Source organism: Aquarana catesbeiana, linkage group LG06 (genome assembly GCF_042186555.1).
Source record: "Aquarana catesbeiana isolate 2022-GZ linkage group LG06, ASM4218655v1, whole genome shotgun sequence".
Taxonomy (NCBI): Eukaryota; Metazoa; Chordata; class Amphibia; order Anura; family Ranidae; genus Aquarana; species Aquarana catesbeiana.
This window is the reverse complement of record NC_133329.1, coordinates 152,350,389-152,472,284: the sequence shown is the minus strand read 5'-3', so window position 1 is coordinate 152,472,284 and position 121,896 is coordinate 152,350,389. Positions and strand designations below refer to the sequence as shown.

Here is a 121,896-nt window from a genome sequence, read left to right as displayed (position 1 = left end):
TGTACACCTTTGGCTGCTACCTCTGCAGCTAAAGGGAGTAGGGATTGGGGAAGGTAAAAGTGTGACTCAACCACAGGGTTTTACCAACCCCAGTCTCACATACCACTGTCAAATGCAGCTAAGGGCTGTTTTACAGCTGGAACAGGCACCACTGTTCCTCTAAAAAGTGATCTAAGCATGTTTAACAGGTTGTAAAAAGGCTGATTCAGTTGCCTAACCGCTAGTGCAAATGAGCCCCAACATTGCTGGTGTGGTGTCACAGTATATCTCATTCTAAGAAAAGTTAACTTTCCCTCTGAACACTCTCCCTCATGTTACCATTAAAAAAAAAAAAAATCTAACCTGATAAATATATATGCCACCAATCAATGTAACTTACATTTGAGGAAGAGGTGGTAGGTTTTCTTCAACTGCAGTGGAGATCAGTAAGGTCACAACCCGATTTTGCTCTCTGGCAGGGGTGCCTGGATCATAGGGCTGGCTGAACAGTATTAGAAATTGTTTGGCAGCTCTTGTATTTGTATGTGTACAATTGCTGGCCTGGCTGCTGTGAGTTATTGTGGGAACAATCCCTGATGCAGGTAATGCTGGAGGAAGATTAACTATCTGAGGTCTGGTTGGTGGTACGCTGATTGCCCATGGGACATGACCATGCATTGTTGGGCCTGCTATCTAAGGCCTTAACCTCTAGTAAGCAGGCTGAACTCTCACCCAGTGGGTCATGGTGGTAGCTGCTAATAGGTTGCAAAGGATTTACTCTGCTTGCAGACAATTCTACTGAACTTTGTTGATGTGAAATTCTAATAGGGGTCACCTGGGTTGCACGTTGCACTTTAGATGTATGCACAGATTACATTTTTATTGTTTTTATCACATATTTAATTTATATATTATTTATTGATATTTTTTATGCTTTTACTGCTTTCTTTGAATGATCGTGGCATACATTGTGGTGATAATTAGCTTTAGCACATTTTGGTTTTTTTGGAGTATGGGACAATGTGCCTGACTGCATGGCCTGTTTTCAATGTGTGACTGAGTTTTTAGATGGTTCTCTGGCTTCTTTGTGGCTGTAGACTTTTTATACTTAACTACCCCACTGGCTTGAGTTTATTGCTGGCCCTGACATATGCTGGGGGCTATAATTGTTGGCCTCAATGGAACTTATTTTACTTCACAATCTCTTCAGTGTACCTCCAGGCTCTTTTTAGCCTATACAAAGAGGGAAAGGTGGCACACTACAAGCTATAGATCGGGAAAAATCACACACATTTGGCCACACACATTTTAGCCACACCCACCCTTTGGCCACGCCCACACATGCAAATTTTGCGGCGCGTGCCACATTAGCACCCTCGCTTTTTCTTCCAGCACCTGCACAGCACCCCCAAAAAATTTGGGCTGGAGCCGCCCCTGTACGGGAGGAAGAAGCTATCCTAGAAAGGAAGAAGGAAAAAAATCAAGAACCAAAACACACTGTCGGAGTTAGGACAGTTATTGTGATGAAAGAGGATCCTCAGATTGTGCTCCTTAAGACTCAGGTGGCCCAGTTAATGGAGATGATGGCTCTGCTGACCACAAGATCCTCTGATCCGCCCAATGGAGGAACTAAAGAAAATAAAAAAATATCAGACGTCACATTCAGAAGGGAACCTGGACTTTGTTTCAACTGTGGAGGAGCTGGTCATGTTGGGAGAGTGTGCCCAAGCCCAAGGGCAGCAGCACATTGTCAAAAGCCGGCAGAAAAGTTCAAAGGGCCCCAGTGAAGGAGTCAACTGGGTGCCCTGTAACAGTCGTCAACTCCAACGAAACCCAGGTTCACAAAGTTTTGAGAGTAAGAGGAAGAATGAAGCTGAGTGAGCGTCCATGGAAAAGAGGAGTCAAGATGCGCACTAACAGGCAGAAGAAGCCGAACACTCAGGGTGAATTTCCCCGCAACTTAGTGGGACCCTCTCCAATCATCCCCATCCAGGTAGAAGGAATCTACACCAAGGCACTGCTGGATACTGGAGCTCAAATGACCTTATTATATAAAGATTTCTACATGAAGCATCTCAAGCATCTGCCCCTGCAAAAGTTGGAAGAATTGGAGATATGGGGTCTAGGTACCCAGAACATTCCTTATGAGGGATATATCCCTCTAAAACTCACCTTTGACCCGAGTGTGGCTGGAAAGGCGGAGACTTTCGACACCCTGGCGGTTGTATGCCCTCGGCCCCCTGGGGCTCATAGAAGTTCCCTTATCATCGGAACAAATACTGATCTGGTCAGAAGACTCCTGACACTGCTTGTACAGAAGGAAAGTGCCCCGGCCATGAAGGTACATCCCATGCTAACCCAGGTGTACAAGGATATAGTACATGAACAGAAGGCCCCACCAGAAGGGGTGGGGAAAGTTTGGCGTTTAGACCGAGGGGAAGAACTGCTACAACCGGGTGAAGTGATATGCATGAGGGCCTCTGTCAAGTTTAGTTGGAGACAACCTGGTCCTTTCATTGTCTTGGAGACGGACACTCAGGAAGAAGATGTGGGTCTGGAGATACTCCCAAAAGTGTTATCTACTAAGGCCTTAAGAGAAGCAGGGGGAGAGTCTCAGTCAGTGTTCGGAACACGACAGCCTTGCCTGTGAAGATACCAGTGAGAATGCTGCTTGGGCAGGCGAATCAAGTGATGTCAAAAGGGGATCAGAAGGGGAGATTCCCATAGAGAATTTCTACCCGAAGAACACCTCCCTTACTCCAGCTTGGATGGAGAGGGCCAAAGCACAGCTCATGAGATGGAAAGAAGTTTTCTTAAAGAGTGAGTTTGATGTGGGGTATGCCAAGAGTGCAGAGCACAAGATCCGGCTGGAAGAAGACAAACCTTTCCGGGCAAGGGTTAGGAGGATCCCATTGGGAGAGCTTGAAGACCTCAGAGAACAGCTGGCTGAGCTAAAAAGGACTGGGATTATCAAGGAGTCCAGGAGTCCATACGCCTCTCCGATAGTGGTAGTGAGGAAGAAAAATGGGTCACTACAGCTATGTATCGACTATAGGACCCTGAACCGACGAACCATTCCTGATCAATACACTACCCCTCGTATAGAAGTTGCCCTACAGAGCCTGTCAGGGGCGAAGTGGTTCAGTGTATTAGATTTGAAGAGTGGTTATTATCAGATCCCCATGAGTCCTGAGGCTAAAGAGAAGACTGCTTTCATTACCCCTGTGGGGTTCTATGAATTTAACCGGATGCCACAAGGTCTGTCTGGGGCCCCAGCAACTTTCCAGCGGGTTCTGGAGAAGACAGTAGGCGACATGAACTTGATTGAGGTCTTAGTATACTTAGACGATATCATAGTGTTTGACCGAACTGTCGAAGAGCATGAAGAGCGACTGGAAAAGGTTCTGAAGAGATTACATGAAGAGGGTTTGAAACTTTCGATGGAGAAATGTCAGTTTTACCAATCTTCAGTGAACTATCTGGGGCACATTGTGTCTGAAGAAAGGATAGCAACTGACCCTGAGAAATTGGAAGCTGTTACCTCTTGGCCAAAGCCCGCGAATGTGACTGAGCTCAGGTCATTTCTAGGATTCTGCTCCTACTATCGGAGGTTCGTGTAAGGGTTTGCAAAGATAGCCCACCCACTCACAGAACTACTGAAGAATCAGGAAGAGGCTGATGAGGATTCGGAGAAGCCTGGCAGGCGAAAAGAAGGGCCCCGGAAGAAAAAGGAATCTATCCTGGATCAGTGGACTCTGCAATGTGAGGAGACATTCAGTCAATTGAAGAAGAGCCTTACGAGTGCTCCAGTGTTAGCTTATGCGGATCCTACCAAGCCCTATGAACTGCATGTGGATGCCAGCCGAGATGGGTTGGGCGGAGTACTCCAATCAGGATCATAATGGACATTTAAGGCCTCTTGCTTATGTGAGCCGGAGTCTGTCTCCTGCTGAGAAGAACTACCCAACTCATAAATTTGAGTTTTTGGCCTTGAAGTGGGTCGTGGTAGACAAGTTGAGAGATTATCTGTATGGTGCCGAATTTGTAGTCAAAACAGATAACAACCCCCTCACTTACTTGCTCACCACTGCAAAATTGGATGCCACAGGCCATAGGTGGTTGGCTGCTCTCTCAACATTCTCCTTCAGCCTGAAATACAGACCGGGAGTGGGCAACAGAGATGCAGATGCGCTGTCAAGAAGACCCCACAGTTCCCTGAGCTCCCAAGAGGATTGGACTCAACTTGCCCCCGAAGGGGTGAGAGCCCTTTGTGAAGGAGTGGAAAAGCAGGAGAAAGGTGGAGCCAGAGCTGAAGAGATTGGAGTGACTACAGCAGGAGTACCCAGGTATTACTGTAATGTCTGTCAGATTGCTGCAGAGGGTTTACCTAAATTATCAAGAAAAGACCTTAAGAAAGATCAACAGGAGGATCCACTCTGCAGCTTGACATTGGAAGCTTTGGAGAGTCAGCGCCCTGACTTACTTTTGAAAAGTGCTCAGAAAGAAGCTCTGTTGTTACATAAAGAGTGGAGTCGGTTGCAGTTGCAACAAGGGGTGGTCTACCGAAGGGGCCCCTCTGAAGATATGGAGAAGTGGCAACTGTTTCTGCCAGAGAAACACAGAGAGACAGTGTTAATCGCTCTGCATGATTGTCATGGACATATGGGGGCAGAAAGAACTGTTCAATTGATAAGGGATAGATTCTATTGGCTTTACATGAGGAAAGAAGTCGAGAATTACTGTCATTCCTGTCATAGGTGTATCCAGAGAAAGACTTTGCCGCAACGGGCAGCCCCGATGGGTCATTTATCAAGCCAAGGAGCCATGGATTTAGTTTGCATAGACTTCCTGTGTCTAGAATCTGACTTGAGTGGGCAGGGAAATATTCTGGTAGTCACAGACCATTTTACCAGATATGCTCAAGCTTTCTCCATGAAAGATCAGAAGGCAGTCACAGTGGCAAAGACATTAGTGGAGAAGTTCTTTGTCCATTATGGATTACCACAGAGGATTCACTCAGAGAAGAGACTTCGAGAGTACGCTCATCAGGAGATTATTGGATCTGTTGGGAATTCAGAAGTCTAGAACTACACCTTATCATCTGCAAGGAGACCCTCAGCCGGAGAGGTTTAATAGAACTCTTCTTAATATGTTGGGGACACTAACCTCTGAGCAAAAGCCCAACTGGAGTAAGCATATTGCTGCTTTAGTACATGCATATAACAGCACCAAGAGTGACGTCACAGGATATTCACCTTATCGGCTGATGTTTGGGCGAGAAGCTAGATTACCAGTGGACTTGGCTTTTGGAACTTCTCTGGACCACACCTCAGAGGCTTCTCATCGAGGATATACAAATAGGCTGAGGAAGAGTCTGAAGATTGCTTATGAGAAGGCTCGGACTATGTCAGACAGCAGAGGGAGTAGAAATAAAAGAAACTTTGACCTCAAGGTAATGATTCAAGATCTTCAACCCAGTAACCGAGTCCTATTAAGGAATTTGGGTATTCCTAGCAATCACAAGTTGGCGAATCGCTGGAGATCACAGCCATACATTGTTTGTAAACAGCTCCCAGGACTTCCAGTATTTGAAATTAGGCCAGAAGGAAGTACAGGACCAATTAAGACTTGGCATCAGAATCACCTTTTGCCCCTTACTGATGCAGTCAGGATAATCCCTGAGGAGGAGTTATCATCTACATCAGAAGTTGCACAACGGCCTGTAACTAGGTCCCAGTCTGGGCCTTTGAAAACTGCAGACAGTGAGGAGAGAGAGATGGACATTAGCTTGTTGTGGTCATCTAATATACCCAAAGCTGAAGCGAGTGTTTCATCACCAACAACCAAAGAGGGTAGTAAGGCCCTTAGGCCAGAAGCTTCAGAGTTTGTACCATTGTCCGAAAGAGCTGAGAAGTGTTTATCTCCCACTGAAGTAGAAGAGAATAGTGTCCATCCAGAAATAGAGGACACACCAAAAGAACAAAGGGGAAAGAGGAACATTCGCCCACCTAAGAGACTAACCTATGATACTTTGGGCGAGTGTTCTGAGACAACAAAGGTTACCAGCAAAAGGAATGTTGATGAGCCTAGTTCCTCCTCAGTCAATCCGGACAATGAGAACCCTGTTTCACCCCTTGGCACATCTGTATCCGATACTAAGGTGACAGTTGTGGGTAGCTTTCCAACACCTGAGAATTGGTGGGAGGCTCCTCTGTCGGTCCTGTGCACTCGTTTAAAGGCTAAGATGTGTAACAGGAACAAGGTATTACATATCTTTGGGGACCAAAGATGTAAAGCAGGGGGAGTATGTAGCGCTGACAACTTTTGTTTTTAGCCATATGTGTGTTATACAGGACATAAGTTGTTATAGTGCCATCTTGTGGACAATTGAAAAGGTACAATACTTTTATGTTTCATGATTAAGAGAAGTGACATGGAAGTGATTGATCGTTTACTTCTGAACTTTAACTATGACCTACCCACAATGCTCCTGGACAAGAGGAGAACTGAACTGCATTGTGGGAGGATATAAAAGGGCTGGGAGCGGCCATCTTAAGTCTCTTGTTCCTGGGACGCGTGGGCTGCCTGCAGAGCTCTGTGGGTGTGTGTGTCCCACAGGGTTGCGGCCTACCTTGTGAGGGAGCGGAGCAGCAGCAGGGATCCTGTCATTGTATCACAGTGTGCTGGAGCAGCAGAAGTGATCGTTCCGAAGACCCGTGGAGGAGGTAACCGAGGACTCCTGGTCGTTACTGAACGGAGCAGTGTGACGGCATGGCGGTGGTTCCGTACGGACTGAGAACTATTGAAACAGAGGCATCCATCCGCCTGGATTCCGTGTGGTGAGAGGGTTAACACCCAGAAGTTTGTTTAAATACTACACACACTTAGAACTGTTACAGAGTGTTGCTGGGACTGATAGTCCCACGGAACAAGTTAAGAAGATTGGAGAAGATTACATCTGCATAGACTTCAGTATTCTAGAATTGATATTAGATGTTTGTCTCCTTCGTATAAGAACACTTAATCAGTCTGCTGGATTATAACTGCTTTAGTGTATTACCTTACACTGCGCAACACCCAAGAGGAACCCTTTTGTGGATTACAATTACAAATTCATAAGTTAGCGAAGACTGAAGACGTCAAGACTATCTCTTTTACTGCAGGGCCCTGCACTTAGTTACAAAGGATAGTGGCTTTACGGTTTAGAGCAGAGGGAGCTCCCTGGTATAAATATAGATATACACATACTTAAGTATATTTGTGTATGTTACTAAGACTGTTATAACTATTTACTATACTGTGGCACTACGTTGGTGTGATAGTGTAGTCATTGTAATAACCCTTTATATAAATATACTACTTACTCAAAGAAAGAAGTTATTTCTGGTTATTACTGAAGTTTGTGTGCAGTGTTGTTATTTCTCCTGCAGGTGGAGCTACAGACACCCAGGTAGAGGTAAATATAAACGTAAGTGTATATTGTGGGTTAAAGTCAATACTCATATCATTACAACACTGCACTACAGCTGTGCCAAGGGGATTGAACAATTTAAAGGGGGTAAAGAGATAAGAGGACAGGCCCGCTTTAAACCAGCAGCTCCACCAAGAGTTATTGCTACACGAACAAGATGTGCTTTAACTGAAGTCTTTCAGCTTTAATTTGAGAGTATTTACATCCAAATCAGGTGAACGGTGTAGGAATTACAACAGTTTGTATATGTGCCTCCCACTTTTTAAGGGACCAAAAGTAATGGGACAGATTAACAATCATCCATCAAACTTTCACTTTTTAATACTTGGTTGCAAATCCTTTGCAGTCAATTACAGCCTGAATTCTAGAACGCATAGACATCACCAGACGCTGGGTTTCATCCCTGGTGATGCTCTGCCAGGCCTCTACTGCAACTGTCTTCAGTTCCTGCTTGTTCTTGGGGCATTTTCCCTTCAGTTTTGTCTTCAGCAAGTGAAATGCATGCTCAGTCGGAATCAGGTCAGGTGATTGACTTGGCCATTGCATAACATTCCACTTCTTTCACTTTAAAAAGCTCTGGTTGCTTTCGCAGTATGCTTCGGGTCATTGTTCATCTGCAAAGTAAAGCGCCGTCCAATGAGTTCTGAAGCATTTTGCTTAAATATGAGCAGATAATATTGCCCGAAACACTTCAGAATTCATCCTGCTGCTTTTGTCAGCAGTCACATCATCAATAAATACAAGAGAACCAGTTCAATTGGCAGCCATACATGCCAACGCCATGACACTACCACCACCATGCTTCACTGATGAGGTGGTATGCTTTGGATCATGAGCAGTTCCTTTCCTTCTCCATACTCTTCTCTTCCCATCACTCTGGTACAAGTTGATCTTGGTCTCATCTGTCCATAGGATGTTGTTCCAGAACAGTGAAGGCTTTTTTAGATGTTGTTTGGCAAACTCTAATTTGGCCTTCCTGTTTTTGAGGCTCAGCAATGGTTTACATCTTGTGGTGAACCCTCTGTATTCACTCTGGTGAAGTCTTCTCTTGATTGTTAACTTTGACACACATACACCTACCTACTGGAGAGTGTTCTTGATCTGCCCAACTGAAGGGTGTTTTCTTCACCAGGGAAAGAATTCTTTGGTCATCCACCACAGTTGTTGTTAGGTACCTGGTAGCGAGCCTGACTTGTAGGAGAAGACCTCTCATACAACGCTGGTTCAAGAGCCACTGGAGTGGGGACAGTGGTCTCGTGAGCACAGTGGGGTAGGAGTGCCTGTTGAGATGAAAGGCTCTGATGCTGGAGCAGAGTAGAGATCCCTCCAGGGATGGCTGGACTGCAGGTGAGGTGGTAACAGGAAGCAGCAGGCTGCAGCGCTAAGGATGCAGATGCAGAAGTCCCTGGAGCAGGAGCTGAGGGTGCAACAGCACAGCAGCAAACGCCAGGCACAGGCAGGGTCAGACAGTCCGGATCAGCAGGTAGCAAGGCGGTTAATACAGCAGGCAGAGGCAGAGTCGGTAGGCAGGCAGAGGTCGGTAACGGTATTGGAAGATGCAGAAGCAGGGTCAGGCAGGCCGAGTCGGATTGGAGAAGGAGGGATGGTCAGACAAGCCGGGTCAAAGGGGTAATCAATCAATCAGGTACAGGTTAAGCACATACACAGAGCTGAGACGAAACAGCAGCGCATCCTTGCAGCAGGAGAACTTTTATGCACCTTTTAGCGCCAAACAGCGCTAATGCGAACGCGCCCGCGCGTGCACACACGCGCCGCGCACGCCCGAGCGCCGCGCTGACGCACAGTAACAGCTGGAGATTGCTGTATTGCCTGAACAGGGGCGCGCCGGCGCATAGGTGTACGCACATGCGCCGGTCTGGTGCTGACAGATCCCTGACAGATGTTTTCTGTGGTCTTCCGGTTCTTTTGGTGTTGCTGAGCTCACGTGCGTTCTTTCTTTTTAAGGATGTTCCAAACAGTTGATTTGGCCACACCTAATGTTTTTGCTATCTCTCTGATGGGTTTGTTTTGTTTTTTTCAGCCAAATGATGGCTTGCTTCACTGATAGTGACAGCTCTTTGGATCTCATATTGAGAGTTGACAGCAACAGATTTCAAATGCAAATAGCACACTTGAAATGAAGTCTGGACCTTTTATCTGCTCCTTGTAGGATAATGTGGGATAATGAGGGAATAACACACACCTGGCCATGGAACAGCTGAGCAGCCAATTGTCCCATTACTTTTGGTCCCTTAAAAAGTGGGAGGCACATATACAAACTGTTGTCATTCCTACACCGTTCACCTGATTTGGATGTAAATACCCTAAATTTAAAGCTGAGAGTCTGCAGTTAAAGCACATCTTGTTTGTTTCATTTCAAATCCATTGTGGTGGTGTATAGAGCCAAAAAGATTAGAATTGTGTCAATGTCCCAATATTTATGGACCTGACTGTATATGGGGGTCTGGCAGCAGGGTGATATGGTGGATGTTTGTTACTAGTGGCAACTACACCGCTACACTGGAAAAACAAGTCCAATCCATAGAGGTCCCGCCTCGCAACTTACAGGACCTAAAGGATCTGCTATTGATGGCTTGATGCCAGATACCATGGCATACCTCAGAGGTCTAGTGGAGTCCATGCTTCAAACGCTTATGGTGGGTGGTCATAATGTAATGGCTGATCAGTGTATGTTAGTAGGGGCATGTATAATGCTCTGGGGATGGGGCTAATAGGCCCACCAGTGAAAAGCAAAACTCTTTATATACCATAGCATTTCTTCTTCATAGGGCTAGATAGGTTAGGCATATATGGTGGATGTCTGGAGATGTAGTGATACCCCCCAATGGGTATGCAATATCCCTACTCATTCACAAAAAAAAAAAAAATATCCTCTAGAAATAAAGACACCCAAATGTTTGACAAGTCCTTTATTAGGGGTTTGGCACTGTGTGGTGGGTCGTCGGCTTTGACAGTGGATTTACAACAAGGGACCCTTTTTGGGAATTTTTATATTTTTAATAATATAAAAATTCCCAAAAAGGGTCCCTTGTTGTAAATCCACTGTCAAAGCCGACGACCCACCACGCAGTGCCAAACCCCTATGGTAAGACTAGCTGAATGACAGTTCCCTGAGATGTCATCAACTATATAAAATAAGGGGCAGGGATAGTGGTCACATCAATGGCTAAATTTGGCCATGTGCCCATTTGCATACATGGCTGGGGTTCCAAACAATGTTAGTAAATTTGATGGGTGACATCAGTGGTTGGTAAGGATGTAGCAGACGCTGCTTCCTGAACAACTATTGACAGCCAGAAGCTGTCAAGCCATAAACGTTCAGGCATTTGAATGAGCATCCAAATAGCCAGTGTTCGGTCCAAACTTACATTCGGACTGAACACTGAGTTAATCCCTAGTCCAAACCTGACAAATTAAAGACAAAAATATACATTAAGGCCTCATTCACACTGCGGTAAAAAATTGCATTTACAAGTGTTTTTTATTTAAGGATCTAAATGCAGCTGCATTGTTTTCAGTGGAAACATTCACACAGCTGCAAAAACATTTACTGTATTAAGATCCATTACACAAAATCCAAAAATCTGCATCTGAGGACATACATATGCATTTTGGTATTGAAAAAAACAACAGAACAATTTTATGCATTTAAAAAATGGATTTAAAAGCAGGTATCATTTTGCCCTGGTGGAAGTTGCCAAAGTAGTGATTCAGAGTAGGTTCAACTAAAAATGGTTCCATGTGTTTTTTATATGGTTTATAATCTAACGATTGGTAAATTCAGGCAATGAAGGGGAATTCTCTTATGTACCAAGGAAAGCTACCCCTGACATACAGTATGTATCACTAGATGAGAAGTTTTGGTCTACATCAGGAGTCTCCAAATTTTTAGTACCACAGGTCCACAACGTATATTTTGCATATATTTGTAGGCCAAAAAAATCCCCCCCCCCCCCTTAGCTTGTGTATATAGGGTTTTTAGTCAGTCATTTAATTTTACACATGAGCTACATAGTTAATAATACTGCCTCCTAACTTGTGCAAGCTCTCCTCTGACCTCTCCCACAATGACAATTAACAAGCATACTTTGTACTGAGCCAGGAAATAGAAGGATCACATATCTATGATCTTGGCAGGCGGTCTGTGAGTATTCAGATTTAAATTACCTGTTTTCTCTAAACTCTGAATATCAGACATTGCTTGTGTTTTATTGTAATTGCTCTAGGAAATCTGTAATGAAATGCAAGAAATCTGTAATTAGCTTCAGGTAAAATATCACTTTATTTGTGGGACATGAACACCACACAAAATAAGGTCTATTTTTATCAATGCAATGAGCAATGTGCTGGAACCCACAACGATCTTTTGTTATTCTGACTACTCGAAACTGGTGAAAGGTGAAATATATGCTTTCAATTAACTTTTTACGTCTAGCTGGGGCCACGTTCACCAGACAGAAACTCAGTTGTGTAGTAAATAAAGGGAGAGGACTATCAAGCATGATCCAACTGCCCTCAGGGAAGAGTGCTACGGAGCTCCCTTTATCGTTACATTTACTGCTCACATGTGTGTACAGGGTCAAATCAGGGCAACAAAATTCCACATGCTTTGCGTAACATTTGGTCTATGGTTACCTGTGGGTTCCATTGCTACCCTCCACCTGTAGGCCCTTCGTTAGGGGTGCAATTTGACAGACGATGAAACACTGTTCTGACAACATGGTTGGTGAATGATTTTCTGCATGCTGAGCCCATATAATTCCATCCTAAGACTGGTTATAGACAGTTCTAACCGTGTATGGGCAGGCTGAATGTAAAAAAGTTGATTGATCGATCAACTTTGGTACAAACAGCCTGACAGATTTTACTTGTGATTATTCGTGCCCCCCGCTGGGAGAATACAATGTCTCGGCAGGAGGGATTCCCCTGTCAGCACTGTCTTCCCAGATCTTTACCTGACAAGCTGCAGGACCCTTGTGTTTTGGAATGAACCTTTGTCCTCACCCTGCTGATACCACAGACTGCTGTCTGTTGAGCTGGACCCTGTAGTGCACTTTACTGGTTTGTGTTTCTTTTTATATACCGTACTGTGTTGATGGAGGATTCGTGCAAATTTTTTTTCTTGCAACCCTGCGCATACACAGTTCGAATCTCGGCCGGCTCCTCAAACTGGAAAATAGATCAGAGGAATGTGGTCACATTTTATCATTGTATCTTTAACCACTTTAATAATGGGCACTTTCACTCCCTTCCTGCCCAGGCCAATTTTCTGCTTTCAGCACTATTGCACTTATTTTTTTATTTATTTCAGTTACTTATATAGCGCCGTCAATTTACGCAGCGCTTTACATATACATTGTACATTCACATCAGTCCCTACCCTCAAGGAGCTTACAACCTAAGGTCCCTAACTCACATTCATACATATACAAGGGACAATTTAGACAGGATCTGATTAACCTACCAGCATGTCTTTAGAGTGTGGGAGGAAACTGGAGTACCCGGAGGAAACCCACACAGGCACAGGGAGAACATGCAAACTCCAGGCAGATGGTGTCATGGTCGTGATTTGAACCAGCGACCCTTTTTGCTGCTAGGTGAAAGTGCTAACCACTACACCACTGTGCTGCACTTTGAATGACAATTGCGCGGTCATGCAACACTGTACCCATATGTCATTTTTAGCATTTTGTTTTAACACAAATAGAGCTTTCTTTTGTTGGTATTTAATAACCACTGGGTTTTTTAATTTTTTTGCTAAATAAACAGAAAAAAAAACATTTTTTTTTAAGTTTCTGTTATAAAACTTTGCAAATAAATAATCTTTATTCATAAATTTAGGCTAAACTGTAGTCTGCTACATTTCTTGCAAATAACCCAAATCAGTGTTTATTACTTAGTCTGCAGGAAAGTTTTATACCCCATACACACGGTTGGATTTTCCGACGGAAAATGTTCGATCGAGGCGTTCTTGACGTTCAGAATTTCCGACAAGCTTTGTGTGACCGTGTGTATGTAAGACAAGTTTGAGCCAACATCTGTTGGAAAAAATCCATGGATTTTGTTGTTGGAATGTCCAATCAATATGTGATCGTGTGTACGCGGCATTAGAGTCCATAAACTATATATATATATATATATATATATATATATATATATATATATATATATATATATATATATATACAGTATCTCACAAAAGTGAGTACACCCCTCACATTTTTGTAAGTATTTTATTCTATCTTTTTATGTGACAACACTGAAGAAATGATACTTTGGTACAATGTAAAGTAGTGAGTGTACAGCTTGTATTATGCCCCATACACACGATTGGACTTTGTACAAACTTTCCCTTGGATTTTTGTACAAAGGGCGTTGCCCAAAAGTTTGTCTTGCATACAGAGGACAGGACTTTTCCAGCCAACTTTCACCAAATCACGTGGTTTTTCAGCTCTTTACCACCACCCTTTGGTCAACTTCTTTATTGTTGTCTGATATTGTGTCAATCTCGCCACTTTTATTGGTGAGATTGAACCCGGCTCGCAAGGTGTAACACTGGTGCGGGGATCTGAGTTGGATCCCCGCCAATACCAGGCACTGTGTTTGGTATGAATCTTGAGGGGGAACTCCACACCAAATTTTAAATAAAAAACCGGCATGGGTTCCCCTCCAGGGGCATACCAGGCCCTTAGATCTGGTATGGATTTTAAGGGTAACCCCCTACGCCAAAAAAACGGCGTGGGGGTCCCCCAAATCCATACCAGACCCTTATCCGAGGACGCAGCCTGGCCGGTCAGGAAAGGGGGTGGGGACGAGCGAGCGCCCCCCCCCTCCTGAGCCGTACCAGGCCGCATGCCCTCAACATGGGGGGTGGGTGCTATGGGGGAGGGGGGCGCCCTGCGGGCCCCCCCACCCTAGAGCACCTTGTCCCCATGTTGATGAGGACAAGGGCCTCTTCCCGACAACCCTGGCCGTTGGTTGTCGGGGTCTGCAGGCGGGGGGCTTATCGGAATTCCCCAAATCCCGGCCCCCCACCCCATGTGAATGAGTAGGGGGTACATCGTACCCCCTACCCATTCACCTAGGGAAAAAAGTGTCAATAAAAAATACAGTACACAGGTTTTTAAAGTAATTTATTAGGCAGCTCCGGGGTCTTCTTCTGACTTCGGGGGTCCTCTTCCGACTTCGGGGGTCCTCTTCCGACTTCGGGGGCCTTCTTCCGACTTCGGGGTCCTCTTCCGACTTCGGGGGTCTCTCCGGCGTCTTCTCCCAGTGTCCGCATCTTCTGCCGGCTCCACCGCTATCTTCTGCCGCTCTGTCATCCTATGACCACGCCCCCTTATGACCTCACAGTCCCAGCATGCCCCGGGACTGTGATGTCATAGGGGGCGGGGTCACCGCCTATATAAGTCCGTTGCAGAGTGCTCAGAGAGCATTCCAGCCGGAGAGAGCGTCGTGTCAACATCTCTGGAAGAGAAGAGGAAAGAAGACGATCCAGAAGTCCGGGCCACCGCTGGCAAAAGAGCGGCAGAAGATATCGGTGGAGCCGGCATAAGATGCGGACACCGGGAGAAGACGCCGGAGACACCCCTGAAGTCGGAAGAGGACCCCGAAGTCGGAAGAGGACCCCGAAGTCGGAAGAAAACCCCCGAAGTCGGAAGAAGACCCCGGAGCTGCCTAATAAATTACTTGAAAAACCTGTGTACTGTGTTTTTTATTGACACTTTTTTCCTAGGTGAATGGGTAGGGGTACGATGTACCCCATACTCATTCACATAGGGTGGGGGCCCCCTTATTAAAGGGGGCTCCCGGATTCCGATAAGCCCCCCGCCCGCAGACCCCGACAACCAACGGCCAGGGTTGTCGGGAAGAGGCCCTTGTCCTCATCAACATGGGGACAAGGTGCTTTGGGGTGGGGGCCCGCAGGGCGCCCCCCTCACCCAAAGCACCCCCCCATGTTGAGGGCATGCGGCCTGGTACGGCTCAGGAGGGGGGGCGCTCTCTCGTCCCCACCCCCTTTCCTGACCGGTCAGGCTGCGTGCTCGGATAAGGGTCTGGTATGGATTTTGGGGGGACCCCCACGCCGTTTTTTCAGCGTAGGGGGTTACCCTTAAAATCCATACCAGACCGAAGGGCCTGGTATTGTCCAGAGGGGAATTCCCTCTCGCGCCCGCCGCAGTAGGAAAATGTGTTTTTCCTATTGCAGCTAGCGCGAGATGTACAGTACCCTGCCGCCGAGAACCAGCGCGATCCGATCGCGCTGGAAGCATTCTTGTGGCTGCGTACTGTAGTTTGTACAAAAGTTTGATGGCTTTGTGTACACACGATCGGACTTTGCTCCATCGGACTTTTGTTGCCGGAAAGTTTGTCCGTTCGCACAGCCAACAAAAGTCCGATGGAAACTGAAAAAGTTTGTCCGATGGAGCGTACACACGCTCAGATGTTGCTCCAAAACAGCTAATTTGCATGTTTGTTGTCAAAAAGTCCGATCGTGTGTACGGCCCTTTACAGTGTAAATTTGTCTAAACCGCTGGCAACAAAAGTGAGTACACACCTAAGGGAAAATGTCCAAATTGGGCCCAATTACCCATTTTCCCTCCCGGGTGTCATGTGACTTGTTAGTGTTACAAGGTCTCAGTACATTACTGATCATAGTGTGTTTATTTTTTGTTTTTTTACATACTGTCACAAGTCAGTGTCCCTGATCACCGTCACACCAGTTATATGATGATGCTGTACTGCACTGGTGAAAGTATGTAAAAAAAAAACCAAAACACATCTTTTTAAATTTCATAATTTTCCAAAAAATTGTGACAAAAAATTACAACTTCAAAAAACTTGCCATGCCTCTTACTAAATAACTTGGATTTTCCAAAAAGGGGTAATTTGGGGGATATTTCTACTGTCCTGGTATTTTCAGGACAGTAGAAATAGAAAGAAGTGAGATAGGTCATCAGTACATCAGGTTTGATCAATTTGTGTGTGTATATATATATACTTATACTTATATAGCGCCGTCAATTTACGCAGCGCTTTTACATATACATTATACATTCACATCAGTCCCTACACCCTCAAGGAGCTTACAATCTAAGGTCCCTAACTCACGTTCATACATACTAGGGCCAATTTAGACAGGATCCAATTAACCTCCCAGCATGTCTTTGGAGTGTGGGAGGAAACCGGAGTACCCGGAGGAAACCCACGCAGACACAGGGAGAACATGCAAACTCCATGCAGGTAGTGTCGTGGTCGGGATTCGAACCAGCGACCCTTCTTACTGCTAGGCGAGAGTGCTACCCACTACACCACTGTGCCGCTATATATACAGTATCTCACAAAAGTGAGTACACCCCTCACATTTTTGTAAATATTTTATTATATCCAACACTGAAGAAATGACACTTTTCTACAATGTACAGTAATGAGTGTACAGCTTGTATAACAATGTAAATTTGCTGTCCCCTCAAAATAATTCAACACACAGCCATTAATGTCTAAACCTCTGGCAACAAAAGTGAGTACACCCCTAAGTGAAAATGTCCAAATTGGGCCCAAAGTGTCAATATTTTGTGTGGCCACCATTATTTTCTAGCACTGCCTTAACCATCTTGAGCATGGAGTTCACCAGAGCTTCACAGGTTGCCACTGGAGTCCTCTTCCACTCCTCCATGATGACATCACGGTGCTGAGGGATGTTAGAGACCTTGCACTCCTCCACCTTCCATTTGATGACGCCCCACAGATGCTCAATAGGGTTTAGGTCTGGAGACATGCTTGGCCAGTCCATCACCTTTACCCTCAGCTTCTTTAGCAAGGCAGTGGTCGCCTTGGAACTGTGTTTGGAGGGTTATTATGTTGGAATACTGCCCTGCGGCCCAGTCTCTGAAGGGAGGGGATCATGCTTTGCTTTAGTATGTCACAGTACATGTTGGCATTCATGGTTCCTCAATGAACTGTAGCTCCCCAGTGTCGGCAGCACTTATGCAGCCCTAGACCATGACACTCCCAACACCATGCTTGACTGTTGGCAAGACACACTTGTCTTTGTACTCCTCACCTGGTTGCCGCCACACATGCTTAACACCATCTGAAACAAATGAATTTATATTGGACTCAGAGTACAGGACATGGTTCCATTAATCCATGTCCTTAGTCTGCTTGTCTTCAGCAAACTGGCTTTCTTGTGCATCATCTTTAGAAGAGGTTTCCTTCTGGGACGACAGCCATCCAGACCAATTTGATGCAGTGTGCGGCATATGGTCTGAGCACTGGCAGGCTGACCGCCCACCCCTTCAACCTCTGCAGCAATGCTGGCAGCACTCATACATCTATTTTTCAAAGACAACCTCTGAATATGATGCTGAGCACGTGCAGTCAACTCCTTTGGTCAACCATAGCGAGGCCCGATCTGAGTGGAACCTGTCCTGTTAAACCGCTGTATGATCTTGGCTATCGTGGTGCAGCTCAGTTTCAGGGTCTTGGCAATCTTCTTATAGCCTAGGCCATCTTTATGTAGAGCAACAATTCTTTTTTTCAGATCCTCAGAGAGTTCTTTGCCATGAGGTGCCATGTTAAACTTCCAGTGACCAGTATGAGAGAGTGAGAGCGATAGCACCAAATTTAACACACCTGCTCCCCATTCACACCTGAGACCTTGTAACAGTAATGACTCGCATGACACCGGGGAGGGAAAATGGCTAATTGGGCCCAATTTGGACATTTTCACTTAGGGGTGTACTCACTTTTGTTGCCAGTGGTTTGGACATTAATGGATGTGTGTTGAGTTATTTTGAGGGGACAGAAAATTTACACTAATAAGGACAAAATTAAAATTGAATCTTGTGAGCCACACTGGTCCTATGCCCGACATGTACTACATCCAGCTGCGTGCACTGATCACGTTTCATATATCATGCAAAGGTACAACTAGAAAATATGCACTGCGCTTGAGTAACCCAAAAAGTTATAAAATAAAAATAAAATTAAAAAATAAAAATATAAAAATCAAATCCAACTATGTGCGTGTAAATCAAATGGTACAGTAATAATACGTAGAGTGCAATATGCAAAATAAGTGTATGAAATTAAATATTGAACTAAACGATAAAGTGCATAGATAAGACAAGTGCTTATTATTCCATAACAAACATCTTGAGTGCCCATAAAGGTATAAAGAGTGCTTAGTGCTCCATACAAGGCATCCTGCCTGCCATGATAAATTGTTAAAAAAGAACAAGTGAAAAAAAGTTCTATTAGCACTCCAAATCAGTCCGTGCAGGTGATGTCCAACTAAGATGTCAAATCAGTGCGTGCAGGTGATGTCCAACTGTGATATCAATCATCATGCCGAAATATCCTGAGTGTTGCAAACCATGCTCCGGTGCACTTCTGTGGCCCCCTTAAGCTAATATGCTCACGTCAGAGCGTGTGACCCAGCTGCTACCCTGAGTCAAAACACGCTTTGGAGCCACCCCCGGGCTCAGTATTGGTATCAGATATATTCCTCCAGCTGGAAACAATGTGGCTCCATATGTATAAATGAAGGAAAAACTCTATAGTGTAATATAGCCAAGAAAGTTATTATATAAAAACGCTCCCCACATTGGGGTACTCACATGGTGCTTGTGCGTAAGTGCACCATTCTATAACAGCCTCCAAATAATAAAATACAAAATCGCTGGACGTATGGTGCGGTATGCTGTGGTGGACTATTGCTGTGTGTGCTCCGTGTTGCTCTCTCCGTCCTGGCCCCTCCCCTACGCGTCTTCGACACAGGGATCACGTGTCTTCATCAGGGGGATATGATTAGACGGATGCTCTACAGGTTTATATAAGGCGACCGCGGCCATTTTGCCGTGGATCGCGGACACTCTAGTGTCAGGCTACAGCTTGTGTTATGATGTGTCAGCCTGTCTCGTAATGCTGATCGTAGCTAGTGGAAAAAATGCAGAACAACCAGTAGGGATATCTGCCTAATATTACTAAGCGTTGGCCGAAGTGAACTGTATATGATAATGTGCAACCCAGGACGGAGCTCCGGTGCCCCACATACCACAGCATACCTCCATAGACATAATGAAAATACAAGAATACATAGACTAATAAAACGTAATCATTGACCCAAATATCCATATTGGACAATAATTTTGAAACATAAAAACGACCGATACAAAAAAATCTAAAATACCTGTCACAAATCACCATGTATACTGATAAATGCACCAACATGGTGTATTGTACTAAATTAATTCAAATATATATTGGGAAAAATAAAAAAATAAAATATACAAAATAAATATTAATACAAAAATAGAAAAAAATTAATATAAAGAAGAAAAAAAAAAAGGAATAAAGAAATCTGTCCACAGTATGATAATTTAATAAATATTTAAAAATGGGAAGTATTAAATACAAGTAAATGGTGTATGAATCCAGAGATCTCAAGAAAGGAATAGAAATGTTGGAAAGTAGGACAGACATAGTGATTAGGCCGGCAGACAAAGGGGGGGGGGGGGGGGTATTGTTGTCCTATCCCTGGAACAGTACAAAGCTAAGATGGAGAGGATATTAAGTGATGGGGGCACTTACCAGCCTCTTAACGCCAACCCTTCCAACGTTTTTAAGGAGGAATTAGAACTAATTGTACAGCAAGGTACGGAGAACAAGCTTCTTAACAAACGGGAGGCAAAATATTTAGTTACGGTGGTCAGCAAAATCCCGGTAATATACTACCTGCCTAAAATTCACAAAAACAGCACGGAGCCCCCCGGAAGACCTATAGTGAGCGGGATCGAATCCTTGACTTCCAGATTAGGAGAGTATATCGATCTCCACCTGCAACCTCTAGTAAGAAAAACAGATACTTACCTCAGGGACACCAAGCACACCCTGCAATTATTAAGGGTATTCAATACCAATTAGAATCTGATCATGGCCACGGGTGATGTAGCCTCATTGTATACAAATACCGATCATGAAGGGGCCATTGATGCAGTCAAATGGGCTCTAGAGAAAGAAGATGATGTGACACGAGAGGGCCTACATGAGTTCATTTTGAAGTGTTTGGACTTTTGTCTACAACACAACTTCTTCTGGTATGATAATAAATTCTATCTGCAAATACGAGGAGTTGCTATGGGCGCTAAGTTCGCCCCTAGTGTAGCGAACCACTATATGGCTAAGTGGGAGGCAGAAAGGGGTCTTGGGGATGGTTTTGGAGATATCCGATTATACAAAAGGTTTATTGATGACCTCCTTATAATTTGGAGTGAAAGTATGGAATCACTGATGAGGTTATTGGAATCGATGAACAATAATGTTTGTAACATCAAGTTAACCTGGGATGTCAGTAGGGATCGGATACATTTTCTTGATTTAGAGATATTTAAGACTGCTAGGGGTATTGAAACCAAGTCTTTCTTCAAGGCTACGGATCGGAATTCTTACATTCCCACATCAAGCTTTCACTATAAACCATGGCAGGATAACATCCCCAGAGGCCAGTACATGAGGATGTGGAGAAATTGCATACAGGACGCGGATTTTGAAATCCAATCTGACATGTTGAGTGTGATGTTCTCTGATAAAGGTTATCGGAATGAGTTTCTTAAAAATGAAAGAGATAAGGTTAGGGATTTGAATAGAGGAAATCTTTTGATGGATAGGATTGAAACAAGGGATGCCAATAATGATGGGGGCACTTGTGTTGTTTTGGATTACAATTACAGAGCAAGGAGGTGGAAAAGATTATACGTAAATATTGGAACGTATTAAAACAAGACACGCATCTTAGGGGTGCACTCTCTAATGAACCCAAAACTGTGTACAAAAGAGAGCACCAAGCCTACGTGATAAACTGGTACACAATGTTGTGGAACCGCCACTTTCAAGACCCAAGATGTTTTGGGACTTGAAAGGTTTTTATGGCTGTGGAAGATGCTATAGTTGCATCAGGGTTCCAACTAATACTAAAAGGGTGAAGGAATTTCAGCATCCCCACACCAAGCACGTATATACGATCAGGGATTTTATATCCTGCAATACAGTAGGAGTGGTGTATGTGGTGAAATGTCCATGCAATTTGTTATATGTTGGACGCACCACAAGAGCTTTGAAGGACCGAATGGAAGAACACGTGAGGAACATACGGAAGGGTTTTGACAAGCACTATCTCTCTATACATTTTAAAGAGGTACATAATCAAAGTATGGTGGGGATGCGATTTTGGGGAATAGAGCCACCCAAACGACACTGGAGAGGTTCTAATTATACTAGGGAGATCAGCAAATGAGAGTCGTGGTGGATACACCAGTTGGGCTCCCTCTCTCCGGGGGGGTTGAATAAAGAATTCGACCTTAGGTGCTTCCTCAGTAATTTCTAACCTAATGATGAGTAATTGGCTTTACTGGCTAACCTGACTGGGGTGTTTGGACATACGTAACATCCTTGGTGGCCTTTTAGGCATAGTATTTGACAGGAGCGTACATTTAGCACATGTCATTATTTGGCATGATTGTTTTTTTCTGGTAGAACGATTGAGGATTACATATAGTGTATAGGGTTAGAACGGTGGTTTTTCTAATGGTTTTATAGAATTATGCATTCGATTATCGATTTGGAGTATGCATGCCATCAGGCTATAATTTAAAGATTTTTTTTTTAAATTTATTTCTTGTATTTAAATTTATTTGTATTTAATTCTTCCCATTTTTAAATATTTGTTAAATTATCATACTGTGGACAGATTTCTTTATTACTTTTTCTTTTTTTTTTCTTCTTTATATTAATTTTTTTATATTTATATATTAATATTTATTTTGTATATTTTTTTTTTATTTTCTCCAATATATATTTGAATTAATTTAGTACAATACACCATGTTGGTGCATTTATCGGTATACATGGTGATTTGTGACAGGTATTTTAGATTTTTTTGTATTGGTCGTTTTTATGTTTCAAAATTATTGTCCAATATGGATATTTGGGTCAATGATTACGTTTTATTAGTCTATGTATTCTTGTATTTTCATTATGTCTATGGAGGTATGCTGTGGTATGTGGGGCACCGGAGCTCCGTCCTGGGTTGCACATTATCATATACAGTTCACGTCGGCCAACGCTTAGTAATATTAGGCAGATATCCCTACTGGTTGTTCTGCATTTTTTCCACTAGCGACGATCAGCATTACGAGACAGGCTGACACATCGTAACACAAGCTGTAGCCTGACACTAGAGTGTCCGCGATCCACGGCAAAATGGCCGCGGTCGCCTTATATAAACCTGTAGAGCATCCGTCCAATTATATCTCCCTGATGAAGACACGTGATCCCTGTGTTGAAGACGCGTAGGGGAGGGGCCAGGACAGACAGAGCAACATGGAGCACACACAGCAATAGTCCACCACAGCATACCGCACCATACGTCCAGCGATTTTGTATTTTATTACTTGGAGGCTGTTATAGAATGGTGCACTTACGCACCAGCACCATGTGAGTACCCCAATGTGGGGAGTGTTTTTATATAATACATTTCTTGGCTATATTACACTATAGAGTTTTTCCTTCATTTATACATATGGAGCCACATTGTTTCCAGCTGGAGGAATATATCTGATACCAATACTGAGCCCGGGGGTGGCTCCAAAGCGTGTTTTGACTCAGGGTAGCAGCTGGGTCACACGCTCTGAGGTGAGCATATTAGCTTAAGGGGGCCACAGAAGTGCACCGGAGCATGGTTTGCAACACTCAGGATATTTCGGCATGATGATTGATATCACAGTTGGACATCACCTGCATGCACTGATTTGACATCTTAGTTGGATATCACCTGCACGGACTGATTTGGAGTGCTAATAAAAAATTTTTTCACTTGTTCTTTTTTAACAATTTATCATGGCAGGCAGGATGCCTTGTATGGAGCACTAAGCACTCTTTATACCTTTATGGGCACTCAAGATGTTTGTTATGGAATAATAAGCACTTGTCTTTATCTATGCACTTTATCGTTTAGTTCAATATTTAATTTCATACACTTATTTTGCATATTGCACTTTATGTATTATTACTGTACCATTTGATTTACACGCACATAGTTGGATTTGATTTTTATATTTTTATTTTTTCATTTTATTTTTATTTTATAACTTTTTGGGTTACTCAAGCGCAGCGCATATTTTTTAGTAGCAAATTTACACTGTTATACAAGCTGTACACTCACTAATTTACATTGTAGCAAAGTGTCATTTCTTTAGTGTTATCACATGAAAAGATATTATAAAACATTTACAAAAATGTGAGGGGTGTACTCACTTTTGTGACATACTGTACAATAATATACGTGTGTGTGTGTGTATATATCAGAGAGCCCCCCACTTGCATCAGGGTCCCCAGAGAGCCCCCCTTACATCAGGGTCCCCAGAGAGCCTCCTCCTTACATCAGAGTCCCTAGAGAGCCCCCCACTTACATCAGGGTTCCCAGAGAGCCCCCCTTACATTAGGGTTCTCAGGGAGTCTCCCCCTTAAATCAGGGTCCCCAGAGAGTCTCCCCCTTAAAATCAGGGTCCCCAGAGAGCCTCCCCTCCCCTTGGGGACCCCTGCAGAGACTCAGGGCTATGGGGCCCAGATTCAGGACTATAGCCCCAAAAGCCACCCCCTAGCAATGCCACTGTCTCAGGATAATTTTGTTGTCTTATTGATTGTTTAACCGCTTGCCGACTGCCGCATGTACATATACGTCGACAGAATGGCACAGCTGTGCAAATGGGCGTACCTGTACGTCCCTTTAAATTTGCCACCGTGCCATCGCGTGTGCGCTGGCGGCGGACTACGCGCGCTCCCGCCGCGAGCTCCGTGAGTAGGATCGCGGGTCCCGCGGACTTGATGTCCACGGGGATACCCGCGATTGTCTCACGGAGAGGAAGAACGGGGATATGCTAATGTAAACAAGCATCTCCCCGTTCTGCCTAGTGACACTGTCACTGATCATAGCTCCCTGTGATCGGGAGCTATGATCAGTGATGTGTCACACACAGCCCCTCCCCCCCACAGTTAGAATCACTCCCTAGGACACACTTAACCCCTCCCTAGCCCCCTAGTGGTTAACCCCTTCACTGCCAATGTCATTTTTACAGTAATCAGTGCAATTTTATAGCATTGATCGCTGTAAAAATGACAATGGTCCCAAAAATGTGTCAAAATCGTCCGATCTGTCCGCCATAATTTCGCAGTCACAATAAAAATCGCAGATCGCCGCCATTACTAAAAAAAAAAATTTTTTAATACAAATGCCATAAAACTAACCCCTATTTTGTAGACGCTATAACTTTTGCGCAAACCAATCAATAAATGCTTATTGCTTTTTTTTTACCAAAAATATGTAGAACAGGGATAAGCAATTAGTGGACCTCCAGCTTTTGCAAAACTACAAGTCCCATCATGCCTCTGACTCTGGGTGTCATGCTTGTGGCTGTCAGTCTTGCTATGCCTCATGGGACTTGTAGTTCTGCAACAGCTGGAGGTCCGCTAATTGCAAACCCCTGATGTAGAAGAATACGTATCGGCCTAAACTGAGAAAAAAAAAGTTTTTTTATATATTTTTTGGGGGATATTTATTATAGCAAAAAGTAAAAAAAAATGCGTTTTTTTCAAAATTGTCGCTCTATTTTTATTTATAGCGCAAAAAATAAAAAGCGCAGAGGTGATCAAATACCACCAAAAGAAAGCTCTATTTGTGGGGACGTCAATTTTGTTTGGCAAAATTGCGACCGCGCAATTGTCAGTTAAAGCAACGCAGTGCCGAGTCGCAAAAAGTGCTCTGGTCTTTGGCCAGCGAAATGGTCCGGGGTTTAAGTGGTTAAGTACACTTGCCAATCCTCTCTTCTTTTAAGCTATGCTTGGCCTAATACATTTTTTGAAATACCTTAAGGTGTGTTGGTAAGTGCAGGGTGAGCGAGGTGTGTTCAACTTGACCTCAAACTAGTAGTTGGAAAGTTGAAAACCAATCTTAAAGCGGTTGTATACCTGTAGAAAATAAAAATAATGTAAAAAAAAAGAAAAAAAACCTGTAAAGCAAAGGCATAATGAGCTAGTATGCACTGCATACTAGCTCATTATGAAATACCTTAGAATGAGGCGTCAGTATCTAATCCCAGTTAACGCCGAGGGAGCTGACATTTTGCCCTTGGCGTGTCTTCCGTGTTCTGACCTGTGTGTTATGATGGGGGCCGTCCCTGTGTCGAACACAATAGCTTAGCAGGGAGATTGTTGCACTAACATTGCATAGTTAGCACAGTGAGCTCCACGCAAGCTCTTCATTTTTTATTTGTTCCACCTGCTGGGTTGAATAGAAAAAAACTTACCATGTGTACCAGGCTTTAGAAATCATTATTTTACTAAAAGAGTAGTCGATACTTGGAATAGACTTCCAGCAGAGGTAGTTAGTCAGTCAGTGGATTTAAACTTAATTGGGACAAACCTTGAGCTATACTCAATTAAAAAAAAAATCGGGCAGACTCAATGGTCCACTTGGTCTTTTTTCTGCCATCAATTATCTATGTTTCTATGCAGAGACATCGCAAAGCAATTCAGTGGCTCCTATAGGGGTAGTGGTTTAAGGGTATTTAGAATTTTTATATAGCCTCTGAGTCTATTGTGGTGAGAGGGCACCTGCTCATTCCAGTAAAGTGCACAGTATTACTGAATGAGTTCCTTTACAGACTGCTGGTGCGACTTGTAGTTCCACGGAGGTGAATCTACTTCTTCACAAGCATCATACAGCTGAACTCTGGGGTTAGTTTGTTCCCTGTGCTGTAAAGTCAGTACTGTATTACACTCACACATAAGGAGGAATCTACCAGTGCTATATTTCTTCAGTTGAGTAGTTATCAACATACCATTTATTCTATAGTTGTTTCTTCTCTTTTGCCTTGTGGATTACAAATACTGCAGCATAAACTACAGGCTAGCTGAAGATATCTGGAGTCAAAGAACTTTCATCATCTTCCTTTTTCTACCAAGCTCTGCTGTTCTGCTTGTAGTTTGAACTTTGAATTACAACCTAGGGGGAGCCCCTTGAGTATATGTTAGATATTATACTGTGTTATTGAATGTAATAAGTATTATTGCAATTTGGTGTGTGTATTGAGGCCTCGGTGGGAAGGTGTTTAATACAGGTATTGAAGGATATTGGACACTTTTCCCATTGTACACCTGTCTACATATACTCCCAGTGGTGATTATACAGTCAACGGTTTGCATAAGTAAATTGAGTGATACTAAATGTCATATATTGTTTGTGTCTATTCACATTGTTCATTGTGTTCTATTATTCACTCTAGTAAACTTTCTACACCTGGCTTGCAGATGCCACTCTAATTCTTCCCAAAGGTGTTTTGGACAATTTCACTGGTGATTTGTGCACAAAGCAAGGTCTATAAAGACACGGATGAGCGAGTTTGGGGTGGAGGAACTTGACTGGCCTGCACAGTAGACACACCATAGACACACTCCTAAACATTGTGGACAGCCTTCTCAGAAGAGTTGAAGCTGTTATAGCTACAAAGGGTGGGCCATCTCAATACTGAACCCTATGAACTAATGCTGCGTACACACAATCAGATTTTCCAACAGGAAATGTTCTATGGGAGCTAGTTGTCGGAAATTCCGACCGTGTGTAGGCTCCATTGGACATTTTCCGTTGCAATTTTCGCCAAGCAAAATTTGGGATCTGGATCTCAAATTTTCCGACAACAAAATCCGTTCTTGTAAATTCTGATTGTGTGTACACAATTCCAACGCACAAAGTTCCACGCATGCTCTCAATCAATTACGAGACGGAAGCGCTAGGTCTGGTAAAACTAGCGTTCATAATGGAGATAGCACATTTGTCACGCTGCAAATTTTTAAATCTTTTAATGCAGCGCATTCTCTTCTTCTTTATAATGCTAGAATAATGAAGTTGTTTTGCTGCTGATATTCACACAGAGTTCTTAAAAAATGATTTATTTATTATTTCTCGTGATCTCCTGAATAGGTTTTTTTTTTTTCGTCAGATCTCCATAATAATGTTTATAATTTTTATTTATATATATATATATATATATATATATATATATATATATATATATATATATATATATATTATTTTTTTTTTTTTTATCCAGATCTCCTATTTTTTACATTTTTTTTATAGTGATCTCTATAATTTTTTTCTTTCGTTTTGTGTCAAGTTACCACAACACCATTACTATCTTGTATTTTTTAACTTCAAGGAGGTTGGTGTTGGTGTCCATTGTTAATTTGACATTGTATTTTTGAAATGTACCTGCCAAATAAACTGTCCTTTTTGAAGTAAAACACATAGGCAAGTATTTGTGAAAAATAAATAGCCATTTATTATGGGTCATAACAAAATAAAGCGGAAGGCAACGCTGGAGTAACTGGTGAAATTTGTGAAGCCTTTGTACCCCAGAGCAGACATCAATTATTTTACTGTCAAAATTGGTGACCTGAGGAGTCCTTATAATAGTGAGCACAATCTGGTCCAGGACTACAAGAGATCAGGAACAGCAGCAGATGACATCTCTGTCCCCAGGCTGTGGTCTTACCACAGCCTGCGTCTTTTGTCAGACCAGACTGAATCTAGGCCATCGCTTTCTTGTCTTCCTTCCATGCTTGCTTCCAGGCTGTGGCTCTGGTGTTGTAGTTGTGGCAGGAGGAGGAGGAGGACCATGGTTGAACTCACAAATGTGGCTTTGGCTTGTGAGTTCGCCCCTCAACCCCTTATTTAGGGCTTGTAAGATAACTTCCTCACATAAGAGGCGTTGGTCCTCCTCCATTTCCTGCATTTTGCAGGCTGCCATGTAGGCATAGTCGTCTTGATTATTGGGGAGGGGTTCTGAGGGCCACAGTAGCCTTCCGAAATAGGCCAAGTGCTGCCTCCTCCAAGTTACTCCTCTTCCTGGGACTTTTTTTTGGAAGGTGGAGGGGAGGGACCTGGGATTCGGGCAGGCTACTAGGCCCTGCCACCTCCTGGCTGCCACTTACCCCCGCTACCTCCGATCTGCCACTTTCCACAGCCTCCTCCTGGCTGAGGCTTGTGTATGAAAAAGGGACATAGTTATAGTTTTTGGTTCAACAATCACACACTATTTTCAGGTCATGACTGTTGCAAATTGAATGTTAATAAATAGAAAAGACCATCATTCTGACCCCAGCATTTGTCATTCTTGTCCCAATCATTTGTGGCCACTACTGTCTATTGATATGTAAAACACTTTGTAAAATCAGAAATTACTGATCAATAATAACATCTAGTTAACATCATTAATTATTTGACTAGAAATATGTTGAACAATGCTATACCTGGCTCAATTTGGGCTCCTCCACTTCTTCCTGGCTGGAAGGCCCAGGTTGGACGTCAGAATCCTCAGCTGAGGTGGAAGGAAGCCTTGAAGGAAGACTAGAGAGTGCTGGCCTGGGTTCAGTCTGGCCTGCCAGAAAATGCAGTCTGTCATAGTGCCACAGCCTGGGTACATAAATATCATCTGCTGCAGCTCCTGATCTCTGGGAATCCTGGACCTTATTGCACTCCCTATTATAAGTGCTCCTCTTGCCACCAATTAGGGCCTTCAAATAGGGGATGTCTGCTGTGGGGATCACCGGCTTCACAAATTCCAGCAATTGATCCAGCGCTGCCTTCCTCTTTGTTTTATTGTTATAAAAGGGGTGGTTTACCTGCCACAGACAGGGCAGCTCCCTGTACATATCATTAAATATGGGGATAAAGTCCTCATCAATGAATAGATCAATTTTCTCTGCAAGAAACAACACAAGACAAACCCTTATGTCAGGCTAAACTCTCCTAATCTTGTCCCAATATAGGCCTCAATCTATAAGCAGTATAGGCCACTGATGCACCAAGTTAAAATTGTACCTTTGTTCTAATGATCAGCGCTTCTGATACTCCTTCCTCCTCTCATAGATCGTACGTACGACGTACGCGTGTTACACTTTATATACACTGCGCATGCGTGAAACTCCGCCCGCCCCTGATGTTCTTTCTAGTCTATTCCCAGCCCCTTGTCTTTCGGCGCAGTGGGAGAGCACATGTCGGAGAAGGAGCAAGTGCATGCAGAGGAGAGCAGCAACGACGAAAGCCCGGAGCCACGAACGTCCCGATCCTGGAGGAGATTGAAGGCCTCAAATATGTCCTTTATAGAGCTGGTGGAGATGGTGGACATCTTGAAGAGGGCTGACTATGATGGGAAGCATGGACCTTACCCAAACCCATGTCAGAAAGGCTAAGATCATGGCTAAAGTACTGCACAGGAATTTTGGGGTACGGTGATCCAAGGATCAATTGAGGAAACGCTGGTTAGACCTGAAATTGAGGGAGCAGGATCAGTACAGAAAGAGAGTTCTTAAAAAAAGTAAGTAGTTGTGTGTTCCTATTGTTATTATTATTACGTGCATGCTGCTCCATGTGCTTTTCTTTACTGTTGTACAGTTTAAAATGGCTCAGGTTTGTGGACACAGTAATCGTTCGTAGTAACCATTGTTTGTTCGCCCACTAATACGATGTTTTTGGCAGATACAGGTTAACTACATTTGTTCAGGCCTATTTGTATTAAAATAAGTTTATAACATTGTTGTCTAGATGGGTTTGTACTAGAATGAAATGCAAACTTGATTCAGTGTATGGAGAGGACACTCAGCAGCTGTTTACACATCTGGATGCAGGAGCACTAGTGTGGGACACCAGAACAAACTTTTTAGGGTGTCCCACACAGGTGCTCCAGTGGATACTAGAGGTGTCTCCATGTGTGAAAATTGTACAAAAAAGGTTAGTATTCCAGCTTTAGAAAGGGAAAAAAATAATGTCTCCAGCTTGGAACTCTACCAAAAAAGACAATTCTACGACACTTCCAAGCAATGTTTCCTATTACTATTTCTGGCCTCAAATATCTGTGTGCTAAGTATACATTTTTTTTATTCACATAGGGGAAAAAAGACATCTGAGGACACCAGGGACACCCCACCTCCTAAAGAAAAGCAAATCTCCACACCACAACCAGAAGATGTGGAGGAAGGAGAGGTTTATGAAGTGGGCAAAATAGTGACACCAACAGGTGAGTATCTGAGACCACAGCTTCAGGTTATAGATGGATGCCTGCATATTTATAATACATGGTGTGTTTTTTTTATTTTAGGTGATGTGGATGTTATGGAAGAAGATTCACAAGTGCAAGTGCACACATCCTCATCAGGGAGATCATGGTGTGCAATCGTGATTTACAGAAGATCAAGGAAGACATCAATGATGTGGAAAAAAGACTCAAAAACATCATTGATTTTTTAGGCAGAATCTAAAACACCCCAAAATTCTTCTAGTTTGTTTGTATTTTTATTATTTTCACACATTTTAAATATTTTTTAGAAAGCCAAATTTTGAAGATGCACACAGTGTGTCAACATGTGCTATCTGCCATCACGGGATATCAAGGTACACGTTTTGTGGGTGCAACCCCTTCCTCGCAGCTAAAGTAGATGAGAAGTAGGGGTTGCACCCCCGAAACACGTCCATTGATCCCTCATGATGGGAGCTAACACATGTTGACATTAGGCATGGGGTTAGGAGAGAAATCCCCATTTTGACTCGCCATTTATGTGCATCTTCAAAATTTGGCTTTCACAGGGGTGACATCACCCCATCTGATGAAGGCAAGATCAACACAGTTTGGACATACTAATGTCTGATATTGCCTTCACTTTGTCAAAGTTGAACTTTGTAAGTTCCTGAGTTGTGTATTGTTTTATGGTTTTAAACATGCCTGTTTTAACACAAAAAAAGGCTATTTGTACTGTCAAAAAAAAAAAATTATTACTAAAATATGTTGGTTTGTTCAAAAACCATTTTCTAACGCACATGTGAATGTGCACAGATTAAAAAGTGTTCTAATCAACAATGTGTGGCTTCTTCTTTCAATGCTCAATATCATTTTTTGAAATAAGTTGGTGTTTACACTGAAATGGGGGTTATTTACTAAAGGCAACTCCACTTTGCACTACAAGTGCACTTTCTGTGCAGTTTCAAGTGCATTTTTGCAGTGCACTTGGAGTGCAAAGTGGATTTTCCTTTAGTAAATAACTCCCACAGTGCTTTATAATTTGCCACAATCATACTATTTTTGTGACTCAGCAAAATTCATTCATGGTGCTGAAAATGATGTATATTTTTGACAGTAATGCATTACATACATTAACAACCAAAACGAGGTGTGTGTGTAGCAGACCCACAACATAATAGTTCGCTGAAGAAGAGATTCTCAGCTCATATATCAAATAAATTACGTTTGCACTATTGAGGAAAATTCCCCCCAAAAAAGCCCATTGGATAACCTAGGAGACAGCTAAAAGAAACACAAGCGGTAAATCAAAGGAAATCTTATTTCAGTTTAACTAAAAAAAAAATATTTTTAAAATGTTTATGAAAGATTTTATGGCATATCAATGGCCCCCCTACCCGCAAAGTACTCCACATATTTGATACGGACCTCGCAGGCGCTTTGGGGGGGCAATCCAGGACGGCCAGCTTCAAGCACCGTCAGGGTTTGTTTGTTAAGTCTGGCCTCAGGCCCAACTGAGGCAACATAGTTAATTGAATTTCTCCTTAAGTAGTTGTGGAGAATGCAGCATGCAAGGATTATATGGTTAAGTTTATATTCCGCCATGTTGATTGCCATAAGGAATAGGCTGGACCGGCTGGCCATTATCCCAAAAGCATTCTCAACCACTCTTCTGGCTCGGGCCAGCCGGTAGTTAAAAACCCTCTGGTCCGGGGTGAGGGTCCTCATCGGGAACGGCCGTATCAGGTGATCACCCAGCCCAAACGCTTCATCAGCGACAAAGACAAACGGGAGTCTTTCCAAGTTCTCTTCAGCAGGTGGCAATCCCAAGCCACCATTCTGGAGCCGTGTGTATAACTCTGTCTGGGCGATGACTCCGACATCCGGCCATTCTTCTCCACATCCACATAGAGAAACTCATATGTCGCCGACACCACCGCCAACATCACAATACTATTAAACTCCTTGTAATTATAATAGTATGACCCCAAGTTGGGAGGTGGCACAATGTGGATGTGTTTCCCCTCCGCAGTTAGAAAAGTCCCACCACTGGGCAAATTGGGAAGCCACAGTCTGCCATTCCTGTGGCATTAAAGGAAACTGTGGAGTCAAAAAAGAAAAAAGAACTTAGTAATTTTGCACATAAAGATTGCAAGCAGATTAGACACAAACATTCTTGGCCGACATCAGTATAACATTTATTTTAGGGAGTATTTAAAGACAAAAATATAAGGTCCACTTATCAGATTCCTCACCCTCTCTGATGGGCCATTGTAAAAAATTGAGGGGGGGTGTGTTTTGGACAGGTAACCCTCCCCACTTCATTGAGAGCTGAATGCATAAATAATGTGTGTTACTTTGGCCAGCCCCTCCTTACTTACACTATTGGCAGCCCACTGGACAGGTACGAAGTGTCATAATACAAAAATATAAATACACACTGTACAAATTGAAGCTTTTTTTACCTTCTGCAATTACCTATCAAGATAATAGGACAACAAAACTTTAAACAGTACCATTTGAAAGTATTCTGGCAGGCCCTTTCACTACATGCTTTGGGGAATTCATACAGAAATCTGACCACAAAAGAGGTAGTTATAGTGTTTATGGGTTTGGCAAAGTCAGCAGAAAGAGGATTGGTACCGGTTGACTTAGCGGTTGGGGGGGTGGTGGGGGGTTCAAATGATTTTGGGACCCAAAAAAAAAAGCCTCTGGCACTCTGCATGAATTTAAGCACACAAATAACATTTGTACACATTTTGGGGGGTGTTTTGGGTAAAGCACTACTATGGAGCTGACAACATACATTGTTAAGTGACTAGGCTAGGGCCCAGGATAGCATGCTGGGAGGTTAGTGAAGGCAAATATGCATGAAGGACAAAAAAGGAAGTTTAAAAAATTCAAGCATGCATGATAACAAAGGGGACATTCACAGCATAATACAATCATGGTAATTAGGGAATGATGAAAGAAATACAATACATTAGCAAACATTAAATACATATAATGTGATGTTAAAGGAGAAAACTTACCCTATTATAGTCCTTCTGCAGGACCAGAATGATGGCAGAACAGATCTCTGGAATAATGATCCCCAGAGCCTGGGGGGAGATGCCTGTCGAGAACTTGATGTCCTGCAGATTTCTCCCTGTCGCCAAGTACCGCAATGTGGCGACTAGCCTCTGTTCGGGAGTAATGACTTGCCACGTGCAGGTGTCCTGCCTGCTAATATAAGGGGACAGCAAAGCCAACAAACGGTGAAAAACGGGATTATTCTCACGGATCTCCCGCAACAAAGACATATGGGATAATTGGTCACACTGGAGTAACCAATATTTTGTCCATGAACTCCTCCCCGTCCTGTTCATGGACTGGGCTTGGATGAAAGTATAAAACCCCAACACCAAGCCCCTGCACAGCACGAACTCTACGACGAGTACGTACCCGCAACATGGCTTCAAAACGGTCGGCTAGTCAGAACGAACTAACAGAACGCACTGAACATCAGAAAGGCCTGAGAAGAGCAATCTGAAAATCAGAAACGAGCGGACAAGAACGCACTGCAAATCAAATACGTACTATAAAATACGCACTGAAAAACAAATGCGAACTGACTACACGCACTGAAAACCAGATACAAACCCACAAGCACAAACTGAAGAGCAGTAACGATTGGAAAAGCACTAGGCTGAAAAGCGCGAATCGTCTCTCACCAAACTTCTACTGACACAAGATTAGCAGAAGGAGCCCAAAGGGTGGTACTGGCTATTGAACCACCCTTTTCTAGTGCCGTCGTACGTGTTGTACGCCACCGCGTTCTTGACGTTTGGAATTTCCGACAAGATTTGTGTGACCGTGTGTATGCAAGACAAGTTTGAGCCAACATCCGTCGAAAAAAAAACATGGATTTTGTTTTCGGAATGTGCGTTCGTGTGTACGCGGCATAAGACTGGAATGCCATTAAATTTCATGTATATATATATATATACTGTATATACACACACACACACACACAATCATTTTGACTTGCATTTCTGTTTTAAACTGAATGGGTTGTTTTACAAGGTAAAGGTTCACATATAGTTTAGGTTCCCTCAGCTGCTAATTTTAAAGGCTTATATGCAAAACATTGCCATAAAAAGTGTATGGGGACCTGTGTACTGCCCCAGGGTACATGTATCAATGCAAAATCTATTAAAACAACAGTTTTTTCAGGAGCAAAAATCAAAATCAATTAGAACAACAGTTTTTTCAGGAGCATTGATTTTAATAATTCATACCAGACCCTTATCCGAGCAAGCAGCCTGGCAGGCCAGGAAAGGGGGGGGGCGAGCGAGCGCCCCCCCTCCTGAACCATACCAGGCCGCTTGCCCTCAACATAGGGAGGGTGCTTTGGGGTACCACCCAAAGCACCTTGTCCCCATGTTGATGGGGACAAGTGCCTCTTCCCGACAACCCTGGCCATTGGTTGTCAGGGTTCCGCGGGTGGGGGGGCTTATTGGAATCTGGAAGCCCACTTTTACAAGGGGGCCCCTAGATCCCCCCCCCATGTGAATGGGTAGGGGTTTACTGTACCCCTACCCATTCACCAAAAAATGTGTCAAAAATAAAAACCACAATACACAGTTTTTGACAATTCCTTTATTAAAAAATGTTAAAAAGTATCCTGCGATATACATCCATCGTCAATCACGCCGCCCGACGGACCCGAAAAATAGAAAAAAAACTCTGCCTCTATGGGAGGCCTCCCGGCCACTACTGTCTTTTGGCTTTGACAGCTGTTATATAGGCAAGGGTGGGGCCACCCGCTGACGTAAACAGATGACCCCGTCTGACATCACATGATGTCAGAAGGGGGTGGGGTCACTCGGTTACATCACCGGGTGGCCCCGCCTTTGCCTATATAACAGCTGTCACAGCCAAGAGACAGCAGTCGCCAGGAGGCCTCCCATATAGGCAGAGTTTTTCTTTCTCTATTTTTTGGGTCCGTCGGCAGGCGTGATTGACGCATTGTCAAAAACTGTCTGTTGTGGTTTTTAATTTTTGACACTTTTTTTGGTGAATGGGTAGGGATACAATGTAACCGATACCCATTCACATAGGGGGAGGGGGCGGGATGTGGGGGCCCCCTTGTTAAAGTGGGCTTCCAGTTTCTGATAAGCCCCCCGCCAATGGCCCACTGGCCATTGGTTGTTGGGAAGAAGCCCTTGTCCCCATAAACATGGGGACAAGGTGCTTTGGGGGGGGCGTGGTATAGTTCAGGAGGGGGGGCGCTCGCCCCATAACCCCCCCTTTCCTGGCCTGCCAGGCTGCTTACTCGGATAAGGGCCTGGTATGAATTTTGTGGGGACCCCATGACTTTTTTTTTCTTTTTTTTTTTTTTTTGCCACTTCAGTTTGAAAATTTCTCCCGGGAAATGATTTTTTAAATCTTTAAAATACAAATTTCTTTCCCATCTTATCATCACATCATCGTGGCTTAGTATATGCTTAGTGATCCAAATCAGTATATTACAAAACAAAACAGATGTATATTCACCCCCAAGTTTACTAATGCTTCCCACCTACCAATGCCCCCCCTCCCCCGAGACCGTACCCCTCCATCCCTCAGCGTTCCTCTTCTCTGATTTCCCTATGTAGACCACATCTCAACCGCTTTTGGGGAATCTTTAAATTTTTCCCAGTCTTTCCATTTTGTTTCACAGGCCCCCATTTTTGTCCCTTCACTAAACCTTAGGTACTCCAGGCTCTGTATCTCCTTAATTCTATTAAACCATTCCCTCATCTTTGGCCTCTCTTTCTTTTGCCAATACTTAGGGATTAAGCTCTTAGCTGCGTCAATAAGATGTGGCAACAATGTTCTGAGATATGTTTTAGTAGGCATATCACACATGTGGAATAAGCATGTCCAAGGATCATTTGGGACGTCAAAATTAGTGATTTCTTTAATATATTTTCTTACTTCGCCCCAGAACATTCTCATTTCCGGGCACAGCCACCAAATGTGGGCCATTGTCCCTAATTCTGAACAGCCCCTCCAGCAAAGTTGCGACTTATCCCTTTGTATTTTATGGACCCGATCAGGGGTCAGGTACATTCTGGTCAAGCATTTAAAGTTTAATTCTAAAAGTTTACTATTGACCGAAGTAGCTGAAACTCTTTTCAGAATCAGGGAAACTTCTGTATCTGTAAGAATTCTCTCTAACTCCTTCTCCCATTTCCCTATACAGTCCGGGGTATCTATCCTTCCTAGTTCGACTAGAACTTTATATATCCGGGAGAAACCCCCCCTCTCCTCTTTATCTGCGCAGATTTTTTCAAGTGGTAGTAAGTTATCCATCGATCTAATTGGTTGAGGCAATGAATCTATGTAATGTTTTAATTGGTTATAGCGCCAGGGATTTATAACTATCATGTTTCTTTTATCCTGCAGCTCTTGAAATGAGCGTATTCTACCCCTGTGCATTACGTCTTTTAGTTGTATATTTTCTTCTAGTAACCATTTGCCAAACCATTCCTCTTTCCCTGGTGCAAACTGTTCTAAATCTTTGACATTAAAGGTGAATTGTATTCCCAGTGTTCCTTTCTGTGTAGGGTGTCCCATATCTTAAGTGCATGCTTAGTAATTGCATGTGTTTCAGTGCTGTATTTTCTCTGTTGGGGTGAGATCCATATAACCTTATCCAATTTAGTGTCGCTAATTTTATTTTCTATTACTACCCAGTGTTTTTCTTTATTTTTAACCCAGTCGATAACTCTAGCTAGAGCGATAGCTTCATAATATTTCCTTATATCTGGTGCTCCCCACCCCCCTTTACCTTTAGTGTTAATCAATTGTGTGAATTTTAATCTTGGTGTCTTTCCCCTCCATATAAATTTTGTAAACATTGAATGTAGCCTTCTAAGATATGTATGTGGCAGTGTTATTGGCAACATTTGCATTTTATAGGTTATTTTTGGTAATAGAACCATTTTATATATATTAATCCTTCCCGCCCAGGATAGTTGACCCAGATGAATTCTATTCAATTCGGCTTATACCTCATTTAACAGCGCAATAAAGTTCCCTTGGTATAGCGTTTCCATTGATGTAGTGATTTTTACCCCCAGATAATTCAGTTCTTTTTTCCCCCACACAAAGGGGAAGTATTTTTGATAAGAGTGGTCGCTTTCCTTGGTATGGTTTATCTCTAATGCTTCAGATTTAGTTGGGTTTACTTTTGAAGTTTGATAGCTTTCCGTATTCTACAAGGTTAGCCATAATATTTGGGAGGGAAATCCTTGGATGAGTTATATACAGCAGTATGTCGTCTGCGAAGGCGGCAAGTTTATATTCCGTATTCCCTATTACGACCCCACTGATATCCCTATTCTGTCTTATCCTTGAAAGGAAGGGTTCTAATGTCAGCAGAAAAAGCATGGGAGAGATTGGGCACCCCTGTCTTGTACCGTTGTACATGTCGATTGGCTCGGAGAGGGTCCCGTTTATTTTCACTCTTACCGACGGTCTTGAATACAAGGCCCTAATCCGTTTACACATCCTCTCACCACAGCCTACTTCCTCGAGTGTGCTCATCATGAAGTCCCAGTCTACTCTATCAAACGCTTTTTCAGCGTCTATAGATAGCAGTAGCCCTGGGACTCCACTCTTTTTGATTTCCTGGGTTAATAGGAGGGTTTTGATACTGTTATCCCGTCCCTGCCTACCCGAGATAAACCCCACCTGGTCCGGGTGGATGATCCTCTTTATTACCTGCTTCATTCTGTCCGCAATAACTTTTGCGAATAGTTTAGTATCCACATTTAGCAGGGAGATGGGCCTATAGCTTGAACAAACTGTGGCATCCTTGTCCTCTTTTTGAATAACCGTAATATTGGCCGCCAGTGCTTCTCTGCTCATTTCCCCCTTATCTCCTATATCATTCATATAGGAGCACAATTTAGGGGTTAAATAGTCTTGGTATTTTTTATAATAAAGCACTGTCAGCCCATCCGGGCCTGGGCTCTTGCCTACTTGTATCTCCCTGACTGCCTTTCTCACTTCAGCCTCTGTAATAGGGGTCTCCAGTGTGGTTCGCTCATTTTCCGTTATTTTGGCCATTCCTACTTCGCTAAGGTAGTTTCTAATTTTCGCTTGTTTTTGTTCCCTCTCCTTATTTGTTACATTTCTATTTATGGAGTATAACTCCCCATAGAATTCTTTAAATGTCCTTGCAATATCTGAATCCTTGTAGTAGATCTCATTTGTTCTGGACCTTATCTTGTCGATATATTTGTTATTTTTCTTTTTACTTAATATCTTTGCCAGGAGTCTACCTGGTCTATTACTGCCTATGTATCTTTCTTTTTTTACAAGGTTATACTTCTTCCGGTTTTCTTGTTCGATTAACTGCCGTATAGCCTCCCTACTCCTATATAGTTTTACCAGTGTTTCGCCATCCCTCGCTATCTTGTGATGTTGCTCTAATTTAATGATTTCCTCCTGTAGCACGCGATAGGTCTCTCCCTGGCTTCTCTTTTTCTCTACTCCCGCCTTTATTATGATCCCTCTGATGTAGGCTTTGTGGGCCTCCCAAACCATTGTTTCTGATGTTTCCTCAGCGGTATTAATTTTGAAGTAAAATTCTAGTTCTTCTTTAATAAGTTTGTCTATCTTTTCATCATGTAGGAGATCTTCATTTAGTATCCAGTTATTGCTCCGCGTTTTATGCTTACTTAATTTTATTTGCAGGCTAACCGGGGCATGGTCCGAGAACGTCATTGGCCCTATATTTGTACCCTCTACCTCTTCCGCATACCGATGCTCCACAAAAAATAGATCGAGCCTGGAGTATGTCGCATGGACGGGGGAATAGAAGGTGTAATCTCTTACATTCTGATGTTGCATCCTCCATATATCTACCAGCTGTTGTTGACGCAATTTTTTCTTGAGTTTATTCATCCACTTGCCCTCGGACCCCCGAGCATGCGACGTACTGTCTTTACCTGGCTCTAAACATATATTAAAATCTCCTGCAATAATGGCCCTTCCTTTCTTAAAGACTTCAAACTTTGCCAGGATTCCCAATAGGAACCTTCCTTGGTTGGTATTTGGGCAGTAAATGTTCGCCAACGAGCATTCCGTCCCATTCAGGTTACCTCTTATGAACAAGAAGCGACCCTCCGGGTCGATTGCGCTCTCCTCTATTGTGAACCCAACTCCTTTTGCAAAACCGATCGCAACTCCTTTTGCTCCTCTTATCGGGGAGTCTCCATAGATCCAGTACGGAAAATCGCTTGTAGCTATTCTCTTGCTTTTGCCAAGGTATAGGTGGGTCTCCTGTAGGAAGACTACCTCTGCTTTCAGGGATCTCAATTCTCTCATTATGTTCGCACATTTTATGGGAGAATTGATGCCTCTCACATTGTAAGTGACTATGGTTATCCCAGCCATCCTGTTGTTTTCACCCTATTTACACCTTTACGTAGCCCCTCAATATTATATGGTCGGGTCCACTGAGGGAAGGGCCGGTCTCCTCCTACCCTTAACCCCCCCACCCCCCTCCCTCCCCTCCCCTGCACCCTCCCCTCCCCTGACCCCCCTCCCCCCTCCTCTCGCCCACCCACCTCCACCCCCCCAGGTCCTCCCCACCCACCACCTCGCCCTTTCCCCTTTCCCATCGGGTTGGGGGGAGTATTGGGGTGCCACATGAGCCCCCTAAACAAAAAACCTTGGCCTACCAACTCCACCTGGCCACACGGTTTACTCCCCAGAGGTTGAGCTCGAAGGAGGGTCTAGTCTGGCCGAAAGCTTCCCTCTGGGTGTAATCCCAGCTATCCCTCCCATACACCCTCCGCCCACCCCACCCCCAACCCCCACCAATTTTATTTCATGAAGAAAAAGAGACATAGAGAGAGAGGAGAGAGAACAGGGAGATAAATCCATTTTCAATCATTTTAGGTTTGGGGCCTCTTTCAGTCCCTGTGCTCTTTTGCCATTAGTATTGGTTTCCATGTGATTGAGTCCCCTATATGTTCCTGATTTCCGCTTTTCTCCCACCACCCCGGGATCTCCATTACTGGGATTCCAAGTCGGTCACAGAAATTCTGGGTCTCCTCCGGAAATCTCAACACCGCCTTGCGGCCGTCCTTGCGTCCAGTTAGGTTGGCGGGGAAGCCCCAGGAGTATTGGACCTCGTTCGCCTTTAAGGCAGCTAGTAGTGGTTTCAAAATTCTTCTGCTTAGGGTTTCAGCGGCTAGATCCTGAAAGATGTATAAACTTGTTTCACCGTACTTCACTTGTGGGTTTCTCCTTAAATTTATGCTAATCTGCTCATTGTCCCGGAAGTTATGAAACCGCACTATGACATCACGCGGAACGTCTCCCCTGATTTCGGCTGGCTTCCTAATTCGATGGACTCTATCTAGGTTTAAATTACTGCTGATGTTGCTAGGGTTCTTCAGATCTTTGAAGATTTCCTCCATTTTTTCCTGCAAATTTTCTTTTTCGCCTTGCGCTTCCGGGAGGCCTCTAATCCGGAGGTTTTTTCTTCTGCTGCGATTCTCTTGGTCTTCCATTTTGTACCTTATATTCCTCTGTTCCTTCTGCAACACTTCTATCTGATGTTTCAAATTTTTTATTTCTTCTCCTTGCTTGTCCACTGTTGTTTCCACTTCCTCCACTCTAGTTAGTAGGTTGCTCATGTTCTCGTGTATAGTACTGATCTCACCTTTGATTGAGGCCTCCAGTTTCGCGAACATTTCAGCGATTTCTCCCTTGGTAGGAAGCTGGTTCGCCTGTTGGATCTCTACTGGCGTTTCTACTTCTACCTTGTTACTGGAGAGTCTTGTGTCCATATCAGCCATTTGTTTTCTTGTTCCAATTTTAGCCGATCGATCTGGAGTTTTATTTTTTGCGCCTGTTGAATTGCTTTCTTTGCTGCTTTCATTCACCATATATTTTCTGATGGTTCCCGGGCTTGCGCTTGTTCTGGGTGGGTTCGCGGGCCCTTTTGTTGATTTTCCTCTCATTTTCCACCTACACCGAATTAAAGGTTCCCAAACTACTTTGTGTGCTGCTGATTTCTGACTTTTTCCCCTGCTGTTGAGGGATGTCTTAATCCCCCCTGATAATTATTTTGTTGTGCCGTGAATATTACTCTGGTGTAGTGTTATATTGTAGCGATTCGTTGTCACAATACATACACATATATATGTGGGAACAGTATAACAGTCACCTATGATGCGACGTTCTCAAAAATAAGTCAGCTTGTTTTTATAAAATGCTATTGTATCGTGGTAGTCCCTTATTGTGGTAAAGTCACATATGTAGGTGGAACGGTGTAACAATCTCATAAGGTGAGCAGTTTCCTTACAGCTTAGCTGTATTGGGAGTACTCCTTTGCATCACTTACCCACCTCCCGGCACAAAGGTAAGCTAGCTTATTATTATAATATGATTTTATATAGTAGTGGTACCTTGTTGTGGTAAAATCATATGTACAGGTGAGGCAGTATATGAGTCACATATGGTACAACGTTTCTATGCAGCTTAGCAGACAGAAAATAGGAGAAATCCGATGCCTCACTCACCCATCTTCAGTGCCAAAACAAACTAGTTATTATTACAGAGTGATGTTATACTTAATGCTACCTTGTTATAGTGTCGTCACATATATTGATGGGGTAGCATAGCAGTCACATGTGAACAAGGTTTCCCTGCAGCTTAGCCGTATTACAGATGATCCAGTATGTCACTTACCCATCTTCAGGCAAAAGAATGAACCAGCGTCTTACCCACTTTCTTCACTCCTGGGGCTTGCACCTGTTCCATAAGTTTTCTTTGGGTTTACCAGCTTCTATCAGGGCTGTCACTCTCTGCCGCTCTCTATCCCTCCTCCGCCTTTTGATCTTAGCGAGCCGTCTTCTCAGGCTCTGCTGTGAAGTGGATTGTGCTTGTCTCCTCTCCTCTCCTTTCTCCTCCCCACAGGCACCGGCACACGTTTTGCTGAGGCTCGGTGAGCCCGTCCAAGCTCCCGTCCGCGCAGACCGCTGCAGCTGTGGATTCGGGGCACCGTTCACACCGCCTCCACCTTCCTCAGCCAGGGCCCAGGGACGAAGTACAAGGAGCAATGATCGCTGGGTCCGACAGCGTCGTTCTGGGTTGGGGGGAGGGGGGGGGCCGGAGACTAGTGCATGGTCCGCGAGCCTGTTTTGGCAGGCATCACGGCGTGAGGGATACCCGTCCACCCAGGCTCAGCCCCGACCCGACCCCACCCACATCCGGCTCCTCCTCCTCGCCTGTGTGGTCGACTTTTTGTTTCTTAATTCTGTCATAGGGTTCCCCGTGACCACTTCAATGCACTGTATTATATACTCTGCACTGACTGCATATATATATATAATTACACGGTGTATGTGTATATTAATACATTGCCTGCACTGTATATATATATATATATATATATATATATATATATATATATATATATATATATATATATATATATATATATTCTACATATATATATATATATATATATATATATATATATATATATATATATATATATATATATATATATTCTACATATATATATTTACACAGTGGGGCAAAAAAGTATTTAGTCAGCCACCAATTGTGCAGTTCTCCCACTTAAAAAGATGAGAGAGGCCTGTAATTGTCATCATAGGTATACCTCAACTATGAAAGACAAAATGTGGAAACAAATCCAGACAACCAATTTTTGAAAGAATTTATTTGCAAATTATGGTAGAAAATAAGTATTTTGTCAATATCAAAAGTTCATCTCAATACTTTGTTAAAGGGGTTGTAAAGGTAAAAATTTTTTCACCTTAATGCATTCTATGCATTAAGGTGAAAAAACTTCTGACAGAACCGCCGCCCCCAGCCCCCCCGTTTTACTTACCTGACGCCTCGAAAGTCAGCTTCGCGTTCCCGACATCTGTTCCTCCGCTCACCCTGGCCGCTGATTGGCTGCAGTGGATGGATTGAAAGCAGCGCAGCCATTGGCTCGCGCTGCTGTCAATCACATCCGATGACGCGGCGCGCCGGGGGGCGGGGCCGAGTGATACAGCGAGCGGCTATAGCCGCCTGCTGTATCACGGGAGCGCGCCCGCAAGCACTCACCACCGTGCGAGGGAGCTCGCATTAAGGTGGTGAATGCTTGCGGGGAGGAGCTGAAACAGCCGCCGAGGGACCCCAGAAGACCAGGTTCGGGGCCACTCTGTGCAGAACGAGCTGCACAGTGAAGGTAAGTATAACATGTTTGTTATTTTAAAAAAAAAAAAAAAACACCTTTACAAACGCTTTAATTATCCTTTGTTGGCAATGACAGGGGTCAAACGTTTTCTGTAAGTCTTCACAAGGTTATCACACACTGTTGCTGGTATGTTGGCCCATTCCTCCATGCAGATCTCCTCTAGAGCAGTGATGTTTTGGGGCTGTTGCTGGGCAACACGGACTCTCCACTCTCTCCAAAGGTTTTCTATGGGGTTGAAATCTGGAGACTGGCTAGGCCACTCCAGGACCTTGAAATGCTTCTCACGAAGCCACTCCTTCGTTGCCCGGGCAGTGTGTTTGGGATCATTGTCATGCTGAAAGACCCAGCCACGTTTCATCTTCAATGCCCTTGCTGATGGAAGGAGGTTTGCACTCAAAATTTTATGATACATGGCCCCATTCATTCCGTTATGTACACGGATCAGTCGTCCTGTTCCCTTTGCAGAGAAACGGCCCCAAAGCATGATGTTGCCACCCCCATGCTTCACAGTAGGTATGGTGTTCTTTGGTTGAAACCCAGCATTCTCTCTCCTCTAAACACGACGAGTTGTGTTTCTACCAAACAGTTCTACTTTGGTTTCATCTGACCATATGACATTCTCCCAATCCTCTTCTGGATCATTCAAATGCTCTTTAGCAAACCTCAGACAGGCCCGAAAAAAGGTACTGGCTTAAAGTGGATGTAAACCCCCAATTTTTTTTTTTTTTTATATATCATACTGTAGAGTATAAGATTTCCTATCATTTGAGCCCAGTCTTGCCACACAGAGTTAATCCATCTCTGAGCAATCCTCTTTTATTGTTCAGTGAGATAATTCTTGACAAACTGAGAAAAACTTTGTCAAATCCTCCCCCTTGCTGTGAGTGACAGCCTAAGACACATGCAGTATTGTTTAATTCCCTCCCCCACTCCTTTCTTCAGCAGCTCTGCAAGGATTGGCTGTTCCACACCTCAGCATGATTTGGGTTGCTGAAGTCATGTGGTTACTTTCCTGTCTTTTCACTGCATGTTAGAGATCATAGCAGAAATTCAGTGTTAGAAATACACAGGGGAGTGTAGAGGTGGGCGGGGAGTCTACTGACATCATGACTCCACCCACCGAGCTCCAGACAACAGACCCACCCACAGAGTATGCAGTTTTTCGGGTCTAATAACAGACAGAGGGGAGACATTTGACAGGTAAAGATACATGCAGGAGGCATGTATATCCTTATAGATAACCCCTATGGCAGTAGTTTAGAAAGGATGACATTGGGTTTACATCCACTTTAAGCAGGGGGGCACGTATGGCACTGCAGGATCTGAGTCCCTGGCGGCGTAGTGTGTTACTGATGGTAGCCTTTGTTACGTTGGTCCCAGCTCTCTGCAGGTCATTCACTAGGTCCCCCCGTGTGGTTGTGGGATTTTTGCTCACCGTTCTTGTGATCATTTTGACCCCACGGGGTGAGATCTTGCATGGAGCCCCAGATCGAGGGAGATTATCAGTGGTCTTGTATGTCTTCTTGTATGTTTTCTAATTATTGCTCCCACAGTTGATTTCTTCACACCAAGCTGCTTGCCTATTGCAGGTTTAGTCTTCCCAACCTGGTTCAGGTCTACAATTTTGTTTCTGGTGTCCTTTGACAGCTCTTTGTTCTTCACCATAGTGGAGTTTGGAGTGTGACTGTTTGAGGTTGTGGACAGGTGTCTTTTATACTGATAACAAGTTCAAACAGATGCCATTAATACAGGTAATGAGTGGAGGACAGAGGAGCCTCTTAAAAAAGAAGATACAGGTCTGTGAGAGCCAGAAATCTTGCTTGTTTGTAGGTGACCAAATAGTTATTTTCCACCATAATTTGCAAATAAATTCTTTCAAAAATCAGACATGTGATTGTCTGGATTTGTTTCCACATTTTGTCTCTCATAGTTGAGGTATACCTATGATGACAATTACAGGCCTCTCTCATCTTTTTAAGTGGGAGAACTTGAACAATTGGTGGCTGACTAAATACTTTTTTGCCCCACTGTGTGTATATATATATATATATATATATATATATATATATATATATATATATATTTATATATATATATATATATATATATATTTATATATATTAATTAAACTGCCTGCGCGCCACTAACTAACCTGCCTTTCTTGCTCAAGTACTCCCACTCTCTCCACGTTATTGCACTACGGCCACCATGTAAGCAGCCTTATATAGTGTGGGGCGTGGACTTGGCCCCTGAGCCGGAAGCCTTTGGCCAATCATGGTTCTCCCAGCAGATCGCACTGTGATTGGCCAAAGCATGCCTGTCAGGTACATGCATTGGCCAATCAGCAGCCATCAATGCACTGCGATCTCGCAGTGCATTATGGGGCGCTTCGTGGCACTCAAATTTGCTGCAAACGCCCCATATGTTCGGTTTGTTTGCGGACTAACAATACCCGATGTTCGATTCGAACCTCAGGACCATTCCTACATGTCACTAAGCAAAAGCAAAGGTCAAGAGAAAGATTTGATATGTACAGTATCTCACAAAGGTGAGTACACCCCTCACATTTTTGTAAATATTTTATTATATTTTTTCATGTGACAACACTGAAGAAATGACACTTTGCTACAATATAATGTAGTGAGTGTACAGCTTGTATAACAGTGAAAATTTGCTGTCCCCTCAAAATAACTCAACACACAGCCATTAATGTCTAAACCACTGGCAACAAAAGTGAGTACACCCCTAAGTGAAAATGTCCAAATGCTTGGCAAGTCAATCACCTTTACCCTCAGCTTCTTTAGCAAGGCAGTGGTCGTCTTGGAGGTGTGTTTGGGGTTGTTAACTTGTTGGAATACTGCCCTGCAGCCCAGTCTTGGAAGGGAGGAGATCATGCTCTGCTTCAGTATGTCACAGTACATGTTGGCATTCATGGTTCCCTCAATGAACTGTAGCTCCTCAGTGCCAGCAGCACTCATGGAGCCCCAGACCATGACACTCCCACCACCATGCTTGACTGTAGACAAGACACACTTGTCTTTATACTCCTCACCTGGAATTGACACCATCTGAACCAAATAAGTTTTACTTGGTCTCATTAGACCACCAGTAATCCATGTCCTTAGTCTGCTTGTCTTCAGCAAACTGTGGGCTTTCTTGTGCATCTTTTTAGAAGAGGCTTCCTTTTGGGACGATAGCCATGCAGACCAATTTGATGCAGTGTGAGGCATATGGTCTGAGCACTGACAGGCTGACCCCCCACCCCTTCAACCTCTGCAGCAATGCTGGCAGCACTCATATGTCTATTTCCCAAAGACAACCCCTGGATATGACGCTGAGCACGTGCACTCAACTTCTTTGGTCGACCATGGCAAGGCCTGTTCTGAGTGCAATCTGTCCTGTAAACCCCTGTATGGTCTTGGCCACCGTGCTGCAGCTCAGTTTCAGTGTCTTGGGAATCTTCTTATAGCCTAGGCCACCTTTATGTAGAGCAACAATTCTTTTTCAGATCCTCAGGGAGTGCGTTGCCATGAGCTGCCATGTTGAACTACCAGTGACCAGTATGAGAGAATGAGAGCGATAACACCAAATTTAACACCCATTCACACCTGAGACCTTGTAACACTAATGAGTTTACATGACACCAGGGAGGGAAAATGGCTAATTGGGCCCAATTTGGACATTTTCACCTAGGGGTGTACTCACTGTTGCCAGCAGTTTAGATATTAATGGCTGTGTCTTGTGCTATTTTGAGGGGACAGCAAATTTACACAAGTTATACAAGCTGTACACTCACTACTTTACATTTAGGCAAAGTGTCATTTCTTCAGTGTTTGTCGCATGAAAAGTTATAGTAACATATTTACAATAATGTGAGGGGTGTATTCACTTTTGTGAGATACTGTACATACTTTTATCGCTTTTAAAAACAGTGCTTAAAGTTAAAAAGAAACTAAGCTCTGATTCATTTATTGAACTAGAAAAACGAAAAGTTTTCAAAGTGAATCTCCAGCCAAAATGTTCTGTGTTTTTTTTTTTTTTTTTTTTTTTTTTTTTTTTTTTTTTAGATTTGCCCTCATTTCCTGTGATATTGACCACAGGTCTGAAGGGGAACGAGGACTCAGGCAGTAATAAAATACTGACAGTAACCTTTGCTTATGCATTTGTTTATCCTATTCTGTGACTAAATTGCCCAGATGGGTGACAGATTTACTGCAAAATAACTCTAGGGTCAAATTTGTACTGTACTAAACATTGTAATGTTTTATATTAAGACTAGTAATTGTTTGCTAATTCATAAATGGGTTGATTTAAATGAATGCTTTTGGCCTTTACTTATACGGTAGGACACTGGTATGCATTACTGCCCAGTCAGACAATTTTGTAGTTGGAAGAAGTGGAGTTAATTGTAGACTTCTGGGAAAAGAGGCAGAGCAGGAGCTAAGTATGGACCATGGTAGATAAATGTCATAAACCAGTGCAACCAGAAATGTGTGGACTGCAATAGGAAAGACCAAAACGCATGTAAAGTAATAATAGTAAGATTTATTAAAAGGATAAGTCATAAACAATAAAGCAAACCAGCAAACAACCACATTGACACACAATAATAACTCTCTAAACCAAACGTGAATACAGGAGTAAGATATAATCATCAACGTAATCAAGCTAGGGTCATATACGAGGGATCAATTAGATAGAACAGGGAGCAGGACGGGACAGGGAGAGGACAACAGGAGGAAGGAATAAGTCTGCAAGACAGTGGTTCAGGGATGGATGCAGGGTTCAGGAACACAGGACACAAGGCACAGGTACAGGATTCAGGAATACAGGTCACAAGGTACAGGATTCAGGAATACAGGTTAGGGCTCAAGGATAATACCAAGGGAAATCTGTGAGCATCTGCCGAGTGTATATATACACACCTTCTGCAATCAGTCTCAGGTGACGCCTGATTGCAAGAGATGATGTTGGCTCCAGACTGCTGGTGGACACCAGTACTGCTGCCCAAAGATCTGACAGCGCCACCAGCAGGTGAAACCTTTCCTGACAATGAAAGAGGCAAAATGCAGGCTAACCACAGATTTAGAGTAGAGACAGAAGAGGTAGTATGGCAACTGATTGTGGACAAGTGGGCATAAAGGAGGTCAAATATAAGCTGATCATGGCAGGGGGGTTGAGGGAAGAAAGGAGAGACAGATGACCATAAAACATTGGGAGAGGCAGGGAAGAAAGCCAATTGGATAGAAAAGAGCAAGAAGACAAAATGTGACGAGAAGCTAGAAGGAACATGAAGAAGCAGAGTAAGGAGGGGAGGCAGACTGTGGACTGATAAAGGACAGTGGTAAGTGAAAGAGTGGACGCAAAGAGGAGACAAACATGAATACCTGGTGGTTGAGTGCTTCAGTAGTGAAAGCTAGCGTTATAATCTTTTAACCTTTGAAATACAGAAGTGACCTCGCAGCTAGACAGAGCTAAGTTCCTTAAAAACGTCCTAGGGGTATGAATCTATAATATAGGGTACACCGTTCATCAATCCTGGAAATGTAATAGTTTAGCACAGCATACATATAGTATTACAGCTTTGTTCATTGTAGTAATAGCAGCAAATGGAATAATAATGTGGGTGTATTGGTAGGCAGTAGGGTAGCTCTCATTGGTGCATTTGTGGCCACTAGAGCAATGTTGACTTACCCATTGGTCCAGTGGTATTGGGTCTACTTGAAATGGCATCATGCTTGCTCAGTCTTTATCCAGGCAATGTCATGCAGGCTAATCCATTTGCACACTGCCTGTGTACATGTGCTTTTGATGTTGTTCTTTCAACAACCCACTTCTCCATATTGCTGAGGGCGATGTGTCTGGACAGGGTAACTAATGGAAGAACTCAAATGCGCAAATCACTGCATACTTGTTGTTCTCGGCTGCTATAGGTGGCTAATGCCACGTACACACGATTGGAAATTCGGCCAGCAAAAGACAGATGAGAGCTTTTGGTCGGAAAATGCGACCGTGTGTATACTCCATTGGACTTTTGCTGGCCGAATTTCCACCAGCAAAAGATTGAGAGCATGTTCTCAATTTTTCCGACAGAAAAAGTTTCTATCGGAAATTCCGTTCGTGTGTATGCAATTCCATAAATCAAGTACGAGACGGAGCCGCTCAGTCTGGTAAAATGACCGTTCATAATGGAGATGGCACATTCGTCACACTGCAAATTTTTTAATCTTTCAATGCAGCGCATTCTCTTCTTCTTTATAATGCTAGAAGAATGAAGTTGTTTTGCTGCTCATATTCACACAGAGTTCTCATAAACTGATTTCTTTATTTTTTCTCGTGATCTCATGAATAATCCTTTTTGTTTTTAAAGCCAGATCTCCATAATGTTTTTAATTTTTTTATAGTCATTTTTTATTTATTTTTTTAATCAAGATCTCCTGTTGTATTTTTTTTTATTATTATTTTATAGTCATCTCCATATTTTTTTTTTTTTGTATGTCACGTTTCCACAAAACCATTATTATCTTGTATTTGTAAACCTCAAGGAGGTTGCTTGGTGTTGGTGTCCCTTGTTAACTTGACATTGTATTTTTGAAATGTACCTGCCTACTCAAAAAAAAAAAAACTGTCCTATTTGAAGAAAAACACATCGGCAAGTATTTTCATATAAAAAAATCTCCATTTATTCTGGCTTATAATAACAAAATAAATAGGGAAGGCAACGTTGGAGAAATAGCTGGAATTTGCGAAGCCTTTGGCCCCCAGGGCAGACATCAACTCCGTGGCTAAAAAAATTGGTAGCTTGAGAAGTCCATATAGAAGGGAGCACAATCTGGTCCAGGACTCCAAGAGATCAGGAACAGCAGCAGATGACATGTATGTCCCCAGGCTGTGGTACTACAACAGGCTGCGTCTTCTGTCAGACCAGACTGAACCCAGGCAATCACTTTCTTGTCCTCCATGCAACCTTCCCTCCACGCTGCCCTGCAGCCTTCCTTGGAGGTGGCTCTGGAGGTGGACTTATGGCAGGAGGAGGATGGGCGAGCGTACATAGGTGGACGTCATCCATCATTTGGCCACTCAACACTTTATGGATGGCCTCAAAAATGATTTTCTTGCATTTGTGGCGTGGGCCCTCCTCCATTTGCTGCAAATTTGAGGCTATATAGATGCCATAGGCCTTTACAGCGTTGAGAGGGGCTTTCAGGGTGTCATTAGCCTCCTTAATGACAAGTGCTGCCTCCTCTACGTTCCTCCCCTTCCTGGGCCTTTTGGGTGGAAGGCGGAGGGGAGGGACCTGGGATTGGGTGAGACTGGGCCCGCCACCTCCTGGCTGACACTAACTCCCACCTCCTGGCTGACACTTCCCCCCGCCTCCTTCTGTGTGCCACATTCCAGAGCCTCGTCCTGGCTGAGGTCTTCCTGTGTATGAAAAAGGGACATAGTTTTAGTTTTTGTTCATCAATTACACACATTTTTCAGCTCATGACTGTTGCAAATGAAATGTTAATAAATAGAAAAGACTATCATTCTGAGCCCAGCATTTTGCATTCTTGTCTCAATCATTTTTGGCCCCTACTGTCTATTGATATGTAAAACACTTTTTGTTAAATCATTCATTTGTTAGCAATAATAACATCTAGTTTTCCCACAAAAAATATGTTTAAAAATACTATACCTGGCTCCATCTGGGCTTCTCAATTTCTAAGGGATGGAAGGCCCAGGTTGGTCCTCAGAAGCCTCAGCTACGAGCGGACAAGAACGCACTGAAAAACAGATACGAACTGACTACACGCACTGAAAACCAGATACAAACCCACAAGCACAAACTGAACAGCAGTAAAACGATCTGAAAAAGCACAAGTCTGAAAAGCAGGAATCGTCTCTCACCAAACTTCTACTGACACGAGATTAGCAGAAGGAGCCCAAAGGGTGGCGCACTGGGTATTGAACTTCCTTTTTCTAGTCCCGTCGTACGTGTTGTACGTCACCGCGTTCTTGACGGTCGGAATTTGGTGTGGCCGTGTGTATGCAAGACAGCTTGAGCGAAATCCTGTCGGAATTCCGTGGGAAAAATCATCAGAGCTTTTTCCAACCAAAATTCCGATCGTGTGTATGCGGCATAAGAGTCACAAATCCCACTGCCACTTTGCTGATAGCCCAGGAATGAAGGGCAGAACTAACTCTCTCTCGCTTCCTGGGTTCTCCTTTAAATTCATATAGAATATATAAGGATAGGACTTAACATATGAAGGACAGGGCTAACCTTATTATTGATTATTTTTATTTGTTATTTTTCTCTATAGATTCATTGTTTGACAAAGCAATTGTTACTATGAATATTCTTCTTAAAGTCAAGCCATTCACCCACCATTTCACTCCAAGAGTTTGTTGCAGATTTTTCAGCAAGGACAAGACTTATTTTGCCCCTCAAAATTTCACAGACTATGAGAATATTAAACAGATCTATAAACCTGAGGTGCCAGAATTTTTTAACTTTGCAAGTGATGTCTTAGACAAATGGACAGCTGCTGAGAAGGTAATCTGTTCATTATCCATTATTTTTACATTTTTTTATCTCACTTTCAGACACCTTTTCTAAATGTTATCACTACTCCTTTCCTAGGATGGCACTAAGGAGCCCAACCCTGCTCTGTGGTGGATAGATGGTACTGGACAAGAGATCAAGTGGAGCTTTGAGGAGCTGGGCTTCCACTCTAGAAAAGTCGCTAACATTCTTTCTGATGCCTGTGACCTGAAACCAGGAGACAGAATTATTGTCATTTTGCCCCGGTTACCAGAATGGTGGCTGCTTAATGTTGCATGTTTAAGAGCCGGTATGTACATTGCAGCCTTGGAATTTTTAAATTGCACTGATTGCCATTTAGCAGGTTTGGATGAGCAATATTGCTGTGCCATTTGCTTTACCTAAACTTTTCAAGATAGAAGTATAGAACTGCTGACCTTTGTAAAGGAAAAAAAGTTTCAATGACATTATCCTTTTTTTTTTTTTTCCAACCCGAGGGATAACTGACTTGGAATAATTAAGTAGTAAGTAAAGCAAAAAAAAAAAATCTATTTGCATGTGCCTTAAAGCTGGCCAATCACCTGTAGAAATGTGTTTTGAATGTTCGTTTGAAATTCAGAAAAATCATTCGGCAGAGCTTACGATAGTACCATTACTGTCTCAACAATTTCATCCAAAAAACCCAGAAAAATTTTGGTTTGACTGCCATATTAATATTTCAAGTCTAATCTTTGATTTCAGGATGCACATATGCATTACAATAAGTGCAATTTTTGCCCAACCAAAACTACATTCACAGAATTTAGTTTGAGAAAAATGTTCCACCCCTACCCTTTGATTTTAAGAAAACCAAAAGAAAGTTCCAAAAACACATTTTTCAGAACAAAATTTCACTAGTGTATAGCCTGCTTAAGTCAGTGAATTACAAAGGGATTGTTTACACATTCTGTAGCCCTCTAAAGAGCTATCTGCAATGGATTGCTTGTGAGATGGCATTTGACAAGCGATGAGGAGGCGTTGTGTTGCCCCTTCCAGCCTGTTTAACCCCTAAAAGCCCACACCACTCTGCCGCAATTGTGTATATTGCACATGGTTGCTGTGTGACCCTATTCACTTGAATGGGTTATGCTTGATGGTTGGTACTGCAGCCTTTGCAGCTTGGGGGAGGGGGTAGGGGTCGGGTGTTAAAAACTGTGCTAATAGTAGGATAAATATATCAACCTCAAAGCCCACATTTTTAATTATAGCTTAGCAATGGTTACTTTCATATTTCTATATGGACAAATTCTCTATAGAATCTCTTGTTGTCTTTTATATACTATTCAAAGCACTTAGAACCATTCTAAGTTGGGGAATTACTATAGGGATTAGAGAGGGTTCAGCTACTAATAGGCCAATAAGGTCAGTGGGGCCAAAGCGCAAGTGCTATTTCCTGTTGTGTTCCTGAGTGATCCCTTTACATCCTGTACAGAATAAACCAACGTTTCTTTTTTCTTATCACTTCCATAGTTATCTGATTTTTTGTGCATGTAAGTGTCTAGCATATATACAGGTGCATCTCAAAAAATTTGAATATCATCAAAAAGTTAACTTATTTCAATAATTCAATTAAAAAAGTGAAACTCATATATTTTATAGATTCATTACACACAGAGTGATATATTTCAAGCATTTCTTTCTTTTAATTTTGATGATTATGGCTTACAGCTAAGAAAAACCCGAAATTCAGTATTACAGAAAATTAGAATATTGTGAAAAAGTTCAATATCATAGACTCATGGTGTCACACTCTAATCAGCTAATTAATTCAAAACACCTGTAAAGGTTTCCTGAGCCTTTAAATGACCTCTCAGTCTAGTTCAGTAGGTTACATAATCATGGGGAAGAATGCTGACTTGACAGTTGTCCAGTAGACAGTCATTGACACGCTCCACAAGAAGGGTAAGTTACAAAGGTCATTGCTAAAGAAGCTGGCTGTTCACAGAGTGCTGTATCCAAGTTGAGTGGAAGGAAAAAGTGTGGTAGAAAAAGGTGCACAAGCAACAGGGATAACTGCAGCTTTGAGAGGATTGTGAAGCAAAGGCCACTCAAGAAATTGGGGAGTGGACTACAGCTGGTGTCAGTGCTTCAAGAGCCATCACACACAGACGCATCCAGGACATGGGCTACAACTGTCGTATTCCTTGTGTCAAGCCACTCCTGAACCAAAATCAATGTCAGAAGTGTCTTACCTGGGCTAAGGAGAAAAAGGACTGGACTGTTGCTCAGTGGTCCAAAGTCCTCTTTTCGGATGAAAGGTAATTTTGCATTTCATTTGAAAATCAAGGTCCCAAAGTCTGCAGGAAGAGTGGAGAGGCACAGAATCCAAGTCACATGAGGTCCACTGTGAAGTTTCCATCACAGTCAGTGATGATTTGGGCAGCCATGTCATCTGCTGGGGTTGGTGCACTGTGTTTTATTAAGTCCAAAGTCAAAGCAGCCCTCTACCAGGAAATTCTAGAGCACTTAATGCTGCCCTCTGCTGACAAGCTTTATGGAGATGTTGATTTAATTATCCAGCAGGACTTGGCACCTGCCCACACTGCCAAAAGTACCAATACCTGGTTTAATGATCATAGTATAACTGTGCTTGATTAGCCAGCAAACTAGCCTGACCTAAACCCATAGAGAATCTGTGCGGTATTGTCAAGAGGAAGATGAGAGACAGCAGACCCAACAATGCTGGTGAGCTGAAGGCCGCTGTCAAAGCAACCTGGGCTTCCATAACACCTCAGCAGTGCCATAGGCTGATCCCCTCTATGCCATGCCGCATTGATGCAGTAATTCATGCAATAGAAACCCAGCCAAGTATTGCGTGCATACTATACTGTACATGGACATATTTTTCAGTAAGCTAACATTTCTGTATTCAAAATCCTTTTTTTTGTTGGTCTTATGTAATATTCAAATTTTCTGAGATACTGAATTTTGGGTTTTCACTAGCTGTAAGCCATAATCACCAAAATTAAAAAGAAAGAAATGATTGAAATATATCACCCTGTGTGTAATGAATCTATACAATAAATGAGTTTCACTTTTTGAATTAAATTACTGAAATAAATTAACTTTTTGATGATATTCAAATTTTTGGAGATGCACCTGTAAACTGTACATTTTTTCCCAGGATAACATTAATCAATATTTTTTTTCTAGTTTTCCAGAACAAGTAAATATTTTTCAAGCTCGAATATCTTTTGAGGCCAGGTATTAATCTTGTACTTTATTTAGTTATGGGCAACATGGTGGCTAGTCGTGGAGCTTTGCGGTTATTGGGAGCGGAGTTTGATTCCCCTCACAAGGATTGGCTTCATGATATTTGTATATTGTTGATAATTAAAAGATTTTTGTTTTTCTGTTTCCTCTCACAGGTCAAAAATTTATTGCTAGGTTAAAGCGGACCTTCAGTCATTTTTTCATCTTTCCATTTATTAAATCTTCTGCCCTTGTTTTTTAACTTTGGGTAGTAAAACAATTTTTTTCTGCTAGTAAATACCTTATACAGCCCACTTCCGGTTTCTGTCTGGTGTCTGGTAAAATGCCAAGGCTTCACTCTCGTGAGAGTTTGCCAGGAAGGAAGCTGCAGATTTGGAGGTGTGCCTCTGTGTGTCTGTGTAAATCCAGGGAGTGAACAGGCAGCAGCTTCAGCTGCCCACATTTAAAATGGCTGCAGCCAGACTTAGTGGAGGGAGATTTCTGCAGCATATTTGGCAAGTACAAAATCACAGGATATATTAAAAAAATGCAGAGTGGTTGGAGGGAGGCTTCAAAATGGCAACGATATTTTTATTACAAATTATGTGAGCAGACTGCAGTTCCTCTTTAACTAGTTACCTTAAAAAAGTGACATCAGCGTGACTGTGTGTTTCAAAGTTCTCTGTAAAGTGCTGTTGGAAAAGTGTTTGTTACATATGTAATAGGAGGGCTAAATTAGCTAATTTCAAAGCCTAAAAAGTTAAAGCTGTCTATACACTAGTAGATTTTTGTTTGAAAGTTTTTGTTTTAAAAAAGTTTCTCGGATTTTCTAATCGTTAATGACATTAATTTTCAACTATAGTGAGGAGAAAATTCAAAAGAGCAGGATGGAAAATGTTTCTTGAATTTCTGTGAATGTGGTTTTCATTTAAGAAACTCTATTCATTTCAAAATTGAATGTTAAAAGCATACAAAATTTGAAAGTAGTTTTGAACATTTGCCATACTAAGAATTTTCTTCGTACACCCATTCTTTTGGAAGTCTAATGCCCTGTACACACGGTCGGATTTTCCGATGGAAAAAGTGCGATTGGATTGTGTTATCGGAAATTCCGATTGTGTGTGGACTCCATCGGACTTTTTCCGTCGGAAATTCCGACACACAAAGTTTGAGAGCAGGATATCAAATTTTCCGACAACAAAATCAGATCGTTTAAATTCCGATCATGTGTACACAAATCCGACGCACAAAGTGCCACGCATTCTCAGAATAAATTAAGAGACGAAAGTTATTGGCTACTGCCCCCTTTATAGTCCCGACGTACGTGTTTTACGTCACCGCGCTCAGAACGGTCGGATTTTCCGACAACTTTGTGTGTATGCAAGACAAGTTCGGCCCAAAATCCGTCGATGGATTTTGTTGTCAGAATGTCCGATCAATGTCCGATCGTGTGTACAGGGCATTACAGTGTATAAATTGTTTACTTCAGTGGAACAGACTACATAACATGTGAAAAAAAAGTGCAGCGCTATATTAAATAACTGTGAAAAATGACAATAAATAAAATAAATTACATAAATATAAAATGAGTGAATTAAATCCAAAAAGCAGTTGTGATAGTGTACAAATAAATGTAATAAAAAAAGGCCTATATGAGATTCTATGCCAAGTGAGTAAAGAATCCAGGGATAGCGGATGTGACACCCAGGAGATATCCACACATATGGCCCTGATGACGTCCCTCTGATAAAACGTGTAGGGCAGAGACATGCACACACGCTACAGAGCATGCGAAATTGTCATTCGGCCATCTTTGATGTTGGAAACTGACCTGTTTGTTACACACGCTGATTATTACCATTTGAAATGTAAGTGCAATACTTTTAAATAAATGGAGATGCTTTAACAATACTGTACTATGCGTAGCCTTTGTTTTGCATACGTAGGACTGTGTGGTGCGGGTGAGGACCCGGGTGGATTGGCTTTCTGGAGTCACTCAATTGGCTATATCTGTGAATTGGCTGCCTAGAGTCACCGGAGCTGATGCTTAAGTTCCTGCCATTGAATCTGTAAGACAAAGCGCTCACTGACCTCACTGAATAAGGGGGGTCACTGTCTGTCTGGTAAGATCCTTGTGTGGATATCTCCTGGGTGTCACATCCACATCCACTGTCCCTGGATCCTTTTCTCACTTGGCGTAGAATCTCATATGGGACTTTTTTATTGCATTTATTTGTGCACTGCTTTTTAGAACACTTTTTGGATTTAATTCACTAATTTAATATCTATGTCATGTATTTTATTTCTTGTAATTTTTCACATTTATTTATTATAGCGCTGTACTTTTTTTCACTTGTTCACATATGCCTAGTATCAAAGGTATAGTGTTCAGCAGCTGATTGCTTTGGTCCAAGCGCAGATATCTTCTCTCCTCCTTGGACTACATAACATGCATGTGTGGGATTTGGGGCAGAAGCTCTGTGGTTCAAAGTGGGACAGTGGCACAATAACGTACAATTTGTGGTGATTGGCATTGCTTTGCCATTTATTTTGAACGCACCTATCCAGTGCATCTTGGCGCACATGTGTTTTAGCACAACACAATGCACATAAGTAAACCATCTGTGTTTTGCTGTACAGTGTTCTAAAAAAAAGGTGTATGTTTGGTTTCATGCTTGGTGTGTTGACAGTTAATTCAATGTAAAGACGCTGCCTTAACGCAATGCACAGTAACATATCAGCACTGCATGTTAAAGCATGTGTGGTAATGCACTGGACAGGTGTCAAGGGGCTCCAAGCTACATTTGTAGTGGAAGGGAGTGCTTTTCCTTAAAAAGGTATTGTACCCAAAAACAAAGATGTAATATATAATAGCTTATCAATGTAAAAAGTGGTGGCTGCAATATATATATTATTTTCCTTTGTTTACGCTTGGTGATCCAGCCAGTAACACTTTCCTGTCTTAGGGTGTCTCCACTCTGGATGGCAGAGCAATGGAGACACCTTTGGACAGCAGCATTATTAACCTGAGGAGAGGATTGTGTTAGATGCACTAGCAGATTTACATGGACTTGACTAATGAATTCAAACAAAGTCAAACTCCAGCTAATACTTTTTAGGCAGTTACAGCGACAGTTTTTTCTCCTTTTGTGATAAAGGTTTTATATAAATTAACCACTTGCTGACCGGCTCACGCCGATATACGTCAGCAGAGTGGCACCGCTGGGTGAACCTTTAAGAGCCCTAGCAGACGCCTGCTACACGTGGCCGACTGGTGCGATCGCTGCCAGGCCACCCGCGATAGCGGGCACAAGAGCCAGGACCGGGATTTGTGTGTGTAAACACACAAATCTCAGTTCTGACAGGGGAGGAGAGACAGATTGTCTGTTCCTACTAAGTAGGAACAACGATCTGGCTCCTCCTCTAGTCAGTCCTAGCCCCTCATAGTTTGAAACACACCTAGGGAATACAGTTAACCCCTTGATCGCCTCCTAGTGTTAACCTTTCCCTGCCAGTGACATTTACACAGTAATCAGTGCATTTTTATGAACTATACAAAATCTTGCGTTAAGGTGATCCAATAGTGATAAATGAAAAACTGCAGCAGCTGTGCAAAGGTGCTACAACCTTAAACAGTGAGAAAAGAATATATATAAACATCGCTGGCAGAAAATATATTCATCTAAACACAACCATGCATGCTCGGATGATTTCTAACTGATGCCTGTTTTTGCCAGCTATTCTGTAAGTGGCGCCCAGGTCGCGCTTTGCTCTTTATTTTAACAGTATTTCACTATGAGTTACCTCTCTGTTTCCCTATGTATGGAGTGTGGCAAATCCTCTCTGATATAGAGAAATCCTTCTGGAAGAGTCTCTGAGCAACCATCCCTTACACTCCAGATCATTAGATCACAGCCTATTTTGACCCCATACTGCAAAGCTGAGGGTCCAATATTTTTGGTGAGTGGGGTCACCGAAGGGAGAGTGTGGCACCTCACACCTTGGAAGTTTGGAGCACTGTTGCACTTTATTTAATGTATCATATGAGCACCAAGCACTTTATTTTGTATGTTCTATGTTTTTGAATTTATATGGCATTATTAGCCATTATGTTATTGAACTGTTTAGATTAATATATTTTCTGCCAGCGCTGTTTATATATATTTTTTCTCACAGTGCATTTTTATAGCACTAATCGCTGTATAAATGTCAGTGGTCCCAAAAAAGTGTTAAAAGTGTCCTATTTGTTTGCCACAATGTCGCAGTCCTGATAAAAATCGCTGATCGCCGCCATTACTAGTAAAAAAAAAAATTTAAAAAATAATAAAAATGCCATAAATATTCCCTGTTTTGTAGACGCTATAACTTTTGCGCAAACCAATCAATATACGCTTATTGCGATATTTTTTTAACCAAAAATATGTAGAAGAATACATATTGACCTAAACTGATGAAGATTAAAAAAATAGTTTTAACAAATTCTGATTTGTTTAAAAAATTTTAAAAAATTGATATTTATTATAGCAAAAAGTAAAAAGGATTGTTTTTTTTTCAAAATTGTCGGCCTTTTTTTGTTTATAGCGCAAAAAAAAAAAAATGCAGAGGTGATCAAATACCACCAAAAGAAAGCTCTATTTATGGGAAAAAAAGAACGTCAATTTTATTTGGGTACAGCGTCGCACGACTGCGCAATTGTCAGTTAAAGCGACGTAGTGCCGTATCGCAAAAAATGGCCCGGTCAGGAGGGGGGTAAATCCTTCCGGGGCTGAAGTGGTTAATAAAATCTGACCATTGTGAGCACCCCTCCAAAAGCACCTTCATTTAAAGCTGGCTATAGCTGGATTGAAATTTGGCCCGTTAAGCACAGACCAACCAAATTTCGGTCCATGTGTGGCTGCTTCTGCTTGTCAAAAGTAATTCTAATGATTGACTTCTGTTGAACGGAGCGGAACATTTCTCCTCTTTATCAACAGCTGCAGCCAATGAGCTGCAGCTACCGATCAGCGTATTCTGACAGCAGAGAGTCCTTGCTGTCAAAATACAATGGGGGAGATTTACTAAAACTGGTGCACGCAGAATCTGGTGCAGCTGTGCATAGTAACCAATCAGCTTCTGACTTCAGCTTGTTCAATTAGGCTTTGGCAATAAAACCCAGAGGCTGATTGGTTACTATGCATATCTGCACCAGATTCTGTGTGCACCAGTTTTAGTAAATCTCCCTCAAAGTCTCTATCCACCTTCATTGTGCAGATGGAAGAAGCTGTTCATTTTATTTTTATTTTTTTCATTCAGCCTGCTGGTTAAATGAAGAAAACAAACCATATATGGCCAGCTTAAAGCGGAGTTCCAGTCTGGGGAAACATTTTTTTTAAGTCAGCAGCTACAAATATTGTAGCTGCTGACTTTTAATATAAGAACACTTATCTATCCAGAGAGCCTGCGATGTCGGCACACAAAGCCAATCTGTCCATCGACTTTGAGTGCAGGCGCCGGCGTTGCAAGTAAGGGAAACTGGTCGTGAAGCCTTTAGGCTTCAGGCTTTACAGCCAGTTTCCTACTGCCCATGCGTGTGTCGCGCGACGCTTTCTGAATGTTCTTGTCGTCTCCAGCGATACACATAGGTCCCAGAAGGCAACAGGGGGGAAGGAGGAGGGCCGGATAAAACCGCGGAAGTGACGTACCTCACCGCAGCGGCATGGGACGGAAGAAAACATGCAAAAAAAGGTTCCAAAAAAAAAAAAAGATGGCCAAACTTGTAGCAATATTGTCATTCAGCTGATCATTCAACACAACCAAAGTGATTTTTGGGTATATAATCCATTTTTGCTTTTGGGTTTAGTACCACAAAAGAATACACAGTAAGTATAAATAAAATAACTATGAGGCGTTTACGGTGATAATGATAATGATTTCCATTACAGGTCTGATTTTAATTCCTGGGACAACGCAGCTTACAGCAAAAGACATTCTACACAGACTACAGACATCAGATGCAAAGTGCATTATTACTCATGATGCCCTGGCACCAGTAGTAGACAGCATTGCAGCACAAGCTCCATGCATGAAAAACAAAATGGTGGTATCTGGAAGTCCAAGGGAAGGTTGGCTGAGTTTCCAAGAGCTTTTCCAGTAAATATTTTTAATAAGCCTTTTCTGCTGTAACACACTAATGCCCCGTACACACGATCGGACATTGATCGGACATTCCAACAACAAAATCCATGGATTTTTTCCGACGGATGTTGGCTCAAACTTGTTTTGCGTACACACGGTCACACAAAGTTGTCGGAATTTCCGATCGCCAAGTACGCGGTGACGTACACCACGTACGACGAGACTAGAAAAGGCCAGTTCAGAACCAAGCGCGGCACCCTTTGGGCTCCTTTTGCTAATCTCGTGTTAGTAAAAGTTTGGTGAGAGACGATTCGCGCTTTTTCAGACTTGTGGTTTTCAGATCGTTTTCTGCTGTTCAGTTTGTGCTTGTGGGTTTGTATCTGCTCTTCAGTGCATGCAGTCAGTTTGTATTGTACTATTCATTGCGATCTTGTCCTCTTGTTACTGTTTTTCAGGTCGCTCTTCACAGGCCTTGCTGTTCTTCAGTGCGTTCTGTTACTTCGTTCTGAGCAGCCGACCGTTTTCTAGCCATGTTGCGTATACGTACTCCTCATAGAGTTCGTGCTGTGTGGGGGCTTGGTGTTGGGGTCCTTACCTTGACACAATTCCAGTCCATGAACAGGGTGGGGAGGAGTTCATGGACCAAGAATTGGTTGCTTCAGCGTGACCAGTTCTGTCATATGCCTTTGCTCCGTGAGATCCGTGAGAATAATCCTGATGATTTCAGGAACTTTCTCCAGATGACGGACCCCGTATTTCACTGTTTGTTGGCTTTGCTGACCCCTTATATTAGCAGGCAGGATACCTGCATGAGGCAAGCCATCACTCCGGAGCAGAGGCTCATCGCCACCCTGCGGTACTTGGCGACGGGGAGAAGTCTGCAGGACTTGAAGTTCTCGACAGGCATCTCCCCCCAGGCTCTGGGGATCATTATCCCAGAGACCTGTTCTGCCATCATCCAGGTCCTGCAGAAGGAGTATATGAAGGTAAGATTTTTATCCTTTAATATCACATTTTATTGTATTTAATGTTTGCTAATATATTGTATTTCTTTCCTCATTCCCTAATTACCATGATTGTAATATGCTGTGAATGTCCCCTTTGTCCTTATTCATGCTGGATTTTTAGGTAATTATTTTTGTTGTCCTCCATACATATTTGCCTTCACTTACCTCCCCAGCATGGTCTCCTGGCCCTATATTCACCTCATGTATTCACTTAACAATGTATTTTATCAGCTCCATAGTAGTGCTTTACCCTAAACACCCCCTAAAATGTTTTAAAATGTGATTTGTGCTTTAAATTCAGGCAGAGTGCCAGAGGCTTTTTTTGGGGGGTCCCCAAATCATTTTTAACCCTTCCTCCCCCCAACTGCTAAGTCAGCTGATAACAATTCTCTAGCTATCCTCAATCATCTATCTGCTGACTTTGCCAAACCCATACACACTATAACCATCTCTTTTGTGGTCAGATTTATGGATGAATTCCCCAAACCATGTAGTGCAAGGGCCTGCCTGTATACTTTCATATGGTAATGTTTCAAGTTTCTGTATACTATTATTATCTTGATAGGTAATAGCAGAATGTCCAAATGTGCTCAAATGTGTACAATGTGTATTTATATCTTTGTATTATAACACTTCTTACCTGTCCAGTGGGCTGCCAATAGTGTAACTAAGGAGGGGCTGTTCAAAGTAATACCCATTATTTAGGCATTCATCTCTCAATGAAGTGGAGAGGGTTACCTGTCCAAGAGTTCCCCCCCCTATAATGTTAGAAATGGCCCATGAGAGGGGGGGGGGGGGAATCTGATAGGTGTACCTTATACTTTGGTCTTTAAAAACTCCCTCAAATAAATGTTATCTTGATGTTGGCCAAGAATGTTTGTGTCTAATCTGCTTTCCCTGTTTATGTGCAAAGTGACTAAATTATTTTTTTTGTTTGACTCCACAGTTTCCTTCCACGCCACAGGAATGGCTGTGGCCTCCCACTTTGCCCAGCGGTGGGACTTTCCTAACTGTGGAGGGCCAATTGATGGGAAACACGTCCACATCGTCCCACTACCCAACTCGGGGTCATACTATTATAATTATAAGGGGTTCAATAGTAATGTGATGTTGGCGGTGGTGTCGGCTACTTATGAGTTCCTGTACGTGGACGTGGGGAAGAATGGCCGGATGTCCGATGGTGGAGTCATCGCCCAGACGGAGTTCTACAGGCGTCTTCAGAATGGCAGCTTGGACTTGCCACCTCCAGAAGACAATGTGGAAGGACTCCCATTCGTCTTCGTTGAGGATGAACCGCTTGCGCTGGAGACCATCTTATGCGGCCATTCCCGATGAGGACCCTCATCCCGGACCAGAGGGTTTTAAATTACCAGCCGGCTCCGCCTATTTCTTATACCCATACATATGGCAGAGTATAAACTGAATCACATAATCCTGGCGTGCTGTGTTCTACACAACTTTTTACGGCAACAATCTGCCAACTATGCTGGCTCAGTTGGGCTTGAGGCTGGAATTCAAAATGAAACAACCCTGACGGCGCTTGAAAGTAGCCGTCCTGGCTTGCCCCCCCCTGAGTGCCCGTGATGTCTGGCTAAGATACCTTGAATACTTTGCGGGTAGGGGGGCTATCAATATGCCAGACAATGTCTGAAACCTTTTTATAATAAAAAAAAAACAAATAACTACTCAAATCTTTGGTGACATTTACTGCTTGTGTTTGTTTTAGCTGACCCTGACAGAAATGTGGTGAGTCCTGAAAATGGCGTGATTGTGTAACCTTACAAAGCACTGTTGGGTGTTATTTACTAAAGGCAAAGACACTTTGCACTACAAGTGCACTCGAAACTGCACTTGTAGTGCAAAGTGGATTTGCCCTTAGGAAATAACACCCATTGTCACAGAAAACACCAATTGGAGCACCACAAAAGTGTTGTAGCTTTGAGACAATAATCCACACATTCTTGATTAACAATCTTTTTAATACCAGCACAATCACATGTGCATTTAGAAAAGGTTTTTAAAACAAACCAACATGTTTGTTGTATAACAATTTGTGGGGTCACATTAGAAAAAGTAGAAATGTCCATTTAAGATAAAACAGGCATGTTTAAAACCAACAAGAAAGACACAAATCTTGAACTTACAAAGTTCACATTTGGTAGAACTTGAAGGCAATATCAGACATGAGTATTTACAAACTGTGTTTGATATTGCGTTCAGATGGGGTGAAGTCACCCCAGGAAAAGCCAAATTTTGAAGATGCACACAAATTTACGAATGTAAACATGTGCTACCTGCCATCACGGGGGAAGAAGGGACGTGTTTTGGGGGTGCAACCCCTTCCTCACAGCTACTTGATTATTGAGGAAGGGGTTGCACCCCCAAAACGCGTCCATTGATCTCCCGTGATGGCAGATAGCACATGTTGACACACTGTGTGCATCTTCAAAATTTGGCTTTTCTAAAATTTGTCAAAAAATTTCAAAAATTTTTAGCACACAAAAAAACAAAGGTATTTGGAGGGGTTTTAAACTCTCCCTAAAACATCATTGATGTTCTTCATTTTTTGAAGAACATCATTGATGTTTTTCTTGATGTTTTCCAAGTCCCTATTACACCCCATGATCTCCCCGATCTGTGCACTTTCCGAGGTGAAAGGATCTGGATCCACAACATCAGGATCACCTAAAAAGATAGAAAACAAAAAACACACCATGTATTATAAATCTGCCGGCATCCATCTCTTACCTGAGCCTGTGGTCGCAGACACTCACCTGTTGTGGTGCCACCACGTCTTCCTCCTCCTGCTCTGCTTGTCTTGGGTGGATTTCCCCTTCTTCCAGAGGTGGGGGTCTCTGGTCTCCTCGGATGAGGGGTGTCCTCCGAGTCTTTTCTCCCCATGTAAAAAAAATAGGTATACTTAGCACACAGATATTTGATGGCAGAACTATAAATATGAAACATTGCTTGGAAGTGGGGTACAATTGTCTATTTTGGCAGAGTTCCAAGATGTTGAAATTTTATTGTCCTTTGTCAAGCTTTAATACTTTACCTGTTTTGTACAAGCTTCACAGATGGAGACACCCCTATAGTATACACTGGAGCACCTGTGCGGGCCCCCTAATAAAAAGGGTGTTCTTTTGTCCCACACTAGTGCTACAGCGTCCTGATGTGTAAACAGCTGCTGAGTGTCCTCTCCTTACACAGAATCTAGTTTGCATTTCATTCTAGTAACAAACCCATCTACACAACCAAATTAGTTTCAGACAAGTAGGCCCTAAAAAATGTGGGCAAATGCATATGGCCAAAACAATGGTGTTTTATAGGCCGAACAAACAATGTTTTATACGAACGAATAATGTGCCCATGAACATGAAAGTTGCCTTTTGAAACTGGATAACAGTTAAGAAAAGCACATGGAGCAGCACAAACGTAATAAACATAAAGAATAGGAACACAAGACAACTGCTTACTTTTTTGCAGCACTCTCCGGATCTTTCGGTACTGCTCATGCTCTCTTAATTTCAGGTCCAACCACCGCTTCCTGAGCCGATCGTCGTAGCCCGAAATTCCGGTGGAGACTCTTGACCACTGTCGCCATGATCTTGGCCTTTTTGACATTGGGGTTGGGGTAAGGTCCATACTTCCCGTCATAGTCGGCCCTCTTCAGGATGTCGACCATCTCCAAATCTCCCCAAAGGACATATTTGATGCCTTAAATCTTCTCCTTCTGGATCCAGACATTTCAGGCTCCGGGCTTTTCACCTCCTCCTCGTTGCTGTAATTAGCACGCACCTGCTGTGTCTCCGCCATGTGCTCTTCCCCCACTGCGCTGAACGAGAAGGGGTGGAGAATAGACTAGAAAGAACGTCAGGGGCGGGCGGAGTTACACGCATGTGCAGTGTGTATAAAGCGTAACACGCGTGCGTAGTACGTACGATCTGTGAGCGGAGGAAGGAGTATCGGAGGTGCCGATCGTGATAAGGAAGGTAAGAGCAAAACTTGGGCCTATGCTGCTTCTAGATTGAGGCCTATATTGTAACAAGATTAAGAGAGTTTTGCCTGACATTAGGGTTTGTCTTGTCTTGTGTCTTGCAGATAAAATGGATGGCTTCAATGACCACAACTTCCTCCCCCTGTTCATAGATAAATACAGGGAGCTGCCCTGTCTGTGGCAGGTGAAACATCCACATTATAATCATAAACAAAAGAGGCAGGCAGCGCTGGAGAAACTGCTGGAGTTGGTGAAGCTGGTGATCCCTACGGCAAACATCCCCTATTTAAAAGCCAAAATTGGTGGCCTGAGGAGCACTTATCTAAGGGAGCGCAAGAAGGTCACGGATTCCCAGAGATCCGGAGCTGCAGCAGATGACGTTTATGTCCCCAGGCTGTGGTACTATGAGAGACTGCGATTTCTGTCAGACCAGACTGGAGTCAGAGAATCCCTCTCAACCCTTCCTTCCACTCTTCCTTCCACTCTTCCTTCCACCCCAGCTGAGGCTTCCGATGTCCAACCTGGGACTTCCAGCCAGGAAGAAGTGGAGGAGCCCAGATGGAGTCAGGTATAGCATTCTTCTACAGATTTTTGGTCAATAAATAAATGATCTTTACTAGATGTTATTATTGATCACTAATTGCTGATTTAATACAGTTTTTTACACATCAATAGACAGTAGTGGGCAAAAATAATTGGGACAAGAATGAAAAATGCTGGGCTCAGAAGGATAGTCTGTTATATTTGTTAACATTCAATTTGCAACAGTCATGAGATGAAAATTGTGTGTGATTGATGAATAAAAAACTAAAACTATGTCCCTTTTTCATACACAGGAAGACCTCTGCCAGGACGAGGCTCTGGAATGTGGCACACAGGAGGAGGCTGTGGAATGTGGCAGCCAGGAGGAGGCGGGGGTTAGTGGCAGCCAGGAGGAGGCGGGGCTAAGTGGCAGCCAGGAGAAGCGTGGGCCCAGTAGGAGCCTGACAGAATCGCAGGTTCCTCCCCTCCTCCTTCCAAACAAAAGAGCCCGGAAGGGGAGTCACGTGCAGGATTCAGCGCTCAGGCTCATTCAGGAGGCTTCTGCATCCCTCAGAGCCTTACCCACTCCTGAAGAGGCCTTTGCCTGCATGGCTGCCACCAAACTGAAGGGCATGCAGGAGGGTCAACGCCTCATGTGTGAGAAACTTCTTTATAAAGTCCTAACTAAGGGGGTGAGTGGCGAAATTACACCCAATACCGACGTGATTGAGTTGGACCATCCTCCTCCTGCCACAACTACACCACCACAGCCACAGCGTGGAAGGAAGCGTGGAAGGAAGACCAGAGAGTGATGGCCCTGGGTTCAGTCTGGTCTGACAAAAGATGCAGTCTCTTGTATGACCACAGCCTGGGGACACGGATGTCATCTGCTGCTTTCATGATCTCTGGGACTTCTGGACCAGATTGAACTCCCTTAGATATGGACTCCTCAGGCCACCAATTTTGCAGTAAAATAATTGATGTGTGCCCTGGGGGCCAAAGGCTTCGCCAATTTCTGCTGTTTCTCCAGCGTTGCCTCCCTCTTTGTTTGGTTCTGAGCCCTTAATAAAGGAATTTTTGGTTCAATTATACTCGCCTATGTGTGTTTTCCTTCAAAAAGGACAGTTTGTTTGTGAGGAGGCAGGTACATTTCAAAACTACAATGTGAAATTAACAAGGGACACCAACACCAAGCAACCTCCTTGAGATTAAATAATACAAGATAATAATGGTGTTGTGGTAACTTGACACACAAAACACACATACAAATATTATGGAGTAAAACCCAAAAAAACTAAAAAAATACATCAGCCTGGAAAAAAATACAAACCCCCCAAAAAAAACAATAATCAGCCTTGAAAAAAATACAAAACAAAACTAAAAAAAAATCAGCCTTGAAAAAAATACAAAACAAAAAAATAAAACAACAAAAAAGAAATTTGGTGAGATGTGACAAATCAAAATATATTGAGGGAATCATGATAAATAATAAAGTAAGAAGTTTGTGAGAAGCCTGTGTGAATATGAGCAGAAAAACTACTTCATTCTTCTCACATTATAAAGAAGAAGAGAGTGCGCTGTATTAAACAATTTAAAACATTGCAGCGTGATGAAAGTGCTGTATCCATTCCGAACGCTAATTTTACCAGACCGAGCTGTTCCGTCTCGGAATTTCTTCTGAGCATGCGTGGTACTTTGTGCGTCGGAATTGGCCACACACAGTCAGAATTGACACGATCGGATTTTGTTGTCGGAAAATTTTATAGCCTGCTCTCAAACTTTGTGTGTCGGAAAATCCGATGTAAAATGTCCGATGGAGCCCACACACGGTCGGAATTTCCGACAACTAGCTCCGATCGCACATTTTCCGTCGGAAAATCCGACCGTGTGTACGGGGCATAAAACTGTGATATGAAACTTTCTTTGAACTGGTTTCAGGGCAGCTAGTGACAAACACATCTGTGTGAGGACAAGGAGCACCGACCCAATGACTATCTATTTCACTAGTGGAACGACCGGCGCTCCAAAGATGACGGAACATAGTCACTGCAGTTTTCCCATTGGATTAACTGTTAATGCAAGGCAAGTAGCATTATGTTATTTATGATTCTTCAATACCTTGCAGTGAATATTTTAGTTTCCTCCAATGGACAACATATCCAGGATATGTGACAGTTCAGATACCCTGATCTCTTTAACCCCTTCCTGCCCACACTATAACCAAAAGACGGCTACAATGCGGCTCTCCAGTTCTGGGAAAATGTCCACGGACGTCCTCCCACGCACCCCCTGGGGGGTGTATCAGGAGCGCTCTGTGGGTGCTGTATTCTTTGGGCACAGCTGATCTCAAATCGCAGTAAAGGACCAATCACAGCAGCCCTTTACCATGTAATCAGCTGTGCCCAATCACAGCTGGTCACATGTAAATAGACTTGCGGTTATTGGCATTCCTTTCCTCACACACTGTCTCTGTGTGAGGAAAGGAGAGCCGATAACTGGCAAGTTTGACAGGGCACAGTGAGTACATTGTTTACAATTATAATCATTGCCCTGGTTATCAGTGCAGTCCCATCAATGCCAATCGGTGCCACCTATCATTGCAGCCCCATCAGTGTACATCAGTGAAGAAGGAAAACTACTTATTTGCAAAATTTTAGAACAGAAACTTAGAAAAACATTTTTTTCCCCAAAATGATTGGTCTTTTTTCCTTTGTTTAGCAAAAAATAAAAGAACCCAGTTGTGATTAAATACCACCAAAAGAAAGCTCTATCTGTCTAAAAAAAATATATAAAAATGTAATTTGGGTACAGCGTTGCATGACAACGCAATTGTCATTCAAGGTGTGACAGTGCTGAAACCTGAAATTTGGCCTGAGCAGGAAGGGGGTGAAAGTGCCCAGTATTGATGTGGTTAAGCAGACTGGGCCAGTTGCTTGCAGCACAAAGTGATTTTCACTGGTAAGACCAAAGACAATAGAAATAATACACTTTTTCTCACAATTCTGGGTAACCTGAGGCTATTGGCCAGTGTGCATGCCTGGGACACAACTACCGTACAGGGCTAGAGAAAAGGCAACTGCACAGGCCTATGTACTTGTCAGAGGGGAATACCAATATCTTTTCATGGATAACATCAATTAATACATCGATTCGTCTATGAACTTCTGAATAATACCATCATTAACTCTTTCAGGTAGCCAGTCATCACAGAGATTTCCTCTCATTGCTCACCGAGCTGCTCGCATCCCCTCCCCCATTTTCCTCCTACCCTCCCCCCCCCCTTTTTTTCATCTCTATTGATTTGCAGGCAGTCAATCAGGTTCATTTGGCAATTAGGGGTACCTATTACCCAACCACCAAATTTAATTACATAATTTTGATTGACTGCTTGCTAACTCAATGCGTCTGGACAATGTCACATGTTGTCTTGTTTTTGTTTTGTATTGTTTTATGTTTTGTACAGTCTGTCCAATCTGATCATGACAACAGCAATTAAGTCCCTCTCGGACTAAATTGGTAGTCTTTTGATACTACCTTTAATTGATAGTTTTTTCAGCCATATTTTGATGTTTGTATAACAATATATTTAATACAATTTACATATTTGGAATTAATGCCAGGATTTTGGTATGATTAATACCTATAGCTAAAGTAACCTCTTACTCGGTTTCTCGAACCGGGTGCTCTTTTTCTCTCTATGTACTACAGACATGGTAAGCATGTGGGCTTGCTGACATATTCAAGTATTGTCAGAAGAAGTTTTTGTGATGTTTTGAAAGTCCTTTGTTTGGAAAGACATTTAGTTTATGCTTATATAACCTGCCATTGTACAAATGGTCACACTTTTCTGGTATATTTTACTCTATGTATTTCCCCATATGCACAGTATATACAGCGGGTAAAATAATTATTGGACACCTTTATCAATGAATTATAACTATATTACACAAAAAATAGTAAGCAGTAGTGGTTTCCTTTTGTAGGTATTGGCTGGACTTGTTACCTTCAGATGTGTTTTGGAATGCTTCAGATACAGGCTGGGCAAAGTCAGCTTGGAGTAGCGTCTTCTCTCCTTGGATCCAAGGTTCATGTGTATTTGCCCACGGTATGCCAAGATTTGATGCAGAAGTCATTTTGGAAGTAAGTCACATGAAAGTAGTCTAATGGAACAGTGATCATATACCAGATTATGAATCATTAGTAAAGATATTTTTGAAGAGTAAAAATTGATGAAGTCTGCGTAGACTATGTACACACAGGTCACATTCCCAAGGCTTTAAACTACAATTAGATAAATGTGTCTGCAAATTTGTTTATGTTCACCTGATTCGATCCATTTACACTCTTATCAGGAACCATTCATATGTCTGTAGGCCTTCTGGGTTGACCCTCTGTTTAGGGGAAGAATGGATTTGGCAAAATAGATTTTACTGGCTGTTTGCCAGTCTTCCCCTTATGACAGGCTGGAACCCGCAGCTCCCCCATTACCTCCTCCATAGGAACAAATATGAAAGTTTGCTTGAAATGAACTTGTAGGTTTGTACAACAGTCATTTTAATAACAATCATTAGGTGGTTGGCTTGTGTATGCACAGTAAGCCACCTGTTGGTCTTTAGGCACATTTATATAGTGTAGATTCCACAGGAAGCTTGGGGAATGTAAAGCACATAAAATGTTTTCTAAGCTCTTATACGCATTTAGTTTTCTGCTCAAAAACTCTTTCAGTAGGGCTTAGTCCTGTTTAATGTCCTTTTTTTAAAAGCCGTTGTACATCAAAATGTACCCCTATCAGCCATGCTTGCTATACCTACAGGCAGATGACCTGTACCCCGTACCTATGTCTTAGAATACTGCATTTTCCAAAACTGGTGCAAGCCCATAAAAAGTGTTGATTTTGCATAAAATAAACAGTTCAGCTATGCATTTTTATTTTCTAGATTTCTCCATGAATGGGTAACAGGCATAATCATAAAGGCAAGATGTCCATTAAAGCTCAGCATTAGAACTGTTCAGATGCACACAGTAGACACAATGCAAACAACCATTGTCTGCACTGACATTTTAGGTCTGGTTTTACTAAAGCTGAACCCTGGTTAAATACAAGAGGCATGTGTATTATTACTAATTAATTAATCTTGGCGTGTTTTATGTATATCTTCCAGATATGATCTGCAATCCAGTGTGAAACTTTGCCTCTATGCAAGCGCTTCCTGTAATAAAGACCGGTCACTGCTGCTCTTTCTCCTTGTGCAGGGTGACTGGTCTTGAATCCCCCACTTTTGTAGTTTCTGCAGGCAGCCTGTAGTGGGTGGGGCTTGCTGGGTCCTTCCCACAGCTCTGCTTTCTAAACAGGCTATGTACAGGACAGTGATGATGCCACTGCTATTTTTACAAGGTGATAACTGGATTTATAAAGGCCTTTGATGTACACAAAATGGAGTTATAGTCGTTGTGGCTATTGAGAAATATAAGTAAATTAAAGATTTAATGTCTGAAGATCTGATTAAGGAAAGAAGTCTAAAAGAAGTCTACCTGTATTATTACTATCAGCAATCACTTGCTCTATTGCTCTGCTTTATTGTTTTTTTTCAGGTTAAAGTTTTAAAAGAATAGAGTTGGCTGATTTGTAAAGGAAATGTACACAATTTTCTAATGTTTTGCAAATAGTAACCTTCATAAACTAGCCAGACTTTTGTGTTCTGTATTTTACTTTGCTTGGCATTGATTTTTATTTTTTTGTACACATAAGTAGTAGAATTCAGGCTTTGGTAGGCTTACGTATTGTTCTATGTAAAGGCAGTACAGTAAAGTCATTAAGTAAACAAGCTATTTTTATCACAGATGTTATATACTACATTAAGTAACATACTGTATTTCATGGAAACAAATATGTTTCTCTTTTTTATACAGACACTTGTCAAGTACCCAGTCACAACATTCTGCTCAGCTCCGACTCTTTATCGCATGATGGTGCTACACAACCTTGATAGGTAAAATTATGTGTTGCACAAGATAGAATAAAAAACTTCAAAGCAGTAATATTGTGTATACCATCAACCACAGATATATTGTGAAAGATAGTAACTTTTAAGATGGATTGTTACACTGTACTTGCAGTTGTAGCTTTATTCTATAAAAAATAGAGGTTGTGATTCTTCTAGCAAACTCACCCCTTCATATTTGCATGAGTCTCTTAGAAGCTGATTCACACCAGAAACTGCACGTTTTTGCATGTGCAGTGACGTGCATTTGGCACGCATTTTTTACGCACATTTGCGGTTAATTTTTCCTAAGCTTGCATTTCCTTTGAGGTCACTTCCTTCTTCTTTGGGCTTTTATGTGCACTACGCTGCGTTGCAGTGCATTTTTGTAAATTTCTAGTGCAGAAAAAGGCAGCATGCTGTACTTTTTTCACTGCCCTGCACTGCAATAGTGTGAACTATGTCCATAGGATAACCTGAATTTTGGACTGTCTAAGTAGTTGGAGGGCAGTCAAAAATGCATCTCACTGCATCAGGTGTGAATGGGCCTTAATTTATATTAACAACCTCCCTATCCAGTTATTAATTTTTCTGAATAGCCAAAACTTTTATTAAATTTTGGGTAGAGTAGAAGGGTTAGAACCCCTGCCAATTTTTTAAAATTCTGTCTTTAACTCCACTGGGAAGATTTAGGGCCCACTCACACTAGACTACAGTGCAGGAAACCCACGTTTCCATGTAGTTTCTCGCACAGCATTCCAATTGCACTGCTCAATATTAGGTAGGTAGTCATAAAGTTATGGCGGATTGGTGTATATAAATTCTGCCATTTACCATAACACATTGCTCTAACACATACATAATATTGAATCTATTGATTTAATGCCATATGTGCTTTATATCAAGTAGTAAATAGATGACATTACAGGGGCGCTTGTCCCTGTCTCTGAACTTCTGGCACTGCAATGGCTAACAGCTTCAGGTCTTCCTGCAGAACAGATGGGGATATGCCCCCTCCTTCCTCCTTCTTCATTGTGAAAACTTAATTCATGAATTACACTGCTTGTAACCAATCTTTGAATGGGGGAGAGTTTGATCAGTCACAGGATTCTCTCCCCCATTCACAGATGGCACTTTCTATATACAATATACCATGGAAAAGTGAGCGTAGACAATAAGGGACATATAAAAGGTGGTATTTGCATTATTGCCAGATGACAAGAAAGGGGAAAAAAGCCTGGACAAAAAGAAAATGAATGCAGTTACATAGGATGGCCATACATTATGCAAATTTATTTCCTTCAACCAAGGGTTCAAGGAAAGAAAATTGCTCGATCCACTGACTGTGTTGATGGGGGATCCCTAATGCCGCGTACACACGGTCGGACTGTTCGGCTACAAAAGTCCGACAGCCCGTCCGACAGACTTTCGACAGACTTTTGGCGGACTTGCGGCGGACTTTCTAATGAACGGACTTAACTACATACGATCACACAAAAGTCAGACGGATTCGTACCTGATGACGTATGACCGGACTAAAATGAGGAAGTTGATAGCTAGTAGCCAATAGCTGCCCTAGCGTGGGTTTTTGTCCGTCGGACTAGCATACAGACGAGCGGATTTCTGAGTCCAACGGAGTTACAACGTAAAGATTTGAAGCATGTTCCAAATCTAAAGTCCGTCAGATTATCGACTGGAAACGTCCGCTGAAGGTCCGGTGAAGCCCACACACGATCGGATTGTCCGCCGGATTTGGTCCGTCGGCGTCCATCGGACCAGTCCGGTCGAAAAGTCCGACCGTGTGTATGCGGCATAATGCTGTGCTATTTGTATTCTGGCAGCTTGATCACTGCTGGCAGCTATAGCTACCGGTAGTGATTGAACGAAAAAAATCCAACAGGCGGAATATACTGAAATAGATCGATAGATTGACTTCAGTACAACTTCCCTGCCCATAGATGAATCGAAATTCCTGCTGAACCGGCTACATTTTGATCTGTCTAAGGACTAGTAAGCAGCAAAATTATACATTTTTGAGGTTTAAAGCGGGGTTCCACTCAAATTTTTAACTTAATCTTACCCCCTTCAGTTAATTGCATAGATGTTCAAATGCCGCACGAAAATTTTTTTTATCGCTATAATTACCTTTATATTGTACTTTATTGTGGCACTTCCTGTCTCTCCTCCCATGGGAGTAGGCGTGTTTATTGCCTTTCCCCGGCGCCGCACTGTCTCCTGGGAGCTTAGTGTCAGACTTCCCAAGATTCAGTGCGGGAACAATGATCATGCCTGTGAACAAGCTGTGAATGAACAGCATTCACCGCATCCAGGAAATCAATGCTTGTGGGCTTCACATGCCCACAAGCAAGATGGAAACAGCCAGCATCACATTTTAAAAGTTATTCTTCAGTACGAAAACAGACAGAGGCGGAAATATTACTCCCAAACTGTAAGTATTATTTTGGGATTAGCAAAGTGCCTCTATGACCTAAAAAAAAAAAAAAAAAGATTGGTCGTCGGACTCCCACTTTAAATATGCTTTAATGTCAATAAGTACTTAACTATAAATACTATTTAGGGCGACAACTATTTTTTGTTTAAAAAAAAAGGATGGAGGTAAAGTTCTGAGCATTGAACGAAAACCTACTTTTTATTCCAATTTTCCAGCTTGTGATGTGATCTCAGGAAAAATATTGCAATGCAAGGACAGGGAAACATCCCATCTGTTACCATGTAATCTAACCAAGAACTTTACTTCATGAAAAATCTGTTTTGTGAAGACTGGCTTGTCGTTCATTTTGCTGTGACCCAGTAATCGTCATTTTTCTTGCACTGTGGTTGTAATAAGTTATTTATCTGAAATTTCACATTATAATATTCACATTTCCTTTTAAATTGGAACTAAGGGAAAAGCTTCTTTTTTTCGGATAGAGTAATTGAGAGGTAAGGAGGTTTATTTTGGCCATCTGTGTCCCATTGGGGAGATTACCCTTCACTTCCTGTCCTGTAGCCAAAACAGGTAGTAAGAGAAAATCCCTCTAAAATGAAGGAATCCGTGGTTGTCATCAGAACTAGTGAACCCATTGTAAGATATTCCCACTATTCCTGTTTTGGGAACAAGCCAAAATTTTGGATTTTCTTTTACTTGCACTTTTGGTTAGAATGGTAAACAGGACCTAGAGATGGAGAATGTACCTAATGGTGGCACAGGGAACACTAAAAACCTGACAGCTGTTTCAATCCCTCTCCACTCTAAGCTTAAAAGTAAAACAACAGTTTTACCTAACTCTTGTCATTACTGGGAACAAATAATGTATTCCACATTTTATATTGTAAGTGTTTTATACACAATAAGAATATAGAGTATAGAACAGTCTTAAACAAGAATCCAATATATATTTTTTTTTAGTTATAAGTTCAAGAGCCTTAAACACTGTATAAGTGCCGGAGAGCCCATCAACCCCCAGGTAATGGAGCAATGGAAAGCCACTACTGGACTAGACATTTATGAAGGCTACGGCCAAACTGAAACTGTAAGTTACCTTTTCAGTAAAACGTATTTATTACAGCTAGACTGCTACAATTATTTTTAGGTTTACTGCACTAAGGGTACTTTCACACTGGGGCGGCGGGCCCATTAGCGGGAAAGAGCAGCTAGTTTTAGCTGCATTTTACCATAGTTGTAGCGGCGCTTTTGGGCCGCTAGCAGGGCGCTTTTAACCCCCGCTAGTGGCTGAAGAAGGGGTTAATAGCGCCTGTGTAGCGGCGCTTCGGAAGCGCTGCTCATTCATTCCAGTGGCCAGAGGCAGTGTAGGAGCGCTGTATACAACGCTCCTACACCACCCCAAAGATGCTGCTTGCAGGACTTTTTTTCCCATTCCGCAAGCCACCGCCCCAGTGTGAGAGGCATGAGAGGCAGTTTTCAGCCGATTTTTAGCATTAAAACGCCTGAAAACTACCTCAATGTGAAAGTACCCTATATAGAGTGGCATTAACAGAGGGAATCATTCACATTGCTATACCAGTTAACCTAGAAAAAAGGTCCCAGTTACAATCATACTTTAGTTAGGGCACCCAGTCTTGCATGCAAATTACCCAATGGACCAGGCACTCCCAGAAGCCATGCCAACATACTGCAACAGACTACTCTCAGCAGGGGGCATCATGATAAGATTTTTCTATTCCAAGAAACAACACAGTTGAGTAATGTCTGCGATACGGTTACATTTTTAGGACAAACTTTCAGGGAGTACTCCCTTCTTCTAAGGTCCAAGCAATACTTATACACAAACCATTAGCAAAATGTTAAGAACAGCAATCTTTGAATAGAACAAAAACAAAATAAAAACACATCACATAGTAACTAAAGGGAGAACGTTAGTCAGATAAAAAGGAGAGCTATGGAATGGGAGGAGAAGAGAAAGAGTCACTGAGGTCATAAAACTGTTTTAGTAGTAATTTAAAAGTTCCACGCTCAGTCTATTATCTTTTGTGCCAAACCAAATGATCATACTTTCCTGAGTATTTTTTTGGTTAAAGAACCAAAACATTCCTGTTTGGAATGGTCTGGTTGTGAGAAATTATGTCGCTCAGGTGTGCAGTAATCCTCCTCCTTAAGTTCTTTTATTGATGATTCATTGTTTTTGTAATTTCTGGACTTGCTCACCAGCATTACACCCCTGCTTACACTTCTATAGAGTGTGCAGTACCCTCTTTTCCAGAGAAAATGTCATAGTCCACCTGTCACTGTCTAGGATAGTGGTCTCCAAACTGCAACCCGGGGGCCAGATATGGCCATTTGCGTGCCTCTATTCAGCCCTTGACACACTGTTCCTCCAATTGAGACAAATTATGAGGCACCATTCCTCCCACTGACTCTATTGATGGGGCACTATTCCTCCTGCTAAGACCAATGATGGGGCATGATTACTCTCACTGACACTGCCGATGGGGCACTATTCCTCCCATTCAAACCAACCAATGGGCACTGTTCCTCCTGTTAAAACTAATGATTGTTTGCTCCCACTGATGCTGGGACATTTTCTACTCACATTGGCCAGTCCAGCCCCCCTAAGGCCTGAAGGACAGTAAACTGGACATTTTGTTTAACCACTTCAGCCCCGGAAGGATTTACCCCCTTCCTGACCAGAGCACTTTTTACAATTTGGCACTGCGTCGCTTTAACTGCTAATTGCGCGGTCATGGAATGCTGTACCCAAACGAAATTTGCGTCCTTTTCTTCCCACAAATAGAGCTTTCTTTTGATGGTATTTGATCACCTCTGTGGTTTTTATTTTTTGCGCTATAAACGTAAAAAGACCGAAAAATTTTGAAAAAAAATGATATTTTCAACTTTTTGTTATAAAAAAAATCCAATAAACTAAATTTTAGTCATACATTTAGGCCAAAATGTATTCCGCCACATGTCCTTGGTAAAAAAAATGTCAATACGCGTATATTTATTGGTTTGCGCAAAAGTTATAGCGTTTACAAACTAGGGTACATTTTCTGGAATTTACACAGCTTTTAGTTTATGACTGCCTATCTCATTTCTTGAGGTGCTAAAATGGCAGAGCAGTACAAAACCCCCCCAAATGACCCCATTTTGGAAAGTAGACACCCCGAGAAAATTGCCGAGAGACATGTTTAGCCCATTGAATATTAATTTTTTTTGTCCCAAGTGATTGAATAATGATAAAAAAATAAAAATAAACATTTTTTTACAAAAAGTTGTCACTAAATGATATATTGCTCACACATGCCATGGTTATATGTGGAATTGCGCCCCAAAATACATTTAGCTGCTTCTCCTGAGTATGGGGATACCACATGTGTGGGACTTTTTGGGAGCCTAGCCGCATACAGGGCCCCGAAAACCAAGCACCGCCTTCAGGATTTCGAAGGGCGTAAATTTTTGATTTCACTCCTCACTACCTATCACAGTTTTGAAGGCCATACAATGTCAAGATGGCACAACCCCCCCCCCCCCCAAATGACCCCACTTTGGAAAGTAGACACCCCAAGCTATTTGCTGAGAGGCATGTTGAGTCCATGGAATATTTTATATTTTGACATAAGTTTCTGGAAAATGACAAACTTTTTTTTTTTTTGCACAAAGTTGTCACTAAATGATATATTTATCAAACATGCCATGGGCATATGTGGAATTACACCCCAAAATACATTCTGCTGCTTCTCCTGAGTATGGGGATACCACATGTGTGGGACTTTTTGGGGGCCTAGCTGCATACGGGTCCCCGAAAACCAATCACTGCCTTCAGGATTTTTAAGGGCGTAAATTTTTGAATTCACTCCTCACTACCTATCAGTTTCGTAGGCCATAAAATGCCAAGATAGCACAAACCCCCCCCAAATGACCCCATTTTGGAAAGTAGACACACCAAGCTATTTGCTGAGAAGCATGGTGAGTATTTTGCAGCTCTCATTTGTTTTTGAAAATGAAGAAAGACAAGAAAAATGTTTTTTTTTTTCTTTTTTCAATTTTCAAAACTTTGTGACAAAAAGTGAGGTCTGCAAAATACTCGCCATACCTCTCAGCAAATAGCTTGGGGTGTCTACTTTCCAAAATGGGGTCATTTGGGGGGGTTTTGTGCCATCTGGGCATTCCATGGCCTCCGAAACTGTGATAGGCAGTGAAAAGTGAAATCAAAAATTTACACCCTTAGAAAGCCTGAAGGCGGGCTTGGTTTTCGGGGTCCCGTACGCAGCTAGGCTCCCAAAAAGTCTCACACATGTGGTATCCCCGAACTCAGGAGAAGCAACAGAATGTATTTTGGGGTGTAATTTCACATATTCCCATGGCATGTTTGAGCAATATATCATTTAGTGACAACTTTGTGCAAAAAAAAAAAAAAAAAATTTTGTCTTTTTCCCGCAACTTGTGTCACATAATAAATATTCCATGGACTCGACATGCCTCTCAGCAAATAGCTTGGGGTGTCTACTTTCCAAAATGGGGTAATTTTGGGGGGGTTTGAACTGTACTGACATTTTATGCACAACATTTAGAAGCTTATGTCACACATCACCCACTCTTCTAACCACTTGAAGACAAAGCCCTTTCTGACACTTTTTGTTTACATGAAAAAATAATTTTTTTTGCAAGAAAATTACCTGGAACCCCCAAACATTATATATTTTTTTTAAAGCAAATGCCCTACAGATTAAAATAGTGGGTGTTTCATTTTTTTTTTCACACAGTATTTGCGCAGTGATTTTTCAAACGCATTTTTTTGGGAAAAAACACGCTTTTTTTAAATTTTAATGCACTAAAACACACTATATTTCCCAAATGTTTGATGAAATAAAAAAGATGATCTTAGGCCGAGTACATGGATACCAAACACGACATGCTTTAAAATTGCACACAAACGTGCAGTGGTGACAAACTAAATATATTTTTAAAAGCCTTTACAGGTTACCACTTTAGATTTACAGAGGAGGTCTACTGCTAAAATTACTGCCCTTGATCTGACCTTCGTGGTGACACCTCACATGCATGGTGCAATTGCTGTTTACATTTGAAGCCAGACCGACGCTTGCGTTCGCCTTTACGCGAGAGCGGGGGGGACAGGGGTGCTTTTTATTTTTTTTTTTTCCTTTCTTATTTGTTTGCTTATTTATCTTATTTTTAAACTGTTCCTTTCATTTTTTTTTTTTTTTTTAGCATTTTTATTGTTTTCTCAGGGATCTCTCCTCTGCCCTCAAAGCATCTGACCACACCAAGATCGGTGTGATAAAATGCTTTCCCAATTTCCCAATGGCGCTGTTTACATCCAGCGAAATCTAAGTCATAAAATAAAGCTTCAGGTTTCTTAGGTCATAGAGATGATTGGAGCCATTCTGGTCTCTGATCAGCTCTATGGTCAGCTGGCCGAATCAACGGCTGCATTCTCAGGTTCCCTGTTGGGACAGGAGAGCCAGAGAAAAACATGGAAGACGGTGGGGGGGGGGGGGGCATTCCCTCCTACTGCTTGTAAAAGCAGTCTAGAGGCTAATTAGCTGCTAGGATTGCTTTTACATGAAAGCCGACCGCTGGCTGAAAAGAATGATACCAAGATGATACCTAAACTTGCAGGCATCATTCTGGTATAACCACTTAAAGTCCAGCAACATACCAGTACCTTGCTGGTCCTTGTTGGGCATATATTGTAAACTTTTTTTTCATGCAGCCTGTGGGCTGAACGAAAAAAAGAGATTGATCGGTGGGTATGCCCACCATTAGAATACCTCCCTTCATCCACCCACTTCTAATGATGGGCATATATGCACCGTTTATATATGCCGAAGCATGGGGGCATCCTCCCGCAAAAGGCAGGAGCAAATCGCTCCTTCACCCGCTGCTGCCCCCACGCTTCGGCATATATGCTGAAGTATGTAACTGTGGTGGTGAAATCACCTCCGACAGCGCTGGAGTCACGGCTTTATGTATCGTGGGAGGAAACGCTGTTGCTGTCAAGATAAATAAATCCGCGCTGCAACTGAATGGCGTACCTGCTAAGCAAATGATGGTTAACAATAAGACAAAATAACATTACAGTATAACAGCAAGACTTACCATACCTGCAAAGCAAATACAAAAAAAATATAGTAAAAAATAAAACATTTAACGCAACCTGTGCCTAAAATATATATATGCCGAAGCATGGGGGCATCCTCCCGCAAAAGGCAGGAGCAAATCGCTCCTCCACCCACTGCTGCCCCCACGCTTCGGCATATATGCTGAAGTATGTAACCGTGGTGGTGAAATCACCTCCGACAGCGCTGGAGTCAGGGCTTCATGTATCGTGGGAGCAAACGCTGTTGCTGTCAAGATAAATAAATCCGCGCTGCAGCTGAATGGCGTACCTGAAAACAAAAAAATGGTTAAAACACAGTAAACTATAAAAAAATTACATACCTGAAAAGCAAACATGATAAAACATAACAACAATAAAACATTGCAGAATAGAATACAGTAAAAAAGAGCAGAACAATAGAGAGAAAATAGAGAGAGAGAGAACAATAAAACGACAACTATTTTTGTTTTTTTTATTTTATATTTTTTTGTGTATTTTTTTTTTTTACATTTTTTTTTATAACTGTAACTTTTAAAACTGTAACGGTTCCAGGTTTGGGTCTCTCAAAATGCAATGGCATCTTGGGAGACCCTGTGAAAGTGTGTCCTTGTCTGTGCAATGCTATACCCTACGCTAAAACTCAACTAGTGTATGGTAGCGCTCAAAACATTCACCAATGCAAAGACCAGGATTGCCAGGACAGGAGGGACAATAATACCGGGTGTCACGCCTATATCCGCGCTTTCTGCAGACACAACATTTTCTTTGGGGGGCTCGTTGGGTAGGGGTACTCGGGAGGACATAAGCAAAATGCCTCCCATGCAGCCAGCTTACTGCATCTGTTTGGGGAAGGTGAGGTGGAGCACCGTCTGGATACAGAAGGGCTCTGACGATCTCTTCCTGGAATTTAAGGAAGGATACAGTCTGTCCTGAAGCTCTGTATAGCACATGAGCGTTCACCAAAGCCAATTGAAATAAGTATACAGACACTTTTTTGTACCAGCGTCTGGCCTTACGGGCAACTAGGTACGGCGCCAACAACTGGTCGTTGAGGTCCACCCCTCCCATATTTTGGTTATATTCGTGGACACAGAGGGGTTTCTCCACAACACCACTCGCCGTAGTAATTTGGACCGTCGTGTCTGCATGAAGGGAGGTAAGAACGAAAACATTCTTATTGTTCCTCCAGTTCATAGCGAGCAAATTATTACACCGCAAGCAGGCTCTCTCCCCCAGCCTAAGACGGGAATCTACAAGCCGCTGGGGAAAGCCCCAGCGATTAGGTCGCACGTTGCCACATGCTCCAATTTGATGATCAAAAAGGTGACTAAAAAGTGGCACGCTCGTGTAATAATTGTCCACATATAAATGGTACCCCTTTCCGAATAAGGGTGACACCAAGTCCCACACTATCTTGCCAGCGCTTCCCATGTAGTCAGGGCAGTTTGTCGGCTCTACGTGACTATCTTTTCCCTCGTAAACCATAAAACTACATGTATAGCCTGTGGCCCTGTCACAGAGCTTATACATCTTGACCCCGTATCTGGCACGCTTGATGGGGCGTAAACAAGTCTGCAAAACGCTGGTTGAAGTGGTTTACGAGGGGCCGAAATTTGTAGAGCTGATCGTATTCAAGGTCTCCACGAGGACGACAGAGTTCATTGTCATTGAAGTGCATGAACCGCAAAATCTGCTGGTATCGTGCCCTAGTCATGGAGGCAGAGAACAAGGGCATATGGTAAATTGGGTCAGTGGACCAATATAACCGCAACTCACTCTTTTTAGTTATGCCCATGTTGAGGGAAAGGCCCAGAAAGATCTTAAATTCGGAGACCGTAATTGGTCTCCAATCTCTGGCAAGGGAGGACTGGGGATTAGCGGCGATGTGTTGACCAGCATATAAATTGCTTTGGTCCACAGTAGATCTATAGAGATCTTCGGTGAAAAACAGTGAATAAAAATCCAGTGGCATAAAATCAACTGTTTCCACCTGAATTCGGGGTTGGCCAGTGAATGGGGTAAGTACGGGTGCTGCAGAAGTGGTGGGCTCCCAATTCGGATTTGACGAATGCAGCAGGAAGGGCACTATGGGCACAACGGGCCTGTGTTCGTCTTCTTGGTGGCAGCGGGACACTACTAGTGCTTGCCACCTCACCAGCTTGAACTGCACTTATGGGACTCGCCACGTCACCATGTGATACTGCAGTAATGGATCTACGACCAGGGTGTACTAGGCCGCTGGTGCTTGCCAGTTCACCAGAAGGAATAGCGGCGCTAGTACTGCTCTGCTCCATACGAGGGACCTGCGGTTCTTGCACATCAATGACAGAAGAAGAAGTTCGGGGTCTGGTACAGCTGACCTTGGCAGGGACCACAACTCGGTCGTCAGAGCTATCTGTCATGGAGCCGCTGTTCTCTACAGGATCGTATTCTGAGCCTGAATCTGACAGATGAGTGACTTCCTCTTCACTATCTGTCATGCTCAGAAACGTGTAGGCCTCTTCACTAGTGTACCTTCGATTTGCCATTTTGGGCTCTAAATTTAGGGGTACACTAGTGAAACTCACAGGCAAAAAAGCTCCTGACTGGCAGCGACTGTATCAAAACGCTACCAAAAAACTGTTAGCGATCGCAGGGATCAGGCCTGACTCTGCGAACGCTGCAGTTATGTGTGCTTAGTGTTTTGTGAGTGTCAGTGATCGATCGATACTGCACTTGGGTGGGCTGGGCTGGGCCAAGGGGCAAAACGCAGGTGCTAGCAGGTATCTGGGCTGATCCCGCTAACACTGTGTTTTTGGGGACCCTAAACTGCTGGGGATGCTAGTATAGATCTGATCGGATCAGATATTGATCGGTTGAGATACTATAGCACTAAGGGAGGTGTATGCTGCGTGCGTGGGTTTTAGCGGTACTGGCGCTAATCTGACGCTGTCTGGGGCGACGCAGACCTTATCTGACCCTAAAAACTTAACTTATATCACCGCTTGGCGATCAGGGGGTTAAACCTTTATAAGGTAATAAATGGCGGGTGCCCTAAAACTATAATAAACAAACTAACTAACCAGCGTCACCTGTAACAATTTTATGGTGATCACTGGTGAAAGGGTTAACTAGGGGGCAATCAGGGGGTTAAAACCTTTATTAGGTAGTATATAGGGGTCCCTGTCGCTATAAAACACTGACGGCGAACCTATATACTTACCTCCCTAACTAGCGTCACCTGTGTCACTAATACAGTGATCAGAGAAACGATCGCTTATCGACACTGGCGACGGGGGGTGATCACGGGGTTAAAACTTTATTAGGGGGGGTTAGGGGGGTACCCTAGACCTAAAGGGGGGTACCCCAGACCTAAAGGGGGCTAACCCTAACTGCCCTAACACTTATAACTGTCACAAACTGACACCAATGCAATAATCAGAAAAAAAAAACTGCTTTTGGTGTCAGTGTGACAGGGGGTACAGGGGGGTGATCAGGGGGTGACTGGGGGGTGAAAAGTGTGCCTGCGTGTTCTACTGTTAGTGTAGTGTTGGTGCAAACTTACTTGGATGTCTTCTCTCCTCGGCCTGGAACGAAAAGACCGGCTCGAGGAGAGATAACATCACTTCCTCCGCTTCTGTTTACATTACAGAAGCCGAGGAAGCCTGTCATTCGCCAGGAGCGATCGCGAGGGGGGATCCACGAATGAGTGGCCTCCCCCTCACCTTTGATCGCCCCTGACCTGAATCCGACCGCCGCAGGCACCGGGGGGGGGGGGGGTGTTCCGATCGGACCCCCCCGCCCGCGGGAAGGCAAGGACGTACCTGTAAGTCCTTTTGCCTGCCCATGCCATTTTGCCGACGTACATCGTCGTGCGGCGGTCGGCAACTGGTTAAAAAGTTCAGAGACCCCTGGTCTAGAATCTGTTCTCCTACTCTGAGGAGTGTTGACAGTCTCATAGTTTACACACTATCTAAATGCAGGACAAAACTCTTTCTGGATCCTTGCATTAACAGACATGACACTCTGTTCGCTGCTGTAGAGTTCTTTTAAGTGGTACACCTAGCTAGTACCAGGTTGGACCCCCTTTTGCCTTCAGAACTGCCTTCATTCTTCTTGGCATAGATTCAACAAGGTGTTGGAAACATTCCTCAGAGATTTTGGTCCATATTGACATGATAGGATCATGAAGTTGCTGCAGATTTGTCGGCTGCACATCCATAATGCGAATCTCCTGTTCCACCACATTCCAAAGGTGCTCTATTGGATTGAGATCTGATGACTGTGGAGGCCATTGGAGTACAGTGAACTAATTTTCATTTTCAAGAAACCAGTTTGAGATGATTTGAGCTGTGTGACATGGTGCATTATCCTGCTGGAAGTAGCCATCAGAAGATGGGTACAATCATAAAGGGATGGGCATGGTCAGCAACAATACTCAGGCTGTGGCATTTAAATGGAGCTCAATTGGTACTAAGGGGCAAAGAAAATATCCCCCACATCATTACCCCACCACCACCAGCCTAAACCGTTGATACAAGGCAGGATGGATCCATGCTTTTATGTTGTTTATGCCTAATTCTGACCCTACCATCTGAATATCGCAACTGAAATCGAGACTAATCAGAGCAGGCAACGTTTTTCCAATCTTCTATTGTCCAATTTTGCTGAGCTTGTGCGAATTGTAGCCTCAGTTTCCCGTTCTTATCTGACAAGGGTGGCACCTGGTGGGGTCTACTGCTGCTGTAGCCCATCTGCTTCAAGGTTCGATGTGTTGTGCGATCAGAGATGATATTCTGCATACCTTGGTTGTAACGAGTGGTTATTTGAGTTACTGTTGCCTTTCTATCATCTCGCCCATTCTTCTCCAACCTCTGACATCAACAAGGCATTTTCGTCCACACAACTGCCGCTCACTGGATATTTTCTTTTTCAGACCATTCTCTATAAACCCTAGAGATGGTTGAGAGTGAAAATCCCAGTAGATCAGCAGTTTTTGAAATACTCAGACCAGTCCGCCTGGCACCAACAACCGTGGCACGTTCAAAGTCACTTAAATCCCCTTTCTTCCCTATTCTGATGCTCAGTTTAATTTCAGCAAGTCGTCTTCACCACGTCTAGATGCCTAAATTCATTGAGTTGCTGCCATGTGATTTGCTGATTAGCAAATAAAGTGTCCAGTGAGTGCATATAATCAGACAGGTTTTGTTAAAATTTTCACACCTCTGCATCTTTTATTGATTGAGTTGAGTTAGAAGGTTTCCGCGTCTTCCTTGTACATATATTACGTCAGCGTCCTCAGCCCTTATTTTTTTATGGCTGTGTGGATCTTTCCACCCCTTCCTTTTGAAACTTGGCACTTTACCATATTTGTTTTCATACTGAAGGTTTTCTCACCCCTCTCCATTTAGGTTAATGAGTGATCTATCCTATTATGTATCTACCTTCCCTAATGTCAAGGGTTCTAGGTGTCCTGCTTCAACCTTCAGTTAATTGTTGATCTGGAGCTTATTTGTCTAGCATTCCTTCACCTGATGTCAAGAGTTAGGTATCCTAGAAAACCTTCATATTTTTTCACCACTACAGCAGTTGATCTACATTTTCTACCATCTGTTTTTCCCTATGGTTGTTAATTGATTGTTCTCTGCCTTTGTGTTTCTTTTGTATAACATTTTTCCTTTTGTGGTACTATCTGCTCTACTCTGAAACACCAGAAAGACATCACTGCCTTTTCTTGTTAGTGGCAATATCTATATTGCTTCCGCCTTTTTTTTTCTCTAGCCTTGTTCAGACGATTCCTTTGCATGCTTTTATTGTCAGATCTCTATCTATTGGATTTCTCAGGAGCTATTGCCCACCCATCATTTGGATTGCTTTTGGACACCATATATGTTCAAATAATTTCTTCATTCCTGTGTCCCTTGATGGATGATAAAAAGAATAAGATTTTTGTACTCACTGTAAACATTTTTTCTTTAAAGGGTAAGTTCACCTTTACAGAAAAATCTGTAAGGTGAACTTACACAGGACCCCCTCCCCACCCCCGCTGACCTGGAGCGCGGCGATCACCCGCACTGACCCACCGGGTCGCTGCCTCACTGGTCCGGGGCTTAGAAACCCCTCGGCTTAATCTCCAAAACATACCTCGTCAGGAGCATTCTAATTGGACCAATCAGAACCCGCGTAGGCTGTCCTGTCACTGTGGGCGAAAAGGAGAGAAAGCCGCAGGGATTTCAAATCACCCGACTGATAAAGCGGCTATCCAATGTGTCAGAACGAACAATTGCCGGACTGCAGGTTAGCGGGACCGGGGGGGTGGGGATGGGGACAGGGTCCAGTGAAAGTTCACCTTGCAGATTTTCTGTAAAGGTGAATTTACATTTTAAGTCTATTGAGGGACACAGGTCCTGCCCCTTCGTGTTTTTGGTGTTAAGCACTGCTTGCTTACAAGAGGCAGGGTTATATGGGGCTGGCTTAATTTTTTTTTTGTTTGCCAGTCAGTGTCCAAACCTCCTGGATTGCAGCGATTTGACATGTCAAATCACATGCCAAATTGGCGGCTATTGCTGGCAATGGCATTGTCTGAATCAGTGTGGTACCGCACTGATTCCCAAAAGTTTTAGTACTACTGTTGGCGACTTCGGGTGCGATTTCAATAGACATCTGTGCAGAAATGCCCCCAAATGTCTCTGAAATCGCCCCCGAAGTCGGGACAGACATGAGGGAATGAAATTCTCTGAACCCACACAATTTCGTTCCCGCTGTCAGTGTGAACCTAGGCTCAGTTACTTACAATATTTCTTGGTGGGAATGTATACTTCCCTGGGGAAACACAACTAACATTAATGTGTTCACCCCAGGCCAAGAAATAAAGATAATGTTTGAGATGATTAGAGCAGGAGTTACTTTCCAACTACCAACCAACAACTGTTGAGACCACCGACCCAGCATGCTATCCATACTAAATGGAGGCTATTCAACTGAGCAGTTACTTGTGAGGGAAAAATCTAAAAATTCCTCAAAGCGGTAGTAAACCACTGCAGAATAAAATGTGCATACTAGCACATTACAAAATACTTACCTTAGAACGAAGCCCTTCCAGATGCTGAGAGGGCTGACATGTCCCCCTGGCCTTTTTTCCCAGGTTCGCGGGCTCCAGCGCTGTGAGTGGCCAGAGCCGCGATGACGTCACTCCCACACATGCGCTTTGGAGCCCTTGGTTCCGGCAAGAAGCTCTGAAGGTCCGGCCTGGTATGCCGGACCTTCAGAGCGGATGCGCCAGTAACGTCAGCGGCTGCATGCAGGGTGAATATCTCCTAAATGATGCACGTTTAGGATATATTAATTTTACCTACAGGTAAGCCTTATTATAGGCTTACCTGTAGGTAAAAATAACAAAGCGGGCTTTACTTTTTTAAGGCCCACATGCAGCATTGCTTTAAACTAAAATGAATTGTTATTCAGAAGTAAGGCTGACCTGTATTCTTTTTACATTGAGTTCTGTTTATCACACCAGAACTTAGCTTGGGAATGTATTGTCCCTACAGCTTCATGCAAGTTTAAATTATATAGTAGCAAGCAAGTACAATATGGACAGGGACACAAATACATGTTGAGACAACAAAAAACAAAAATGTATTATATTGCAGCTTACCATTTCTTGGGTGTTGAGGCTGTATTAGCTTTTGTTTTTGGGTTTTTTGCTTTATTTTCACCTTGTGATCATGCCAGTAAGTCTTTTGTTCTTCACCTTCTGTGGCACACTCTTCTAGTTAGGCTGCTAGGCTGAGTTTAGTATTTGGCTCCGCTGTAGTGAGTGATGCAGTAGTTGATTGTTTTCATCTGATCAGGGTTTTTCTGAGCTTAAAGTTTGATTCCTCCTACCTGCCTCTGAAAGAAGTTTCCAGAGTATAAAGCAGGGTGATTCAAATGATCAGTTGAATAATTATCATGCCCCGGCCAATCCCTGAAAAGGAGGCATCCAGAAGGTGGCAGGAGGCCTGAATATAGTATTCTTTTCCCTCCAGGGAGGATTCAAGCTCACTTGGGGCTGCTTCCCCTGGAGGCAGCTCCACTAAGATAAGGAACTGCAGTCTGGGCTTCAGCAGCTGCTGGGCTGAGGGCCTGGAGAAGATTGCCAGAGGATTACATTTGTTGGAGGGTGCTGCGCTGAAGTCCTGAAAGTGATGCAGCGGAAGTCATGGAGGGACAGAACTAGTGAGGCACCGATCATTAGCCATACTGGCAAGGCTGCACCTGACTGTTTGCACTTAAATACTTTGATGGAACTTCGGATATGTTTTTGCTTATAAGTAAGATTTTAGTTGCATGTTAATAAAGCCAAAGTGTTAATGGTAGTACACTAGTGGAATCTCTCTTTCTTTTAATGTGCACTGCTTGAGTGATCCTTTAAAGGGGAAGGGGACTGGCCATCTGAAGCCCTGCAAGTATGGAGTACTTATATCCCAAATGCGCTATTGCCTATCAGTAAAATGACAGGCATTGTAAATCGGTGAGTTTTTGTGTGTGTTGAGCAGTGGTGTGCACGTAACACAAGGTGAAGTGGCTTGCATCACCTAGAAGAAGAATCTCTGAAGTGTATAAGACTTTGAAGAGGAAGTAAACCCTGATGGGTTTTACTTCCTCTTTATTCCCCTGCTAAGTAAAAGCATAAAGTGCTAGTATGCATCGGATATTAGCCCATTATGTGGCACCTACCTGCAAACAAAGCCTGCCATGTCCCCGCTGGTGGAAGCACCCATCTTCGCCCTTCTTCCGACCAGAGCCACGTGACGTCACTCCTGTGCATGCGCACGGGAGCCACCAGTCACAGCACACGCTGGGGAAGAAATGGCATGGAGGGCCGTTTCTTCACTGCGCATGCGCCGATGACCTCATAGGCACACTACAAGGTAAATATCTCCTAAACGGTGCACGTTTAGGAGATATTTTCAGTACATATAGGTAAGCCTTATTATAGGCTTACCTATATGTAAAAATGTCACAGGGGGTTTTACAACCACTTTAACACTGTGTCACTGGTGGAGTGTACTGTACTTACAATTTTGGACTATTTGATTTGCACGTATAGTTTTGTAGTATTGTAACTTATTTCTATGTATCACTACAGTTGTAATATGTGTATATTTTAATAATGGCGCTACCTCATTTCTTGATGCATAGAGTATCAGATATGTTGGTAGGGATTTGTATTTGTGATAAGGTAGCAGCAGTGATTAAATAGATACACGGTGTGTGTTCTAGAAATGTATATTATTTTAAACCAGGTTTTAGTTTATATATCACTATAGAGGGGAAGGACACAACTTACCACTACGGCCCCCTGAGCGCAGTGTTCTTATAGTATATTATTATTTTGAGGTTACATCTAGCACTGCCCTCTCCCCAGATTGGCAATGCTGCTGTTCAAGGGTGTCTCCATTGCTCCTCTATCCAGAGTGGACATACTTAAATTATTTGTCCATGCTTATGAAAAAGGAAACAGGGATATTCTTTTCACACAATTGAATATTTTAATAAAATCTTCACACATTTTATTGTGAGAATACTCTTAAAACCTTTATTAAATCAGCCTCAATACATCCATTAAGGTTTGTGAAGATGGGCAAAGCATTTAAGTGCATTCAACTTGTAACTGCAATCAGTTTTTGATGCTTTTTTTTGGATTGTTCTGACTGTCTTATAAACTGCATCAGGCTTCCATTTATTCCCATTGATTTGAGTGAGGAGAAAAGCAGTTATGATATGAACAAATGTCCATGCCCTTACCAGTTCAGCTAAAGGTTTTCTCAACTACAAGTAAGCAGATATACTGCTTTCTATTCTATATACACATTGACATTGTGCAGGTGCTGGACACATACTGTATGACAAATCTTGGTAATCTATAGGTGCTGATATGTGGAACATTCAAAGGAATGAAAATAAAACCTGGATCTATGGGGAAGCCTTCACCAGCCTATGATGTTCAGGTACTCACTGAAATAAAATATTTTGTGTTATTCTTCTGCATAACCTCAATAAGTGTATTATATATCATTCATTAAGCCTCTAAAATGATTTTATAGCCTTTTATAAAACATATTTTAGAGACTTTGTTTGCCTGTGACCATCTGGGCACATGCCCCAGATCTCCTGCAGAGTGCCACGGGTCTGATAATAGAATACAGAGACATTTGAAACTAACGTGAAATTTTAAGTTTAAATCAGTCAAAAAACATGGTGCATCAAAATGTGCAAATCTTAAAGTTTTTCTTTCTTCAGAAAGGAGACAGACCCTGAGTAGAATAGGCTGCCTCCTACCAGCAGACTATAGAGAAGGACCTTTGCTCTCTGTGGAAAAACTGGTCTTTCTGCAGACATTTGACATGTCCCCTACTGAGTTAGACCTATGGCTATGCAATCAGCAAAGCTCATGCTCCCTGCAGATTCCAGAGGTCTAGCTCAGCAAAGGAGTGTGTTGAAGTTCTGCAGAGATGACACTGCTTCCACACAGTGGTCTTCTACACCAGGGGTCTCCAAAATTTTCTGTACAAGAGCCACATTGTATTTTTTGTGTAGCACCAACTTAGCATAGTATGCTAGGTAAATTTACTTGTTTACTGCTGTAATCAAGAGAGTAGTAATTGTTTAGCCTGGTCTGCTCAGGGGTTTCACAGGCTGAGAGATTGATTGCTCTCCTCTCCACATGGTCTTGGTTGTTTACATAATAGATTACATGATAGTAATTTATCAAAACTGGACCAGAACTCAGAGCAGTTGTGCATGGCAAACAATCAGCTTCTATCTTTCATTTTCAAAATTGAACTGAACAAGCTGAAGCTAGAAGCCGATTGGTTGCATTGAACAGCTGCTCCAGTTTTGATAACCCACCCCCCCCCCCCCAGGCAGTTTTGAGGTTCACAGGGCACCTACAGGTAAGCAGGGTGATTTTGAATTGTAAATGAGAATTACGGTGATATTTTCTGCAATAAGTTTCAAAAATTAGGATAGAGGACACTGTTAAAGCCAACGTTTGGCCTGCAGAGAATTAAGAAAGGTAACCAGTGCCGACTATAATTATTTTAAATTATAGTTGCTTTTTAATGCAGGACCCTATGTTATACAAACCAATCATCCACTATAGTTTTCAAGATGTAGGTGCATCTGCAAAGTCCCACAAATACCTGCCATTGCAGTCAACCTAATGCAGCTTTCAGTGATACAGTTGCAATAATGCTGTACTGCTCCTGAATTCAAAGTAGAGTTGCCCCCTCATATAGGCTGTGTTTATTTGCACTTCAGTGGAATGAAAATATGTTGCAGTGCTATCAGCATTGTCACTGCAAATTCACAAGCCTGTAGCTTGTCAATCAGACCTGGCCGCACCTAGTCCTGCCCACTGCTTTCTGGATTGACCACACTATCTTTGTTGCTGAAATCCTCCAACTATGAGCTTCGGTGTCTAGAAGAGGGGGTGGAGGGGGCTGTGAGACATGAGACACAAATTAAGGATTTGGCTCACTCAGAGAAGGTACAGGATTTTATTTATGAGGCTTGAACATCACATAGTAACTGGATTTGATACTTGATTAGACTCAAAGAACACCCTTTAGTTGTTCATTAAGGCCCCTTTCACACTGAGGCGGTTTGCAGGCGGTATTGCGCTAAAAATACCGCCTGCAAACCGCCCCTAAACAGCCTCCGCTGTTTACACTGGGCTTTCACACTGAAGCGGTGCGCTGGCAGGACGGTGAAAAAAGTCCTGCAAACCACTTCTTTGGAGCGGTGAAGGAGCGGTGTATTCATCGCTCCTAAACCGCTCCTGCCCATTGAAATCAGTGGGACAGCGCGGCTATACCGCGGCAATACTGCGGCTATAGCCGCGCTGTACGAGTGATTTTAACCCTTTTTCGGCCGCCAGCGGGGGTTAAAACCGCACCGCTAGCGGCCGAATACAGCTGCAAGAACGACGGTACAGCAGCGCTAAAAATAGCGCTGTTGTACTGCCGACGCCCCCACCGCCCCAGTGTGAAAGGGGCCTAAAAGGAAAAACACATTAGCTCTTTGCAAATAAATCTTATCTTTGCCTTTTGCTTCCCTGTGCTATGAAAGCGGCCATCACAAAACATGTCTAATACTCTGTAATCTTATTAAAATATATTGCCTATTCCTTTTGAATATGGTTTAATAAAACACAGATTATGTAAAGGTACATTTATCCTTTGATATCCTTCATCACCCTGGAAATAACACATCTATACCCACTTTTCTTAAATAGTGGGGTCAATATAATACCACGCAGATTTTTTTTTTTAACATTTTCACTGCCAGGTCCTGCTCTTCCTATGCATGCATATTGTGATCTCCATTCATCTGGATGAAAAGTCCACATTCTGAAGTACAGAGGAGTACAAACTGTCTATTGAAATGAACGGAGATTTTGGCATTCATATATCCACTGAGTGCAAGTCCACTAAAAGTGGACATTTTAATTCAACCATAGGTTGGAGGGTATGTTGCTACATTTCTAATAGAAATGTAATATCACCCTTTACACTTCCATGCATGCAGTTGGGGTTTGATGAAGAGTCAGCTGTTTCTATGTTGCCTCACTGGATGTAGTCTAGTAGCCATTTTTTGATGTAGGCAAGGGAGTGTCTAATCACTGGGCTGCTCTCAACACTAAGTGAACAAACTGTTATACATGTTAACAGCTTTAAAAGCATTGTCACTGTTCAGAGAAGCTTAAAATGTAATGACGGTCTTAACATTTCAGTGGAACTTTATCATTTTAGATTGTTGATGGTGGTGGCAATATTTTACCCTTAAATCAAGAAGGAGATATTGGAATTCGGATATCTCCCCAAAAACCATTTTGTCTCTTTTCGCAATACACGGTAAGAAAGCTTGCATTCACTTTGAATGTTCTCTGAAAATCTAAAGAATGCAGTAAGTTAGAGCTTTATATAAACTAATAGGTAGGGATGAGCTCAGGCGTGTCTGGATTCTAGTCCGAACCCACCTGAGCAGTCATCTGTATGGGCCAGTCGTGTGCCTGGAACATTCCCCACCCCGCAGCCCCACATATAAAAGGGGCATGTGTACATGCAGCTGTCAGCGTGGAATGCCTTGGGTGGTTATGACTGGCACAATACAGTGACAACTTCCCAGCAGGCTTGCTCAGAACACACCTGAGCTCATCCCTAATGTCCAGTCTGAGCACTATACAAAAGCTATATGATATGATGTTCAATGTCAATAGGGTGACCCGGAAAAAACTGCTTCAACACAAAGGGGAGACTTTTACCTTACTGGAGACAGAGCCATAAAAGATGAAGATGGCTATTTCTGGTTTGTTGGACGATCCGATGATGTTATCTTGTCCTCTGGGTAAATATATTTTTCAAATGGATAAAAATGATGTCGTTGTTCTTTTACAGCATTATTCTGTTCACTATAAACAGTAGATTTTAATGCCTGAAGTTAAAACAAATCTTAATGCCTAAATGCAGTTTTAAACTTTAGCATGTGTTAGTAAAACTGTAAATATCATCACAACTACTTAGTGTATTTAACTAGATATTGGACCTTCATTTGGTAGTGGATATTAATGGCTATCTCCTTATTATCAAAGCAAAACTGGCACACAATAGTAAAAAAACATTTTTTAAACTTTAGCTGTATATTTCTTGCCATTACAATGATCTACCCCAAAAATAAAATATACTGCTCCTGACGGTCACGGCAAAGCCATATTATATATGAATTATTTGTTGTTTAGATATGTGAAGTTGGGCCGAGAAACAATTAGAAAATTAAATAGAAAATATGGTTTAGTTAGAAAAGTTGTTAAACTGTAACTCCAGCCAAAACCTTTTTTTTCCCTTTCTAGTTTTTGATAGCGAGGGGTAGGGTTACAACATCTGTTGAGTTTTTTTGTTGTTGTCTGTGCCCTCACTGGGGAGATACCGGTAACTCTGGCTGAGATTACGATTGAATAGTTACATTTCTGTTATTTAGGTATCGTATTGGGCCATTTGAAATAGAAAGTGCTCTGATAGAGCATCCCGCTGTTGGTGAATCTGCAGTGGTCAGCAGTCCAGACCCAATCAGAGGAGAGGTATATGACAATACTTTCACAATATACTAATAATATAATTCATCTTTATAATAAAGTTGATCCGCATAAGTTTACAAAACCTGAAAGTGAACCTGCACTGTCCACACAGGGCAGAAAAGTTGCCTTTGAAGAAAACAGACTACTTGGATTGCCTAAATGTTCATTGTTTAACCACTTGCCGACCAGCCGCCGTCGTTATATGGCAGCAGGTCGGCACATTCCCGCAAATCGCCGTAGGTGTACGCTGGCTCCTGCAAGGAGTCGTAGCAGGCGCACGTGCTGTATGGTGGGGGACCTAATGTGCATGGCCGCGATGTCCGCCGGCCACCTGCGATCGCGGGAACGATCAATGTAAACAGACAGATATCTGTTCTGACAGGGGAGTCAAAGAGAGATCTGCTGTTCCTAATGATTAGGAACAGCGATCTCTCTCCTCCTCCAGTCAGCCCAGCCCCCATACAGTTAGAAACACTCCCAGGGAACACACTTAACTGCTTCCCTGCCAGGGATACAGTAATCAGTGGCTATTTTTAGCTCTGATCGCTGTATAAATGTCAATGGTCCCAAAAAAGTGTCAAAAGTGTCCGATCTGTCCGCCGCAATCCCACTAAAAATCGCAGATCACCGCCATTACTTAGAAAAAAAATAAAAATGCCATAAATCTATCCCCTATTTTGTAGACTCTATAACTTTTGCGCAAACCAAGCAATATACGCTTATTGCAATTTTTTTTTTAACCAAAAATATGTAGAAAAATACATATTGGCCTAAACTGATAAAGAAATGTGTTTTTTTTAAAAACACATTTTTAGGGATATTTATTATAGCAAAAAGTAAAGTTTTGTTTATAGCGCAAATAATAAAAACTGCAGAGGTGATCAAATACCACCAAAAGAAAGCTTTATTTGTGGGGAAAAAAAGGACACCAATTTTGTTTGGGTACAGCGTCGCATGACCACGCAATTATCAGTTAAATTGACACAGTGCCGTATCGCAAAAAATGGCCTGGTCATTAAGGGGGAAAATCTTCTGGTCTGTAAGCGGTTAAAGAGAACCTATAAAATACACAAATCTTTTGTATCATATCACAGAGTGGTGCTGTGGATACAGATAGGGTAGGGAGTGTGCCACGTCCTATGAATAATTGTACAAGGGAAAGGAAGGGACTTTGGACTCACAGCTTATTACATCCTAGACTGCTGGTTCCTCTTAAGCTGCTGGCTCCAGGGGGTTGTATACATCAAGGATACTACACCATTACCACTTACCCCCGTTATCTACTAGGGCTATACCTCTCTTCTTCCATCTACATCCAAGAGCTCTCCTCTGGGTTCACCTACCATGGAGCCCTCTTTCACTACATCATTACTCCGAGGCAAAACTTTATATCCCCTTGAGTAATTCTACTACAGGCATACCCCACTTTTAAGTACACAATGGGGTTTATTTACTAAAGCTGGAAAGTGCAAAATCAGGCTCAATTCTGCATACAAACCAATGAGCTTCTAGCCTTGGCTCGTTCAATTAAGCTTTGGTAATAAAACCTGGGAACTCATTGGTTTCTATACAGAAGTGAGCCTGATTTTGCATTTTCCAGCTTTAGTAAATAAACCCCATTGTGTACTTAAAAGTGGGGTATGCCTGTAATATACTTCTTTAAAAGTGGTAGTTTTCCTATGAGGGCAGTCTCATACGTTACATACATGTACCCCACATTTCCCAGCGGCCTACATCTTGATTTTTGTCAGCTGTCTTGTTTTCCTGTTTTTTTTTTAATAAATAAAAAAAAAAAAATGTTTCTGCTTAATATACAAAATATACCATAATAATCTATGCTCCTGAAGAAGTGTGATCGCACGCACAACATGTTGAGCCCATTCTTATGTTGAACTTCCAACATCTTTACCGTTTGTCCGCTGTATAGCCATACCCCGGACTTTTACAATTATGGAATGACGTTCTCATCCTCCAAGTCTCGCTTTGTGGCTGTATGGTTCTGCACAGCAACGGTTCCATTATAGTATATATGTATACAGTATAGATCTATTATGGCTTTTTATGGAATTGTATTTTCTTTCTCGAACATCACGGGACACAGAGCCACAGTAATTTCTGATGGGTTATATAGGGTATCACTGGTGATTGGACACTGGCACACCCTATCAGAAAGTTCACCCCCCTATATAATCCCTCCCCTGGCAGGGATACCTCAGTTTTTACGCCAGTGTCTTAGGTGATGGACGTGTAAAGATGTCCTGTGCTGAGCTCCAGGGGGAAGATCCTATACCCTATACCCTATACTGGGGCAAGCCAGGCAGACCGGATCCATTCAAGCTGTCCTTACGTGGCCGAATTGGATCTTACCCGGGCCTCGTGTCCGAAGAAACAAGGTTTTACCTGTAACGCTTCTCTTTTTAGAGAGCTGAAAATGGTTTTTCTAGCCTAATTTCTAGCCGGGTGCTTTACAGGTCCAGAACTGTGGATCTCCCTATTCGTAGGGGGCCCCAGTCTCTGACGTTTTTTTCTAATGGAGCCCACCATGAGAGGCGAAGATTGGGTCTGTATAACAGAACCCTGCGGCTGGATAAGGTAAGAGGAGATTCCACAGAATTTTTGAATTCTAGTAGGTTTTCCCCTTTAAGGTAAATGCATGCTATGCCTATTGTGACCACCGGGGGCTGCCAAGAGCACATACCTTCACATGCTGATGTCGGTCTCAGTGTTCTCACGCTGCACAGCGTCTCCGGCCGGCTCCAGGTAGGATGGGATGGGGGGGGATTTCTCCTTCACAAATGTTCCCCCCAGGCTAGGGGGAGGCCACAGGTGTCTGAAAAGCGGTTGTACACCGCTCGAGCACCGCCGCTGCCACCGCCATTGCTGCTACTGGTACAGGCTCATCACTACCGGCCTCTCTCCTTCTTCCCTCAGCCTTCCTCCATATTGTTTCCGGAGGGTCGGCCAGTTTTTTTCAAAATTCAAGGGGGGGGGGTGGTAGAGGGGGGCGGCAGGGCGTCAGCACAGGTGCTTAGACGCCCACTCAGGCCAGCTGCAGGCTATTTAAAGCACTCTGTACAGGTGCACACAGCCTTCTGGAGGGACACAGAGCTGACAGGTCGCATGTAAGGTGGGACACAGGCATTCTCCTAGGCAGCATTTACTAAGGTAACACCAAACTGGGCATTTGGTAGCAGGGCTTTTAGCCGGACTACATCGCTCAGCAGTCAGTGTTCATTTTGCGATACCTCCACCTTGTTGCTTTGCACTATGGGTAGAAGAGGTTCAAACACCCCAAGAACCAGAGACTCTAGGGGATCTCGGTCGGGTTCTGAGGACCCCCTTTCTGCAGCATCCTCCCCCCCTGAGGGGCCAGGGACAGCTAGCCAGAGGGAGCCATTGGGGTCAGGGGCTATACCTGCCTCCGGCACTTCAGCCCTTGTATACATTACACAGGAGGTTTTTTTCCTCAGCCATTAATGGTTTAGAGGAGAGATTAATGGCCGTGATTACATCTTCACTCAGTGGAAGAAAACGCACTAGGCCTTCCTGTTTCCCAAGACCCTCAGGAAGAGGAGCTCTGGGATAAAGGAGAGGAATCCCTTTCAGAGGATCGAGATGGGACGGATGATTCCTCTTCTGAGGAATCAGGTGGAGTGGGACCCTCTGCGACTTCCCAGGAGGAGAAAGTCTTAGTGCAGATCCTTACTGGATTGGTCCGCTCCACATTTAAGCTGCCCGTATCTGAATCAGTTAAAGAACCCTCTTCTTCTTTGGGGTCACTGAAGCCTCCTCTAAGAGCACATGCTTTTCCTGTTCATAATTTACTTGAAAAGCTCATTTATTCTGAGTGGGATCACCCAGACAAACGTTTTTTTCCGCCGAAAACGTTTTCAACACTTTATCCGATGGAAGAAAAGTTTATTAAAATGTGGGGAATACCGGCCATTGATGCTGCCATTTCCTCCGTAAACAATAGTCTGACTTGTCCTGTAGACAATGCTCAGATGCTCAGGGATCCTGTAGATAAAAAGATGGAATCCCTATTGAAGGATGTTTTCTCCTTGGCAGGTTCAGTGGCTCAACCTGCAGTTGCAGCGATTGGAGTCTGTCAATACTTAAGAGACCATGTTAAGCAGGTCATCAAAGTATTACCTGAACAGCAGGCCCAGGGGTTGGCTAACCTTCCTGCGGCCTTATGTTACGTTGTTGACGCCATCAGAGATTCTATCGTGCAAACCTCTCGTCTTTCATTGGGGTTGGTGCATATACGTAGAATCCTGTGGTTGAAGAATTGGTCAGCCGAAGCACCATGTAAGAAGCTGCTGGCTGGGTTTCCGTTTCGTGGTGCAAGGTTGTTTGGAGAAGACTTGGATGAATATATCAAGAAAGTCTCTGGTGGGAAAAGTACTCTCTTACCTGTCAAGGAGAAGAGTAAGCGTCCCTCTTTCAAACTGACTCTTTCCCCAGCACCATGGGCCTCAGCCTCCAGGCAGTCTCGACGGCCTCCTCCGTCTGGGTTCAGAAACAAGAGTCAACCCCAGGAACAAAAGAAGTCCTGGGGGAAGAAACCTACTAGGCAAAACACTAAGACCTCTTCATTAAGGGGCGCCCCCGCTCGCTCGAGTGGGGGGAAGACTGCGACAGTTCTCAGAGCTCTGGCAGGAGGACTTTCAGGACAGATGGGTAATCTCCACAGTAACCTTAGGGTACAAGCTGGAGTTTCAGGAATTTCCCTCTCCTCGGTTCCTCAGATCAAGTGTCCCCAGAGACCCAGAGAAGAAGCAGTCCCTCCTTCTAGTGTTAGAGCGACTTTTGTCACAGGAGGTCATTATGATGGTTCCCGCAAAGGACCAGGGATTGGGCTTCTATTCCAATCTTTTTACGGTCCAAAAACCAAATGGGGATGTCAGACCCATTCTGGATTTAAGGGATCTGAACCGATTCCTGAGGATTCAGTCCTTCCGCAGGGAATCAATTCGGACAATAGTCTCCACCCTGCAGGGAGGAGAATTTCTGGCATCAATAGACATCAGAGATGCATATCTGCATGTGCCCATTTTTCCAGTTTGTGGCTCTGCCTTTTGGGATAGCCACTGCACAAAGGTCTTGGCCCCTCCTCTGGCCTGATTAAGGGCTCAGGGTATCGCTGTCATAGCATACCTAGACGACCTGCTACTGATAGACCGGTCGGTAGCCTCCTTGAACGGCAACTTGAGAACCACAGTCAAGTATCTGGAACACCTAGGTTGGATCCTCAACCTAGAAAAATCTTTCCTAAAACCAGTAAGAAGACTGGAGTATTTAGGTCTGATCATAGATACAAGCCAGGAGAAAGTATTTCTACCTCAGGCAAAGATCGCTGCTTTAAGGGAGCTGATTCTGGCAGTCAGGACCAAGAAAGGTACTTCTGTCCACCTTTGTATGAGGCTGCTAGGGAACATGGTGTCTTCATTCGAGGCAGTTCCTTATGCTCAGTTTCATTCAAGACTGCTGCAACACAGTATTCTGTCAGCCTGGAACAGGAAGGTTCAGACATTAGACTTTCCGATGCACCTGTCTCATGCGGTGCGTCAGAGCCTCAATTGGTGGCTCATTCCCGAAAACCTGCAAAAGGGGAAATCCTTTCTGCCAATTACCTGGACGGTGGTAACAACAGATGCCAGTCTGACAGGTTGGGGAGCAGTTCTGAAACAGTCTGCGGTTCAGGGGGTATGGTCCAAGATAGAGAGGACCTTACCCATCAACATTCTAGAAATCCGTGCGGTAGGTCTAGCCCTAAAGGCCTGGACTATCAGGCTACAGGGTTGCCCGGTCAGGATCCAGTCCGACAATGCCACAGCAGTGGCCTATGTCAATCATCAGGGAGGCACCAGGTGCTGAGCTGCTCAAAAAGAGGTGAACCAAATCTTAGTCTGGGCAGGGAGACATGTGCCATACATATCGGCAGTTTTCATTCCAGGGATAGAGAACTGGCAGGTGGACTATTTAAGTCGCCAGAAGTTACTTCCAGGGGAATGGTCTCTACATCCCGACGTCTTTTGGAACATATGCCAAAGATTCAACAAAAAGATAGACAGATTTGTGGCAAGAACAAGAGATCCTCTTGCATGCGGGACGGATGCGTTGGTGATTCCGTGGCATCAGTTCTCACTGATTTATGCATTCCCGCCTATTCTGCTACTGCCGCGACTTCTTCGCAGGATCAGGCAGGAAAGGAAGTCAGTACTTCTGGTGGCTCCCCGCTTGGCCCAGAAGGACGTGGTATGCGGAAATAGTAAGGATGACGGTAGGTTCCCCGTGGACACTACCGGTACGACCAGACCTGTTAGCTCAGGGTCCAGTGTTCCATCCTGCCTTACAAACGCTAAATTTGACGGTTTGGCTATTGAGACCCACGTTCTGAAGAGTCGTGGGCCTTCAGGTTCTGTGATATCTACCTTGATCAATGCAAGGAAGCCAGCTTCCAGAATGATTTATCATAGAGTCTGGAAAGCTTATGTATCCTGGTGTGAATCCAGGGGTTGGCATCCCAGAAAATATGTGATAGGTAGAATTCTTGATTTTCTAACAATTAGGTTTAGAGATGAAGCTGGCCTTGAGTACCATCAAGGGCCAGGTCTCGGCCTTATCAGTATTATTTCAACGACCACTTGCTTCGCATTCTTTGGTCCGAAACTTTATACAGGGGGTGATGCGTCTTAATCCTCCGGTTAGGGCGCCCCTAAACCTCTGGGACTTGAACTTGATTCTGGCTGTGTTACAGAAGCAGCCTTTTGAACCAATAAATCAGATTCCTTTGGTCTTGTTGACAAGGAAGTTAATTTTTCTGGTAGCCATTTCTTCTGCTAGAAGAGTATCAGAATTAGCAGCCCTTTCCTGTAAGGAGCCTTATTTGATTGTACACAAGGATAGCGTGGTACTGCGCCCTCATCCTAGTTTTTTACCAAAGGTGGTTTCTGATTTTCATTTAAACCAGGACATTGTTCTGCCTTCCTTTTTTCCAGATCCTTGTTCTCCGGAAGAGAGATCGCTACATTCGTTGGATGTAGTAAGAGCAGTCAGGGCCTCTCGAGGCAACTGCTCAGATTCGCAAAACGGATGTTTTGTTCGTGCTGCCAGAGGGTCCCAATAGAGGACAGGCAGCGTCAAAAGCTACCATTTCTAAATGGATTCGACAGTTGATTATTCGTGCTTACGGTTTGAAACAGAAGATTCCTCCGTTTCAGATCAGGGCACATTCCACAAGGGCTATTGGTGCTTCTTGGGCAGTGCATCACCGGGCCTCTGTGGCTCAGATCTGCAAGGCCGCAACCTGGTCTTCAGTCCATACATTCACCAGATTCTATCAGGTGGATGTGAGAAGGCATGAGGATATCGTCTTTGGGCGTAGTGTGCTGCAGGCAGCGGTACAGGGTCCTCAGGTCTGATTGCACCCTACTTGGTCGTGGTTCCCCCCCTCAGATAGCATTGCTCTGGGACATCCCATCAGTAATTACTGTGGCTCTGTGTCCCGTGATGTTCGAGAAAGAAAATAGGATTTTTTAAGACAGCTTACCTGTAAAATCCTTTTCTTTCGATGGACATCACGGGACACAGAGGTCCCACCCCTCTTCTAATACACTATATTGCTTGGTTACAAAACTGAGGTATCCCTGCAAGGGGAGGAATTATATAGGGGGTCTAACTTTCTGATAGGGTGTGCCAGTGTCCAATCACCAGTGATACCTTATATAACTCATCAGTAATTACTGTGGCTCTGTGTCCCGTGATGTCCATCGAAAGAAAAGGATTTTACAGGTAAGCTGTCTTAAAAAAATCCTATTTTTAGATGTATTTTTCAATACATTTTTGTATCAATTACTGACTTTGTATTACTGTGCCTACAAAGTCCAAAGTCCCTTCCTTGCACAGTTAAAGAGAACCTGTCCCAAGACTAAGAATATTTTAATTTGTAAATATAATAGTGCTATTTTTGTACACACCAATGGCCTCTCTGAACAATGATTTTATTAATGTAATGCAGAGTTAGAGGAAGATGAACAATTCAAAATATCAGATACTTCTGGGAGTGCCGATTCCTTTCTCTCTGACTACCCTCTGTTGCTCCCCCCTGTCCGCTACGTCAGATGCAATCGATAGTGCTAAAGCAGGAGAACTGCTCCCGAACACTTAGTCAATGTAAACAAAGAGCACTGAGGCTGTGATCAGGAGTCACTCTCCTGCACACAGCCTCAACCCCCTATGTGTATATTTACTGAGGCTGTTTTTTTTAGGAGTTATATTACCTTTAATTTACCCATTTTCCTTAATCAACTGATCTGATTTTCTTTTTAGACAGCATAACATTTTGTGCATTGAAAGGAGGACACAATTACTTCTAAATCTAAATGTTCACCCCACAGGTTGTGAAGGCTTTTGTTGTCCTTTCTCCTACATACAGTGGACAGGATCCAGGGAAACTGATATCAGAATTACAGGAACATGTCAAAAAAGTGACGGCCCCCTACAAGTATCCAAGAAAGGTAACCTATACAATGCAAAGAGCCAATTCACCCAGAACTGATATTTGAATGCTTGGTAGATACTGGGGTGTTAAACTACCTATTGGTTAGATCACTTGCCAGGTCTCCAAACCTATTGTAACCATTATGAGGGTTACCAACAATTCTTGTTGTATTCTTTATTTTATACCATAGAGAAAGCAACAGGATGTGCTTTCATCACCCAACACTCACAGATCTACTGGAATATCTTAGGGAAATCTGTCTGTATGATTTGACCTACAAATAAACGCATACTAAAATATCACTTTGGGTGAACGGAAAATATGCTGTAATACACTTTTTTCGATTCTATATAGGAATAATCCAAAAGGTAAAGGATTACTGCTGTACTCCATAATCCTCAAAAACACCTGGTCTGTAATGATAGTTTCCCAGCATACATGGAATGAATATTATTATTTGCATATGATGCCCATGTGATGAGAAATCACAGTTGTGAACTTTGATCAAAGTTACATTACAGTATCTCACAAAATGGAGTACACCCCTAACATTTTTGTAAATATTTTATTATATCTTTTCATGTAACACTGAAGAAATTACACTTTGCTACAATGTAAAATAGTGAGTGTATAGCTTGTATAAGTGTAAATTTGCTGTCCCCTCAAAATAACAGCACACAGACATTAATGGCTAAACTCTGGCAACAGAAGTGAGTACACCCCTAAGTAAAAATGTCCAAATTGGGCCCAATTAGCCATTTTCCCTCCCTGGTGTCATGTGACTCTTTAGGGTTACAAGGTCTCAGGTGTGAATGGGAAGCAGGTGTGTTAAATTTGGTGTTATCGCTCTCACTCTCTCCTACTGGTCACTGGAAGTTCAACATAGCACCTCTTGGCAAAGAACTCTCTGAGGATCAGAAAAAAGGAATTGTTGCTCTATATAAAGATGGCCTAGGCCAGTGATGGCGAACTTTGGCACCCCAGATGTTTTGGAACTACATTTCCCATGATGCTCAACTACACTGCAGAGTGCTTGAGCATCATGGGAAATGTAGTTCCAAAACATCTGGGGTGCCAAGGTTCAGCATCACTGGCCTAGAATATAAGAAGATTGGCAAGACTGAAACTGAGCTGCAGCACGGTGGCCAAGACCATATAGCGGTTTAACAGGACAGGTTCCACTCAGAACAGGCCTCGCCATGGTCGACCAAAGAAGTTGAGTGCACGCGCTCAGTGTCATATCCAGAGGTTGTCTTTGGGAAATAGACGTATGAGTGCTGCCAGCATTGCTGCAGAGGTTGAAGGGGTGGGGTCAACCTGTCAGTGCTCAGATCATACGCCGCACGCTGCATCAAAATGGTCTGCATTGCTGTCGTCCCAGAAGAATGCCTCTTCTAAAAATGATGCACAAGAGAGCCCGTGAACAGTTTGCTGAAGACAAGCAGACTAAGGACATGGATTACTGGAACCATGTCCTGTGGTCTGATGAGACCAAGATAAACTTATTTGGTTCAAATGGTGTCAAGCGTGTGTGATGGCAACCAGGTGAGGAGTACAAAGACAAGTGTGTCTTGCCTACAGTCAAGCAGGGTGGTGGGAGTGTCATGGTCTGGGGATGCATGAGTGCTGCCAGCACTGGGGAGTTACAGTTTATTAAGGGAACCATAAATACCAACATGTACTGTAACATACTGAAGCAGAGCATGATCCTCTCCCCTTTGGAGAATGGGCCACAGGGCAGTATTCTAACATGATAACAACCCCAAACACACCTCCAAGACGACCACTCCTTGCTAAAGAAGCTGAGGGTAAAGGTGATGGAATGGCCAATCATGTCTCCAGACCTAAACCCTATTGAGCATCCTCAAATGGAAGGTGGAGTGCAAGGCCTCTAACATCCACCAGCTCCGTGATATCATCCTGGAGGAGTGGAAGAGGACTCCAGTGGCAACCTGTGAACCTCTGGTGAACTCCATGCCCAAGAGGGTTAAGGCAGTGCTGGAAAATAATGGTGGCTACACAAAATATTGACACTATATTGGCCCAATGTGGACATTTTCACTTGGGGGTGTACTCACTTTTTTTTGCCAGCTGTTTGGACATTAATGGCTGTGTGTCGAGTTATTTTTGAGGGGACAGCAAATTTACACTGTTATACAAGCTATACACTCACATTGTAACAAAGTGTCATTTCTTTGGTGTTGTTAAATGAAACGATATAAAATATTTACAAAAATGGGGAGGGGTGTACTCACTTTTGTGAGATACTGTAGGTGCTCCAACCTGGTGGTCATTTTTTTTTCACATTAATTTCTGCACTCAGTCTAGTTCCAGACATACCCCTTTATTAATGCAGCAATGCAAGTTCCCTACCCTTTGATTGTGATTGATGCACTAGCAAGAAAAAAAAAAAGGAAGTACATGGCAAGGTGAACTCCTGACTCTGTGAAGATGCACAGTAGCCTTTAACAAGGCACTTGTGCACTACATGGAGTAATGGATATTGAAAGTTGGTAGTTTGGTCAATCGGTGACAAAGCAGGTCAAAAGGTGATGTAAAGTAATATTTAAACAATACATTTATATTCACCATGAGCTCATTTTGTGTTAGTTTTAATGTGTGCCTGAAATCCAGCTTCAAATAACAAGCTTTACCTTTTAATATGAAAACCTGCAAAACATTACACCAACGACACTATACCAAGTGAGGCATCCATTTAAAAGCTTTAATTCAAAACTGGTTAATTTAAACTTAATTTGACGTCTTTCTCCACAAGAGACTTTACAGTATAAAATACATCATAATATGATTGCATTTTAAATAAACATCCTGCATACACCATAGGGTGGCAATACCTTGAGAGATCCAGGATTTAAAAGTACTTTATTATGAGTATATTGAAGGATCCAGGCATGGTATGAGTACATTAAAGGATCCAGGGATTATGTTACGAGTGCACCGAGGCATCAAGACACGGTATTGTGAGTAAGTACATGAGTGCAGCACAGGATTTTGTTGTGAGTGCAACGAGGGTTCCAGGTGTAGTATTACGAGTGCGCAACTTAATAAAGGTAATTGAGATCAGAGGAGGAAATTTGTTATACTTTGCAATGCATAATATTGTAATATTACAATACGTTATAATATAAACGACATGTGGGAGGCAAGTTTTTTTTTCTTACCCCAATATATATTTATATCATGCTTACTAAGCTGCAATGTGCGTTTTTTTTTTTTAAATAATTGCTTAATTTGTCTTTGTGAATAACGACAGATTGAATTTGTTCAGCAACTACCGAAAACAGTCAGCGGGAAGATTCGAAGAAATGAGCTGAGAAACATAGAATGGGGAAAAGCCTAAGAACCAGTAATCACTTTTACAAAGTTTTAAGCTTAAAAAGAGGACAATAGATTTGCATTTCTTTCACTTTAGTCATTACCACACGTATTAGGCAAATTTACTGCACGCACATTGCTTTTTCATTTCTTTTAAGTGTTTTGGCTGTTTCTTAAATGGGTTTGATAAAATTATTTACCCTTAAAAAAAAAATGTATATTGTAAGATATCAATAAACAATTACAACGTAGCTTCGAGTGTGGTTGCTTGCACAGTAATATACAGTACATAAAATTACAATACTGCTAATATAAGAATCCCTAGGTTTAGGATCTGAGCTAGGAGGGTGTTATAGTACCAAGGGAGAAAGAAGGAAGGTAAGGTTGGTCTATTTATCTTGACCAGTTTCTACCCATATATGCTAATCTGTACAGAGGAAGTCTAGACGTGATGGTGGATTTCCATAATAGTTTTTTTTTTTTCACTGAAAAAGGATTCTCATTTTTGCATAATACAGCAGCAAAATGTTAGGGACTTTAGAGGACAAGGAAGGTGCTCATCATTGTAAATACTGTACCTAGTAATGTCAGAGTCAGAAATATGGGCAGAGGTCAGCTCCAAACTACTTCAACGTGATATGGTACCAACATCCCTGAGTTATATAAGATTGACACATGGAGGATATGGGACTTTAAAGGTACATTTAATATGAAAACAAAACTCAAATCTAAAAAATTAAATCATTTATTACAAAAGAGTGATAAAAAGTGAGGAATACAGTACAAATCACAGTCATAGGTACATACACATACGCCTATCCTTCACTGTCAAGGATAGGCGTATGTGTATGTACCTAGGACTGTGATTTGTACGGTATTCCTCACTTTTTATCAGTCTTTTGTAATAAATGATTTAATTTTTTAGATTTGAGTTTTGTTTTCATATTAAATGTACCTTAAAAGTCCCATATCCTCCACGTGTCAATCTAGTAATGTCAGAGTTGGATTCATTAGTAAGGTAAGTTGCAATCTGGCATTAACTGAGAAGACCCTTGAGCAATTTAACTGTAGGTGCGGACATGTCCAAAACTACTGTAACAATGTTCCAATTTCTGTAGTGCATCTGGGCCACGTGTTGGACAGTTGATCATAGATCTGTTGAAATCTCTTTGTATTATATTCCCTGTAGGCTTTGCATACTCTAAATTCCGGCTAACCGATTTCCAGTTTACTTACCTTGAAGATGAACAAATTATTTCTTGTAGAGCTACAGCAGCCGAAGAATACGCAAAATCCGGCACAATTTAAGGTGCGTTAGATGCCTGGTCCCAGCCACAGACATCTATCTAATACATCTAATACAGGACACAGAAGCGATATAGGGGCTAGTGGACAGAACCATAACATGCACCAGGGAGACACAGGCATCCAACATGTTCAGAAGGGTTTTAAATGCTGAAGATTCTTCAGCTGTCATAGCTCAAGACAGAAAAAAAAAAAAAAAAAAAAATAATATAGAAATCACCATACTCCGAAAAGGTATTTTTCATCTGCGTTTGCTAAATGAGCTGCTAATAAAAGAACTTACATGCTTTTGAATTTACCATTTCTCCTCTGAGCTTCCCCCCAAGCTGTGTTGCCTGACTCCAGATATATGGGTGGCCCCTGTGCCTGCCAGGACCTATGGAGTCTACAGTACATGCTGGCTCCCTCTTGCAACTACAGTCTGATGTGCAGCAACTCCCAAGGAGGGACAAAGAGCAAGAGCTACGTTGACTTGGGAGCCCCATTAATCATCATTGAGGAGAGGCATGGCTTTGGCTCTGTGTCCCTTTCCTTCGGCTTGTGTGTAGCGCTGGAAATGGGTGCATGAAGACATATAGTTATAAAACAGGAGATAGTGGAGACTTCAGCAAAGGACCTAAAAGGTACCCACATATCTGGAATCAGGCAGTGCAGCCAGGTAGCAGTATGAGGAGGAAGCTCAGAGGAGAAGCATTTAAGGAACAAAAGCAAGAGTAGTGTCCTTTTTCTGCATGGGTGTTGGTCCTGCACCAGACCAATAACACAAATGCAGTAATTTTGTTTGTTAAAAAATATTAATGCTATCAAGGAACAGTCCCCTAAAGTGATGCTTCTCACTTAATGGCCTATATTTAAAATTTAGGGCAAAATAGAAAAATATTTTTTTTTGGAGGACTTGTTTTATACCAAATTATTACAGTATTTGCTTAAAAACAATTGAAGCTTCTATAAAATGGCCAGATGCCCTTGAAGGAAACCTGAAATGAGAAATATGGTAGCTGCTATTGCTGACCTTGTAAGAATAATAAATCAGAAAATGTCTCTATTTTCTATAATTTGAGCCACTTGGCTGAAATGAGCATGTAGGTTAAAAAAAAATAGAAACTGTTGCAGGTCTGTGCTTAAGTCAGGCACCTAGCATTTTCACTGGGAGATAGTTTAATGTTTTCGATGCAGATAAAATAAAGAGGGGTCTCCCTACTATATAAAAAAAAAGGGGGAGAAGGGGTATATATATTATAGATACACTTTAGTAGTCTGAATTACTGATCTGAAACAAGAATGCAAAACAGACAAGGCAGAGAAAAATTACTTGTCTGCATGCTTGCTTTGGTCAGTGACTCAAACAAAACAAAAAACAATTACACCCCCCCCCCCCCCCCCCCCCCCCCAAGAAAAACCAAAACAATACCAGAAGAGTGTCACCGAGACAGCCAACTCATGTTTTCAGGTGAAGTAAGATGTTAAAGACTCTCAGGACATTTTTCTTTGGGGCCCCAAAAAGTCTGGCACTATAACATGTATCAAATGGATTTTAAGATTAACCAGTCATTTCATAATGCAAGCTAGAAAACTATATATTTTATTTTTTTAATATTAAAAAAACCTGATGGAGGTTAAGAGAACATTTCATCATTTCATTCATACAGACATTTCATGTTAAAACAGCAAAATACATAAAGCACGGATTTAATTTAATGTATTACTGTTTTTAAGACTAAGTAAAAGAAAAAAAAAATAAATAAATTATGCAAGTCCTTCCAATAAAATCATCAGAATAAACCTCCTGTAATGTATAAATTAAAAGATATGGAGTAACATGTATAGAACATGGCAAGGATTATTTTTCTTGCTTAACACTTTTCATGACCTGGCAGCCATGCCTGAAGCAAATATTTCATAGTAGTCACATAATATTAGGTGTTAAAAGTAGATGCAACAGACTGCTACAGGAATTGTAACAGAATTATCAGGCTTATTCACTAAGGCAGTGCAAGCAGCATTAATCAAGTATAAAGCGCACTAACTCACAGCGGAAAACGTTAAAGCTATTCATTCACTGAATTCCTTACAGTGAACTTGCATATAACCTTCTGTCATTAGTTAATGCTCTCTACATGCCATTAGGGTTTTGTGAAAACTGAATAATCAAGTAATAGTCCTAAACTCAAGTTTATGTCAGCTTCATAAAAACCTAAAAACCGTGATCCATGGTTGAGGTGTTCAAAGTTTTAAAAAAGTTAACTATCATCTGGTAGAAAAAGCAGGATCCTGGATCTCTCTGACGCAGGGTCACATAACCTACAATAGCTTGGCTCATAAATCTCAACTTTAGCAGTGTTCTATTAACTTTCATCGAAGACTGACGTAGCACCCCAGTATACTGCTGTCACAGATCCAATTTATGTGACACGGAATCAGAGTGCCATGTGATTTATAATTTCTAGTGGACAGGCAAATGGATTACTTTTGGATAGTGTTGCTTATTTAAAGTTTTCTGTATCCCAGGTTTCTCAATTTAATTCAAAGTAGAGTATAAAAAAAAAAAAAAAAAAAAAAAAAGAAGTCTTCTATAAAACAGTATTTTCTTTAAAAAGGATTGTGAAAGATCTGGATATGCAGTAACTCACATTAGGAGGTACTCGTCAGCTGCAGGTTTTCATATAAGTTTACATAATTGAAGAACAATGAGAAACACTGATGTATAGCTGCTGTGAAATCTTATAACTCAGGCCCTACACACAGAATAAATAAAATAATCATTTAAAATATCAAAATCATGATTTTAACATTATTCTGATTAAAAACAGTCCCGCAGTGTATCCTTAAATATTCTTTAAAAACTATGTTCTTAATGATGGCCTTAGCTTAAATGTGTTGCGAGTCTCATAACATACTGAAGAAGCTAAACTTGTATTTGAAGTAACGGATATCCTACTGGAGGATAAAATAGATGAAGAGTCTAGAGACTTTTCCTTCAGAAGTGTATCTTCCCATTTGAAATAGCTACAGCCTTTCCCATCATCATCTCTCTTTCGTATGGCACAGCTGTAGAAAACCCTACCTTGATTTGGACCTCCATTAGACACCGTAAGTTTCTTTGCCCTTCGGCCACAGTTGCACATTGGGGCAGTAATACGAGTAAGTTTTGTTGGCCTATTGTTACTACTCAGATTTACAGTGGAGTTTAAGACTGTTTGAGGCACTTTACGAGAAGACCCACTAACAAATGGTAATGTCTGATTACTCTGATCTTCATGAATGGTAAAGGGTAGTTTCTTTGGTGGTGAAGAGAAGCTGACACTAGAAAGTTTCCTCTTTGGAAAGTAATCCAATACTGAAGGGGTTTTACTTGGCTGCCTGGCAGTTTGAGGAGTCACACCAGGTTTGTTGCTCAGAGCAGTGGGGAGTTTAAATTTGGAGTTATTGGACACTTGCTTCTTCAAACTGACATTATAAATTGTGGTGTCTGGACTTCTGTACACGACTGATTTAGAGTTCAGAGTGGATGGGTGACATGGAATACTTTTCGTATTGGGCTGCAGATTTAGTTTATCGTCATCAAGTCTTAAAACACTAGCAGATAGCGAATCAACTGGTGGTAAAACTGATTCTTCATTCTCACCAGAGCCAACACTTTGTTCTTCTTGGGAATCTGCTATAACAGCCGCTTCTTCCCAGTCAGCCAAAATAGACAAATCTGAACTGGAGTCCACTTCCATACCTGACACATCATTCACAGACACGATAGTGGTAGAGAATAACACATGACTGGGACACTGGTGTGCATTGTTGGCAGGTGTAGATGTAAAAGTGCCAGTTTGTCTTCTATTTTGCAAGGGGCCCAGAGAATTTTGGTTTGAGTGCCTGTATTTACTTCCAAAGCCAAGTATAGTAGTAGACAGTCCATGGAGTAGATTTTGTGGTGGCTGTACATCCACACGTGCTACTCCCATCATGCCATCTTGTTGTCTGCCACTGATTTTATTAGTGATTTTGCTTGGAAGAACAAATGGAGTAAATCGGACTTCATTAATAGCATTTGAATGTGCAGACGTTGGATGTATTTTAAAATCTTGCTTGTCATCTGAAATTGGATTGCCATCTTCTTGTACAGATCCATTGGTTTGCGCAATCAGAACCATCCCACTTTGCTCTGAAGGTTTGCATGGCCGTACCTAATTTTACAAACAAAACCCAGAACCTTTCAAAATAGATCAGCACAGCAACAAGTCTGAGAAATGTGTTTCTTTTGAATTCTGGTTTATGCAACCAACGGTTCAGATGTTTATTTATATCTTGAACATTAAATATCAGGATGAATGGACTGGAGGAAAAATGGAGACCTAAAAAACCAACTGACCTTATCTAAAGATTTGGTTATTTTCATTACACACCCATCACAAATCATTCTCCAAGCAAGTCTTGCTGTGTTTCGGGAATCATCCAGCCCTAGAATACAATTTATAGTATTTAGGAAAAATGTAACGCTAAATGCAATCAAATTCTAAAATAAGCAATGGCAGGTGTAGATGTAAAAGTTCCAGTCAGTTATCTATTTTGCAAGAGGCCGAGAGAATTTTGGTTTGAGTGGCAGTATTGATTTCCATAGCCAGATACAGTATTAGAGAGTGTTCATTGAGTAGATTATGTGTGTCTGTACATCTACACTCAAAGCACTTCTGACAAACAATCTTGTTGTCTGCATTTTAAAACAAGCCATCATTCTCTGTATCTACAAGCATTGTGAATAAATTAATTTTCAAAAATGTCACAACATAGGCAGAGTTTTTCTATGAGGAGATCTTGGCACCCTGCCAGCTCTCTAATGTAAACAGCAGTGTGTTTCTAAGCTGTTAGAAACCAACTAAAAACAGACTTTTGCCTCACGCATATGGATTTTTAAAACATTTTCCGGCATAAAACATGCCCATTATAAAATTGCCCAGCGTGAAATTCGTTAAGCAAAAAGGAAAGTAAATGCTTTGTTACTGCTTTCTGTGGATTGCTAGAGAGCTATGACATGAGAGAGGAACCAAGAGCTCAGAACACTTTTGATGCACATATACTGCAAGGACTTATTTACACTTGCATTGGCCCTCTAAAGAGCGATCCGTGGTATGACAGGCAGTGAGCATGTGTTAGGTTTTGTTTCCTCCTCACTGCCTGCTTCAACCCCTTAAAGCGTTAGTAAACGTGCTGACACTTTTTTTGTTTTCTATACCCCTGTAAAGGCAAAAGGCATAATGAACTAGTATGCATCGCTCATTATGAACGAGGCATCAGTATTTCACCTGGTCCACGCCGAGGTAGCTGACTTGTTGCCTCAGCGTGTTTTCCAGGTATCGCGGCTCCAGTGCTGCGAGTGGCTGGAGCCACGATGTCGGAAAGACTTCTTTCCGGCAAGGTCCGGCGTCTGCCGGGCTTTCAGCCAAGAATCCCCTGTGCGCATGCGCTGCTGCAGTCAGCGGCTCATTGCAAGGGGAGTCCGGTTTAGGAGATATTTTTTTTACCTACAGGTAAGCCTTATTATAGGCTTACCTGTAGGTAAAAGTGAAAAATTTGACTATATAACCACTTTAAAGCCTGCAACCACAGGCATTGCAGGAGCTTGTGGCACAGCCCAGTTCACTTAAATGGATCACATTGCTGGGCAATTTGGTGATGGTTAACTGCCTCCTGAATGCAGCAGAGAACAGCTGGGATACTTTTTTTGCCATGTCAGGATAAAAAGCATCGCGGCCGGGGCAAGCGTAAGGCTGCCTTTGCAGTTTGGGGAAAGGGGCAAGCTCAAATACATTCCCCCAACTGCAAGTGTAAACTAAGCCTTGGGTGGGAAATCAAGAGGAATAACAATTTTTTTTAATGTAGTGTTAAACACCGAAAATAATTATTTTTTATATTGCAACTTACCAATTTTTAGATGTGATGGTGGCATTAGTTTTCTGGTGATCTGGCCAGTAAGTCTTGTTTTACAACAGAACAAGATGTTCTGCAGATTTAGCATTTAGAGGGTTGAGCCAAACAGTGATCAGCTTTTATTTATGCAAGACCTTTATCCCAAAAGTTCGCTGTAACTGCTTCTAAAAAGTGTTATCTGGAGTTCAGCTTAAAATTGCTACTGTATCTAAATCTGCTATTACATCTAACACCCCCCCCCCCCGACTGACAATGTGCTCCTTCATCAAGAGTGGATGCACTCTAATATAGGTGGTGCGTTACTGGCTGGATCACCAGAAAACGAATGTAGCCACATCTGATTGGTAAGCTGGAATATTTGATCTGGCCGACTTTAGGGAAGAAGAGATTGCCGACAATGGCTGCAATGTCTATGCGGTGACGCCACTCATAGTTGGCCATCCCTCTACACTGAAGCCGTTGCTGGGAGCTGATCATGTGACCAGACCTGAGCACCGTTAGCATAGGTAAGTATAGACATCTTTCCTTTACAGGGTAGTTAGAATGAGCAGGTTTACGTATAATTAACATTTGGTTGGACTTTCACTTTAATACAGAAACAGAATTAAAAGTATGTGAACCTGAATGTTCTCTTCCAGAAAATTCGATTCCCACATCCTGTAAAGCTCCATTTAAGCCCTTTGGTTTGCGATTGTAGAATAGCTGAAACAAAATATAATAAATCATATTTATCCATAAGAGACTGAACTCATCAACTACGCCCCAACATATTATATATTTTACATAGAACATATGGTACCCCTGAATGGTACAGATATGGCCCCAGGAACTATTTACCTTTGTCTTAGATACTTGAGGGATACAGAGAATCTAATCCACATGTTATGACAATGCCAAAATGGTTTCAATATTGGTATGATAATAGATTAGTAATACCTGAGCGCAATCACTGATAGCATAAAAATTGAAATAAAACGTCTCCAGTTGCCTAACTTGGGAGTCTTAAAAACATCCATAAAACCCCCTCCTCTGTACACAGGACGTGTCTTGTACGCCCTGCACTCTTATCTTTTCTCATCTCCTTCTGCTCAGCTCAGCTTTCATGTGCACAGCCCGTGAAATCCTATGACTGGGAGCTAGTCAGAAGTCTTCCTCACCGAATGATCATTCTGACAGACAATCTCAGTGAGAATTCAATATAACATTTTAAGCCAAAAACAAACAAGTAACATAGAAGCCATCTTATCTCCTATATTCCCTGTCAGACAGATTTGTGAGTGAGAGAGCTGCAGCTGACAGTAGAAAGTTTTTATTGTGTGCACAGGGAGTTAACTCTTATTTAACCAGGACATGCTTTTTTTTTTTACTACTTAACCCTTTCATTTCAACCTGTATTATAACTATTAAACAGTTTTATCTCCTGTTCCATGTTTCTATTTGAAATTATTTGCTGGAAACATTTTGAATAAAGCACATATATACATTGCTAGCTTTAAAAGATTTACTGTTAAAAATACGTGGTTTAGGGTACATCTGTTTTATTTTAAATTGGTAAGAACGATAAATTACTGATGCATTATGAAAAAAAAAAAAAAACAGCCTTTCTTTTGTAAATAACTTTAATGTGCTTTGTACCAAAAAATTTAATTTTAATGTTGCAGTAAATAGAACAAGCAGCAACATAAAATGTATACGTTTTCCTCACATTAATGTTACTTGTGTTCAAAATATTACTGATCAAACTTAAAAAACACAATTTTTTCCGGATTTTTACTCTTTTTTCCCCTTAAAATGCAAATGAATTAAAAAAATTCTCAGAGGACTTTAGGGTCATGAGAAAGCGCTGTTTCCCCCCCAAAAAACAATATATGTATCAATTATTTATCATACGTAATTACAAAGTTATAGACTCACGAACAGACACATAGTAGAAATGTGAAATATGGTCTGGTCCATAGGGGTAAACAGGTGTGAGAGCCGAAGTGGTTATTATATATCCTCCGTTCCACGAATGATGCTTTTCATCCCATGAAGAAGTCACGCGATCTGTTGCAACGCCACGCATAATCCGGAAGTGTGCGGGCAGCCACCTTGTTGGAGGTTTTCCACATTAAAAATGCTGTATACTGCAGTGCACCAGTTTTAGTGGACTCTTTCAATTAAAGTGGTTGTAAACCCTTACAAACCACTTTGCATGGTTTAGGAGATATCCCCTGTATCGGCACGTGCTGACGTCATCGGCACATGCGCACTGAAGCAACTGCTCGTTCGTGCCATTGCTTCAGCCAATGTGCGTTACCGGGAGTGACGTCATCACGGCTCCAGCCAATCACAGCGCCGGAGCCCGCCATACCCGGAAATAACTCCGGGAGACATGTCGCCGGGCAGAGCAGTGTGCCGGGACCGCTGCGGGGGCTTCGATCTAAGGGGAGCATTTCATAATGAGCTAGTATGCTATGCATACTAGTGCATTATGCCTTTGTCTTGCAGGTTTTTTTTTTGTGGATTTCCAACCACTTTAAGTGCACTGTACATTATGTTTACATAATAAAAAAAAAAAAAAAAAAAAAAAAAAAAAATAATTGCATATATTTAGCGGAGAGTACTCTTTGTTTTTTTGAGTTCCATGCTACCCTGAGCCATATTATCATTGAGGATAGAAATGGATTGTGGAGCTTCTTTATACTGGAGTGCTGCTGTGGCTTAGGAGACACCATTTAAAAGGGGAAGGTACATATGACAGAATATTTGTTAGGTCTAAGGATAAGGTGAGAGCATAAGCTTTATGGTGATTGGATATGCACAATTGATGAACTACAGGTTATAAATTCACAGCGGAAATCGTCAAGAAATTGAATATTTTTGTGAGTAAGTTTTTGTTGACACATTTTAAGAGCAAATACACCGCTAGAGTATATTTATAGAGGTACACAAGGACAGTGTTGGGCTTTCTTATTTAATAAATATATATGTATAATCATTTAAAAGTAACACACACAGATATTGTGGCTTTTGATGGCATCTCCAAAGAACCATTATACTGGTAGAGTTAGATACATGCACATTTTTTGTTTGTTTTTTTTATTTATAGATGCACATAAAGTTAAAAGCAGGGACACTTGGATTTTTGGATTTCTGCCATTCTTATTTATTTTTGTATATTATTTACAGGGAACATACACATTTCCTGTATTGTGATGTATATAGTGTTTTTATGTATAGATATTATATTTGACATTATCACATAACCGTTTTGTTTGAGAACTGTGCAGTACGGTTTACATATTTTCTAATATTGAGATAATATTGTGCAGTTAATAAACGTAACATTTGATACTGGTATTTGAACCCCTTGATATGCATTTGGGGCGGGTTAGAAATCCCTGAAGACAATCGATTACCAACTATCGCAATACATAGGTTGTTGTATTTAGCCAGGAAACTACTGAAACGGCTCTCAGCTGCCCCTGGTACAGTTGCCCAAAGACTTAGAGGTTAACACTATGCTGCGATTAGAGATACTGACCTATCAGAAAATGGGGTATCTGAATAAGTTTGAGAGAATGTGGGGGGCTTAGACGGGAACTCCCAGTGTGTGGCTACAAAGGTTCGCAAAAAGTTAATAGATGGTTCAGCTTTGCATTTTATTATTGAACTGTTACTATACAGATGCTGTCATGACACACATTGTTGAACTATTAAAGTAGTTGTAAAACCTAAACTTTTTTTACCTTAATGCATTCCTTGCATTAAGGTAAAAAATGTTTAGGTATCAGCATCCCCCCACCTTTTACTTACCTGAGCCCTCATTCAATTCAGCGCTGTGCACGTCTGCAACTCTTCTCTCCTCATTTCCAGGTCTCGCTGGCTTCGTGGGGGCATCGGGAGCCATTGGCTCTCAGTGCTGTCAATCAAAGCCAGTGATGAAGGAGCAGGGCCAACTCCCACTGTCTGTGTCAATGGACGCAGCAGAGGGGCTCAGGAGCAAGCATGTACGAGTGCCCCCATGAGAAGCCGCTTCCCATGGGGGCACTGTAGAGAGAGGGGGGCCAGGAACGCCAGCAAGGGGACCCGAAAAGGGAGGTTCGTAGCCGCTCTGTGCAATTTCATTGCACAAAGCGGGCAAGAATAGACAGGTTTGCAATTTTTTTTTTTTTTTTTCAAAATGTTTCCTTTACAATCACTTTAAGTCTGTTGCCTATCTGCACACAGTAATGAGCGCTTACATGGCACTAGTGATGGGCTACTGTTTTCTGTTCTCTTTATACTGTTCTCATCCAGCGATTCTCTCACTGGCGGTGTTTAAACACTAATATCCATGTCATCTCCTCTGTCTTCGGGCTATGATTTATGTGCATTGTGATTCAAAAATATATTTTTCAATTAAAAAACAAAACAAAACAAACAAACAACAAAAAAAAACCCCACACACCAAACATTTCCTCATATCACAATGTTTACTCGCAGACAAAGAAAGCAACACAAAGGTTTGTCTTAATTCTGGGTCAGCATACCTTGTAAGTTAGCCGGAGGTCAATCCACGAGTTCAGAATTTCTGTTTTTCTCAACTGTTTCCTTTTACATTCGTACAATAAACAAACGCCCAGATCCCAATCTGAAAAAATTTGGAAGCTCAAAAAAAAAAAGAGGACACATACCATAGATCAAAGAAACACGTCAATACTTTTATCTACAGAGAAGTGCAATAATCTGTCCTTAAAGAGTAACTAAACTCTCGAAATCAACATTATCTATATTTATTCCTTACGCTGTTAGCATTAGTAAATAAGAAAGTATATCATGTTTACTTGTTTTAACCTTTCTTTTTACTTCACTTGCTTCCTGGTTTCTGGCCTAGGCCAAAATTATGTCAGCCCACGAGTCTTCATACAATGAATTATCTGCCCTTACTTAAGATGGCTGTGGCTAGAAATGCTAGGGGTGTTTTTCAAAGCGACTTCGGCAAAATAAAACATTGAGAAATAGATGGATAGGTGAGTTTGCTTTGAATATTAAAATGAATTTAAAAGCATTTGTGGTGCTTAGATTGTATTAATTCAGCCAAAGCTTTAAAAGCTGTGGATAGAGTGTGGAGCGGCTACAACCTCTGCTAACGTTAGATATTTGTCTGTGCATCAATTGGGGAGCAATAATGATATATGACAAGAAGTGAGAGAAAATATACCTTTGACTGTTGACTTTTAAATGGATAAGTGCACTTTTAAAAGGAAAAATATAAGCACATATTTTTGCAGAAAAACAAAAATGTGCATTTATTATGTTTTCCTGCAAGAGCCTGGAAAGCATTGCACCAGTAATCAGTGGATCAGGGGTGCAATGCCAGGCTTCTACAGACAAATCCTGCAGCTTTCGGCCTCCAATATGAGTTGACCGTTTACAAGCTGCAGGGCTTAAGAACGAACTACGAAAATGTTCATCAGCGCCCTTGCAGTCCATTCAGAACCACAAGCTAGGGGTGGCAGGTGAGGGTAGTCGTGGTCTATTCAAACTGTGAATGAATGATACACCTGTGTAGACAGAGACCTGCATGGCCATGCTGTTTTTAATTGTGACAGCGGGTGCGGGAGAACATTTCCCGTCTGCTGTCACACTGAGGCAGAGAGCAGGGAGGGGTGTTTAGGCTGTAGGAGCTAGAAGATGTTACATGTTCCACCCTAGATGCAGGAGGAAGATGTAACATGTTCCAAAAGGTAAACTTAGCCTTTAACCCTTGATATATCTCCTCTATTCCTGTTACACTGCAAATTGAAAAATTTAGGATTTTCCCTCACCTTCTGTCCTGAAGACAATGGTTAACAGGACAGATAGTGGTCTTCCCTATGGGGTAACAGACAGAAATAAAGACTCAAGTGACAAAAATGCAGTTAGGGAACTATATAACCAATTATAAAACACACACACACACTTAAGGAGTCACCAGAACATGTGCATCCATCACCCAGAAGAGAGAATAAACACTCTTAACAGAATGTAAGGACTCAGAGTCAAACAAGCATGACGTTGAAAAATGTCAGAATGGTGGTCAAGAAGGGACTTATGTTCCAGCCTTAAGTCTGACAGCTGCTCTTCCTTCAAGAACTCTGCGTCAACCAGCCACATGCCTGCTGAGCTCTGCAGCCTCATGGAGGTCTATATGTTTCTATGACAAGCCTTGATCTACTTTTATCTAGAGTTCATGATATATCAAGAGAGTTACTTGGTGTGGAGAGTTGTAGCGTCAAACCCTTAGGCTGCATTCACATCTGAGCGTTTCAAAGTTGCGTTTTTTTTACAGTGATTTTGTACAGGTCACCAATGTAAAAAGCAGAAAAATGCCTGTAATCTGCCCTAAAGAAGCTCATGTTCTTTTTTGAGCTTAAGGCATTTTTCAGTTTTGCTTCAGGTGACAAAACGCTCAGATGTGAACAGGTGCCATTGAAATGAATGGGATTTTGCTTGTTGGGCGTTTTTCAGGCGTTTTATGAGCTGAAAAGGCTCAGGTGTGAGTGCAGCCTTAAAGATTCCTCCTTGCCCACTATTCTGACATTTTCAACTTCAGGCTTGTTTGACTCTGCTGAGTCTGTACATTCTGGTAAGTGTTTATTCTCTCTTCTGGGTGGTGGATGCATGTGTTATGGTGACTCCTTAAGTAGACATGTATAGTTTTTCTAAACACCATTGAAATGGACATTGTTTTCTATTTTTATTTGGACTGTCCCACCACACAGTGGTTATTTTATATTCACATTTTCTCCTTCTTGTAGAAGGTTTTATTGCACATATTCATTTATTGCACTTTATTACCTGCATATGGTGTCACCACATTTCAATGTTTTATATAAATATTTATAATTGGTTATATATTTCCAACGCTGCATTTTTGCCATTTGTTAAGCTTTGCACAATTTTCTATTGGGTT

General features: G+C 42.4%; 2 protein-coding genes across 2 annotated transcripts in view; one reads left to right on the top strand and one right to left on the bottom strand.

Annotated features, from left to right (window-relative positions):
* The first annotated feature begins 11,525 nt into the window (after positions 1-11,525).
* LOC141101762 (acyl-coenzyme A synthetase ACSM3, mitochondrial-like) lies at positions 11,526-108,004 on the top strand. Its single transcript, XM_073591067.1, has 14 exons — positions 11,526-11,615; positions 52,165-52,397; positions 52,485-52,695; positions 61,538-61,745; positions 69,192-69,335; positions 71,237-71,393; positions 73,164-73,243; positions 76,644-76,767; positions 91,704-91,784; positions 94,590-94,691; positions 95,057-95,184; positions 95,815-95,914; positions 104,314-104,433; positions 107,692-108,004. The coding sequence occupies exons 2-14, from the start codon at positions 52,194-52,196 to the stop codon at positions 107,776-107,778; spliced, it is 1,746 nt and encodes a 581-aa protein (XP_073447168.1). The 5' UTR covers positions 11,526-11,615; positions 52,165-52,193; the 3' UTR covers positions 107,779-108,004.
* Positions 108,005-110,670: 2,666 nt separating this feature from the next.
* Positions 110,671-121,896, bottom strand: part of ERI2 (ERI1 exoribonuclease family member 2) — a 27,797-nt gene continuing 16,571 nt past the window's right edge. Inside the window, exons 7-10 of the mRNA XM_073591066.1 lie at positions 119,492-119,592; positions 115,598-115,679; positions 113,422-113,510; positions 110,671-113,236 (exon numbers count right to left, since the gene is read on the bottom strand). Coding sequence (XP_073447167.1) covers positions 111,902-113,236; positions 113,422-113,510; positions 115,598-115,679; positions 119,492-119,592 — 1,607 coding nt within the window. The 3' untranslated portion in view covers positions 110,671-111,901. The remainder of the gene's footprint in view (positions 113,237-113,421; positions 113,511-115,597; positions 115,680-119,491; positions 119,593-121,896) is intronic.

What these genes read in the sequence shown, in the direction of transcription:
- LOC141101762 (XM_073591067.1), top strand. Translation starts at nt 52,194, where the DNA reads ATGAATATTCTTCTTAAAGTCAAGCCATTCACCCACCATTTCACTCCA. An exon ending in ATGCAGAAGTCATTTTGGAA is followed by an intron (nt 71,394 to 73,163) that starts GTAAGTCACATG and finishes TTTTTTATACAG; the next exon opens with ACACTTGTCAAGTACCCAGT. An exon ending in CAGACCCAATCAGAGGAGAG is followed by an intron (nt 95,915 to 104,313) that starts GTATATGACAAT and finishes TTCACCCCACAG; the next exon opens with GTTGTGAAGGCTTTTGTTGT.